We start from the raw sequence: 142,521 nt of genomic DNA on the forward strand, positions 1-142,521 counted from the left end.
GCACTTTAACTGGGGCTGCCTTTGTCCTTGGCCCAGAAGCTGCTGCTGGTGCAGAATGCAGCCCCCAGGATGCTGAGTGGGGTGCCTGACCGTGCACGTACTACACCGGCGTTGAAGGAACCGCACTGGCTACCTGTTAGCTACCGAGCCAAGTCCAAGGTCTTGTTGCTGGCATATAAAGCCCAGAGCCGCTTGGGACCAGGTTACCAGGCGGATCACCTTCCCCGATCCAGTCCCTTAGTAAGATAATCTAGAAAGCAGGCCTTGCTGGTTGCAACCGCAACCTGCAGTTGCCATCCCGTGGCAACCCAGAAGGAGGCCTTCTCCGTGGTGGCTCCCACCTTGCGAAGTGCCTTCCTCCTTGGTATGCCGGAGGCGCCGACTGTGGGCGTGTTTTAGAGGCCAGCTAAAGACGCAGCTCTTCACCCAGGCCTTCCACGCTTGATTCGGCTGCCCAGTTTGTTTCAATTTTAAATGTTTTAACTGGTTTGCATTTCAGTTTTTGCACTGCAAACCGCTATATATACCTTTTTAGACATGGTAAGCGGTCTAAATTATTTATTGATTAAATAATGAAATAAAATAATAATAGGTGGTTCTCTCTGCAAGGGGGCAGGTCAGGCAGGCAGGCAGGCAGGCAGTCTCTTCTGGTCACCCTCTAGCCGCTGCTGCATCTTTTCAGGCACGGGTACAGAAGCAAGCCCCCTGCCAACGCGACAAACACAGCAAAGGGTTTCATTCCTCCAAACGGGACCTGCATGAAAGGTGGGGCGGGGCAGAGAGACCGGGGTCAGTGATGGATGTCCTGAAATCCTCTCCATTCCATTCTTTCCATGCACTAGAGTTAACTGAACCACACTAACAGCCATTGAAGTGCATTGTGAAGTTATTTCTATAACCACAGCTGTGCCCCCGAAGAGATGGTGGCAAGTAGTTGGAAGGTGACCTTCCCATTTAAGTTAGAACAGCCTCCTCAACCTGGGACGCTCCAGATGTGTTGGACTGCAACTCCCAGAATGCCCCAGCCAGAGCTGGCTGGGGCATTCTGGGAGTTGTAGTCCAACACATCTGGAGCGCCCCAGGTTGAGGAAGGCTGAGTTAGAAGGTTGAGAAAGCTCTTCTCTAACGTCCTCATGCAAACTGAGCAACTGATTTTCATACACACATGGGCTTTGAGCAACTTTCTCTCTCTCTCTCTCTCTCTCTCTCTCTCTAAGCCTCAGTTTCTCTTCTGTAAGACAGGAAACCTGTAAGAGCTGGGTGTGAGGAACTGGTCTTTTGCTGTACCTCCAATACCACATAGGACATGTCTCCAATACCATGGGACCAGCGAAGTATTTTGCTTAAGGGGATGACTTTTGAAACCAGGAGTTTCCCAGGTGAAATCTCACCTCGGCCACCAACTCACCAGGTGCCCTTAACCAAGCCACCCTCTCTCTGACACAGTTCCCCACCTGTAAGTCGAGGACCCTCTTGCAGGACTGATCTCAAGATAACTGAGCCCATGTATGAGAAGCCACTGGAGCACTTTTAGCACTAGAGAAATGCAACGTGATGAGGTTATGTGTCCAAAATGTTGCTCATCTACAGGAAAAAAACCTTTGCATTGAACTCCTGGGTGTCACTGAGGGAGGAGGAGGCAACCCCATTGGTATTTATTCTTAGGCAACTCCACTGGTTCAACTCCAGGAATCCTTGTTGTTTGAATAATTCAATGGGTCTTTGCACCATGGAAAGGCACACAGACTTTTGCTCGTAACAGGAGGGGCGTGTGCTTGACCTGTGTCGCTGACTATGGTATTTTAAAGGTATAAAAATCACAATATATTGGTTTCAGTTCACTCTTAGATACATCTTGTGCTCTTTCCAGCACCAGGTAAAGACCTTCTTATTTTCCCATTTTTAGCATTCCATTTTTTAAAAAAAGTTTTGCTGTTTAAAATCTGCAATTGCATTTTAAATCTCTGCACCGCTGCTAAGTTTTACTCTGGTTGTGCTTTTATACTGTAGCTTTAAGCTACTGTATTTTATATTGCATTTTATGCTGCATTTTGAGGTTTTAATGTCTATGAACCGCCCAGAGAGCTTTGGCTATTGGGCAGCTGAGAAAACGAAATAAATAAATAAATAAATCTGGCCCTTTAAACATTGTCAAGGATCTCCATCTTCTCTCCTTCCGTGACTGATTTGGCACCCCCGTTTTGGGCCAAGAAGTGATTGGATGAAGACAGGTTGTGCACAAGACCAATGCACCGACATGCAGAAGCTTCTATTATGAAATTGCCAGGTCAAGATCAACCACGTCAACCAGTCCTAAGGCCACACCCCGACTGCCATTCTAACCGACATGGGTTCGTTCCCTACCTATTCAGAAGGAGCTGGTTTAAATTTTGCATTCATTTAAGTTATGTTCTTTACACAGTGCAGAATTAAACTACGGAATTCACTGCCATAAGGTGTGGCGATGGCCGCCATTTTGGATGGCTTTAAAAGCGGGTTGGATACATTTCTAGAGGAGAAGGGCTATCCATGGCTACTAGCCCTGATGGCTATGTGCTACCACCAGGATCAGAGGCAGTAAGCCTGTGTGCCCCAGTTGCTGTGGAACATGGGTGGGAGGGTGCTGTTGCACCATGTCCTGCTTTGTGGGTCCCTGGCCGACGGCTGGTTGGCCCCTGTGTGAACAGAGTGCTGGACTAGATGGACCCTTGGTCTGATCCAGCATCAGGGCTCTTCCTATGTCCTTGAGTTCTGCGTGTGTCTGAAGAGACTGAGTGCAAAACTAGTTGTGATCTGGGAGAGCTGTGATAAGGGATCTCCTGTAATGTTACAAAATGCTGCTGAGGGGGGGGGGCTCAAACTGGATCAGGGACAAGTGTATTTTGTTTATTTTCTTTATTTATTTCCCAATAGCCAATACTCTCTGGGCGGTTCATGAAAATTAAAAATACAACATGATAAATACAACCTACATGATACCCTTTGTAAACCGCCCAGAGATACCGCTATGGGGTGGTATATAAATGAAAATAATAATAATAATAATAATAATAATAATAATAATAATAATAATAATAATGTTTTTCCCTGCATTGCTAATAGCAGCTTTGGGAGGAGGGTGCAATTTTAATCAAGGAAAGTGGCACGGGGAGGAAAGGGTCAATGGGGGGGGCAAGCCCCCCCGTGCCGCAGTCCTGTTCTAAGTGGAGGAGAGCCTAGCTGCTCTTAACTTCTCAAAAATATGAGGGGTCTTTTGCATCACGGATCTTGCGGAACATCTAATTTGGTCGTTAGAGGGTTTACAAACGTAACTGCAAAGGAGTGTGAAAGGGGATGACGGATGACAGGAGCATTTGGGTATTGCTGGGTGGGAAAAGAGTCTCCAGTTAGCATTTTGTGTCTTCCTTCACTGTGTATTTTACGCAGAGCCTGTGAGCTGTGGGCAAGCTGACCTCGAGGCAAATGCTGCTTTCTTGAAAACAGCAGCAAAATATGGCAGCCAGGTGGGTCACCGGTACACCTAGGGGTGACCACGTTACACCAGCTTTAAAATCACTCCACTGGCTGCCAATTAGTTTCCGGGCAAAGTATAAAGTGTTGGTTATTACCTTTAAAGCCCTACGTGGTTTGGGTCCAGGCTACCTGCGGGATCGCCTTTTCCCCCATACAGTCCGCCCCGCACACTCAGGTCCTCTGGGGAGAACTTCCTTCAGCCAGCCAAGACTAGGCTGACAGCTGTTACCCAGAGGACCTTCTCTTCTGCCACCCCCAGGCTGTGGAATGGCCTGCCGGAGGAGATTCGTCAGCTTAACAGTCCTGCGGAATTTAAGAAAGCCATAAAGACTGATCTCTTCCGGCAGGCCTACCCAGTTGAATTTGAAGACGCCTTTTAATAATGTGCTGCCTTTAAACAATGTTTTAGTTTTATATATTTTTGATCAATTATATGTATTTTATGGTGTTTTGTATTTGTGTTGTACCCCTCCTCGATCTAGAGGGAGAGGCAGGTAAGAAATAATAATAATAATAATAATAATAATAATAATAATAATAATAATAATAATAATAATAATAATGGGCTTTCCCAAAGGACTGAAGAGAAACTTTCAGAAGAGATGTACAGGTGGGAAGGACCAAGAGCAGTCATTGATCATAGAATCCTAGAATAGCAGAGTTGGAAGGGGCCTACAAGGCCATCGAGTCCAACCCCCTGCTCAATGCAGGAATCCACCCTAAAGCATCCCTGACAGATGGTTGTCCAGCTGCCTCTTGAAGGCCTCTAGTGTGGGAGAGCCCACCACCTCCATAGGTAACTGGTTCCATTGTCGTACTGCTCTAACAGTCAGGAAGTTTTTCCTGATGTCCAGCTGGAATCTGGCTTCCTTTAACTTGAGCCTATTATTCCGCGTCTGTTTCAACCTCCTGTCCAAAAGGAGGGGCACCCACGAGACGGTCAACCTGTAGCACCTCTGTCCTGGGAGTGTCCTACAAAAAGCTGTTTGCAAAGCAAACAATTCCGGAGGTCTCAGACAAGCTACAGGGGAAAGATCAAAGCCCTCAGAATCATCAGTCTGAACCGAGGCCCACTGGGTTGTTTAGGGCTGTTTGTGGGTTAATTAACCCATGATTTGTGTTTCATATTCACCGGGTCAGAGAGAGCTAAGAGAGATTGATACCTAACACCATCTCCTGTAGTGACCCAATGGCCAAGGTGAGATTTGGATCTGGATCATCCTGATTTCCAACTGGGCCCCTCATCCTCTACGCTCCCCCTGCTGCTCTAGCATCCTGTTCCACCTCTGTTGCCTCTGGTCAGCACAGCACAGCTCAGCCCCTAAGGAAACTGTCTTGGGCCCAACTCTGGGCTATTCTACATCCATCTCTACTTTGGAAGCTAAGTAGAGGAATCTGACGCAGCGGGAAAGCAAACAACAAACCACACACTCAACTCCCGAGTCCTCACAGTCGGTCTGTCCAAGCATTTCTACTGAAGCTACAAAGCAGATAAGGCTTCAGTGAAGTTTGCAACAGCTAGGAATTAAGGTCATCTTCACCCAGCTTCCTCTTCACGGCCCCTGAACCTTTGCCTCTATTTTAGGGTGACCATATGAAAAAGAGGACAGGGCTCCTGTATCTTTAACAGTTGCATAGAAAAGGGGATTTCAGCAGGCGTCATTTGTATATATGGAGAACCTGGGGAAATTCCCCCTTCATCACAACAGTTAAAGCTGCAGGACCTATACTAGAGTGACCAGATTTAAAGGAGGGCAGGGCTCCTGCAGCTTTAAATGTTGTGATGAAGAGGGAATTTCGCCAGGTTCCCCATATATACAAAAGACGCCTGCTGAAATTTCCTTTTCAATACAACTGTTAAAGATACAGGAGCCCGGTCCTCCTTTCCATATTGTCATCCTACTCTATTTATTTATTCTGCCTCAGCATTCTATGCTTTCAAACCTCCCCTTCTATTCCAAAAATACTAGTTTGAAATTGTGAAAATTATCCCCACCTCGCTACAAATCCCACATTTTATAACCAGAATAAAACATGCAAATTAATTACATGTGCAAACCTGCTGCATTTAAGACCAATCTGGCTGTAAAAGTAGATTCATTTTACACAAGCAGAATTCTAGAAACCCCTTCAGAAGTGTCAAGAACCTCCAGGAGGTAATTATATGGGCAGATCCTCTGCATTACAGATGACGCGCGTAGCAAAAGAGCCGTTTCCTTCCTGTGAAGCCTCGGGGGAGCCCTGGGAAACACCATTTCTGCCTCCAGAGCAATTCGCCCATTACTGGCCAACCTCTGGTTTCATTCAAAGTGTATTAAGCATAACTAAACCACGCTAAAGGCTGTTTAGGTGTTTGGTGTAATTATTTCTATAGCACCCAGGAGATGGCACTTATAACTTCATTTTCAGTGCAGCATTCAAAAGCTGCACTTAAAGGAATAGCAAGCCCCAGAGGCAGGGATGCCCCATTAAGGATGAAGAAATGGGAGAGAGATGCTGGGATAGTTACCCAGGCGTGGACGGCTCTATAGCAACAAGTTGGCTATGAACACATTGACTCGCTTCAGCAGTCATAGAATCATAGAAAAGCAGAGTTGGAAGGGGCCTACAAGGCCATGGAGTCCAACCCCCTGCTCAATGCAGGAATCCACCCTAAAGCATCCCTGACAGATGGTTCTCCAGCTGCCTCTTGAAGGCCTCTAGTGTAGGAGAGCCCACAATCTCCCTAGGGAACTGATTCCATTGTCGTACTGCTCTAACAGTCAGGAAGTTTTTCCTGATGTCCAGCTGGAATCTGGCTTCCTGTAACTTGAGCCCGTTATTCCGTGTCCTGCACTCTGGGAGGATTGAGAAGAGACTCTGGCCCTCCTCTGTGTGACAACCTTTTAAGTATTTGAAGAGTGCTACACGTCAACACGTCCCTTCTGCTCATGAGATGAAAAAGTATGGGCATTTAAAAGAGGTGCATGGGTTACATTTCATAAATTTGTTTTTGTTTGTTTTTAATCAGGAAGTTGATTGTTTATTTTATATAATGGGTTGAATCCAGACTAGGTTAGTTGAAATCAACTGGACAAATTAGTCATGGAAAGGAAGGAAAGGAACCTCTCGTGCAAGCTGAGTCATTACTGAGTCTTGGAGGGACGCCAGCTTTTGCTGACATTTTCTTGGCAGGCCTTATAGCGGGGTGGTTTGCCGTTGCCTTCCCTGGCTGTTATTACCTTTCCCCCAGCTAAATGGGTACTCATTTTACCGACCTCGGGAGGATGGAAGGCTGAGTAGACCCGAGCCGGCTGCCTGAAACCAGCTTCCACTGGGATCGAACTCAGGCCGTGGGGAGAGTTTCAGCTGCAGAAACTGCTGCTTTACCGCTCTGCGACTTATGTTAAATCCCATTGATTTCTATGGGAACTAAAGTGCAGCGACCTTCATCTGGATCTAACCTGCAGTTTTTAACATCAGTTCTGTTAGCTTAGGCCTGAAAAGCAAAATATAAATATTTTAAATGAAATAAAATGGATAGTTCCTAGCTCCCAGGGCAGATAGGGAGGGCCAGTCTGGGGCACAGTTCAGAGTGCAGAGGGGTCACATGTGCACTGGAATGCATCCAGTGAGGTTTGGAGATGCTGTCACTTGATCCTGGAAGGAGGGCGATTCTGGCCATTATTGCACAGATAGGCAGGCAAGCCCAGTCCTCCAAGGAGGCACTGCCACCTGTGAAGAACAATACTGGAAACACCTGGCCCATAAGAACATAAAACTAGGGTGACCGTATGAAAAGGAGGACCTGGCTCCTGTATCTTTAACAGTTGCATAGAAAAGGGAATTTCAGCAGGTGTCATTTGTATGCATGGAGCACCTGGTGAAATTTTCTCTTCATCACAACAGTTAAAGCTGCAGGAGCTATACTGCAGCTATACTGTGACCAGATTTAAAAGAGGGCAGGGCTCCTGCAGCTTTAACTGTTGTGATAAAGAGGAAATTTCCCCAGGTTCTCCATATATACAAATGACACCTGCTGAAATTCCCTTTTCAATACAACTGTTAAAGATACAGGAGCCCTGTCCTCCTTTTCATATGGTCACCCTAATAAAACCATAGAATAGTCGAGTTGGAAGGGGCCTCTAAGGTCATCGAATCCAACCTCCTGATCAATGCAGGAATCCACCTTAAAGCATCCCTTTCCAGCTGCCTCTTGAAGGCCTCTAGTGTGGGAGAGCCCACAACCTCCCTAAGTCACTGGTTCCATTGTCGTACCGCTCTAAGAAGTCAGGAAGTTTTTCCTGATGTCCAGCCGGAATCCGGCTTCCTGTAACTTGAGCCCGTTATTCCGTGTCCGGCACTCATAAAAAGAGCCCTGCTGGATCAGACCAAGGGTCCATCTCATCCAGCACTCTGTTCACACAGTGGCCAACCAGCTGTCGGCCAGAGATGAACAAAGTAGGACATGGTGCAACAGAACCCTCCCGCCCATGTTCCCCAGCAACTGGTGCACACAGGCTTACTGCCTTGGATCCTGGGGGTAGCACATAACCATCAGGGCTAGTAGCCATTCATAGCCTTCTCCTCCAGGAATTGATCCAACCCCCTCTTAAAGTCATCCAAATGGGTGGCCATCCCTACATCTCGTGGCAGTGTACCGTCTTCATCGCTTTGAGAAATTCGCTTGCCTCTGCCCTGCCTTAGCCTCAGTGGGGGAGTTAATGCAACGGTCTAGGAGTGATCGTTGTGGAAAGGGAACAGGGGAGGCAGGAGGAGATGGGGCGGGTATTGAAGAATCACAGGAGGGGAGAGGGTGTCACTGGGAGAGGTGGACGGAAAGCAACAGAAGTCAGGGAGAGGACAGGAGCAGCCTGGCATGCAGGTGGCCAAGGCGAAGCGCAGCCCAGTGGAAGAAGCAGATACCAATACCTGATCGGGGTTAGGAGGAGGCCTCGGCCCACCAGCACCAGAGCAGAGCCACTATCACAACCAGACCTATGAGAGGGAGTGAGATCGTGGGGGGGTCGGGTGCATGTGTGACCTGGGGGGAGGGGGGCGGGCAGGGAGGGAAGAGCGTGGAATGGAGTGTGGAGGTGATGCCACGGACACCACAGAAGGGAGATGAGCCACGGCGGGGAAGGAGAGAAAAGAGAGAGAGAGAGGTTAAACCACAGGGTCTCTCGTCTGTCGTGAATCTAGGGGAGGGGCTCCCAGATTTAGGACACGCCCATGCGATCACCTGAGGCCATTTTCAAACCCGTTTATGTGCTACGGCTCCCAAACACAGTTCTGTGAAGGAGCTGACAGGGCATTCCCAGGATAGGAAAATGCCCAGGAGTCTTTCGTTCCATTTTTGGGAGCAAATCACGTAAAGGCTTCTACGTAAAACACATCTTGTAGAGACTACTGCGTTTCCAAGCAGGGTCCTAGATTCACGGGTACAGCTCCAGAAAGGCCGACCCTCATGTAATACCTCCACGTGAAGACACACACAGCGTTGGCTTTAAAAGCTAGTCTGGGAGTCTTTTATGCTCTATTTGGAGCAGACTTGGGTCATCCTCTCCTCTGGTCCCAAATCCCCTTCCTGCCACAAGTGGGAGACAGCAGCAGGCGCTCAGGAGATAGTGGGGGTTGCGGTGGGCCTGCGCTTTATAGGTCTCTTGCTTACGACCCCCACCCCAAAACCATATGCAGCTGGCAAAGCCGGACAATCTTCTATGTCACAGGTGCAGAACCCGGGTGGGGGCAAATCTCCTCTCCAGGGTTACCCAGATGCCCCATTTCCTTAGCCCCACCCCCCTTTCCCCAGTCAACCAATCATTTGGAGGATTCCTGGCTTCTGTGCAGTTCCCCTCCATCAATTATAAAAGGTTGAAATTATTCCTCTCCTGAGACTGGCAGGAAGAGCTTTAAGCTAAAACAGGCAGGCATTTTGGTCCTGCCTCTTTTGCTTTCAGCCCCCCAGCCCCCAGCCCACCCCAGGAATTCAGCCCTCAGGTTGGAAGAGGTTCAACACCTCTGTTCTGTGTAGCAATTACTGTGGGGCTATCTAAGCGTTCTCGGTGCCCTGAGGTGGCTCTGCGGTGGCGCCGCGTCGATTATACAACGCAGCAACCACCTCGAAGCCTCCTCCCCTACGCACCCGCCCAGACCCTAAGATCATCCCTCAGGGGTCCTTCTCCGTGAGCCCCTGCCAAAGGAAGTGAGGCAGGTGGCTACCAGGAGGAGGGCCTTCTCTGCTGTGGCACCCTGGGTGTGGAATGAGCTCCCTAAAGAGGTTCACCTGGCATCTACGTTATACTCTTTTAGATGCCAAGTGAAGACCTTTTTATTTTCTCAGCCTTTTAACAGTCTAGCAACTTAATTTTGAACGTTGCTGTTTTAAATCTGCATTTTAAAACTATTAATTTCTGCATTGCTGCTTAGTTTTATCCAGGTTGTGCTTTTATATGGTACTTTTACGCTGCGTTTTTGCACTGTTGTTTGTTTTATATTTTGAATGGTTTTCATGGTTTTGATTTCTGTGAGCCGCCCAGAGAGCTTCGGCTATTGGGTGGTATAGAAATGCAACAAATAAATAAATATTAAATGAGCCATCACGGGTCTTTCCAGAGAAGCCCCGCTTTTTAAAGGACTTACCCTGACTTTTCAGGATGGAGCGAGGTGAACGCGGCCCTTCGGTCATCTAACTGCGCTCCGTCCTCGATGAGGAGGCGTGGCTGGGCAGATGCTGACCCCTGATTGGTTGCTGTCTACCCGGGCAGAGGGCACAGGGCAGACCCGGCTGCTGGAAACTCCGCACTTTTGCTGCAGCATCAGGATTAGCTGCCGCCACCCCGACACAGCAAAAGCGCGGCGTTTTGCTTACTGCGGTGGCAACACGCCAGGGGAGTGACATCTGGAAGCCAAACCTGCTCCCCAAACCGATTTTAACTCTCCCTTCAAAATTTTAATCAACGTGTGTCAAAAAGGTACTGAATTTTCATCTGTTAGGAAAGCAAAGAGCTTTCTCAGCACTGTAGGATACAGCAACATCCCATATCTTAAAATCTTTTCAATTTTAAGAATTCAAGGTAGAGCCCGCCGTTTCAAACCTGCCAGCCAGGTGTTTTGGGGGAGGTCACAAGTGGGGCTTGAAGCCAACAGCCCTCCCTCGTCACTGCTGCCCAGAAACTGGTATTTAGAGGCACACGGCTCCTAAACATCCAGGTTCCATAAAGCCCTCATAGCCCACAGCCAGTGACAGACCCTTTGCCCTCCACGAATTGGCCTAATCCCCCTCTAAAGCCACCTCAGGTAGCCGCCACGCCCACGTCTTGTGGCAGCAAACTGCATAAATCGGATCATGCATTTTGCAAGCAAGGCGAAGGAGCTAGGCAACAATTTGCCTTCCGTAGGTCATTCCATGCCTGAGCGCTCCAAAACTGGGAAGCCACCCCTGCTACACGGCGCCAAGGTCATTATGGAACCTGATCATTCAGTAAGGTAGCTTTCGCCAACTGGCTGGGTATGCTGGGGGTTGTAGTCCTACACATCTGGAGGGCATCCGCTTGAGCGGCAAAATACATTACCAGCTCCCACGCAGGGGGAGAGTGTGCCACCCCCAAAAAAGAAGCCAGCATGCCCTGCCACTAGGAAATTGTGGAGTTTATCCCCACCTCTAGGTTCTCTTACTAACTGGTCACCGAACAAACACCCCCCCAGCTCCTTTATTGCATAGCGCCCTGTTTCTGGACCAGCGGACCCACACCTCTGCAAGCTATCATTCTAGGCTTCCTACCGTCGGCCTGTTCAACAGGCATAGGGTGACCGTATGAAAAGGTGGACAGAGCTCTTGTATCTTTAACAGTGGTATGGAAAAGGGAATTTCAGCGGGTGTCCTGTGCAGGCATGCAGCACCTGGTGAAATTCCCTCTTCATCACAACAGTTCAATCTGCAGGAGCTGTACTAGAGTGACCAGTTACAAAAGAGGGCAGGGCTCCGGCAGCTTTAACTGCTGTGATGAAGAGGGAATTTCACCAAGTGCTGCGTGCATAATAATAATAATAATAATAATAATAATAATAATAATAATAATAATTATTATTATTATTATTTATTTCTTACCCGCCTCTCCATTTTGATCAAGGCAAGGAACAACAATAAATGATAAAATACATAATACTCAATTAAACGTAATATACATTGTTAAAAACATCCTAAAAAAACATCCTAAAAACATTTTTAAAACATCTTAAAATTCCACTGGACACCTGCTGAAATCCCCCTTTCAATACAACTTTTAAAGGTACAGGAGCCCTGTCCTCCTTTTCCTATGGTCACCTTAGGGCAGCCTTCCTCAACCTGGGGCGCTCCAGATGTGTTGGACTACAACTCCCAGAATGCCCCAGCCGGGGCATTCTGGGAGTTGTAGTCCAACACATCTGGAGCGCCCCAGGTTGAGGAAGGCTGCCTTAGAGCATGACGGTGCCCAGATAACCTGTGGAGCAACCTTGCCCAACTCTTGCAGCTCGAACCTCTGCACGCTTGCGCAGAAGGAAGTCCGGCTCGGTTCAACGGGGCGTCTGTTCTACTAAGACTGCCCAGGATTGTAGCCTCGGTGAAATGGCTGCTCAAGCCGCCCTCTGTCCCGCCCCACTAGCTGCCTGTCGACCTGAGCAGCCTCCGCCCGCCTCCCGCCCCAGGCCGGACCGCTCCGCGGAATTACCCGTCCACCAGGTGGGATATTGCCGTTGAGTCTCTGGATCTCCTCTTTGCACAGACGTAGCTCCTCATGCAGCTCCTCCCACTCAGTGGGGCTGGTCTGGGCCTTGCTCTCGGTTTCGCGCAGACTGCGCCGGGATCCGTGGCTCTGCCAGGGGAAGAAGAAGTCACAGGGGACGAGTGTCAAGCAGGGCTCATTGCCACCGTCGCCTTAGCCCAGCTGCCCCCAACCGGATGTGTTGGACTACAACTTCCCTCAGCCACAGCCAGCCCAGTCATTGGCCACGCTGGCTGGGAATGACGGGCCTTGCATCCAGAACATCTGGAGGGCTCCAGGTTGGGGAAGGCCAACGAGCGTCATCTTCTTCTCCTTCTCCTCCTCCTCCTCCTCCCTGGCTTTTTGCTCAATCCGCTTTCCACAAAATGCTCGTACCTCGGTTCCATCTTTCTCCCCTGCTCTTGCAGCTTCTCCCACCTTTTGCTCACTTCCCCTGTTTCTCCACTTATTGCAGCTGGGCTGCTCCTTGCTCTCCATTTTGCACAGGTCGTAGGGGGCTTGGTTGCACTGCCAGGGCAAGAAGAAGCCACAGCGGGTAAGTATCACGCAGTGCCCGCCCTAAACAGTCCTTAGCTAGGGTGACCCTAAGGAGGACCGGGCTCCAGTATCTTTAACACTTGTACAGAAAAGAGAATTTCAGCAGGTGCTATTTGTATGCAGGCAGCACCTGGAGAAACCCCCTCTTCATCACAACAATTAACGCTGCAGGAGCTATACCAGAGTGGCCAGATACAAAAGAGGGCAGGGCTCCTGCAGCTTTAACTGTTGGGATGAAGAGGTGCTGCGTGCATACAAATGACACTTGCTGAAATTCCCTTTTCTCTACAACTGTGAAAGATACAGGAGCCTGTCCTCCTTTCCTTACGGTCACCCTACCTCAGCCCATCCTTCGGACGCAGGGGAACCTCTCCTCTCGCTTCCGCTGTTCTTATTCTACTACTCTTTTCTCTCTTCACCCTGTTCCTTTACCCTTTCCGAAATCAATAGCTGCTGCCTACACGAACCAGGTTCGAGGATCATAGAATCCTAGAATATTAAAAGTTGGAAGGGGCCTTTGAGGCCATCAAGTCCAACCCCCTGCTCAATGCAGGAATCCACCCTAAAGCATATGGATGGAAAACAGATGCAGGTCGAATAAAAGAATAAAAGCGAAGAAAGCTGACACATCCTTAACTCTCAGTTCAATCAACCAGGTTCCAGGGGAGGTTGTGGGTGTGAAGGACGTCATCCGGGGCTGGTTATCTAAGTAAGTGGTGTTCCTTCCCCTTCTCAGGCGAACCCGGGTGACTGAACTGAGAGTTAAAGCCGTGTGAGCTTTCCTTTGCTTTTGACCAGGTTTTTCCTCCTTTTTCCCCATTCCCTCTTTAGACATGATAGCACTCTTCAAATACTTAAAAGGTTGTCACACAGAGGAGGGCCAGGATCTCTTCTCGATCCTCCCAGAGTGCAGGACACGGAATAACGGGCTCAAGTTAAAGGAAGCCAGATTCCAATTGGACATCAGGAAAAACTTCCTCACTGTTAGAGCAGTACGACAATGGAATCAGTGACCTAGGGAGGTTGTGGGCTCTCCCACACTAGAGGCCTTCAAGAGGCAGCTGGACAACCCTCTGTCAGGGATGCTTTAGGGTGGATTCCTGCATTGAGCAGGGGGTTGGACTCAATGGCCTTGTAGGCCCCTTCCAACTGTGCTATTCTATGATTCTATGATCTCATATTCTATTTAAGTTCCCCTCTCTTGCCCCCAAATCCCTCCCCTCTCTATCCTCCTTGCCCTTCATGCTCTTTGGTCCTCGGGGGGTGGGGGGAAGCACTTGGGCCTCGTACCCCATGCTTTTTGCACCCCTGCTATGGACAATAACTGGGCTTTGAAATCGGGACGTCCTGATTCACAGCTCACGCCCTGAGCCGCTGTGCTAGATGCACTGTTAGAATCCCCCTGACCCCTCTGGGAGCAACCCTTTCCCGGGTTCCCTGGGAGGTAAAGAGTTTTAAAAACAGCTGAGGTTGGTAGATTATTGTGGCCCTGTGGCAATTCCCCAAGGAGACGGAGGGAGAGCTCCCGACCGCGTTCCATATCATGCCACCTTGAGAGGGGGCCGCCCTTAAAAACACCCTAAACCTAATTTTAAATGAATTGAAATAAAAAATAATACTTGGGCCTGGTCCAGCTCCGTTTCCTTCTCCTCCTCCTCCTCCTCCTTCTCCTCCTCCTCCTCTTCGTCCTCTTCCTCCACCCTCTTCAGCTGTTTCAGCTGTTCACATTCTCCCATCAGCTTTTCCATCTTGTCGTCCTCGTCTTCGTAGGACGTGCCCACGATCTCCACAGACTTGAAGGAGACGCTGCCGACCGTGTGGAGGGTGTTTCGCCTGACGGATTGGCGGCGTTCTGTGCTCCACTCCGCATCGAAGTCGAGGGACGGTGAATCATCCAACTTGCTTCTGGATCTGTCAGGGGGAAATTCACTGAGAGGGAGATGGATGCAAAACTGCTTAGGGAAGAGGGGTGTTGCAGGAGATGTGGGGGTGGGGGCGCTGGGATTTGGGGCGAGTCAGGGGCTGCATTGTCTTGGGAAGCCTGCTGCTGCCAGTCCAGGTGGACACTACTGGCCTTTCACAATGGGAAGGAAGGTAGGAGTTCAAAGCAGACCATTGGATCTCACTCAGCGGTGTCCCCTCCCTCTGGACCCAGATGTCAAGAGGGCGGGGGCCCACCCTGAAGCCCTGCCCATGACACCCTCCTCCGCCTTGTTGGGGAGTGCCTACTCCGAGGGAAGCTTGGAGGATGGCAACAAGGGAGGGGGCCTTCTCAGTGGTGGCCCCCCAATTATGGAAAGATCTCCCCGACGAGGCTCGCCTGACATTGTTATCTTTTTGGCACCTGGTTAAGACTTTTCTCTTCTCTCAGGCAGTTAACAACATATGCTGAATTTTTAATTGACGCCAGAATAGTTGTTTTAAATAGATTTTTTTTATGCTTTTGATGGTTTTAAATTTTTGTATATCTGTTTTTAACGTTCATTTTTTAAAACTTCTGTAAACCTCCCAGAGAGCTTCGGCTATGGGGCAGTATATAAATGTAATAAAATAAATAAATAAATTGCAGACCGTATTGGGCTAGATCAGCCTTCCTCAACCTGGGGTGCTCCAGATGTGTTGGACTACAACTCCCAGAATGCATCAGCCAGCGGAGTTGGGGGATGCAGTCCAACACATCTGGAGCGCCCCAGGTTGAGGAAGGCTGGGCTAGATAGACAGTAAACAGTAGCTCTGTGTGTTCATAGCTTCAGCTATTGGGCGGTATAGAAATGCAAGAAATAAATAAATAAAATAAATAAATGTAACTTTCTCCCTCCCTATTTTCAAAAGGTACAGCAGTCTTCCACAGCCTCCCCAATCGGCTGACCTCCTAATGTGTGGGACTACAGCCCCCATCTCTCCCAGCCTGTACTGCAGTCCAATACAGTTTATTTATTTATTATTTATTTATTTATTACATTTTTATACCGCCCAATAGCCGAAGCTCTCTGGGCGGTTCACAAAAATTAAAACCATAATAAAACAGCCAACAGGTTAAAAGCACAATTACAAAATACAGTATAAAAAGCACAACCAGGATAAAAACCCCGCAGCAAAATTGATATAAGATTAAAATACAGAGTTAGAACAGTAAAATTTAAATTTAAGTTAAAATTAAGTGTTAAAATACTGAGAGAATAAAAAGGTCTTCAGTTGGCGATGAAAAGAGTACAGTGTAGGCGCCAGGCGGACCTCTCTGGGGAGCTCATTCCACAGCCGGGGTGCCACAGCGGAGAAGGCCCTCCTCCTAGTAGCCACCTGCCTCCCTTCCTTTGGCAGGGGCTCACGGAGATACAGTTGGAGGGCAGCCAGTTGGGGCAGGCTGGTCCTTCTCAAAGCGCCCCACCCACCCACCCATCCAGAACGACTCTGTGTCTTCCAGGCCTGATGCAGACCCAATGACGCCCCCCACCCCACAAGCCCAAAACATCGGGACTCACCTATACTTTATGGCCTCGAGTCTCTCCAGCTGATGGACCATCGTCCTGTTGCTTTTCTGCAAGATCTGGTACTCTTCGGTGAGATCCTGGTACTGCTCTCGCAAGGTGCTGACCTCCTCTGCAAAGCACACAAACCCCGGTTGGTGAAACGCAGCGCCGTTCGCCGAGAGCCCGCTCCAAGCCCTTTCCCCAGCACAACAGCTGCACAGGCAGCTTCAGGTATTTCAAGATTTATCCAACCCGGATGATTCAAGCCTCGGAATAAAAGCTGCTCAGGCTTAGAGTGTTTGATGCGTGCTCTGCAAAGCCAAAAACGAGAGGTTGACATCAAACGGCTCCTGCAGCTTGAAGTTCCTTTGCTTTTGCTGTGAAGGAGGAAGCTGAGGAGGCACCTCCTTCAAGGGGAACGTTCTGCTGGTTGACCTGCAGTGTGTGTGTGTGTGTGTGTGTGTGTGTGTGTGTGTGTGTGTGTGTGGCTTTAACCTCCTTGCACACTGTTCTGCCTTTGCTGGAAAATGAGTTGGTCTTTCATGGATAGAAGACACGGAATGATGAGGAACATCTACAGAGTTAGAGACCAGTACGTGCAGGGGGGAGTGAAAAATACAGACCCTGTTCCTATACACCAGAATTCCCCAACCAGATATTTTGGACTACAGCCCCCACTATCCATTGGCCATGCTGGTTGCGGCTGATGGGAGCTGTAGCCCAAAACATCTAGACCAGGGGGAGGCAACGCATTGCCCTCCAGGTGTTTTGGACTACAACTCCCATTAGCCTCATCCAGTCAGGGATTATGGGTGTTGTGATCCAAAACATCTGGCGGGCACCACGTTACCCAGACTGCTGCACACTCTGCCTTGAGTCCCAGTGAACCCAGTTGGATGTTCTTCCGAGGAGCGTGCTGAGCATGAGGCATATAGACTGAGATGGGGAGTGAGAGACAGCAAGGCACAGGCAGCCATACCCTGCTGGCAGCAAGGTGCTTGTGGCCAGGATCCTAGGTACACTGACTCGGGCGTAAGCCCTATTATTGAGCATGCTGGGACTTATTTCTGAGCGCATCTGCAGAGGATCACTGAACAAGAAACCAGTTACATGATCACATGTGGCTTCCCTTTAAAAGCTTTTAAAACAGAGAGGGTTCTTAGCAGCTGCAGTAATGACAGCACTTTGCATTCCCGACAAGAGCAGAACGCAGGCTGGGCTGGGCTGGGCTGGATTGCAGTCCAACCCACATCAGGGTCTTTCTCTAGGGCAGGCATCCCTCACCTGCCGCCCTCCAGACATCTTGGCTGTCATGGACATGTTGGTTGGGGATGATGGAAATTGTTCAATCCATCTCGAGGGCACCAGGTGGGGGAAGGCTGCCCGAGGGAACTGAGAACGCCCCCCCCCCCCCCGCTGTCAGTTACAAGAGCACTCAGGAACGAAAGGGTCCACAAAGCGTGGGCCATAACGAAGGTGTTAGCCTTTAAGGTGCCACAAGGCCACCGTTGCTTCCACACAGAGAGCTCCTAGAATGGCCAACTAAAAGGCCTCACCCAGCTATTCCGCCTTTTCCTCCTTAATGTTTTTTTCTATGAAAAGAGAGAAGGCGGAAAAAGCCGTGGGGAATCGCAGGAGTTTCGCATTGGGGAAGTCATCGTCTGGAACCCCTGGGAAAATCCCAAGAATGAGGCAGGGCGATTGCATGATAAAAACCTCTCCTGGAAGCAGCCTCTGGGTTGCTTTTCTGCAGCAGACAAACACGGAAATTACAGAAGAGGCGTGACGCAAGAGCCCTAGGCCGAGCTTGTTGAGTTCTCCAGCAGCTCAGTCTCCCCACAACCTGGTCCCTTCAGATGTATTAGACTAAAACTCCAGAGGATGGGAGTTGTAGTCCAACACGTCCCGAGACCCCCCAGGCTGGGGATCATACCACGAATCAGAGATGCAAGGGAGCTCAAGGGTGTTACACTGGGATCACCCACAGTGTAAAAAGCCGCAAAGTACCTCGGAGCCTGACCACCTCGTCCGAAGGACCGGAAACCCGTTCATCAAAGCGCGTCACAACTTGCACCTCCGGCGAGGGCTGTCTGTCTCCAGTGCCGGGCCCTTGTTTCATGCTGATCTCGGCGCGCAGGGCAGTGATCTCCATGTCATACTCGTTGCGGTTCTGCTGCACCCGCTCCAGCTCAGCCTTCAGCCGGCAAATCTCCTCCTGCAGCACTGCAACCTCATTCTCGTGCAAGGCTGCCGCCTCCTCGGCGTCCAAACGCAGGCTGTGGATCTCCTCGTTGGCTTCCTGCAGCTCCACCTGAATATGATCTATCTCAACATCCTTCTCGTCTTCTAGTGCGTCAAATTCATCTTTCAGTGAACGCATCTGAGCTGGATCGGGGCAAGAGAGATGCAAAGGTGAGAAGGCAGGCCCTAGGAAATGGGGAACCTACCTAAATTCTATCCGTGTTCTGGACAAGTCAGGAAGGCAAAAACCTGGCCTATTCATTTAGATGAATTCTCTTCAATGAAGTCCCAGATGAGGCCAGCCACCTCTCTCTCGGGAGGAAATTCCAGAGGCGAGTGGCCACCGCTGAGAAGGCCCACACTCTACTGCCTACCAACCTTTCTGATTTTGGTGACGGAACAGCAAACAGAGCCCCTTTAGATGATCTTCAAACATGGGCAGGTACATACGGGTATAGGTGTCCCTTCAGATAACCTGGACCCAAATCATTTAGTGCTTTAAGGACAAAACTGTCTAGCCACAACGAGGACTCAAGCAGCCACATCCTATAAAAGCTGGAGCTTTTGAGTCATCTTCAAAGCTAGCCTCACATAGAGTGCATTACAGCCATCCGGTCTGGATGTAACAGCTGGGATTGCTGTGATAGAGGTCTCTGTTGGTGTTGAAGACTGTGGGTTCAAAGGAGTTGTTCAGTGTGTTGGAGCTCAGACCCCACCTCTGCCTTGCACTCAAGTCTTTTGGGCACGTTGCTTGTCCTTTGCCATGCCTCCCATGGCAGCCATTTTGTGCTGGTGCCCAGAAGAGCTTATCAAATTGCCACATGTGTGCATTGCCCATAAGTCTGTCTGTCCTTAAACTAGGGGATACATAACTGAGGCCACATCCACTTTCTTAGACAGGACCGCAGCTGACGTATCAACCAAAGGTGATAAAATAGGGTGACCATATGTAGGGTGACCCTATGAAAAGGAGGACAGGGCTCCTGTATCTTTAACAGTTGCATAGAAAAGGGAATTTCAGCAGGTGTCATTTGTAGGCATGAAGCACCTGCTGAAATTCCCTCTTCATCACAACGAGTTAAAGCTGATGGGGCCCTGCCCTTTTTTATCTGGGCACGCTGGTATAGCTAGTGCAGCTTTAACTGTTGTGCTGAAGAGGGAATTTCACCCGGTGCTGTATGCATACAAATGACACCTACAGACATTCCCTCTTCATCACAACAGTTAAAACTGCAGGAGCCCTGCCCTCTTTTGTATCTGGTATACTGGTATACCTTCTGCAGCTTGAACTGTTGCCATGAAAAGGGAATTTCACCCGGTGCTGCATGCATACAAATGACACCTGCTGAAATTCCCTTTTCTATGCAACCCTTTTCTATACAGGAGCCCTGTCCTCCTTTCCATAGGGTCACCCAATACGAAGCCCAAGGGAAACCACTGGGGAGCCTGGCTGGGCGATCAGAGGGTGATGGGGGACGAGTACTTTTGGGAGGACGTCAGATTGGTGGATTGGGTGGGTGGGGGCACCTTTGGCAGTCGTGCTGGGCTGCAACAGGTTGCCTTGGCCCAGTTGCCCTGGTGGTGGTCCTTGCTGTTGGCTTGGGCCTAGAACTCCCTAGCTATGGAGGAGGAGGAGGGTGACCCTATGAAAAGGAGGACGGGGCTCCTGTATCCTTAACAGTTGCATAGAAAAGGGAATTTCAGCAGATGTCATTTGTATATATGGAGAACCTGGTGAAATTCTCTCTTTATTACAGCAGTTAAAGCTGCAGGGGCTATGCTAGAGTGACCAGATTTAAAAGAGGGCAGGGCACCTGTACATTTAACTGTTGTGATGAAGAGGGAATTTCACCAGGTTCCCCATATATACAAATGACACCTGCTGAAATTCCCTTTTCTATGCAACTGTTAAAGATACAGGAGCCCTGTCCTCCTTTTCATATTGTTAGATCAATGTTCTTTTCACCCAAGGACGAGACCCAAACAGCTGCAGGAGCCATACTAGGGTGACCATATTTAAAAGAGGGCAGGGCACCTGCGGCTTTATTTATTTATTTATTTATTTATTACATTTCTATACCGCCCAATAGCCGAAGCTCTCTGGGCGGTTCACAAAAATTAAAACCATTAAGAACACAATAAAACATCCAACAATTTAAAAACCCAAATACAATATAAAAAGCACAACCAGGATAAAACCACACAGTAGAAATTGATATGGGATTAAAATACGGAATTAAAACAGCAAAGTTTAAATTTAGGTGTTAAAATACTGAGAAAATAAAAAGGTCTTCAGCTGGCGACGAAAACAATACAGTGTAGGCGCCAGGTGGACCTCTTTGGGGAGCTCGTGCCACAGCCGGGGTGCCACAACAGAGAAGGCCCTGCTCCTGGTAGCCACCTGGTGCTGTATGCATACAAATGACATCTACTGACATTCCCTCTTCATCACACCAGTTAAAGCTGCAGGAGCCCTGCCCTCTTTTGTATCTGGCCTCCTAGTATAGCTCCTGCAGCTTGAACTGTTGCGCTGAAGAAGGAATTTCACCAGTTTCTCTTTATATACAAATGACACCTGCTGAAATTCATACAGGAGCCCCGTCATCCTTTTCATATGGTCACCCTCCTCCTGCTCCATAGGTAGGGAGTTCTAGGCTAGGGTGACCATATGAAAAGGAGGACCAGGCTCCTGTATCTTTAACAGTTGCATAGAGAAGGGAATTTCAGCAGGTGTCATTTGTATATAGGGAGAACCTGGGGAAATTCCTTCTTCAGCGCAACAGTTAAAGCTGCAGGAGCCCTGCCCTCTTTTGTATCTGGCCTCCTAGTATAGCTCCTGCAGCTTGAACTGTTGCGCTGAAGAAGGAATTTCACCAGTTTCTCTTTATATACAAATGACACCTGCTGAAATTCATACAGGAGCCCCGTCATCCTTTTCATAGGGTCACCCTCCTCCTGCTCCATAGGTAGGGAGTTCTAGGCTAGGGTGACCATATGAAAAGGAGGACCAGGCTCCTGTATCTTTAACAGTTGCATAGAGAAGGGAATTTCAGCAGGTGTCATTTGTATATAGGGAGAACCTGGGGAAATTCCCTTTTCAATACAACTGTTAAAGATATAGGAGTCCTGTCCTCCTTTCCATAGGGTCACCCTAAGGAGGAGGGAAGAGGAAGAAGAGGGCCACTCAGCTCCACAGCTGGAAGCAGTCTGGGGCTGCCCAGCTGAACTGCCTGGCCAGGCCATGTGGGTGGGTGGAATGGGCCTTCAGCCCAGGCTAGGCCGAAGCCTGCCTCCTTTGCTAGGCCTTAGCATGGCTCTTGAGTGGAGGGCGAAGGCTCACGGTTGGGCCTGCTACATGTGCAGTGTGTCCGTGTGTCCCCGTCCCCTAATTAGAGGCGCTCAGGGCAGCCTGCGAACGCAGAGAGCAAATAGGCACTCTACCCATTGAGCAGCTTGTCCTCCTGCGTCTCACCAGGGGTGGCCACGAATAGCAGAGGTCTGGAGCCAGGAAGGGAGCCCAAAGCGAGGTCCTCTAAAAATGGCCACCTGACCTGACAGGCCCCGCCTGGGGCGGCCACGGCTGCGTCTGTCGCATGCCAGGCCTCTAGGGGGCGGCTTCCTCGGCCCTCTGGGCCTCTCAGGGCAGGCCGAAGCCAGCAGGCAGGCAAGCAACATGGCCGCCCAACGCCACCCCCAGCGCTAGGGTGACCCTATGAAAAGGAGGGCAGGGCTCCTGTGTCTTTAACAGTTGTGAGGAAGAGGGAATTTCAGCAGGTGACATTTGTAGGCAGGCAGCACCTGGTGAAATTCCCTCTTCATCACAGCAGTTAAAGCTGCAGGAGTCCTGCACTCTTGACTAGATACAAAAGAGGGCAGGGCTCCTGTATCTTTAACAGTTGTGATGAAGAGGGAATTTCAGCAGGTGTCATTTGTATATATGGGGAACCTGGTGGAATTTCCTCTTCATCACAACAGTTAAAGCTGCAGGTGCCCTGCGCTCTTTTGTATCTGGTCATTCTAGTATAGCCCCTGCAGCTTTAACTGTTGTGATGAAGAGGGAATTTCAGCAGGTGTCATTTGTATGCACTCAGCACCAGGCAAAATTCCCTCTTCATCACAGCAGTTAAAGCTGCAGGAGCCCTGCCCTCTTGACTAGATACAAAAGAGGGCAGGGTTCCTGTATCTTTAACAGTTGTGATGAAGAGGGAATTTCAGCAGGTGTCATTTGTATATATGGGGAACCTGGTGAAATTCCCTCTTCATCCCAACAGTTAAAGATACAGGAGCCCTGCCCTCTTGACTAGATACAAAAGAGGGCAGGGCTCCTGTATCTTTAACAGTTGTGATGAAGAGGGAATTTCAGCAGGTGTCATTTGTTTATATGGGAAACCTGGTGAAGTTTCCTCTTCATCACAACAGTTAAAGCTGCAGGTGCCCTGCCCTCTTTTGTATCTGGTCATTCTAGTATAGCTCCTGCAGCTTAAACTGTTGTGATGAAGAGGGAATTTCACCAGGTGCGACATGCGTACAAAAGACACCTGCTGAAATTCCCACTTCATCACAACTGTTAAAGATACAGGGGCCCTGTCCACCTTTTCATATGGTCACCCTATAGAGTGCCGTGTCCAGAGGTGATGGGGGCACACAGGCATAGTGGCTGCCCTTGCATGTGCTTCTCACACTTCTTTGGTCCAGATGAAATGTAATGGTTCACTGCTATAGTTCGGATTGGTGGGCACATCTGGAATTGGAGAGCCCTCACAAAATGGCTGCCATGCAGAGCGTGGGGGCGAGCCTGACCACATCAAAAGGAAGACGGGGCTTCTGTATCCTTAACAGTTGCATAGAAAGGGGATTTCAGCAGGTGTCCTTTATATAAATGCAGCACCTGGTGAAATCCCCTCTTCATCACAACGAGTTAAAGCTGCAGGAGCTATACTAGAGTGACCCGATACAATAGAGGGCAGGGCTCCTGCAGCTTCAACCATTGGGATGAAGAGGGAATTTCACCAGGTGTTGCGTGTATAACAATGACAACTGCTGAAATTCCCTTTTCAATATAACTGTTAAAGATAAAGGAGCGCTTTCCTCCTTTCCATATGGTCACCCTAGGCGAGGGGGGGCGCTTAGCCATTCACAAAATGGCTGCCATGGTGAACTGTGGCCGGTCACAAAACACCCATTTCCTAGGAGGCAAACTGGTGAGGCTCAGAAATAAGTAACATGGCTGAGAAGCTGTGTACAAGGCCAAGGTGGGGAGTCTGTGACTATATTATTATTATTATTATTATTATTATTATTATTATTATTATTATTATTATTAATTTAAATAGCACCATCAATGTACATGCTGTGCAGGGCTCCTGCATCTTTAAGAGTTGTAATGAAAAGGGGATTTCACCAGGTGCTGCATGCATACAAAGGACACCTGCTGAAATTCCCTTTTCTATGCAAGTGTTAAAGATACAGGAGCACTGTCCTCCTTTCCATATGGTCACCCTAAGCAACAGTTGCTGTGACAATTGCAGCGAGAAGGCAGAGTCACTGAGGGACGGGGCCGTTGAGGGATTCTTGGAATTAGCAATTTTTGAATTTATTTAAGCATGCTGATACATCACCAAAAGAGCCTTCTCAAGGCAGCCTATGAAATTCATAAACCAGCAATAAGACACAGTTAAAACTACAAACTAATAATTAATTTAAAACCCACACCAAGCAATAGGACTAATAAAACCAACCAAATAAATAAAATAAATAAATAAATACGAACATTAAAACCAACCACACACTAATTCTTCCCATCAAGCAGCCCCAGAAACCCTCAGGGCAAAGCCAACTGAGAATCCCACATGCCCTCTTTGCTTTTAAATCCCTGCATTGCAAGGCTATGACAAAGTAAGTGAACACAACAGGTGGAGCAGCATTCTCGGCAGCGTATAACGCTGGAGGAGGGAAGCTCACACACACAGATCCGTGCTAACGGAATAGGAATGTTTGCAAAAGTGTCTCCATTTTCATCCGTGAAATGTTGGAGGGCACAAATGCTACTGGACCCTGGTGGCAAGGGTGCAGTCCACACAAATGCTGCCCCCCTAATTAAGTGCATGAGAGTGAGAGGAGTTCAGCTCTCTCTAAAGATTTGGGATGTATCGTGTGACATCAATTGCTGACAAGGTTGCACCTGTGTTAGCCAAGATCACACTGTTTCCACTTTCATAGGAACATTGGAAGAAGCCTTTTACCGAGTGACTACCCGGATTGGCAGCAAAGGGCTCATCTACACCAAGCACGATATTGCACTATGAAAGTGGTATGAAAGCAGTATATAAAAGGCAGGAGCCACGCCAAGCAGGATATTGCATTATGAAAGCGGTACGAAAGCGGTATATAAAAGGCAGGAGCCATGCCAAGCACGATATTGCACTATGAAAGTGGTATGGAAGCGGAATGGAAGTGTATATAAAAGGCAGGAGCCACGCCAAGCACGATATTGCACTATGAAAGCAGTATGAAAGCAGTATATAAAAGGCAGGAGCCACGCCAAGCACGATATTGCACTATGAAAGTGGTATGGAAGCGGTATGGAAGTGGTATATAAAAGGCAGGAGCCATGCCAAGCACGATATTGCACTATGAAAGTGGTATGAAAGCGGCATATAAAAGGCAGGAGCCATGCCAAGCACGATATTGCACTATGAAAGTGGTATGGAAGCGGAATGGAAGTGTATATAAAAGGCAGGAGCCACGCCAAGCACGATATTGCACTATGAAAGCGGTATGAAAGCAGTATATAAAAGGCAGGAGCCACGCCAAGCACGATATTGCACTATGGAAGCGGTATGAAAGCGGTATATAAAAGGCAGGAGCCACGCCAAGCAGGATATTGCACTATGAAAGCGGTATGAAAGCGGTATATAAAAGGCAGGAGCCACGCCAAGCAGGATATTGCACTATGAAAGTGGTATGGAAGCGGTATGGAAGTGGTATATAAAAGGCAGGAGCCATGCCAAGCACGATATTGCACTATGAAAGTGGTATGAAAGCAGCATATAAAAGGCAGGAGCCACGCCAAGCAGGATATTGCACTATGAAAGCGGTATGAAAGCGGTATATAAAAGGCAGGAGCCACGCCAAGCACGATATTGCACTATGGAAGTGGTATGAAAGCGGTATATAAAAGGCAGGAGCCACGCCAAGCAGGATATTGCACTATGGAAGCGGTATGAAAGCGGTATATAAAAGGCAGGAGCCACGCCAAGCAGGATATTGCACTTTGAAAGCGGTATGAAAGCGGTATATAAAAGGCAGGAGCCACGCCAAGCAGGATATTGCACTATGGAAGTGGTATGAAAGCAGTATATAAAAGGCAGGAGCCACGCCAAGCACGATATTGCACTATGGAAGCGGTATGAAAGCGGTATATAAAAGGCAGGAGCCACGCCAAGCAGGATATTGCACTATGAAAGCGGTATGAAAGCGGTATATAAAAGGCAGGAGCCACGCCAAGCAGGATATTGCACTATGAAAGTGGTATGGAAGCGGTATGGAAGTGGTATATAAAAGGCAGGAGCCATGCCAAGCACGATATTGCACTATGAAAGTGGTATGAAAGCAGCATATAAAAGGCAGGAGCCACGCCAAGCACGATATTGCACTATGAAAGCGGTATGAAAGCGGTATATAAAAGGCAGGAGCCACGCCAAGCACGATATTGCACTATGGAAGTGGTATGAAAGCGGTATATAAAAGGCAGGAGCCACGCCAAGCAGGATATTGCACTATGGAAGCGGTATGAAAGCGGTATATAAAAGGCAGGAGCCACGCCAAGCAGGATATTGCACTTTGAAAGCGGTATGAAAGCGGTATATAAAAGGCAGGAGCCACGCCAAGCAGGATATTGCACTATGGAAGTGGTATGAAAGCAGTATATAAAAGGCAGGAGCCACGCCAAGCACGATATTGCACTATGGAAGCGGTATGAAAGCGGTATATAAAAGGCAGGAGCCACGCCAAGCAGGATATTGCACTATGAAAGCGGTATGAAAGCGGTATATAAAAGGCAGGAGCCACGCCAAGCAGGATATTGCACTATGGAAGTGGTATGAAAGCAGTATATAAAAGGCAGGAGCCACGCCAAGCACGATATTGCACTTTGAAAGCAGTATGAAAGCGGTATAACATTTATACATTTATACCCCGCCCTATACCAATAAGATCTCAGGTACAGATAAAAGCATATAGTATAAAACAGTAAATATACACAGCTAAAAACAAATTAAACCATTGACAAAGACCATATACCGCTTTCATAGTGTAATATCCTGCTTGGTGTAAATGTGTCTTATGGGCCCCAACAGTTGTCAGTGCACTTCAGTACCACTATAAAGCAGTTGTGCGGCTCCTGCCTTTTATATACCGCTTTCATAGTGCAATATCTTGCTTGGAGTAGATGAGCCCATAGACTTTCCAGGATTTCATCTAAAGGACATTTCCATCCCTAACTAGAAATGCTGCAGATTGAACCTGGGACCTGTGGCACACCAAGCAGGTGCTCTACCAGTGAGCCATTTTATTTATAGAATTGTGAAGTTGGAAGGAACCAAAAGGGTCATCTAGTCTGACCCTCTGCAATGTGGTTATTGCCTGTTTTTATCATTGAATCATAGAATAGCAGAGTTGGAAGGGGCCTACAAGGCCATCGAGTCCAACCCCCTGCTCAATGCAGGAATCCACACTAAAGCATCCCTGACAGGTGGTTGTCCAGCTGCCTCTTGAAGGCCTCTAGTGTGGGAGAACCCACAACCTCCCTAGGGAACTGATTCCACTGTCGTACTGCTCTAACAGTCAGGAAGTTTTTCCTGGTGTCCAGCTGGAATCTGGCTTCCTTTAACTTGAGCCCGTTATTCCGTGTCCTGCACTCTGGGAGGATCGAGAAGAGATCCTGGCCCTCCTCTGTGTGACAACCTTTTAAGTATTTAGGCTTTTTATGGGTTTAAATTTTGTATATTTGCTTTTAATGTTCATGGTTGTGATCTTTGTAAACCACCCAGAGAGCTTTGTCTATGGGGCAGTATATAAAGGTAATAAAATAAATAAATAAATAAATAAATATTTATCTCTGGGTGATCCTTTCTCTAGATCTGTTGCTATTCTCTGTGAGGAAACACCATGCCCTAAATACTAGACCAGAACAATTTTATTTATTTATTTGTTTATTTATTTATTTATTTCATTTTTATACCGCCCAATAGCCAAAGCTCTCTGGGCGGTTCACAAAAATTGGCATTGTGATGGCTTCCCTCACAGCCCAGCCCTCTCTATCCGCCTGAAAACGTACCCCGGTCATGTTCTGTGTTGTGCCCAACAGAGTCAATGCACTGACGTCATCCAAATGCATGACAAATGAAACCTATTACAAGAGCAGCGCCCTAAAGGGCTTGCAATGAATCCAAAGAGACCCTTGTGAGTAATAAACGCAGCTTTCTTTTTGTCTGCCAATAAACCTAGCTATGTCTAATGTAGAAAACCGTGGTGACTTACGCAATAGGTCCAGGTTATGATCCACGCCAGTAAATGGAAACGCCCGTTTATGAAATGGCCCAAGGGTTGACAAATAGTTGGAAACCAGCAAACTATTGGTGGTTGAGGGGAAGAAGTGGGGTGAGGGGAAGGGTTTGTGGCCAGCTTGGGACCCCCAGCCTGAGGACCCCTACCCCTAGAATCATAGAATAACAGAATTGGAAGGGGCCTACAAGGCCATCGAGTCCAACCCCCTGCTCAATGCAGGAATCCACCTTAAAGCATCCCTGACAGATGGTTGTTCAGCTGCCTCTTGAAGCCCTCTAGTGTGGGAGAGCCCACAACCTCCCTAGGTAACTGGTTCCATTGTTGTACTGCTCTAACAGTCAGGAAGTTTTTCCTGATGTCCAGCTGGAATCTGGCTTCCTGTAACTTGAGCCTGTTATTCCGTGTCCTGCACTCTGGGAGGACTGAGAAGAGATCCTGGCCCTCCTCTGTGTGACAACCTTTTAAGTAGTTGAAGACTGCTATCATGTCTCCCCTCAATCTTCTCTTCTCCAGGCTAAACATGCCCAGTTCTTTCAGTCTCTCTTCATAGGGCTTTGTTTCCAGACCCCTGATCATCCTGGCTGCCCTCCTCTGAACCCCCACCAGCTTGTAGACTTTGCCTGTTGGCCTTCACTGATAGGGTGACCATAGAATCATAGAATCATAGAATAGCAGAGTTGGAAGGGGCCTACAAGGCCATCGAGTCCAACCCCCTGCTCAATGCAGGAATCCACCTTAAAGCATACCTGACAGGTGGTTGTCCAGCTGCCTCTTGAAGCCTTCTAGTGTGGGAGAGCCCACAACCTCCCTAGGTAACTGGTTCCATTGTCGTACTGCTCTAACAGTCAGGAAGTTTCTCCTGATGTCCAGCTGGAAAAACGTCCTGACCGTTAGAGCAGTACGAAAGTTAGGAAGTTAGATAACATTATGCTTCCCTCAACTGTCTATTGAATGGGACTTGGCAACACAGTGATTACTCTCCTTGGAATTTAACTGTGAAATCACGATTCATTCAGATGCAACATTACACTAAGTTGGTTCAACCGCTTTGATTACTTCCCTGATTAAATACTGCTGCAGCCCATCACTCCCATGAACACAAGCTCAGGTTCTTTTCCAGTCTCCGGACAATCATAAGGACATAAGGAGAGCCCTGAGGCTGGATCAGACCAAGGGTCCATCTAGTCCAGCACTCTGTTCACACAGAAGCCAAACAGCCGTCGGCCAGGGATGAACAAGGCAGGACACGGTGCAACAGCACCCTCCCACCCATGTTCCCCAGCAACTGGGGCACACAGGCTTACTGCCTCCGATACTGGAGATAACATCCGGTTTCCTTCACCTATAATGACATTATAGAATAGTAAAGTTGGAAGGGGCCTCCCAGCTCCTTCCCTCTGATGACCCTCGCTACTTGTGGGGAAGAGGAAAGAAGCTGGGAGGGGCAGAAACACCACCCACCATCCTCAGGATCGTCTCGGGACCAGGGGGGAAACCACGAAGAAACGGTATTATTTATTTATTTTATTACATTTATATACCACCCCATAGCCAAAGCTCTCTGGGCGGTTTATGGCGATATCCCAGAGAAATGCAGGGATTTTCCCTCCCTGCACCCGGGATCCCCTGTGCGTCATGTGGATCATCCCTGGGATATCACCAGGTCTAGACACTTATTATTTTATTTATTTATTTATTTATTTATTTATTTATTTATTTATTTAATCTATTACATTTTTATACCGCCCAATAGCCGAAGGTCTCTGGGCGGTTCACAATGTTGACATGCCCTTAGTGTAGCCCTCTCTCTGATGTGCAACTTCACTACACGGAGAGATTTTTAAAAAAATAAAATAAGGGTCATCATGAATGAGGTGGTAGAAGAGACGGTACCATTTCAGTATAAAATGGTGGGGGGGCGCTCTTGTTTTAACCCACTCCCACATTTAAAAATCCACTGCAGGTTAAAAAGCAAAATAGCATATCAGGGAGAAAAGTTCTAACCCAGCCTGATTCCTGCTGTGCTAACTTTCTACTTGCTGGGACAGTGGGTGGGTGGGTGTTAAGAGAAGATTGAGGGGAGAAGAGAAGATTGAGGGGAGACATGATAGCACTCTTCAAATACTTAAACGGTTGTCACACAGAGGAGGGCCAGGATCTCTTCTCGATCCTCCCAGAGTGCAGGACATGGAAGCTGAAGACCTTTTTATTCACTCAGTATTTTAACACTTAATTTTAACTTAAATTTAAATTTTACTGTTTTAACTCTGTATTTTAATCTTATATCAACTTTGCTGTGTGGTTTTATCCTGGTTGCGCTTTTTATATTGTATTTCGTAATTGTGTTTTAACCTGTTGGGTGTTTTACTGTGGTTTTAATTTTTGTGAACCGCCCAGAGAGCTTCGGCTATTGGGCGGTATAAAAATGTAATAAATAAATAAATAAATAAATAAAGGGCTCAAGTTAAAGGAAGCCAGATTCCAGCTGGACATCGGGAAAAACTTCCTGGCTGTTAGAGCAGTACGACAATGGAACCAGTTCCCTAGGGAGGTGGTGGGCTCTCCCACACTAGAGGCCTTCAAGAGGCAGCTGGACAACCATCTGTCAGGGATGCCTTAGCGTGGATTCCTGCATTGAGCAGGGGGTTGGACTCGATGGCCTTGTAGGCCCCTTCCAACTCTGCTATTCTATGATTCTATGATTCTATAAATGTGGAGGAACGTGCAAAGCGGAATTCCTCATTTGCAGTCCAACGTGGAAAAGGATTCCACTCTCAGGATTCTAGCACCTCATCCCCATGCATGAAGAACGATTCTGGGAGAATTGCTGCTATTCGATCCCGTCTTCTGTCCAAAGTAAGGGCATTCCCAAAAGACGAGGATCACAGCCTAGAGCTGTGTGTATGAACTGAGAGAGAGGTTGTCCCACCCTATTGTAGGTGTACACAAACCAAAGTTAATTTGATTATCTGCACCTCTCGCATTCTGTGTCGCGCTAGCTCCATCTGGAGCAGATCCGCGCGGCTTGCAGCAGTGTAGGCCCGTGTGATGTTCTGCCCGGAGCTTCATTACGAAGGGTTTGTTCAGGCAGACGGATTTCAGAGGTTGCAATTTGTCTTGCCTTCCCAGCAAGCAACCGCTCATCTTCTTTGTCAACCAGCACAAAAAGGAGTTTAAAATGCTCTCCTGGAAGGAACTGATGAATCCACCCTTTCTAAGCCCTGAACTGTCCTACGTCTGTTTCCTGCCGGCCATCGCTACCAAGATGACTTCCCTGCCCCCCTCGCACCTCCTCGGCTTGCTCAGACCTCGGGCATCATGGCCACATATAGGCGCACCACCTGCTGCCTCCGAGACACGTGGGCGTGCGCCGTACAGTGGGCGCGCTATTTATAGCTGCATTATGCACAGATTAGCACTCCCACGATGAGAAGGAACTGAGCTCCGGTCCTATAAATACATCAAAAGGCAGTGGGAACACCAGCGAGCAAATTGGGGGAAGCTGACGGTGAGAGACAACGGTACAGGAGGGCATTCGCATCCCACCTTTCCCATCTTTTTGAATTTGAAAAGATATTTAAAAAATCCAATTCCTAGCAGAACAAATCGGTGAATATTGATAAATACTGATTTATCGGTGCCGTGCAGGGTTGTGCTCTGTTCCCCCCACCCAATTTTTCCACTCCCCGTTGGTCACGGAAAGGGGAAATTGCTTCCTCGGAAAAAAGACTGCAAATATATATGGCGTGGTGTTATTCTGAGTCAGAACATTGGCCCATCTAGTGCACTGAATGGTGGTGGGTTGCTCCTACACGAGAACTCCCTTAGCACTTCGGAGGGGTTGCTTTGCTTCTCCACAATTGGCTGGATGGGGGCTTAAAATGGAAGGGCCACTGGCCACTACTAGAGGTGCCACCGGCACCAGAAGCTGATTGGTGGGAGATTCAGAACAGATCCAAGGAAGGACTATTTCACACAGCGCATGGAATTTGCTTCCACCGTATGTAGCGATGACCACCAATTTGGATGGCGTTGAAAGGTCAAGTTCCTGGAAGGAAAGGCGATCCATGGCTACTAGTCCTGATGGCTATGTGCTACCTCCAGTATTAGAGGCAGTAAGCCCATATACACCAGTGGCTGGGGAACTTGGGTAAGAGGGTGCTGTTAACGGGCTCAAGTTAAAGGAAGCCAGATTCCAGCTGGACATCAGGAAAAACTTCCTGACTGTTAGAGCAGTACGACAATGGAACCAGTTGCCTAGGGAGGTTGTGGGCTCTCCCACCCTAGAGGCCTTCAAGAGGCAGCTGGACAACCACCTGTCAGGGATGCTGTAGGGTGGATTCCTGCATTGAGCAGGGGGTTGGACTCGATGGCCTTGTAGGCCCCTTCCAACTCTGCTATTCTATATGACAATGGAATCAGTTACCTAGGGAGGTGGTGGGCTCTCCCACACTAGAGGCCTTCAAGAGGCTCTAGTGTGGTTTTTGGTTTCCAAGTTCTACATTTAGGAAATAGAAACCAAATGCACAGTTACAAGATAGGGGATACTTGGCTCAGCAATACTACAAAGGAGAAGGATCTTGGAATTGTTGTAGATCACAAGCTGAATATGAGCCAACAGTGCGATATGGCTGCAATAAAGGCCAATGCTATTTTGGGCTGCATTAATAGAAGTATAGCTTCCAAATCACGTGAGGTACTGGTTCCTCTCTATTCGGCCCTGGTTAGGCCTCATCTAGAGTATTGCGTCCAGTTCTGGGCACCACGATTCAAAAAGGACGCAGACAAGCTGGAGCGTGTTCAGAAGAGGGCAACCAGGATGATCAGGGGTCTGGAAACAAAGCCCTATGAAGAGAGACTGGAAGAACTGGGCATGTTTAGCTTGGAGAAGAGAAGATGGAGGGGAGACACGATAGCACTCTTCAAATACTTGAAAGGTTGTCACACAGAGGAGGGCCAGGATCTCTTCTTGATCCTCCCAGAGTGCAGGACACGGAATCATGGGCTCAAGTGACAGGAAGCCAGATTCCAGCTGGACATCAGGAAAAACTTCCCGACTGTTAGAGCAGTACAACAATAGAATCAGTTGCCTGGTGAGGTTGTGGGCTCTCCCACACTAGAGGCCTTCAAGAGGCAGCTGGACAGCCATCTGTCAGGGATGCTTTAGGGTGGATTCCTGCATTGAGCAGGGGGTTGGACTCGATGGCCTTGTAGGCCCCTTCCAACTCTGCTATTCTATGACTCTTTGACCCTCGGTCTGATCCAGCCTCAGGGCTCTTCTTACATTCTTACGTCCCTGTGGATTTCTCAGCAGCTCAGAGCCCGGACCCAAACACAGTCATGCCCTCCCTCCACCCCAGTACTGACCTTGAAGCCGCTGAATCTCCTTCGTAAAGTTTTCTGCCTGCAGCGCGCTCGCCAGTCGCTCGTCCTCCAGGAAACCTGGAGATATCAGAACGCAGAGACCTCAGAATCGATGGCTGGTTCATCAGGGAGGAATGGCAGCACTGGAGTGGCCAGGTGTCCTACTTTAAAGAGGTCATCCCTCTATTTAAAGAGCGATCAGAGGGCAGTCCTCTATGTGAAGGCGTCCTCTGTTTGAAAGGCTGCCTTGTTCAATTCCAATTTAAAGTTAAATAAACATAGAAGCCGTTGCCCATCCACAGTGATCACCTGGAGAACAGACTGAGCTGACAGGGACACAGCTCACCTGCACACAGGCTGGTCCCACCCACCTTGCCACACCCACTGCCATAATGCAGACGTGTTTTGACAGATATAATAATAAAATAATAATAATAATAATAATAATAATAATAATAATAATAATAATAATTCATTTCTATATTGCCCAATAGCCAAAGCTCTTTGGGCAGTTTACAACAGTTCATTAGATAACAAAATATAGTATAAAATACAGCATAAAAATATAAATATACAAAATTTAAACCAGTTTAAACTACTAAAAACAGTTTCAGTAGAATACTAGAACTGTTTAGCACAGTGGTTCCCAATTGGTGGTCCGTGGACCCCAGGGGGTCCGTGTAACCCACCCAGGGATTCCGTGGCACCATTCACATATTCACCATTCATTTCTGGAGTCCACTGACGACAAATTCCTACCAGAAGTAAAATGTAACATCACTGAGCACCTGTGTGATTTAGCGACTAGCTTGAGAGGTTACTTCCCTGCACCTAATCCTGAAAACTCATGGAGAAGGAATCCTTTTGAACGTGGTGATGTAACACTAACAACTCTCTCTGCGGAAGAGCAAGACACACTTGCTGACGTGACTTGTGATGGTTCACTGAAATCATTTTTCAAAGAATATAGACTGGACCAGTTCTGGGTGAAGGTTTTTCCTGATTATAAGAAGTTAGGTGAAAAAGCTTTGAAACATCTAGTTCCCTTTTGTTCCACATATCTTTGTGAGCAAACACTTTCGACATTTTGTTATATGAAGAACAAGCATAGAAATCGGCTCGATGTTGATCCAGATTTGAGATTAAAAGTAGGAAATATTGAACTGGATGTGGAAGGGATTGTTCGGGACAAAAAGAGGCACGATTTCTCTCATCACGTTTAGGTTTAGTAGCTGCTAGACATGTCATAATTTGTTCAATTGTAAACTAGAAGTTAGTAAAATTAAATTTGTCTTTATGTTCCTAAATAAATCATTGTCATTTTCCCGTGGTAATATCACAAATTTTATAGTCTGTTTTTTAGTATACCTAAAATCCTTTGCTTATGAGGGGCTACCCCTTAGTTTCTCCAAAAAATTGCTTCCCACAGGTAACTACCACAGAGATAACAATTTTTTTCAAAAGTAGGGGGTCCATGGCTTGGCATTTGAAAAACAAGGGGTCCCTAGTACTTAGCTAATTGGGAACCACTGGTTTAGATGGATGCCGTAAGTGCTGCATCTTATGCCATTAAACGCCTGGGAGGAGAGGGCAGACTTAACCTAGCGCTGAAAAGATGACTGTCTTGGCACCAGGCGGGCCTCAGTGGAGACCTCATTCCATCGTTGTGGGGGCCACCATGGAGAAGGCCCTCTCCCTTTTCACCCCCCTCCGAAGAAGCACTTGGAGGGTGGCCCTAGATTTTGATTGTAGTGTCCAGGTATGTTCAGGTCAGGAGAGGTGTTCCATCAGGTATTGCAGTCCTGAGCCGTCTAAGGTTTTACAGGTTAAAACCAGCACCTTGAGTTGGGCTCGGAAACATATAGGCAGCCAACGCAAGTGGGTCAGAATTGGTCTTAAGTGCTCAGTTATTAATCCAGCTGCCACATTTTGCACAAGCTGCAGCTTCTGAACATTCTTGGGCTCCAATTCCCATCATTCCACTGGAGTCTGGTGCTTCTGATACCAGTGGGGCGGTGAAGCCACGCCGGGTTTCAGCGGATTCACCGCCCCACTGACATCGGAGCCACCCAGCTTCCACTGCATCATTGCCAGCAGCCAGCATCAAATCACCATCAGCAGGCAGCGGCTCAGCCTCTCCACCAGAAGCGGCCCGCACTCACCTCGCAACTCCAGCGATTCGTCCTCATACTTGAGGGCCACCTCCTGGGCCTCTTCCACCTTGTCCAGGAGCAGCAGCACCTGGGCCTGCAAGTCTTGGTCCAACTCTTGGTCTGAGAGGTCCAGGTCTTTCTCAGCATCCAAAGAGCCCAGGTTGCCAACCTCGTCTTCCTCCTCCTCCTCCTCCTCTTCGTCTTCTTCCTCCTCGTTCACGTCAACGTCGGGGGAGTCCACCTCACCTGGCAGAAAACGCATCTCGGTCAGCAAAACCCAGCGTGCGAGAGAGAGGCCACGGTCAGGCCAGTGGCTACAGGCTCAGCCGCTGGGCCAGGGGGGTTGCGAGGCACTTGAAAGATTTGAGGGCCAGGCCTGTAGCACAAAACTTTGCAGAAAATGTCAGTGCGTTGATTTGAATCTATGGGCCCGTTCAGATGGCAGGCTAAGCCATGGTGAGGCCGCTAACCCATTTGCAGCAAATGGTTAGCGAGCAGGTTTAGACCATGGCTATGAAGCCACCATGGTCAGGAATGGTTCCACACGACACGCCAAGCCATAACGTTTAGCTCACAACCCTTAACCACCGCGGCTTAGCGTGTCGCGGCTTGAACAGAGTCTATATATGCAAATATAGAAATAATGGCTCGGATGTGTTTAAATTCCACAGTAGCCAAAGGCAGTCAATGCACAGAATAGTTACGGTGACCCTATGGAAAGGAGGACGGGGCTCCTGTATCTTTAACAGTTGTATTGAAAAAGGAATTTCAGCAGGTGTCGTTTGTATAGATGAAGAACCTGCTGAAATTTCCTCTTCATCACACCAGTTAAAGCTGCAGGTGCCCTGCCCTCTTCTAAATCTGGTCACTCTAGCATAGCTCCTGCAGCTTTAACTGTGGTGATGAAGAGGGAATATCACCAGGTTCTCCATATATACAAATGACACCTGCTGAAATTCCCTTTTCTCTGCAACTGTTAAAGATACAGGAGCCCTTTTCATATGGTCACCCTAAGTAATGGACACTCAGGGCTCTGGGAATTAGATCTGTGCCCCTAGGAAAAAGATTTGGGGCTGAAGCCCTAGGGGCCCAGGTCTAACAACGCCCCTGCAGGCAATCCCTGTCAGCCTCAGTCACATGCCTCGTTGCCTCAGTTCATCAACATGTAAATTGGGAACAAGTGGCAGCTGCAGCTGTTCAGAAGGAAAGTAACTTGATCTAACTCAAGGCGGTTCCCTTGCCTTTGGTCTCTGGGGTGTTTGACTTTTGATCCAGTTTGTTCTCACCTCCCTCCTCTGTAGTTATTTTCTTACCCCCACCTAGCGTGATGAAGACTTCTGGAGACCTCGAAACCTTGCACACTTTTGTGGCTTTTTTGGCTGGTTGGTTCTAACAGAAGCTGCATTGCCCAACTAGGGAGTCTGGATTTTTCCTCCTGCTTGTTCGTCTGCATTGTGAGTTTTAATTTGTTTTATTGCTGTTTTTGTTGAGTTGGGTTTTTTTTCCTTGAAATGGAATGTAAGCTCCCTCCACAGAGGCAGAAAGGCAGGGTGCAAACATTTGTCATCATGAAATGAGTACAGCAAAAGAATCTCAGTAGGACTTTCGTGGCTGCCCACTCAATTTCTGTTTTGCGACGGGATAGCTTTGGCCCAGGGCTGCCTGCTCTACCCCATCCCTGGTCTGAAGCCTGCACATTTATAAACATCTTCTTGGGAGGATCTACACAGTGTACTGAAGGCGCTTGCGTGCGCCTCCAGTGCGCCCCAAAAGCGATTGTGTAGATCCTGCCCTGGAAGAGGCGGAGGAAGAGGCGGAGGAGGAGGAGGCTGGGGACTCCGGCCGCGTCCTTGCCGCCGCCGCCGCCCACCTCCCCGCCGGCCTCCTGCTGCTGGCGAAAGAGCCACCCGGGTCGGCTTCCGACCCGGGTGGCTCTTTCACCGGCAGCAGGAGGCCGGCGGGGAGGTGGGCGGCGGCAGCAAGGACATGGCCAGATTCCCCAGCCACCTCCTCCTCCGCCTCTTCCAGGGCAGGATCTACACAATCGCTTTTGGGGCGCACTGGAGGCGCACGCAAGCGCCTTCAGTACGCTGTGTAGATCCTCCCTATTCGCAAACATCTCGGGATTCTCCTCTTCAGGCTTCGTTCCTAGAATCATCTACCTGAAGGAAGATGCCAACAGGTCGTCTAAGCCAGGTGCCTAACAGGAGCAAGGATCATCTACCCATGAAGATTGATGGGTACGTAGTTCAGCCAAAGGTTCATTCCTTGAACACAGAAAAAGTGCTTCTGAACATGTACAGAGTGTGTTTCCATCAATGCTGAGTGAGCTATCATCTTCCCTTTCATACAAAGGGTTCCCAATCGCAGGGTGAACTGGAGCCCTGGAGCCTCTCTTTTAAACTGAAATAAAATGGCCTTTTGCGCAAATACGCAGCCCAGCTGGCATCTGAAATGTGCGGCATGCGGCAGCCACCTGGGGCATCAAATGCCATTTGGTTTGGTTAGCTGCTTCTGATTCAGAGCCAAGGCACACAACTCAAAGTGGAGGAATCACTCAGGAAAGGCAGTGTCTCTTGTACCCTCGGGACACCCCCTCCAGTGAGTGCATAGTTGCTAGTTGATTTTTATTCTTCCTTGCAAGGCTCCTGTGCCTTGAATAACTGCATGGCAGGCAGAACTGCTTCTCCCCCCAAAAGAGAGGGAAATGTACAGAAAATGTACTCTTCAGCTAGAGTATACCTCTTCTGCAATGTTTCAGTAGGTATTTTAAAAAGAAATCGCAAATAGAAAATATCCCCTTACAACAAGGCTACCTGCTACTTTGGGTAAGTATGAAGAGAGAGCTATGGGTAAAGTCTGACGGTTATGTGTTTCCCTGGCTTTCAATGCAAGCAGCTGGCGCCATCTCCTGGCAGATAAACCAAACACCACCACCACCACCGGAGGCTAGATTATAAACCGGGCGAGATTAATGCTGATTCCTTTCACTTTATACCCCAGAACCACAAATGGACCACAGGCCCTGCTGTGATCATCTCGGAGATCCTGAATGTGAAAAGTGTATCTTTCTGGATTCCAGACTTGAGCGCTTTTAAATAAATAAATAAATCTCACCGCTTCAAAGACAACAGATGGAGGTGAAGGCCATCGATGAAGGCTACTAGCCTTGATGGTTGCGTGCTATCTCCAGTATTTGAGGCAGTAAGCCTGTGCACACCAGTTGCTGGGGAACATGGGCGGGAGGGTGCTGTTGCACCATGTCCTGGTTTGTGGGTCCCTGGCCAACAGCTGGTTGGCCTCTCTGTGAACAGAGTGCTGGACTAGATGGATTCAACATGGCATTCAAAGAGGCAGCTGGACAACCATCTGTCAGGTAGGCTTTAGGGTGGATTCCTGCATTGAGCAGGGGGTTGGACTCGATGGCCTTGTAGGCCCCTTCCAACTCTACTATTCTATGATTCTATGTTCTTATATTCTTAAAGGAAACCCAGCCTGTTGGTAAGAAATGCAACCATTCAACAATTCTACAAACTACAAGTTTGTCTACATTTTTTTAAAAAAATCCCACTGCCTTACCAGGGCTTTCTACTTCCATTTTATTTCTGGGATTGTGATTGGCACCATTACACGGGCAGTCACGCGAAACCACGTGGTTTGGAACTGAATACTTCCTTTCTCTGTGTGCTCCGTTCACTTCCATTCACTTTAATGTGGCATCGCCATCTAGTGACCTAATTATAGCACACTGTTTCATAGAATCATAGAATCATAGAATAGCAGAGTTGGAAGGGGCCTACAAGGCCATCGAGTCCAACCCCCTGCTCAATGCAGGAATCCACCCTAAAGCATCCCTGACAGATGGTTGTCCAGCTGCCTCTTGAAGGCCTCTAGTGTGGGAGAGCCCACAACCACCCTAGGTAGCTGATTCCACCGTCGCACTGCTCTAACAGTCAGGAAGTTTTTCCTGATGTCCAGCCGGAATCTGGCTTCCTTTAACTTGAGCCCGTTATTCCGTGTCCTGCACTCTGGGAGGATCGAGAAGAGATCCTGGCCCTCCTCTGTGTGACAACCTTTTAAGTATTTGAAGACTGCTATCATGTCTCCCCTCAATCTTCTCTTCTCCAGGCTAAACATGCCCAGTTCTTTCAGTCTCTCTTCATAGGGCTTTGTTTCTAGACCTCTGATCATCCTGGTTGCCCTCCCCTGAACACGTAATGTAATATCCTCTTCCTGGATATTACATTATCTGTCGTTGTTTTTTAAAGCGCAATTTCTAGGGGATAATGCGGGTGACGTCCTGGATGTTGACAATGTTGTGCCCAACTTCAAGTATAACCTAATGGGATCTGAGCTGGCGGTGACCGAACAAGAAAGAGATCTTGGGATTGTGGTGGAAAAGCTCGATGAAAATGTCCACCCAGGGTGCAGCCGCTGTAAAGGAGACAAACTCCTTGTTAGGCATCATAAGAAAAGGAATTGAGAATAAAACTGCCGGTATCATACTGCCCTTATAGAAATCTATGGTGCCACCACAGTTAGAATACTGTGTACAGTTCTGGTCACCACACCTAAAAAGGGATATTATAGAGCTGGAAAAAGTGCAGAAAAGGGCAACTAAAATGATTCAGGGGCTGGAGCATCTCCCCTGCGAGGGAAGGTTGCATCAGCTGGGCTTGTTTAGCTTGGAAAAAAGGAGGCTGAGGGGAGACATGACAGAGGTGTACAAAATTATGCATAGTATGGAGAATGTGGAGAGGGAGACATTTTTTCTCCCTCTCCCATAACATTAGAACCCAATGGGGGTCATCTCCCATGAAGCTGATGGGTGGGAGATCCAGGACAAATAAAAGGAAGGCCTTCTTCACGCAGCACATAGTTAAATTATGGAACTCACTACCACAAGAGGTAGTGATGGCCACCCATTTGGATGGCTTTAAAAGGGGGCTAGATAAATTCCTGGAGGTGAAGGCTATCCATGGCTACTAGCCCTAAGTATGCTATCTCCAGTATCGAGGCAGTAAGCCTGTGTGCCCCAGTTGCTGGGGAACATGGGTGGGAGGGTGCTGTTGCACCATGTCCTGCTTGTTCATCCCTGGCCGACGGCTGGTTGGCCCCTGTGTGAACAGAGTGCTGGACTAGATGGACCCTGGGTCTGACCCAGCATCAGGGCTCTTCTGATGTTCGAATGGACCTGTGCAGTAAATTGCTCTTTTAACGAAGCCTGTGCAGCTCAGGCCCTGGCAGCAGCAAACGTATACAACCTCCATCCTGTCATTTCTGATGAGTTCAGGCTTCTCTGCACACGCAACTGCGCAACGCTTCCCCCTTCAAGAACACTCCATTTATTGCATGGGAAGTCTGTTCATGCAGGTGCTTTGGGGGCACGACAGCATGTGGCTAACAAGATTGTGAACCGCCCAGAGAGCTTCAGCTATTGGGCGGTATAAAAATGTAATAAATAAATATATAAATAAATAAGATTCTGCCAACCCTTGGGTTCCTTTCCTTCCAGTCTGATGAAGGCATCTGTATAACCCAAGGATCCAAGGAGCTGCTATAATCACATCAGACAATGGCCAGGTGTCCTCTTTTACAGAGGACAGTCCTCTATTTGAAGGTATGCCAGAGGACTGCCCTCCAGTTTGAAGGTGTCCTCCATTTGAAAGGCAGTCTGGCTGGACATCAGGAAAAACTTCCTGACTGTTAGAGCAGTACCACAATGGAACCAGTTACCTAGGGAGGTCGTGGCCTCTCCCACACTAGAGGTCTTCAAGAGGCAGCTGGACAACCATCTGTCAGGGATGCTTTAGGGTGGATTCCTGCATTGAGCAGGGGGTTGGACTCGATGGCCTCATGGGCCCCTTCCAGCTCGACTATTCTATGATTCTATGAATTCCATAATCAGGCGCAGTTATGCATGATTACCTTTTTAACTGGGACTACCAAGGATGGAGCTGGAAACCTTCTTCATACAAAGCTATTCTCTTTTAATACTGAGATCGATCATTGGTCCACGTAGCCTGATATTGTCTGCTTTGCTGGGCAAGGGCTCTCTAAGTTCCTGGCCAAGTCTGTCTTGTTTTCCTTCTAACTGGAGATACCAACAAGAACACTTGAGACCTTCCACCCATGGAGGCTTGTAGCTCCGATGCCAGAGGGGCGGTGAATCCGCTCTGAGTTTTAGTCAGAACTCTAAAGAGCAATCCATCTTCCTTTAGAGTCCTGACTGAAACTCAGAGCAGATTCACTGCCCCACTGGCATCAGAGCCACCAGCCTCTGCTGCCTTTCACACATGCACCGTCCGTCTTATACCACCACAGTTCCTTTCCTCAACACGCCCGCACCCACACAGTTCTGTGTTCGAGGCAGGGCGTCCAGACAACACAAGCCTCATTTAGTAGCACCCTCTGGATAAGATAGCTTCCGATTCTCTCTACATTTACTTGATTAATTCATTTGTTTCTGTTTCTAACCATGTATCTCCATTTAGATCACGCACTATACGGATGGCTGAACTCTGCAACCTGTATGGCATTAGGCAAATGAAGGAGATTTCCCTGTGTGTGCTGCACACATACTGGTTTCACATCATTTGTTGTGCTTCTGCTGCTAATGATGAATTTCCAAAGGCCATCTGGCCATCAAGGCCAGTGCTGTAGAGAATTCCGGCTCCAGGTTTTGGGGGCCCCGTGGACAAGACCCCCTCCGTGGGCACCCTCCCTCAGCGGATCTACCTTCTCCAGTGGAGGCTGGTGGGTCCAAAGTCAGTGGAGCTGAAAGAATCCGCTCTGGGTTTCAGTCAGGACTCTAAAGGAGCTCTCTGAGGTGCTGAACCTGTTTTGAGGACTGGGTTCAGCACCTTGGAGAGCAACTTTAGAATTCCAACGGTTTCTGAGTGGAATTCAGATTGAATTTACAGCCCCACTGACGGAGTCACCAGCTGCCACTGCTTCTCACCACCACGGTCACCTGCTGCTCTTGTTCCTTCTCCTCTGTCTTGTCATTGCTACTTCTTGATTGCTTGGCAGGCAGGCAGCGCAAGAGGCAGGTGAACGAGCACGGTGCCGTGGGGAAGGGGAAGAGCAGCTGCAGGAGGGCTCCGGTCAGTGGGCCCCAATTGGGGTGTGGCTCTTGACAGGTGGCCAACCATGCCTGACCCTGACACCAGTCCTGAACCTTGACTGTCTCTCAAAGGTTCAGGCCCTGGTTAGGCCTCATCTTGAGTATTGCGTCCAGTTCTGGGCTCCACGATTCAAGAAGGACGCAGACAAGCTGGAGGGGGTTCAGAGGAGGGCAACCAGGATGATCAGGGGTCTGGAAACAAAGCCCTATGAAGAGAGACTGAAAGAACTGGGCATGTTTAGCCTGGAGAAGAGAAGATGGAGGGGAGACATGAGAGCACTCTTCAAATACTCAAAAGGTTGTCCCACAGAGGAGGGCCAGGATCTCTTCTCGATCCTCCCAGAGTGCAGGACACGGAATAACGGGCTCAAGTTAAAGGAAGCCAGATTCCAGCTGGACATCAGGAAAAACTTCCTGACTGTTAGAGCAGTACAACAATGGAATCAGTGACCTAGGGAGGTTGTGGGCTCTCCCACCCTAGAGGCCTTCAAGAGGCCGCTGGACAACCATCTGTCAGGGATGCATTCGGGTGGATTCCTGCATTGAGCAGGGGGTTGGACTCGATGGCCTTATAGGCCCCTTCCTACTGTACTATTCTATGATTCTTCCTCAGGCCGCCTATCCAAGATCCATTTCAGCTGGCCACAGCAGAGGTTCAGCCTGGAACTGCCGTATGGAAACCCTACGCCTTGCCAGAGGTCTAGGAGTCCTCTCCAAGAGCTGTACAGAGCACTGAAGCCCCATCACCTGGTCCCTGTAAATCTTGCTTCCTGTCTCCCCTCTCACCCCCTACTACAAGCTTCACAGTCTTTGTCCACAAACCACATCTGGCTTAAAAACGCACAGCTCCTGTCAAAAATGGCAGCCACGGCTTCTTCTTGATCTGTAACATCCAGTGCGGCCTTCCCAAACTTGGAGCCTTCCATATGTGTTGGGACGACCGCTCGCAGCAATCCCCAGACAACACAAATGGAGAGCCTCAGGCAGGGGAAGGCTGACCTAGTGTGACTTACCTTGTATCACTATGTCACAATATTCCATTTTACCCCCTCCACGGGATGCTGTAACTCCACGAGGCAAGGGAAATTGTACCAGATCTCACAGAGGGGATGAAGCGGGAAATCAGACGCACCACTGCCATTTTCAGTGGCAGCCATGCGGTCAGCACAGCAACAGCCCACACTTTGAAAGCTGAAATCTAATACGAGCAAGTATCCCGCGATGTCAGTGGGACTTACCTCCTTGTAAAGATGCATGGATCTGTTTGCATGGCTGCAGACCGATACACACTTATAGAATCATAGAATAGCAGAGTAGGAAGGGGCCTACAAAGCCATCGAGTCCAACCCCCTACTCAATGCAGGAATCCACCCTAAAGCATCCCTGACAGATGGTTGTCCAGCTGCCTCTTGAAGGCCTCTAGGGTGGGAGAGCCCACAACCTCACCAGGCAACTGATTCCATTGTCGTACTGTTCTTAATAGTCAGGAAGTTTTTCCTGATGTCCAGCCGGAATCTTGTTTGGGAATATGGCCCCTTAAACTTATTTTCTTGGAACCCATGTTCCCCCCGCCCCAGTCATGGCTAATAGCAGCTTTGGGGGAGAGATTTTGGTCAGGGAAATGATAGGGGAAATTTTGAATCCTTGTACTTGCAGTTCCGTCAGCTCTGATTCCATTTGGGGCTTCCTGCACCAGCTTTTATGCAAAGCAAAAGACATCAAGAGATCCAATCACAGACCTCCTGCATCTAGATTGGCTTTCAGGATTCTGGTTTCTGTGTCGAAGTACGAAAATTCTACTTACACTTTTGCGGTCCCAGTTTCTGCACAGAGACACACAGAGATTTCTGCACTAGAATGGTGTGATCAAAGAATCCTCTCAATTCAGTTTTTAACCTGCTGTACCCACAACAGCATAAGGCAGCACAACACAGAATCTTTAAAGCACAGGAGTCTTGCTAAAGAGCTTCCTCTTGATAGGTATTGCATAGGTCACATTATACCTGCCAAGCAAATCCACTACCTGCACACACACACACACACACACACACACACCAAGGTTTTCTTCTTCTTCAGGTCTGTCTTTTCTCTATGCAGCTTGCAAGTCTAGAATAAGACAAAGAACCCCATGACTCCCTTGCTGGATCAGACCAAAACTTTGTCTAGCCCAGCATACTGTCTCCAAGTGGGGACAGCCAAACATCCACAAGCAGTGCGTAAAGCAAGGGCCTTTCCCCTCTTGTTTGGCTCCAAAACCTGGGATTTAGAAGAATGCTGGCTATGAACCTGGAGGTTCCGCTTGGCTACCATGAATCGAGTGAATTTAGAAACTGGTCTCGTCCAGACCTGAGCCTCGGCTCAGATTAAGCCCCAGAGGAGAAAGATGTCTAGCAAAGGCAGGGGCGGGGGAACGGGACTAGAATACTGGATCCTTGAATTTACTCTGGAGTGGAGAAGCCAAGGCCAGGACGCCTGGGTTCCAATAGAGAAAAGATGAACTCGGTTGGGGTGTGTGTGTGCTGTTGTTGTTGGGTTTGTCAGTGAAGCTGGGAACTCGGATTTCTCCATATTGTGGGGCAGATGCTGCAGAGCGTGAGGAGGGGGTAAAATCCTTGTGTGGAGGGGAGGCGGGGAGGCCCAGGGCTTCTCTCCTTGCCTGGCTCCACTGCATTAACCTTCCCTTTCCATTTCTTCCAAATGGGAGACCTTCTTTCTGCATAGCTCCCCCCACTCCTTCCCTCCCAAATCTCCAACGACTGCGTCCCAACTCTCTCCTGGAGCTTGCTAAATGTGCATTACATAACTGGGTCATTTGCCATTTGGAAAAGGAGAGTGCAAGTGTGTGTGTGCAAGTGTGTGTGTGCATGTGTGTGTTGGGGGGGGAATGACAATCCCACTGGCAACATGGAGAAACCATTCTTTGGCTGAAGCTTCCATGGGTACATTTAAGGGAAGACGGGGGTGGGGGGTGGGAATCCCATATCTAATGGAGCAGGGAATTCTTTCTGCTTCTGTGAGTGCTCAGAAAAGAAGAGAGCAGCATCCCTCGACCTTACAGTGTGTCGGATTACAGCACCTATCATCTTTGGAGTCATAGAATCATAGGATAGTAGAGTTGGGCAGGGAGCCTATAAGGCCATCGAGTCCAACCCCCTGCTCAGCGCAGGAATCATTGCTTTCCAGCCCAGAAATACTGAGAGGCAGGAGCCTCTGGCCCAACCTGGCACCCTCCAGATGGTTTGGACTACATCTCCCAGCATCCCCCATCCAACCCATCCGGAGGGCCCCAGGTGGGGGAGAAGGCTGGTATGAAAGCGCCTGCCAGATGACATCATCCCTATGATGTCATCAACACAAGGTGGGTGGGGAGGGGCCCAGAGAACGGCTTGCGGGGACGAGGGTGGGGTTTTTTTTTTTTTTTTCTTGAAATGCATCCTGACGGTGGGGCAAGAGAAGAGACAACGTTGCCCTCTGCGATGGGGAATGGGGAAGGGCAGCTACAGAGCAGGGGACCAAGACGGAGGGAGAGAAAGCGGGGGCTGGGGGGAGCAGGAAGGCTGGGCTGGGTCATGCAAGGTAGGATGGAGGGGAAGGAAATGGGGTGCAGGAGGGGGGTCTTTTGCAGGAGAGGGGGTGCGCTGGCTGCATCCCCCCCCCCCACTGACCTGTTCTTTCCTTCCTCCTCCCCGGTGGGGGCGGCGGCAGCTGCATCCCGACCGCTTCCATGGCCGCTCCTCCTGGAGCAAGCAGCAGACAGAAGGGAGGGGGGAGGCGGGGAGGGGAGAGGAGGGGGGAGGCGGAGGAGGAGCAGGCTGGGCCCACCCCCGGGCTGGCAGGAGACGCGCGCCCCCAGCCACGGTTTGGCAGCTGTGCAGGCGGAGGCCGGCGCAAGCACACACAGCCCCGCAGGGATGCGGGCGCCCAGGCGCACGCACGCACGCACCTGGGACAGGTGAGGCTGCCTGCCAGCGCCATGCGCCCAAAGCGGCAGCCCCAGGGGCCTGCGCGGTTCTGGCAGGGGGCAGCTCTGCTCACACCCAGCCCAGCGCAAACGGATGTCGCCGGCCGGGGAAGGTCCATGACCCCCGTTCTCTTCCAGCGCGGCATCCAGGCATCCCTCAAACCCAGGTGCGCAGGGCATAAAACGCACGTCCAGCGCTCCAGATGGCCGAGCGCGCCTATCCCGACACCCGTGCGCACGCCTGTTCACAGGCACAGACAGATGCTTGGAGCGCACGCACGCACACACACACACACACGCGCGCGCGCGCACACCCCCCACATCAGCGGACGTGCAGACTCAGCACCGCCTAGATCAGGGGTGTGGAAGCCCAGAGGGCCCCGCCCCCTTCCCCCAACCAGTCCGTTCAACCAGTTGCTTGCTGGTTGAACGGACTGGGCACATCTGCCACTTTTGGGAACATCATAGCATCATAGAATAGCAAAGTAGGAAGGGACCTACAAGGCCATCGAGTCCAACCCCCTGCTCAATGCAGGAATCCACCCTAAAGCGTCCCTGACAGGTGGTTGTCCAGCTGCCTCTTGAAGGCTTCTAGGGTGGGAGAGCCCACAACCTCCCTAGGTCACTGGTTCCATTGTCATACTGCTCTAACAGTCAGGAAGTTTTTCCTGATGTCCAGCCGGAATCTCTTCCTTTAACTTGAGCCCATGATTCCGTGTCCTGCACTCTGGGAGGATCGAGAAGAGATCCTGGCCTTCCTCTGTTTTACCTGTTTCATGAGGTGCGGGTGGCGAGGGGAGGCAGGGAAAAAGGCCCACCAAAGATCAAGAGCAACAAATATCCCATAGATCTTCTCCGTTATTTGATAGAAAAGAAAAATAATGCCCTGGCCATTAGGAAACCGGCTCAATCGTCCAGCCTCATTCACGGAACTCTATTGGGGTCCAGATGACGTCGCCGTCTTCCATTGGTAACTCTCCCTCCTTTTCTTCCTCTCTCTCTTATTTTTCTTTCCACAAATAATCCGTCAAGAGGGAAAGTCTGAAGAGCAGCAGGAGGCGCTGGCCATCTTCTTTTGAACAAATTGGTGTTGTAATAATAATAATAATAAAATTTATTTCTTACCCGCCTCTCCGTTTGCATTGAGGCAGGGAACAACAAGTATAACATACATAAAACTGAATTAAAAACATAGTATACATTATTAAAACATCCTAACGTTCGGTACTGGCTTTTATGTTTCTTCAGGTAATATGTGGCCATTCAGTGTTGCACGGACCCGGTAGAGGCTGGTGGCTCCAATGTCAGACGGGCGGTGAATCCGCTCCAGGTTTTAGTCCGAACCAATCAGAACGCTAAAGGGCTGAAACCCAAAGCGAATTACCGCCCCACTGACATTGGGTCCACCAGCCTCCACTGCATGTCCCCATGCATGTGCAGCTCCGCAAGTGGGCAGTTTTGCAGTGGGCATGTTGATAACTGTCGATGTCACTTGTCTGTGATCTCAAAAGGATTTGTGTCCTGAAAGGTGAGATCTAAATAACTGCAATAAACAAACATCACACTGACAACAACGGTCCGCATAGTTAAAGCAACGGTATTCCCCGTAGTAACCTATGGCTGCGAGAGCTGGACCATAAGGAAGGCTGAGCGAAGGAAGATAGATGCTTTTGAACTGTGGTGTTGGAGGAAAATTCTGAGAGTGCCTTGGACTGCAAGAAGATCCAACCAGGCCAGACTCCAGGAAATAAAGCCAGACTGCTCACTTGAGGGAATGGTATTAAAAGCAAAACTGAAGTACTTTGGCCGCATAATGAAAAGACAGGATACCCTGGAGAAGAGGCTGATGCTAGGGAAAGTGGAAGGCAAAAGGAAGAGGGGCCGACCAAGGGCAAGATGGAGGGATGATATTCTGGAGGTGACAGACTTGACCTTGGGGGAGCTAGGGGTGGCGACGGGCAACAGAAAGCTCTGGCGTGGGCTGGTCCATGAAGTCACGAAGAGTCGGAAGCGACTGAACGAATAAACAACAATAAACAAACACACAAACAAAGAAATAATACCAGCTTGATGGGTAACCAGGGCTCAAATAATCATTGCGTTTCCACAGCGGTGCAAAGCTGCTTGCTCAGTAGCCTTCGGTGGCTGCAATTTGCCCCCAAAGCAGCAGTTTGCAGTAAACGGCAGCACCTTCAAGGGCAAAGGTCGCAGCTCCAATGCGCCGTCGTCAAGATGACCCCCTGGACCAAAGAGCACATCAAATCGAGGTGGCCTTCCAGCAGTAAGCTGGCAGGAGAAGGCTTGGACAGATCTGAGGGGGCGTTGTTTGCTTGTGGGGACGCCGAATGACATTTATAGGATGCAACAGGCATCGTCAAAACATTGCCCGCGCCATGTTGCTCAGGAATGCCTGATCATAGAATCATAGAATCATAGAATAGCAGAGTTGGAAGGGGCCTACAAGGCCATCGAGTCCAACCCCTGCTCAATGCAGGAATCCACCCTAAAGCATCCCTGACAGGTGGTTCTCCATCTGCCTCTTGAATGCCTCTAGTGTGGGAGAGCCCACAACCTCCCTAGGTAACTGATTCCATTGTCGTACTGCTCTAACAGTCAGGAAGTTTTTCCTGATTTCCAGCTGGAATCTGGCTTCCTTTATCTTGAGCCCGTTATTCCGTGTCCTGCACTCTGGGAGGATCGAGGAGAGATCCTGGCCCTCCTTTGTGTGACAACCTTTTAAGTATTTGAAGAGTGCTCTCATGTCTCCCCTCAATCTTCTCTCCTCCAGGCTAAACATGCCCAGTTCTTTCAGTCTCTCTTCATAGGGCTTTGTTTCCAGACCCCTGATCATCCTGGTTGCCCTCCTCTGAACACGCTCCAGCTTGTCTGCATCCTTCTTGAATTGTGGAGCCCAGAACTGGACGCAATACTCTAGATGAGGCCTAACCAGGGCCGAATAGAGAGGAACCAGTACCTCCCGTGATTTGGAAGCTATACTTCTATTAATGCAGATCCTGACTTTGTCTTTTATATATTTATTTATTTGTAACATTTATATACCTTCGAATATAACAGAATCTCTCAGCAGTCCACCACATTAAAATACAATACTATAAACACAGCGTTAAAACACAGCGTAAGAACGTTTCCAGCTACAGTAAAGGAGCAGGGGCACAATGAGTTTGCTTACGGCCCGGAGAAAGCCCTGGCTGAAGACTTCTTTAGATGTCTTCCAGAGGCGTCTAAAAGATGCCACATTTTCATCCGCTTGAATTGCATCAGGCTCAGCCCTGGGAGTGCTCAGACCGCCTCAGCTTGGTGATTACCCAAATCCCAGAGGGGAAGTGGAGGAGAGTTTGGGGGTAATCAGTTTGCCCTTAATCCCCTCTCTATCTCTCAGCCCCACCCCTGGGTCAAGGGGCTGGAGCAATCGCCTCGCCTTAAGCCGCTTTCGCCTGCTCATCCTTCCCGGGGTGGGGCTGTTATCCCTCGCGCTTCCCCAGGGCAGAGAAGTCCCCGGGCCAGGCTCCGATTTGCCCTCAGGAACAACAGCTCGGGGGTCAGAAACCCCAGCAGTGCCGAAGGAGTGAGAAATGGGCACCAGCCTGGGGCAGGGAGGCAATGGGCCAAGGAGGGGAGGGGAGGTTGCATTTGGTCCCCCAACTGTAACAGAGGGAGGTCTCCAGGCGCTGCACGTCTCCCAAATGGACCACGAGGCACACCTGCAAGCACAGGAATGCAACAGGAGTCCCCACCCACCCAGGAGACAGTCCCTACTGGGCTGTTCTCTTAGTCGGGACAGGACTTGAGTGTAGGTCGTTGGCGAGGGAGACAGCCCCTGCGCTATGATCGGGAGGTAGGGGGAACTGGAGCTAAGGTTGCCAGCTTTTCAGCTGGCCTGTGCAACTATGCCTTTTTTTTTTAACAGTGGCTTCATGTTCAGAGCTTAGCAAAGCGATATGTTTTCCCCGTTCACCTGCTGATCTCTGGATATCAAGCTGCTGTTTATTTATTTAATTATTTACTAATTTATTTATTACACTTATATGCCGCCCCCATAGCCATGGCTCTCTGGGCGGTTTACAGAAATTCCAAAATTGAGATAAAAACAAGTATACAAAATTAAAAATTCTAAAACACAGAACATACACACATAAAGCATTAAAAACCGTTAAACTAAACATGTGGGTGATTAAGATGTGCCGCCATATGCCTGGGCAAAGAGGAAAGTCTTAACCTGGCACCGGAAAGATAGCAGCGTTGGCGCCAGGCGAGCCTCGTCAGGGAGATCGTTCCACAGTCTGGGGGCCACCACCGAAAAGGCCCTGTCCCTGTTGCCACACTCCGAGCCTCTCTCGGAGTAGGCACCCAGAGGAGGGCCTTAGATGTTGAATGTAGTGACCGGGTAGATTCACGTCGGGAGAGGCGTTCCATCAGGTGTTGTGGTCCCAAGCCTTGTAAGGCTTTATAGGTCAAAACCAGCACCTTTTATTGGGCTCAGAAACATTTTTTCATTTATTTATTTTATTTAAGGATTTTTATGCCGCCATTCAGCCAAAAAAGGCTCTCACGGCGGAAACATACAGGCAGCCAGTGCAAGCGGACCAGAGCAGGTGTTATACAGTCGAACCTTCTGGTTCCCGAAATCAATCTGGCCACTGCATTTTGCATGAGCTGCAGCTTCTGAACCACCTTCAAAGGCAGCCCTACGTAGAGGGCATTGCAGTAATCTAACTTGGAGGTTACCAGAGCATGGACAACTGAAGCCAGGTTATCCCTGTCCAGATAGGGGCGTAGCTGGGCCACCAACCGGAGTTTGTAGAAGGCACTCCGTGCCACCGAGGTCATCTGAGCCTCAGGTGACAATGATGGATCTAAAAGAACCCCCAAGCTACGAACCTGCTCCTTCAGGGTAAGTGCAATCCCATCCAGAACTGTTAATGGCACAAGAACAGACCAGGCTAGTTTTTGCTGGTCAGTTGGCAACCCTGCTGAGGAACAATAACATGAGGGTCAAGCAAGCAAGTACGGTGGTCATCCAGACAGAAATCAGTCAGAATTCCTAAGGTGAGCCTCAACAGGAACTTGTTATAAAGGGCTGCTCGTCCAATCACAAGCTGGTGGGCATCGAAGGCCAATCAGAGCTCAAGAAACACAATAACCTGCCTTGATAGTCAAAGAGGCCAATGGCGTACATCAGCTGTCTGTGAGGACCTGCTTTCGCCCTTGATGGACTCAGGCCCAAGGCACTTCCTGTTAATTATTTCAGAAATCCTGTTGATTTAGGGCAGCCTTTCCCAACCTAGTGTTCTCCAGACATGTTGAGCTACAAGGGCCTATGGGGGCCATGCTGGTTGGGGATGATGGGAGTTGTTGGACAACACATCTGAGGGCACCTAGTTGAGAACGTTGATTTTTTTTAGGGTTTAATCCAGAAGGGCGTGCCTCCTTGAGGCATTCTGGGAAATAAAATGGCAGCCTTGGTCCATTGTAAAATGGCTTCCTTGTCAGGTTTGGCCTCAAACAATGGCACCAGTGGAATAATCCCTCCCCTGGCACTCTTTTATGAAATAAATGTCCCCTGGGCGCCCACAGAAGAACAGGCCAGAAGATGGTGGAGGAGAATGCACAGCCGTGGTGGTTGTGAAAGACCAAGCTGACAACTCTCGCCATGTCCCTGACCTCGTTACCCACTTGTGAAAAGCCGCCCAACGAAAGGAAATGGGATTGACCCAATTGGATTACTGGGCCATGGTTTCCTCTCTGAACATCCCTCCACATGCTTCCCTGTGGCCTGGTGCCACCATGTGCCTGCCCTACCACACAGAAACACGGGCCCCTTCACTGACTTATCCATGGGCTGGCCGTCCGCTGCCTTTGTCCCCCAAGGTCACACGCAAAAGCAAGCTTCTCCGGGTGTTCTCTGGAGTTAAGGAACCTGTCGCTGGCCGGGTGTCTACAGCCACACCCGGAGGGTGAAGCGAGGGCACCAGAGGCAGCCGGCCATGGAGGGAAGGATTTGTTGGCTCTAAAAAAAACTCTGCAAAAATCTCAGTACTTGTAACTCAGCACTGGAAGTGAGGGGGACAGTAACAGTATCACCAATCTGGACCATTGTCATAGAATCATAGAATCAAAGAATAGCAGAGTTGGAAGGGGCCTACAAGGCCATCGAGTCCAACCCCCTGCTCAATGCAAGAATCCACCCTAAAGCAACCCTGACAGATGGTTGTCCAGCTGCCTCTTGAATGCCTCTAGGGTGGGAGAGGCCACCACCTCCCTAGGGAACTGATTCCATTGTCGTACTGCTCTAACAGTCAGGAAGTTTTTCCTGATGTCCAGCCGGAATCTGGCTTCCTTTAACTTGAGCCCGTTATTCCATGTCCTGCACTCTGGGAGGATGGAGAAGAGATCCTGGCCCTCCTCTGTGGGACAACCTTTTAAGTACTTGAAGAGTGCTCTCATGTCTCCCCTCAATCTTCTCTTCTCCAGGCTAAACATGCCCAGTTTTTATTTATTTTTATTTATTTATTTATTTGTTACATTTTTATACCGCCCAATAGCCGAAGCTCTCTGGGCGGTTCACAAAAATTAAAACCACAAAAAACATCCAACAGGTTAAAAACACAATTATGAAATACAGTATAAAAAGCGCAACCAGGAGAAAACCACACAGCAAAATTGATATAAGATTAAAATACAGAGTTAAAACAGTAAGATTTAAATTTAAGTTAAAATTAAGTGTTAAAATACTGAGTGAATAAAAAGGTCTTCAGCTGGCGACGAAAGCAGTACAGTGTAGGCGCCAGGCGGACCTCTCTGGGGAGCTCGTTCCACAACCGGGGTGCCACAGCGGAGAAGGCCCTCCTTCTAGTAGCCACCTGCCTCACTTCCTTTGGCAGGGGCTCACGGAGAAGGGCTCCTGTAGATGATCTTAAGGTCCGGGTAGGTACATATGGGAGGAGGCATTCCTTCAGATAACCTGGCCCCAAACCATTTAGGGCTTTAAATGTCAATACCAGCACTTTGAATCCGGCCCGGACCTGGACTGGCAGCCAATGAAGCTGGAAAATGACTGGCGTAATGTGATCTCGCTGGCCAGTCCCTGTTAGTAAACGGGCTGCCCTGTTTTGTACCAGCTGACGCTTCCAGACCACTTTCAAAGGCAGCCCCACGTATAACGCATTGCAGTAATCCAAGCGAGAGGTTATCAGAGCATGGATAACTGTAGCTAGGCCATCTCTGTCCAGATAAGGGCATAGTTCTTTCAGTCTCTCTTCACCCTAAGCGGAGGCCAGTAATCAAAGCACTGATTACAAGGCAGGAATGTAGGTGTCATGTCTAACCTTACTGCCCCTGTTTTGGGAAAATATGTTTCAGGTAATCAATCAGACTCAGATTCGGAAATAGAGGAGGCGGTGCCAGACACCAGCCAGCCTGGACCAGTGGGGGAGGAAGCTCCCACAGGCGATTCCCCAGCTGGGAGTCAGCCCTCTCCAGAGCTTATCTCCTCAAGGTCAAATCCTACACACTCAGTGGGAAGTGAGCTTTCTTCCGGAAGTGAGCTTCCCAATAAGCTAGCTGATGCTAGGGTCCGCCGGAAGCTCAAACGCACGGGGTGGAAGGAAGGCGTGAGAAAGTCTGTCCAACTAGGATTGCGTCAGAACCTGCCTCCGCACCAGGTTCTCTGAAGTTAAAGGCTTTTGGGAAGAGGCTTGCTATTCTTCTTGAGCAGACAATTGTCTTGCTTAGTTTGCATAGTTTTGCCAAGGGGGAAGTTTCCAAGAGATTAGACTCTCTTCAGGTAGAAGGGATGTTTGTTGCTTAATTAAAGCTTTGTAGATTACTTAGCAAGTCTCATCATTTGCCTCCCATCGAAAGGCCATCAAGTCCAATCCCCTGCTCAATGCAGGAATCCACCCTAAAGCATCCCTGACAGATGGTTGTCCAGCTGCCTCTAGTGTGGGAGAGCCCACACCCTCCCTAGGAAATTGGTTCTATTGTCGTACTGCTCTAACAGTCAGGAAGTTTTTCCTGATGTCCAGCCGGAATCTGGCTTCCTTTAACTTGAGCCCGTTATTCCGTGTCCTGCACTCTGGGAGGATCGAGAAGAGATCCTGGCCCTCCTCTGTGTGACAACCTTTTAAGTATTTGAAGACTGCTATCATGTCTCCCCTCAATCTTCTCTCCTCCAGGCTAAACATGCCCAGTTCTTTCAGTCTCTCTTCATAGGGCTTTGTTTCCAGACCCCTGATCATCCTGGTTGCCCTCCTCTGAACACGCTCCAGCTTGTCTGCGTCCTTCTTGAATTGTGGAGCCCAGAACTGGACGCAATACTCTAGATGAGGCCTAACCGTCATGTTTAGGGTGACCATATTTGGGAAACCAAAAAAGAGGACACCGTGTGTGTGTGTGGGGAAGCAGCTTTCTGAGTCCTGCAGAAAGTACGTTATTCCCCCGCCACCTTAAAGAACCCGATTGAAGTGGAGGAGGGGAAAGGATTTTATTCTGCATCACCACCATCCACTCCAATTGGGGCCTTTTCTATAATGTCCACAAATGACCCACTTTCCCCTTTAAGACCTCAACTGGAGCTCAGGGTGGGGGAATGATGTGCCTCAAGAAAGCATGTCATTCCCTCCTGCCATGCTAATGGCAGCCTTAAAGAGGAAGGTGTGTCATTCCAGGACATTATTGAAAATTATAGAAAATCCCCCCTGACACCATGGAAAGAACAAAAAACAGGACAAATCCGGGGAAATCCTGACAGTTGGTCACCCTAGTCATGTTCAGATGATACGCTAAGCCGTGACGGTTAAGTGTTTTGAGCTAAACATAATAGCTTAGCTTGTCATGTGAACCATTCCTAACCACGGTGGCCCAGAGTGCAGGACATGGAATAACGGGCTCAAGTTAAAGGAAGCCAGATTCCAGCTGGACATCAGGAAAAACTTCCTGACTGTTGGAGCAGTACGACAATGGAATCAGTTATCTAGGGAGTTTGTGGGTTCTCCCACACTAGAGGCCTTCAAGAGGCAGCTGGACAACCACCTGTCAGGGATGCTTTAAGGTGGATTCCTGCATTGAGCAGGGGGTTGGACTCGGTGGGCTTGTAGGTCCCTCCCAACTCTGCTATTCTATGATTCTATAACCCCGGTTTACACACGCTCACTGACCATTTGCTGCAAAGGGTTAGCGGCCTAACCATGGCTTAGCGGGTTGTCTGAACAGCCCCTCATCCTCCCCCCCCCTCTCTGTATCTCCTACTTTCTTTCTGTTTCAGTGGTAGAAACTAGCAAAACCATTAATATGTTGCACTTGCCTTCTCCAACCTGGCGCTCTCAGGTGTGTTGGAGTACAACTCCCAGCCTGGCTGAGGGATGCTGGGAGTTGTACTCCAACAAACCTAGAGGGTACCAAGTCGAGGGAGGCTGTGCTAATATTGATGCCGCTGCTCTTTTGGATGTTCCGAGTGCTTCAGAGAAGATTGCGTTCTTGAAATCTTTGCCACCACCCCTGAGAGGTCGCCACCCCAGGATGGGAGACGGCACGGCTGAAGTTGAGAGGAAATGGCTTTTGCCCAAGGCCACCAAGTGAGTCCCCACACCAGAGGAAAGAGTCAAAGTAGGGACTTCACAGTGGCTGCAGTTTTCGCCATCCGCGGCAGGAAAAGTTTGGCCTGCTCAATTTCTCCATGTCAAGTTGCTGTTTTGAAGCAGTGTACCTGTGTCAGTTTGGGGTGGGACGGGAAAGAAGCAAGAACCCTCCCACTAAATGGAGTAAGGGGACCTTCCACCCCTCTTTCTCCATTACATTGAGGCCCGCCTGGCGCCGACATTGTCATCTTTTCGGCACCAGGTCAAGACTTTTCTCTTCTCCCAGGCATTTAGCAATATGCGATTAGCCTGGGTTTGTTTTTGTATGTTTTTGTGGTTTAAAATTGTATGTTTTTGTGGTTTGAAATTTTTGTGTCTTGTTTTTAAGTGTTTTTATCCTATGTAAACCACCCAGAGAGCTTCGGCTATGGGGCGGTGCCACGACACAGGCTCTGAACACCAGACCTCCCGTCTGCCACCACTTCTTATGCGGCGACACAGGCTCTGAACACCAGACCCGGCCGAGGCTACTCCCTGCTCAAGCCAAGCACCACTGCTTGATACGCCTGAGGCAAGGGATAAAGCCCACCTTCCTCCAAACTATGTGGAGAAAGGGGTTTAAAATGGAGAAGGATTTTAATATATATAATAATGCGCTGTGAGCTATATCTGCTTAGGTGAATGATTGTCAGAGTGGGTGTTAAATGTGTAAACTTAAGATGATAAACGCCAAACAGACACGTGGGATTTTTGTGGTAGTTTAAAAACAAAACTATCAAAATTTATTTTTAAAAGTTCATAAGCTTTGTTTCAAATAACAACATTTAAAACCCTTTTTGAAACCTTTCATACAATCCGGTCACTCATTCACATTCGCGCTTTCCTTTTTCTCACACAATCACTCTTGAACTTTCTTTATTATCAGTATTGATTAATATACTTCCACTACGTGCACAGCACACTCTAAAGACACCACTCTCTACAATGACTCTCAAATTTCCCAGAACTTAAGTACCATCAATACAGAGAGCACTACAGACTCTAAGAGGACCTCAAAAGTCTCCCTGAAAAGCTCTCCTGAAAAGTTCTCACAATCCCCTCCGTCCTTCCCTTATATATGACTCCTCCCCCTCCCCAGACATTCTAACTCCGCCCACTCAGGCCAACATTCTAAAAACCACAGACTTACAAACTGCAGACATACATTTGGAATTGACTTGTGGGGTGTAACGCCACAGGCGGTATATAAATGTAATAAATAATAATAAATAATAATAAATCAGGAAACTGCATGGGCTGAAGGATTTGCATCAGGAAATCCTAAATCCTCTGGACTCCGCCAGCCTCAGCTGTTCAATCTGAACAAACAAACAAACAAACCTCATTCCATTCCCCTTCTAAACATCTTAGTCCAGAGAAGAAACTCCGACTCAAACTGGCAGGTCGTCTTAGCTAAAAAGAGGCATAGGGCTCGTCCGGGATTTGAACCCGGGACCTCTCGCACCCTAAGCGAGAATCATACCCCTAGACCAACGAGCCAGCTGTAGTTGTGGCCTGCCAGATGTTTGTTTGGAGGGGGAAAGAGAAGCCCTGGCAAGTCTGGGAACCATAAGGTATCACATTACTTCCCTTGCGTGTGTGTAAAGCTGCAAGGAGCTGCAATGAGAGCAGAGGTTCAACCAGGTTTCCTATATGTCAGTCCACGTGGCACACAAGCAAACTCTGCACACCCACTTCGGTGGCTTGCTGGATTCTGGAGTGTAGACCAAGGACAGAAACTTGTAAAATGCGGATTAAATTTGTGTGCCCTCAGCTTCATCGTAGGCTGACGGGGGCGTGTGATATGGGTGAAGAGTGCTTTGAGTATTCCCATGGAATGGAAGAGAGGGGATGGGGGCTTTCTAATTAATTTTAAAAAGAGGAGAACTTGTCCGTTCCGAAGGTTTATGAATGATGCTTCCATATAAAGTGTCCTTATTCCAAGTAAGCCCCTTGGTCCATCGTACCCACTGCTGTTTATTCCTGGGGTCTACAACGTGGAATGTGACTGTGGACATTTCACTTATTCTATTTTTAAACTTTTTATTATTATTTATGTAGGGTGACCCTATGAAAAGGAGGGCAGGGGTCCTGTATCTTTAAACTTGTATAGAAAAGGTAATTTCAGCTGGTGTCATTTGAATGTATGTAGCAGCTGGTGAAATTCTGTCTTCATCGTAAGAGTTAAAGCTGCAGGAGCCCTGCCCTCTTGACCAGATACAAAAGAGAGGAGGGCACCTGCACCTTTAACTATTGCGATGAAAAGGGAATTTCACCAGATGCTGCCTGCATACAAATGACACCTGCTGAAAATCCTTTTTCTATGCAACTGTTAAAGCTACAAGAGCCCTGTCCTCCGTTTCATATGGTCACCCTAATTTATGCTGTATGCCTCCAGTGCCTGGCCGGGGGTGGGTAGGGGATGCTAGCACTGCAGAAAAAGTTGTATCGTGGTTCTAGAACAGCTGCAGGGGATGGGATCAACATTAAAGGAGGAAGAAAACAAATAGAACTGGTCAAAAAGCAGCCACATCAAGCGAAGGAGAGCCCAGCCTGTTGGGAATCCCCTGCGCTTTGCTGTCTGCCCGCTTGGCAAAATGTTCTTTAAAAGACCATCTCTCATGTTGGGAGAGGCGAAGGAAACACCCCACGCTCCAAAGTGCTTCCAAACAGAATGGGCACCCACATGGCAGCAGAGAGGGAGGGGCGCCATGTGTCCTTTCTAGGAAGATCAGTAGCTACCTTACACGGGAGTCAGACCCTTGGCCCATAGAATCATAGAAGAGTAGAGTTGGAAGGGGCCTACAAGGCCATTGAGTCCAACCCCCTGCTCAATGCAGGAATCCACCCTAAAGCATCCCTGACAGATGGTTGTCCAGCTGCCTCTTGAAGGCCTCTAGGGTGGGAGAGCCCACCACCTCCCTAGGGAACTGGTTCCATTGTCGTACTGCTCTAACAGTCAGGAAGTTTTTCCTGATGTCCAGCTGGAATCTGGCTTCCTTTAACTTGAGCCCGTTATTCCGTGTCCTGCACTCTGGAAGGATCGAGAAGAGATCCTGGCCCTCCTCTGTGTGACAACCTTTTAAGTATTTGAAGAGTGCTCTCATGTCTCCCCTCAATCTTCTCTTCTCCAGACTGAACATGCCCAGTTCTTTCAGTCTCTCCTCATAGGGCTTTGTTTCCAGACCCCTGCTCATCCTGGTTGCCCTCCTCTGAACACGCTCCAGCTTGTCTGCGTCCTTCTTGAATTGTGGAGCCCAGAACTGGATGCAATACTCTAGATGAGGCCGAACCAGGGCCGAATAGCGAGGAACCAGGACCTCACGTGATTTGGAAGCTAGACTTCTATTAACGCAGCCCAAAATAGCATTTGCCTTTCTTGCAGCCCTATCGCGCACTGTTGGCTCCTATTCAGCTTGCGATCTACAACAATTCCAAGATCCTTCTCGTTTGTAGTATTAGCTCAGTGTTGTTGACACTGACTGGCAGCCAGGGCCCTGCAGGGTTTCAATCAGGAATTTTTCCAGCCCTACCTGGAGATCGTTACCTTGTCGTGGTGCTGGAGCTGGAGCACCTCAAGGAGGCCATGAGCTAAACCGTGAAGGGACACCCAAGATGGGAAGGTCATGGTAGGGAGGTCAGACTAAATACGATCCCTGGGGAAGGTAACGGCAACTGGCCGTGAAAACTGCGTGGGCTGGTCCATGAAGTCACGAAGAGTCAGAAGCGACTGAACGAATAAACAACACCAACACCTGGAGACTCTGGGAATCGAACCGGGGACCTTCCTCACACCAAGCAGGGGCTCCACCACTGAGCCACGGCCCCTCTGAGTCTCTTCCTCACTCACTGCCCCTAGGGTGGTATATTGCTGAAGAATATTGCTACAGAAAGAAGGTTACAGCTGCAAAATGTACTATACAACAGGGGTGGGCAACTTGTGGCCCTCCAGATGTTTTGGCCTATGAATACCATTGGCTACGCTGGCTAGGCCTGGGTAACTTATAGGCCCACACATGTGGAGGGTCTCAAGTTACCCATACCTCCTCCACAATATTTAGGATGCAATCCTATGCATGTTTAGACAGGGGGGTAAAGTCCTACAATTCCAAATAAACTTAGGATTGCACCCCATATATTTCTGGGCAAACTCGTTCATTGTATCAAGAAGCATCTCGAATTATCCATGAGTGCAGAGATGATTTGTTTCTGCTACGTCTTTTGAAATAAGTAATTTTTGTCATCGGCAAAATTTGCCAAGGACTTCAAAGCGAATTACAGATTAAGTGGGTGGGTTGGGTTCAGATCTTTTCTGCTGTTCCCCCAATCTAGTCTCTCTCTCTCTCTCTCTCTCTCTCTTTCACACACACACACACACACACACACACACACACACACACTCATTCATTATGGTTAACTTCGTAAAAAATGGAATCTCCTACTCCACGTCTCATTTGATCTTAAGTGTGCAGCCATGGAGCCGGATTCTGTGTGTCTGTTACTCAAGGAAAGTCCTATTGATTTGAACAGGAACTATTTCCAGTGCCAGGCTGCAGCCTGTAAGAATCCTTGTGTAGGTGACATTTTCTGTGAATTGACTTGCAGATTTGGGGAGCAACCAGAGGATTGTAGCCCAGAACCTCAAGCAGAAAGAGATGGAGACAAATGAAGACAAATTAAAATTAAACTTGCATTTCCAGTTCCTGGAAACCCAGATTTACCACCACAGATCACAAAAGCAATAAGGTGTTTTATTTTATTTTAATCTATGGTCTGCGGTAGTAAATCTGGATTTTCAGAAATGGCAAACGCACGTTGAATTTCAATTTGTCCTCGTTTGTCTCTGTCTCTTTCTGCTTCCTGGCAAGCTGTTACAGGGGGGGAAAAGTAGGGCTCGTCCGGGATTTGAACCCGGGACCTCTCGCACCCTAAGCGAGAATCATACCCCTAGACCAACGAGCCAGCTGTTATGTTTGCCTTCCAGATGTTTTCTTCAGACAGACTAGTAACCGCAGGCTCAAATTACATTCCTTGCTTGTGGCAGGCAAAAGGCTGGGTTCTGTGCCAGTCCCACATGGCCGTCACACAAAACACACACATACACACATTATCTGAGAGCAAGACACCTTAACCCTTTCCTCACTGGGACTGGAACCAGTTAGAACTGTCCGGGGTACATTATGCACACGGAAGCCCCATATAGAAGAAGGAGAAATTATATATACATTTCAATGGCTGTGGCCTGCCCGTACTCCTCTGCCTAATTTCTCAGTTGGGAGAAAGACCTGCTGAAACCAGTGGGACATTCCCCCCCTCCCACCCCCAAGAAAACATTGAGAAGATGAGATTGCAGTCCTAAGCATAGTCAGTATTTATTTATTTATTTATTTATTGCACTTATATACCACCCCCATAGCCAGGGCTCTCTGGGCGGTTTACAAAAATTCTAAAATTAAGATTAAAATGAGTATACAAAATTTAAAATTCTAAAACACAGAACATACACACATAAAGCATTAAAAACCAATAAAAAACTAAACATGTGGGTAATTAAGATGTGCTGCCATATGCCTGGGCAAAGAGGAAAGTCTTAACCTGGCGCCGGAAAGATAGCAACGTTGGCACCAGGCGAGCTTCATCAGGGAGATCGTTCCACAGTCTGGGGGCCACCACCGAAAAGGCCCTGTCCCTCGTTGCCACACTCTGAGCCTCTCTCGGAGTAGGCACCTGGAGGAGGACCTTAGATGTTGAACGTAGTGACTGGGTAGATTCACGTTGGGAGAGGCGTTCCGTCAGGTATTGTGGTCCCAAGCCGTGTAAGGCTTTATAGGTCAAAACCAGCACCTTGAATTGGGCTTGGAAACATACAGGCAGCCAGTGCAAGCGGACCAGAGCAGGTGTTATACGGTCGAACCTTTTGGTTCCCGAAATCAATCTGGCCGCTGCATTTTGCACGAGTTGCAGCTTCCAAACCGTCTTCAAAGGCAGCCCTACGTAGAGGGCATTGCAGTAATCTAACTTGGAGGTTACCAGAGCATGGACAACTGAAGCCAGGTTATCCCTGTCCAGATAGAGGCGTAGCTGGGCCACCAACCGGAGTTTGTAAAAGGAACTCTGTGCCACTGAGGTCACCTGAGCCTCAAGTGACAATGATGGATCTAAAAGAACCCCCAAGCTACGAACCTGCTCCTTCAGGGTGAGTGCAATCCCAGTAGCAATAAAGGCGGTAACTTTTCAACTGGCTTTTGTTACTGGGCTTTTTAATAGTGCAACTTGATGTGCCAACGTTAGCAGGGGCTCACATTTATTTATTCCCATGCAGGGAAAAGCTCCAGCGGAGTCAAACTGCCGTTAAAGGGGAGACACACACACATACACAGGCTGGCTTTGCCCTGATCTGCTGACAAGCCTAAAGAGCAGGTAGGCATCACACTGAACTCAGTGGAGAAGATTTACTGCCACGTCAATGGGTTTGGGACTGGCGTGCAAATCACGCTGCATTTGGCTTTAGTGCATCTAATTAATCCTGGACTGCGTCACCCTTTGCTTCCGTCAAATAAGTGGTGAAGCTCGAAAATTTTAGACTCTGGACTTAATGGTTTTATGGGAAGGGGTGGGTAGGGTGAACACATGGAAAGGAGGACCGGGGCTCCTGTATCTTTAACCATCGCATAGAAAAGGGAATTTCAGCAGGTGTCATTTGTTAGGGATGCAGCACCTGGTGAAATAAATCCCCTCTTCATCACCACAGTTAAAGCTGCAGGACCCCTGCCCTCTTTTGTATCTGGTCACTAGTATAGCTCCTGCAGCTTTAACGGTTGTGATGAAGAGGGCATTTCACCAGGTGCTGCATGCCTACAAATGGCACCTGCTGAAATTCCCTTTTCTATGCAACTGTTAAAGATACAGAAGTCAGGCAGTCCTCCTTTCCATAGGGTCACCCTAGGGGTGGGGCTTTAGACAGATGTGTGTAGAACATCAGTTGTGCAGCACACAACTAATATTTCTCTTACCACCACCACCACCACACCATACTTTATAACTGTTTCTACATTCCTGACATCAAGGCCGCCATCACAGTCCGGTATGGTTGGGCACCTGCTCATTGCCCAGGCTCCAGCAGAGGCTCACTGGCATGAACCCCCTGGAATTCCTACCCCTCTTCGTCATTGCAACCTGCTTGTTCACCTGCCTCTCTCTCCAGCCCAGATGAAGGTAAAGGTAAGAAGGAGGAGCAGAAATTTGCCTTTCTTGTCTACGGCTGCAAGAAAGGCAAATGCTATTTTGGGCTGCATTAATAGAAGTATAGCTTCCAAATCACGTGAGGTACTGGTTCCTCTCTATTCAGCCCTTGTTAGGCCTCATCTAGAGTATTGCGTCCAGTTCTGGGCACCACAATTCAAGAAGGACGCAGACAAGCTGGAGCGTGTTCAGAGGAGGGCAACCAGGGTGATCAGAGGTCTAGAAACAAAGCCCTATGAAGAGAGACTGAAAGAACTGGGCATGTTTAGCCTGGAGAAGAGAAGATGGAGGGGAGACATGATTGCACTCTTCAAATACTTAAAAGGTTGTCACGCAGAGGAGGGCCAGGATCTCTTCTCGATCCTCCCAGAGTGCAGGACATGGAATAACGGGCTCAAGGAAGCCTGATTCCGGCTGGACATCAGGAAAAACTTCCTGACTGTTAGAGCAGTACGACAATGGAACCAGTTACCTAGGGAGGTGGTGGGCTCTCCCACCCTAGAGGCCTTCAAGAGGCAGCTGGAGAAGCATCTGTCAGGGATGCTTTAGGGTGGATTCCTGCATTGAGCAGGGGGTTGGACTCGATGGCCTTAGAGGCCCCTTCCAACTCTGCAATTCTATGATTCTATGATTCTATGAGACGCCCCGGCCTCCTTGCTCCCTGGCTCTCTGCCTAGTGGGAGCCAGGAGGAGGAAAAGGAGGAGGAAAAAGAGCAGCTGTTGACCATGGCAGGCAGAAGGCAGACTCACTTAGGGAGGCACCCCACTGGGGGTGTCTTCCGAAGGGCCCTCCAAAACTAGGGTGACCCTATGAAAAGGAGGACAAGGCTCCTGTATCTTTAACAGTTGTAGAGAAAAGGGAATTTCTGCAGGTGTCATTTGTATGTATGGAGAACCTGGTGAGATTTCCTCTTCATCACCAAGGTGAAAGCTGCAGGTGCCCTGCCCTCTTTTAAATCTGGTCACTCTAGCATAGCTCCTGCAGCTTTAACGGTTGTGATGAAGAGGGAATTTCACCAGGTGCCGCATGCTTAGAAATGACACCTGCTGAAATTCCCTTTTCTATGCAACTGTTAAAGATACAGGCGCCCAGTCCTCCTTTCCATACAGTCACCCTATCCAAAAACTCTATCTAACATGATAGAGCAAAACAGCAAAAACAAAAACAAACAAAACCCACTGTTTACTAACTCAGGTGTGTGTGTGTTTTTTAAGCATGTGCTGTTTTGCATGTTAAATCCACTTAAAGCACGGCTCTGACTTTACTACAGGAATACAATGGCGTTTGGTTCTGCTCTCCTGGCGCTAAACAGATTTACTTGGGAATAAGCACCATTTTGTGGGATACACATGTTTTTTGTAAGAATAATAACATGAGCATCTGCAGCTATGTAAATCCCTGGTTAGCTGGGATTTACGTTTTTATAATCATAGATCATAGAATCATAGAATAGCAGAGTTGGAAGGGGCCTACAAGGCCATCGAGTCCAACCCCCTGCTCAATGCAGGAATCCACCCTAAAGCATCCCTGGGGGGATCTACACTATTGCTTTTGAAGCACTTTAAAGCACTTTGAAAACATTTTGAAAACTGTATATGCAGTGTGTCCTGGGCCCCAACAGTTGTCAAAATTGTTATAAAGCGCTTTAAAGCTCTTTCAAGCAGTAGTGTAGATCCCCCGCCCCTGACAGATGGTTGTCCAGGTGCCTCTTGAAGGCCTCTAGTGTGGGAGAGCCCACAATCTCCCTAGGTAACTGATTCCATTGTCGTACTGCTCTAACAATCAGGAATTTTTTCCTGATGTCCAGCTGGAATCTGGCTTCCTTTAACTTGAGCCCGTTATTCCATGTCCTGCACTCTGGGAGGATCGAGAAGAGATCCTGGCCCTCCTCTGTGTGACAATCTTTTAAGTATTTGAAGAGTGCTCTCATGTCTCCCCTCCATCTTCTCTTCTCCAGGCTACACATGCCCAGTTCTTTCAGCCTCTCTTCATAGGGCTTTGTTTCCAGACCCCTGATCATCCTGGTTGCCCTCCTCTGAACATGCTCCAGCTTGTCTGCATCCTTCTTGAATTGTGGAGCCCAGAACTGGACGCAATACTCTAGATGAGGCCTAACCAGGGCCGAATAGAGAGGAACCAGGACCTCACGTGATTTGGAAGCTCTACTTCTATTAATGCAGCCCAAAATAGCATTTGCCTTTCTTGCAGCCACATCGCACTGTTGGCTCCTATTCAGCTTGCGATCTGCAACAATTCCAAGACCCTTCTCGCTTGTAGTATTGCTGAGCCAAGTATCCCCCATCTTGTAACTGTGCCTTTGGTTTCTATTTCCTAAATGTAGAACTTGGCATTTATCCCTATTAAATTTCATTCTGTTGTTTTCAGAATGATAAACTTTGATAAAAACGTTTATAAAAATAAGAAGAAAGCAAGGATGTTGCCAAGAGAAGCATCACCCTCGGTGAGCTCAGACTGGTCCAGGGGCCGAGGCTGCTGCTGCTGCCTCCATCAGCTGCCGTTCTCTGGATGGTCGTTTGTGTGTGTGGTGGTGGTGGGAGGGTCAGTTTTGGCACCAGGGTCCAGCCGTAGCGGCACCACTGTGTCAAATAATTTTACGGCGCACGGAACAATTCTTGCAGAAATCAGCTTTCTGATTCTCGGGGGGGGGGAGAGTGGCCGAGGCTTCCGTGACCTCCCACCCCCCACCCCCACCCCTGAGAGAAGCTTCCTGAGAAGATCAGTGCAGCTCTTTGGCTCAGCACTATGTTTCGGCTTTTTCCCTCTGCAATCCGAAGAAGCTGCTCTCAGTCGGCCTTAACCTGCCCAGCCAACGAGATTAACCTCTCAGAGGGGTTTATGGGACAGAAGGTAAGGATCTTAGAGGTTCACAAATCCCCAAGTTTGCCTCTGGGATGATCAGGATTATGTCCTGATCCCGGCTTGAGCCCTTAAGTGGCTTTCCCCCCCTCGGGCATTCTATAATAGGAGGGAAGGGGTCCCACGGGAAGGATTTGTGCGGTGGTCCCGGCACCAGGGAGGATGTCCGGGGAAGAAGATTTCTACCTCTTTGAAAACATCTCCAAGGTGGGGCCCTGGGATGGGCCCCAGTACCACATCGCGCCCGTGTGGGCCTTCTACTTTCAGACGGCCTTCATGGGCTTCGTCTTCTTCGTCGGCACGCCGCTCAACGCCATCATCCTCATCGTCACGGTCAAGTACAAGAAGCTCCGTCAACCGCTCAACTACATCCTCGTCAACATCTCCTTCGCCGGCTTCCTCTTCTGCGTCTTCTCGGTCTTCACCGTCTTCCTGGCCAGTTCCCAAGGCTACTTCTTCTTTGGGCGTCACGTCTGCGCCTTGGAGGCCTTCCTAGGCTCGGTGGCAGGTAAACGCGGGGAGGGCCTAGGAAACGGGAGGCCAGCCTGGCACGGCGGCTTCTGGAGGCTGAGGGGGGAGGAGAGGGAGGGCCGGCACCACGCTGCCGTGGTGGGACCGGATGTAGGCAACGCTGAGGGTCTCGGGGGTGGAAGATGAATCACGAAACCAGCAACCCGTAAGAGAATATCATCATGTTTCCAGAGGGCCATTCTAGAACAGCCTTCTCCAACCTGGGACCCTCCAGGGATGTCAGACTACAACTGGCTTGGGGTTATGGGAGTTGTAGTCAGGGCCGGTGCTACCATAGAGGCCACTCAGGCAGCTGTCTAGAGCGCCAAGGTAAGGGGGGCGCCGAACGCCACACCTAGAAGCCGCTCTCCCACAGCAGCTCTGAGAGGGCGGCTTCTGGGCGCGCCGTTCCGAAGCCGCCCGCCCGCCCCAGCGTCCTGGCTTCGCTTCAGCTGGGAGGGTGCCGAAGCGAAGCCAGAATGCTGGGGTAGGGGGGCGGGCAGGCGGGCAGCTTCGGAACGCTGCGCCCAGAAGTCGCTATCCCAGAGCGGCTTCCGGCCGGGCGCGCCATTCCGAAGCCCCCCGCCCGCCGGCCCCCCCACCCCAGCGTCCTGGCTTCTCTTCGGCTGGGTGGGCAATATGACACCCCACGCCCAGGTACGCTGGTGTGGGTTGGTGAAAGCAGCTCACCTACCTAGGGCGCAAAATAGTCTGGCACCAGCCCTGGTTGTAGTCAAACATATCTGGAGAGTAAGAGGTTGCAGAAGGCTTTTCTAGAATGTTCTCGCTCATGGCAATGCCTTGTCCTTCACAGAGTTTCCTTGGCACATCTGACCATCTCCTCCCTCAGCTTTCTGTCCCCAGCATTGGGCAACCCAAGGCCCAGGGGCGGCTCCTCTGGCAGGACGCCCTCAGAGGGGCCCCTCCCTGAGTGAGTCTACCTTCTCACCACCGTTGTGTGGACCAAAGCGAGAGGCAGGTGAACAAGCAGGTCGCAATGGTGAAGAGGACGAGGAGCAACTCCAGGGGGCTCTTGGCTGTGGGCCTCTGCTGAGGTGTGTGGGCCCTTGGCCCTTGCCCGACTGTGCCTATGCTTGACACCAGTCCTGCTGATGCCAGTGGGAGGTTGTCAAGTAGCAAATGAAGGAAGCAGCCTTCCTTCTGGCTGTCCAGGGCTATATCAGTTACCTAGGGAGGTTGTGGGCTCTCCCACACTAGAGGCCTTCAAGAGGCATCTGGACAACCATCTGTCAGGGATGCTTTAGGGTGGATTCCTGCACTGAGCAGGGGGTTGGACTCGATGGCCTTAGAGGCCCCTTCCAACTCTGCTATAATCCCTCTCCAGTAGCCATGCTGGTTGGGGCTGACGGGCGTTGGAAGACCAATAATATCGCAGTGGGGGTGGGCGACAGGTTTCCACCCACCCCTGCTGTACCCCAATACTTTTTTTTTTGGTAAGCCATCTCACAGAGTGACCATCACCACCACCTCCTTGGGCAGTAAATTCCACAAATCATGTTTGCATTCTGTGAAGAAAGAAACATCTGGACAGTAATACCGGCCTGCCTTATTGAGCTGTTGCCAGGATTACAGAGAGAGGAGGCACGCGATGTGTGTCGAACCTTTAAACGGAGCAAAATATTGTCAAAATCTGGAGATTTGCAAAGCCTCGGCCGGGAGCCAGGGGGAACTGGAAGTCTGAGAGGCCTCGGGTTCTAGGCTCCTGCTCAGCCTTTTTTCTTTTCACGTTTATCTGTCCGTCTCCAGGTCTGGTGACTGGGTGGTCCCTGGCCTTCCTGGCCTTCGAACGCTACATCGTCATCTGCAAGCCCTTCGGGAATTTCCGCTTCAACTCCAAGCACGCGCTGCTGGTAGTGGCGGCCACTTGGTTCATTGGGATCGGGGTCTCCATCCCGCCCTACTTTGGGTGGAGCAGGTGAGGCAGGAACCGTGAGCTGTTTCTTTCTCCCAACAAAAGTGGAGAGAACATTCAAGGAGCAGCAGGGATGGAATGCCTTGATTAGAGTAACCATACGGAAAGGAGGACCGGGCAAAACAGGAAGGTGTTCTCCATGGTGAGGAAATAGGCACCGTAGCATGAAATAGGTGCAGTCAAGGCCTTTTCTGCAGAAGCACCCGTGGTCTTTCACCTAACCCAGTCCCTGTCCGCTGTCTTCCAGGTTCATCCCAGAAGGCCTGCAATGCTCCTGCGGCCCTGACTGGTACACAGTCGGGACCAAGTACAAGAGCGAATATTACACCTGGTTCCTCTTCATCTTCTGCTTCATCGTGCCGCTCACCCTCATCGTCTTCTCCTACTCACAGCTCCTGGGCGCCCTTCGGGCTGTAAGTACCAGCTATATCGAGGCCGGTGTGGGTGAGTGTATGCGCATCCATTAGGGTGACCCTATGGAAAGGAGGACCGGGCTCCTGTATCTTTAACAGCTGTAGAGAAAAAGGAATTTCAGCTGGTGTCATTTGTAGGCATGCAACACCTGGTGAAATCCCCTCTTCATCCCAACAGATAAAGCTGCAGGAGCTATACTAGAGTGACCAGATACAAAAGAGGGCAGGGCTCCTGTATCCTTAACAGTTGTAGAGAAAAGGGAATTTCAGCTGGTGTCATTTGTAGGCATGCAACATCTGGTGAAATGCCCTCTTCATCACAACAGTTAAAGGTGCAGGAGCCCTGCCCTCTCTTGTTTCTGGTCAAGAAGGCAGGGCTCCTTCAGCTTTAGCTGTTGTGATGAAAAAGGAATTTCACCAAGTGCTGCATGCATGCAAATGTCACCTGCTGAAATTCCCTTTTCTCTACAACTGTTAAAGATACAGGAGCCCGGTCCTCCTTTCCATAGGGTCACCCCAGCATCCATGCACCTCTGTGTGGGGCTCAGGTGGAGCCAGGTCTTATGAGGTTTTAGCATCAAAGCCCCTTTTCAGTGCCAAGTCTTCCAGGTCAAAAGGACTAAGGGCATAACCCTGGCTGTACCGGACCAAAATCTAGCATCCTGTCTTTATCAGCTGCAAAGTCACAAACTGAATATCAAAGCAATGACGCTTCTACATCATTTGTTCCCTGGCAACTGTTTTTCAGAGAGATACTGCCACTTAGTCTAGAGCAAGCTGGGGGTAATGAGACTTGTAGTTGTAAGTCTCTTTCGGGCAGGGACCTATCATTTTGTTCTGTGCGTGATGACGACGACGACGTAGATGGCAGGCATGACAGGCCTGTAGCTAAAAATACTAATACTAATCAAAATAACTTCAGTCCCAGGCCTGATAATATTTCTCAGCAGGCCCTTGGTCGCAACAGATGTTGGCTGTATTTTTATTGCCAAGACAGCCGGTCCCGGAGAGCAGCTGGTCTCAACATGAAACACTGGAAGCATGGGTGGTATTTTAAAAAAATATTTATCGTACATGGTGTTTATTATACGGTCCCACGTGGGCCCTTCGCCACTTTCCCCAGTGGTGGGGAGTTCCGAAAGCAGTTACTGCAGATCCTGCTTCCATCTGAGGAGGGCTGGATGCAGGGCTGGAGCAACTCCCCTGTGAGGAAAGGTTACCATCTCTGCCGCTTTTTAGTTTAGAGAAAAGGCAAGTGATGGGAGACGTGGTACAGGTGGACAAAATGGCGCATGGCGTGAGACAAATCCCTGGAGAAGGCTATCAGTGGCTACTAGCCCTGATGGCTCTGTGCTATCTCCAGTGTCTGCTAGTGCCTTTGTACTCCAGTTGCTTGGGATCGTGAGTGGAAGGGTATTGTTACTTGTGGGTTTCCCGTGGGCAGCTGGTTGGCCACCGTGCCAACAGATTTCTGTGTGAACAAGTGGACCCTTGGTTTGATCCAGCAGGGCTCTTCCTCTGTATAGTCTAGAGTGAAGCATCTCCATCCCGTCTCTTTAAAGAGGCATTCGCACTGGTTCCCAACAGGTAGCTGCTCAGCAACAGGAGTCAGCCACGACCCAGAAGGCCGAGCGGGAGGTGTCTCGGATGGTGGTAGTGATGGTGGGTTCCTTCTGCCTCTGCTACGTCCCCTATGCGGCCCTGGCCATGTACATGGTGAACAATCGTGACCACGGCCTCGACCTGCGCATGGTCACCATCCCCGCCTTTTTCTCCAAGAGCGCCTGTGTCTACAACCCCATCATTTACTGCTTCATGAACAAACAGGTGAGTCCCAGCCAGGGGACGGCAGTTGGGGTGGGCAGAGGGAGAATGCCCTGCCTTTGGTAGAGACATTGAACGGAAGGGATAGCGAATACCCTGGAAGACAGAAACAAACTTCAAAGGGATCTTGATAGGCTGGAGTGCTGGGCTGAAAACAACAGAATGACATTTAATAGGGATCAATGCCAAGTTCTACATTTAGGAAACAGAAACCAAAGGCACAGTTACAAGATGGGGGATACTTGGCTCAGCAATACTACAAACGAGAAGAATCTTGGAATTGTTGTAGATCACAAGCTGAATATAAGCCAATAGTGCGATATGGCTGCAAGAAAGGCCAATGCTATTTTGGGCTGCATTAACAGAAGTAGAGCTTCCAAATCACGTGAGGTCCTGGTTCCTCTCTATTCGGCCCTGGTTAGGCCTCATCTAGAGTATTGCGTCCAGTTCTGGGCTCCACGATTCAAGAAGGACGCAGATAAGCTGGACCGTGTTCAGAGGAGGGCAACAAGGATGATCAGGGGTCTGGAAACAAAGCCCTATGAAGAGAGACTGAAAGAACTGGGCATGTTTAGCCTGGAGAAGAGAAGATTGAGGGGAGACATGAGAGCACTCTTCAAATACTTGAAAGGTTGTCACACAGAGGAGGGCCAGGATCTCTTCTCGATCCTCCCAGAGTGCAGGACACGGAATAACGGGCTCAAGTTGAAGGAAGCCAGATTCCAGCTGGACATCAGGAAAAACTTCCTGACTGTTAGAGCAGTGCAACGGTGGAATCAGTTACCTAGGGAGGTTGGGGGCTCTCCCACACTAGAGGCCTTCAAGAGGCAGTTGGACAACCCTCTGTCAGGGATGCTTTAGGGTGGAGTCCTGCATTGAGCAGGGGGTTGGACTCGATGGCCTTGTAGGCCCCTTCCAACTCTGCTATTCTATGATTCTATGATTCTATGATTCTATGAATAATTATACCAACTAATCGATTCAAAATCACTGTTTGCATCCACTGTTGGTGGACCTACACTGAATTTTTGAAAGAAAATTCCGTACTTGGTCAATAAAATGCCAAAATATTAATTTGTTGTTAGGTTGCACAATATGTTTATCACGCGATCTGCAAGGAATGGTGTTAAAAAATAAAGGAAGAAACTCTTTGGTTTCATATGATGTGGGCACAATTCACTTGCTACAAGTAAGGTGCAGGGAAGGCGCAGCTCCGTCACATGCGAAAAAATGGCATATTAATATAGTTAACAATATTATAGTTAACAACGTTTGTCACAGAGAGAAGGGTGAGGATCTCTCCTCGATCCTCCCAGAGTGCAGGACACGGAATAACGAACTCAAGTTAAAGGAAGCCAGATTCCAGCTGGACATCAGGAAAAACATCCTGACTGTTAGAGCAGTACGACAGTGGAACCAGTGACCTAGGGAGGTTGTGGGCTCTCCCACACTAGAGGCCTTCAAAAGGCAACTGGACAACCATCTGTCAGGGATGCTTTAGGGTGGATTCCTGCATTGAGCAGGGGGTTGGCCTCGATGGCCTTATGGGCCGCCTCCAACAATACGATTCTATGATTCTATGAACATTGTGTGGTATATTTAGATAAGGCAAGGGCAGTTTAAATTAAGACATTTGGGAAAGAACGGAAATGATTTAGGAATTTTGGAATTCCAAATAAAATCTTATCAAGAGTAACGCTTTCTGTTATAAACCGCTGCTTACTTCTTGTTTATTTTATTTATGTTTTTTTCTTGATGTATTTGAAATTGTAAAACATAATTTTTTAAAACTCCCATTTCCCCACGTAAAAGCATCTTTCCAAATAATATTAAAAGTGTCCACAATCTATTAGGTGCCTTTTAAGACATACCTTCTCCCTTTCTGAACTGGCCCTTGGCTTTCTCAGAACGATTGGTTCAAAAATCCCCTGCCAAAATCTGGCTGGTGGGGGCAAGAAAAATGAGAATCCAGGGGAGGGGGGCACTCCTTGATGGGATTACTTAATAAAGATGCCTCCTGTTAGAAAGGCAATTAGCAGAGAGAAAAAACAAAATACAAAACAGAATAAGCATTTGCCAGCCCCACATGACACACAGGCTGTCTTAGGAGAAAAAAGAAAACCACACCCTTCTTCAGTGAAGGAAAGAAAAGAGTTTTACTCACAGACATTCTTGCATATACAATGCAGGCACAGCATAGAGTTTCAACAAGAGTTTGTTCAGTCCATCTTGTGTTCCACTACACTGACAGGTGGGAGAGAGCAAAGACATGTGCTTCCAGCAATGGAGGATGTCAGAGATTGGTGGGGTGGGGAGGAAGGAGAGGAGAAAAAGGAAGAGATCACAGAAAACCACATTGAGTTCCATCACACCAGCGATTTATCAGACTCTCGTCATGCCTGGTATGTGATTTTGCAGCACGGTTCTCACATGATGTCCCTGTCCTACGCTCGTCTCGCCTCTTCCCCTCCCTTTTCCGTCATATTTTGGAGTGGGAAAGTCCAGAGTTTTCCCCTCTGTGCGCAATAAAGCCACTCCTCTGTCCCATGTATTGCTGTCCTTGCGCTATATCGGACCATCCCATTTTTTGTTGGGGGCGTGTGTGTCGAAGGGCGGTCTCGCGGACAAAAGAGAAGCGGGGCGGTTCTCTGCTCAACTGCTCAACCATGAAGGGGGAGGGAAAGAGGGCCCCCGAACACCCTGCAGAGAAGGCGACCAGGCCGCTACCACCTGTGCCTGGGACTCAGTCCCATTCAATTCTATGGTTCTTACTCCTGAGTAGGCAGGTCTAGGTTTCCTGTCCAGAACAATGTTGGCTGCCCGTTGCCGTGCCAACATTGACCACAAACTTCTCCAAAAACGAATTGTAATACTTTCTCTTCACTTATATTGTTTAATATGACCTTCGGGGAAAGCCTAGTGTGTTGTTTTACCGTAATTTCGCAGTTTCAGGGTGTCGTACTATTGTATTTGCGCAGAAATATATATCTGTCTGCAGGGGGAAGGAGAATGAAGGGGGCAGAAAAGGGTCCTTTATCCCTTTGTCCTAGGTCAGCCTTCCTCAACCTGGGCGCTCCAGATGTGTTGGACTACAACTCCCAGAATGCCCCAGCCTGGGGCATTCTGGGAGATGCAGTCCAACACATCTGGAGCGCCCCAGGTTGAGGAAGGCTGTCCTAGGTGGACAAAGGGGTCCAAATGTTGCCAGGGGAAAGATCCAATTCTGGATACGTTTATGCCAACATTGGTTTATTTCTGGAACTCCTGTCCGGCATATTCTTCAAGTCTGGGTGAGGGTTAGGGTTAAGGTTAGGGGAGTATTTAAATGTTCGCTCTATCCCACCCTCTTGCGACCTCCAAGGAAAGCTGTACTATGCGAAAATGCCAGTGGTGTATTTGCAGTAGCAGGAAGACTTGGCTCCCTTCAACCGGAGGCCTGCCTGTTATGAAAGGAGAAATGATTCCCCGTGTCCCTCTGACCACCCTGAGGCCTCTCAATGCCAGCCAGGTTGCTGGATGTGATGGCTCCAGACAGATCTATAAAGCCCCCTGCCCTCTCTGTCTCTCTCCTCACCCAGTTCCGGGCTTGTATCATGGAAACCGTGTGCGGCAAACCCATGACCGATGAGTCCGACGTGTCCAGCTCTGCTCAGAAAACGGAGGTTTCGTCAGTGTCCTCCAGCCAGGTCAGCCCCAGCTAAGGAGACGGTGCCGTGGGGTCCAAAGGAGCACAGAAACACCCCCTCTCCCGCACCCCCAGCCATGCCCATGATGCCCACGGGGAGAGGGATCCACACGGGTGCCACGGCTTGGAGGGCAAAGGCCCAGGACTTGAATCTCCAGTTAATTTGGTGTCTTAGTTTTACACGGCCACAACAGGCTGGCTTGATCATGGTGACGGAGAAGACCGTGCCGAGATGAAGGCGATCCGGGAGCTGCCTCCTGAGGAAACTCACAGGGACTCCAGTGGGGAATTTGGCAATCCTTCAGCTGCCATCAGTTCGAGCCTCTTGGCACCATTGGCCCGACGTACGTCTGTTGTGTAAACGGTCAGGCTTGCTCCTAATTTAGAAGCAACGCAGGAAGCCATCAGAGACGTATGTGCTTGAATCCCCTAAAATTGACACTGCAGTAAGGTTGAGCGCTGGCAAACTGCAGCGTAGACCGCCCCGTTCAAGAGCTAGCCGACAACAGAGAAGGATGGCGGACAGTAGGATTAGAGGGCAGGGGAGAAGACGAGTCAGCCTGCTGAAACTGGCGTAGACTTGCCCAAGGCTTCCCTTTCGGTTTTCAGCTATTTTGCAGATGTCGGCAGCACATTTTAGAGCTGGAAGCATGAGGACTAGTAACTTTATTTTTTAAAAAAAATCCACAGAAACAGAACTGCACAAACAGCCTCTGTATAATACCCACTAGCTGTCCTGTGTGAAACTGCTGTACTCCCAGCCCCAGATGCACATGGCAACATCAGTACATAGTTTGCACGTAACGACAACCCAGGGTTCGACCTGGTTTGCACATTAACCACAAGCAACTCAGAATTCACAATCCAGTAACAAACCATGGGTTCTCTTTCCTGGGTTGTTCGTGGTTAATAGCCCATAGTTAAACCATAGTGCAGGGTTCACACGTAACAGGGACCCAAATCAACAACCCATACTCAACCCATATTCTGAGTTGTCGTTTCCAGAAATTTACATCTTATGATTTGATTCTCACATGACACAAGGTTTGGAAAATTATCTGTACTGGTTTTGCTAAGAGCAGCTTCTGAAAACCCACTAATTTATATGCAGTAAAACTGGAATGCCCTGTAGTTTATCATTCTGGTGCCCAGGATACGACAGCAAACAATTTGCTAAAGAATGATGACTCTCCAGCCTTCATAAACTTCTGATAATCGATAGAATCTCTATTCTCAACACTCAAGGTTTTGGGTTGTTGTTTTTAAAGCATACAAATCACGATGATAATTCTGCCACAGCTTGTATATCTGCCTTTCCATGTATTTTTCATAAGAATTAGGACCAAGGAGCTGCTATAATAAATCAAATGCAAATGTTCCAATGCAATGTAATCTTGAAGAGCCATGGTGTGTTCTTAGCCAAGTGGCTGGACGCTGCCCACCCCCCTGCCTGCTAGAAGGGAAATGACAGGTTTACACTCTCCAATAAAGCGGGGGCCGAGATTAACACCTTTGTGAACACCAAGAATTACGGAGCGCCCCGTTCAATCCTTGCAGATCAGCCTGCCCCAACCTGGATTATGGGAGCTGGTTTGGACTACAGCTCCCATAATCCCTCAGCCAGGAATCGGGGGCTTGAGTTAGGAAGCTCCAACACATCTGGAGAGCACCAGGTCGAAGAAGCCTCTAGATGCAACTACCGCGCAACCCAACATCTGTGTGACACACAGCTGCCTCCCCATTCAGAGACTCACCCCTTGGCTGCCTTCACCCCATAGCTCCTCTGGTGGCTGGGGTCCACAGACCTGCACCTCTTCACCCTTTTGAGGACTATCACGTCACTTCCAGATGGTTCCGGTATCTCTTGGAACACCTTCACAGCCCATGCAACACTAATTGGGTTAGGAAAAGATCCCCTCCTCCCCACCCCCATATACAGCTATTCTGTGTCCCAGTGAGATCTGACCCATAGTGATGCCTGCACGACTATGGTACGCAACCATTTCAAAGTAAGGAATTGCACCATTGTTCTTTTCCTTAGAACTTTTACACACATATATTGATTCAAATATGGCGGGGTTGACCATAAAGCAATTATAATGGCTTTAGGTGTCATTTAGACTTCGAGCCAGCGGGCATCCAGGAAGTACGGTATCACAGGATTTAAAGCTTGTGTTCACTGAATGCAGACCTGATGTAATGCTACAGCCTGACCTCCGGTAGCGAGGACAAATTTCCTTAACAAGAGAGAAAAGTGAAAGGTGTAGGGGAAAGTGGGGAAAGCCATTTTTCTCCCTCTCTCATGCTAGAACTTTAGGTCACTTAGCTAGCAGAATTTGGAACAAATAAAAGTACCTCACCCAACGGGCAAGTAATGGATGGAATCCGCAGGGCAGACGAAGCACTAGCTTCCATAGCTTTAAAAAAGGACCAGAGAAATTTAGAGAAGTCGTCGATCAATAGCCATTAGCTGTGACAGGTGAAACAGAAGCCCCAATTGCGAAGATGAACTACGTGGACGGGCTCCTTCAAGTCGAGTTAGTGGCCTTCCATGGACGCACGTGGTTTCCAACTGTGGGGAAGATGATGCCGTATGACAGCCTTCCTTAATCCAGTGCCCTCCAGATGTGTTGGGACTGCAACTACCATCTTTTGCAGCAGAATAATGGGAGTTGCAGTCTAATACAGCTGGAGAGCACCAAGCTGCTGCTGTACAAGATGGAACCCCTTGGTCTGACGCAGCAGGGCTCTTTCTAGGTTCTTAAACAGAAGCACAGGGCAGACTTTTAGAGCAAAGTAGTGAAGACATCTCTCTCTCTCTCTCTCTCTCTCTCTCTCTCTCTCTCTCTCTCTCTCTCTCTCACTCACTCACTCACTCACACACACACACACACACACTCCTGAATGCACACAGAGCCATGAGGGATGTAAACAGTTTTATTAAGACACCGTTTTCTCTGTATGTTGTACGTTATATAAAACTCCATTTCCGCTCCACACACACACACACACACACACACAAAAAAAACCCTCCTAAAAACGGTGGGCCATGTGATTCAGTTTCTTTCACCACCAGCTTTATATCCGTTTTAATAATTAGAAGATTGTGCAAAGAAGGAACACACCAGGCTATGGGGGGGGAAGTCAGATGGACACTGCAGGATGTCCCGATCCAGACAGAACTCTCCACCGGCAATCAACTCTGATTTTTTTCCCCGCAGCGGGATGGTTTTCACGCATACCTGCACAGCACGACAGCGGGCTGAAACTTTGGCTCACCAGTGTTAAAAAGCAGAACCGTGGATGGAGGCTCCCAAACGCACCTCCACCGGTAGCAGCCATACGCATGCAGAGGGGCTGCCCCAGATCACAAACGCCTCCTCACCCCACCCTCCGCAGTTCAGATAAGCTGGAGACCAGTGCAGGCTGAATGTGGATATGGTGCTCTTGCTTAGGAGTGCAAAATGGGCATGTGGGAAGACGCTTGCATTGCAGACATGCCTTTAGTGTTCATAAAGTAATGGAAGCCAGGGGCACCAGCCCCCTATGAGTTCACTTCTCCTCCCCCTGACCTTCCAAAATTCTCTGGGGGCTGGCATCTACTGTTTGGAGGCCTCCCCGTTGGTGGGCTCCTCGTTCCACCAGCGTGCGTTTCCCTTCCTGGAAGAAACTTTACTGAAACCGGTACATTCGGCTGTTTTGCAGCCCAACATAAAGCCATGCTCAGGACTGCTAACATCTGCACTACACACAAATCTTCAGAAATCCTGGACAGAGTGCTCGGTTTGTATTTATAAAAGTGTCTTTCCTATTCATTGTTATCAAGTTACTTTAAAAAAAAAAGTTTTTATGAAATTAACAGGGATAGATAGTGTTACAAGCATTCAATCCTTGAAGTCATCACGGTTCAAAGGAAACAGAAATTCTTACCAAACAACTCATGATTATTAAAGGTTAGTGGGCCAGAGGGAGGGGCTGGCTTTTAGTGTTCAAGGGGCCAACACAGAGAGGCACCTCAAAGGAATAATCCCCAGGAAACAGCTCACACCAAAGCCTTTGCTGAGATAGAAACAGAAATACTGATCACGTTCCTGGTGGGTTGAAGCCGAAGAGCTGCACACAGAACCCCTGGTTTAGCTCAGTTCCACATTTGACACCCACCTTGTCAGCCCAGCAACAAGGCAAAAGCAACCCAATGGTTATGCAAACTGGCACTAAAAATGGAAAATTGATGGGAGCTGCAATCCAGGGTATTTGGCCCTCAAATAAGGGAGTTACAGGATGAAGTCAGAACCTGCGCCATGACATCCTGGTACCCAGGAGCAGGAGGGGGCGTGATTGGACTTTTGAGGTAAGGATAAGGCCGTCCCTGACAGACTAGGCAGCTGGGGGCTTAAACCCACCAAGAGAGCAGGAACTTAATACTGAACTGCTGCTGAATCAACCAGATATGCCTCCAGGAAAAGCAGCTCTCCACGTTAGTTTAGATGCAAGTTTTTGCACTGGGAAAATTCCCCGTCAACTGGGAAACCTATTTGGTTTTTTAAAGATCAAGGCACTTCAAAAATGCAGGATGTCTGGGTGTGTTTAACTGCCCCTGCTATTCTGCTGGTCCTCAGCACCCACACAGCACCTGGCCACTGTCTAGTGTCTTGAGGAACCAGGTGTAGGTCAGGCGCTTGCTGTTTCAAGGACATCGTCCCAAATCCACCTCATTCTCCCGGTTTCAAACTACAGGTTATGAGCAGCATTGTTAATCTGGAGAAGGAACGGCGAAGGCCTTTGGCTTTCCTGACACGCGAAGATCCAGGGGAAATGCCCTGAACAGAGGGCTGCAGCAGCACTGGCCAAACCACGCCCGTTCCTGCACACTTCTAGAACAGATGCCATTTGCAGGGGGGGCTTAATGCAGTTGACTACAAGGGCAGCAGAAGCCCCAAGAATGAATGTTCGGGGGAGAAGCAGATGCCGTCTCTCCTGTTGTTAAAGGCTCCCAAACACGCAGCCTTGGCCAAACGTTCCTGACTATTCAGAGCTGGGAGGTGGATGCTGGAGGAATCGCCTGCACTGAAAAGGTGGACAAGAACAGGCTAGGATTGGAACTAGAAGCTGGGCTCTGCTGGGCTCCACAGGCTAGGCTGAAGGCGAAGAACAAAACCTCAAGGCACAGCGGCCTTTACGTTTCCTCGGCCCTCCTTGTTCTCTGGCATTTTGCGGCTAAACGCAAAGGCGCCCAAAAGGGGGAGGGGGGGTCGCATGAGGGGAGAGCTAGTGCTGCTCTGGGGCTTAACGTTCCAGGATATGCCTTCTTCATCTCACGCGGAACAGAAATAATACAAAAATAAACAGAACTTGTTAGACGTAAAACAACATGCAAATCTATAAAACAGTAAAACCCACCCGTTGCAAACTGAAAGTTGCTTTTCAGAACACTGAGCTCCCATCCCTCTGGGAACAAGAAATAAAGCGAGGACGGGAGGTTGTCGGGTTTTTCCACGTTGTTGCTTGAAAATGCCAGTCTTGGTAGTGAGAGTTTTTGTTACTCCAGAAACCGTAAAAAATAATTACTATTTTCTTTTTTTCTTTTCTTAAGAAAGAGGGTTCTGAGGCTTAGAACTCATCGTGTCGTACTAACGCTTCGCCAAAGTCTGTCGCCTGGCTGCCCACAAACAGGTCGTACTTGTCCACGATTTCTTCTTTGGTGAGTTTGCCATCCTGGAGGAGGGAACGAGACGAGACCGGAGGTGAGACCTTGGACTTCCAATGCCAGGCCAATGGTTCACCTTCACTGCGGGGGTCACCTTTGCGTTTCTGACTTTGCTACTGCCGCTAAACGCTAAAAGGCACAATCCAGCAGGAAGTTTCCTGCTCAAATGGACAGACGCTGTGCTCTTGCAGGCCTCCCATCTGTTTCAGCAGGATTTGATCAGAAGAACTTCCTGACGGATGGCTTTTTAAATAAGAATCATAGAATCATAGAGTTGGAAGGGGCCTCTGAGGCCATCGAGTCCAACCCCCTGCTCAATGCAGGAATCTACCTTAAAGCATCCCTGACAGATGGTTGTCCAGCTGCCTCTTGAAGGCCTCAAGGGTGGGAGAGCCCACAACCTCCCTAGGTCACTGGTTCCATTGTCGTACTGCTCTAACAGTCAGGCAGTTTTTCCTGATGTCCAGCCGGAATCTGGCTTCCTGTCACTCGAGCCTGTGCTAGCTAGGTGATACACACAGTACTTAGTGCCAATAGCGTGCTAGCTAGATGATACGCACAGTACTGGAGTAACAGGTCCCTGCCCCAGCAGGGTTCCAGTACAAGATAGCCAATGAGAGGATTGGGATTCTCCATTAGGAATAGGTATGAATGTGGCAATTGCAAAGGACATTGTGAAAAAACCCATGAAGGGGGACATGGAGAGAGAGACACACACCCCATCTATCCCCATGGAGATTATACAAACCACCAATGAAAGTAATAAAACAACCTAACCGTCATGTTTTAGAGCTGCCCGAGGGAACACAATGAAGTCAGTGGTCCCAAGACCAACCGGGGAGTAGCAAATCAACCCTGCACACCAGTGGAAGGCAGAGCCAGGACTGAGACTTCTTCCCCACTTCCACATCTGTTTTCCTTGGGAGTAGGAGTTTATGTACTAGTGTAAAACCTGTGCTGCAATATTGGCCGTTTCCCTTACAACTGGAACAACTTTATATAGGATCCACTGATGTAATTTTTTTTTAAAATGACTTATTTAATGTAAAATAAAAATTTAAAATAAATGTACTGTAATACTTTTGGGAAGTCAACATTAGGGGCAAATGAACATTAGGATAAATTAAGTCTAGTACACAAAACCGGCACTGAACTTTTTTCTTTCTTTTCTTTTTTTTTTTAAGTGAAAATAAAACAAAAATGAGCCAAATCAGTCTGGTACACAAATGAACTGGGTGAAGCAATGGGAGAAAACAGAACTCCATTCTTATTCTCCTTGATCTAACTGCAGCCTTTGACACGGTTGATCATGATCATCTCTTAGATTCCCTTCATGACCTTGGACTTCGTGGCTCTGTCTATAACTGGTTCGCCTCCTATCTAGCGGGTCGCTCTTTCAGCGTGTTGACTAATGGCAGCTTGTCTTCCTCTTTTCCCCTTTCAGTAGGGGTTCCGCAAGGCTCGGTGCTTGGCCCGTTGTTGTTTTCCTTATACATGTTGCCCTTGGGCAAGCTTATTCAATCTCATGGCCTCCAATATCATCTGTATGCTGATGATACACAATTATATCTTTCATCTCCGGATCTTTCTCCTGATGTTCACGATCGTATCTCAGCATGTCTCTCAGATATCTCAGCCTGGCTGCTTCATCGTCGTCTGAAACTAAATATGGCAAAGACTGAATTGCTTGTTTTCCCTCCTAAACCTTCTCCTCATCTTTCATTCTCTCTCACTGTCAATGATGTTACGCTCACTCCGGTCAAGGAAGCTCGTAGCCTTGGCTTTATATTTGACTCCTCTCTCTCCTTTATTCCTCATATTGAGGCAGTAGCTAAATCCTGTCGTTTTTTCCTGTATAATATTGCCAGGATTCGACCATCTCTGTCTGTCTCTTCTGCCAAGACGCTCGTTCATGCACTGGTTATTTCCCGGTTGGACTACTGCAACCTTCTTCTCTCTGGCCTTCCTTCTTCTCACATCAGTCCATTGGTTTCTGTCCACCACTCTGCCGCTAAGATCATCTTCCTGGCTCGCCGCTCTGACCATGTTACTCCACTTCTGAAATCTCTTCATTGGCTTCCAATTCACTTCAGAATCCAATATAAACTTCTCCTGTTAACCTTCAAAGCTTTTCACTGTCCAGCTCCTTCCTATCTCTCCTCTCTCATCTCACACTATTGCCCCGCTCGTGCTCTTCGCTCCTCTGATGCCATGTTTCTCGCCTGCCCAAGGGTCTCTACTTCCCTTGCTCGGCTTCGTCCATTTTCCTCTGCTGCCCCTTACGCCTGGAACGCTCTTCCGGAACATCTGAGATCCACAAGTTCAATCGCAGCTTTTAAAGCTCAGCTAAAAACTTTTCTTTTTCCTAAAGCTTTTAAAACTTGATGTTGCTTGGACTTTATACTGTTAGTTTTACCCTACCCTGTGCCTGTTTACTGTTACTGTTTCCCAGTGCTTGTTTGCATTCTCTTCCCCTCCTTATTGCTTTACTATGATTTTATTAGATTGTAAGCCTATGCGGCAGAGTCTTGCGATTTTCTGTTTTACTCTGTACAGCACCATGTACATTGATGGTGCTATATAAATAAATAATAATAACAATAATAATAATAATAACATAAATTAGCTTACTCGGTCTGATACATAAAACTGGCACTAGATTCTGTTTTTTCAAAGGTGAAAACAAAACAAAGAATGAGCAAAATCAGTGTAGTACCCAAATAAAAGTTATTTTTAAAAAGAAGTCGTTTAGCAATTCTTTAAGTTTGAGTCTGAAAACAAGTCTTGACTTCTGCAATGCGCTCTACATAGGGCTACCATTGTACCTAGTTCGGAAACTTCAACTAGTTCAAAATATGGCAGCCAGGTTGGTCCCCAGTACATCTAGGGGTGAGCATATTACCCCAACATTAAAATCACTCCACTGGGTGCCGATTAGTTTCCAGGCAAAGTACAAAGTGTTGGTTATCACCTTTAAAGCCCTACATGGTTTGGGTCCAAGTTACCTGCGAGATCGCCTTCTCCCATACAGTCCGCCCCGCACACTCAGGTCCTCTGGGGAGAACTTACTTCAGTCAGCTAAAACTAGGCTGACATCAGTTTCCCAGAGGACCTTTTCTTCTGTCGCCCCTGGATTATGGAACGGCCTGCCGGAGGAGATTCGTAACATTAACCCCCTCTGTGATTTTAAGGCAGCTTTAAAGACTAGCCTTTTCCTTTTCCGGCAGGCCTACCCAGATCAATGTAAAATCATGAATTTTTAAGATGTATTGATTCCTGTTCTAATGTTGTTCCCCGCCTCGATCCAAAGGGAGAGGCGGGTAAGAAATAAATATTATATGATGATGATGATGATGATGATGATGTCTCTCAGATCAGGAGCTGGAGCAAAGAGGCAGCGGAGGCTGGTGGCTCCGATGTCCGTGGGGCGGTGAATCCATTCTGGGTTTCAGTCAGAACCAGCCAGAATTCTAAAGGAGCTATTCAAGGTGCTGAACTCTCTCCCTAAAATAGGTCAAGAACCTTAGAGAGCTCCTTTAGAGAGCTGGCTGGTTCTGACTGAAACCCAGAATGGATTCACCACCCCACGGACATCGGAGCCACCAGCCTACTGTTTTGCAAGTAAAGCTCGAGCCTCGAACTTTTTCGAAGTTTCAAAATTTCTGCACATCTACCCAGCTCAAGCTTCAGTTTAGAACAAAAATAAGCAAAATCGGTCTGTCAGATCTTGAGTAATAAGCCTTGCTCTACTGCGTTCTTATATAAGATTTGTTACGTTTATACCCCACCTTTGCTCCAAGGCAGCGTACACGTAATCCTTCTCCTCTCTTTTTATTCCCACAACAACCACCCTGTGAGGTAGCTTAGGCTGAGAGTTAGTGACTGGCTCAAAGTCACCCAGTGAGCTTCATGGCCAAGTGGGGAATAGAAGCAGGTTTGCTCAAGTAGGTTGATCAGGAAGCCAGGATGATCAGGGGTTTGGAAACAAAGCCCTATGAAGAGAGACTGAAAGAACTGGGCATGTTGATCCTGGAGAAGAGAAGATGGAGGGGAGACACGAGAGCACTCTTCAAATACTTGAAAGGTTGTCACACAGAGGAGGGCCAGGATCTCTTCTCGATCCTCCCAGAGAGCAGGACACGGAATAACGGGCTCAAGTTACAGGAAACCAGATTCCAGCTGGACATCAGGAAAAACTTCCTGACTGTTAGAGCAGTACCACAATGGAATCAGTTGCCTGGTGAGGTTGTGGGCTCTCCTACCCTAGAGGCCTTCAAGACGCATCTGGACAACCATCTGTCAGGGATACTTTAGGGTGGATTCCTGCATTGAGCAGGGGGTTGGACTTGATGGCCTTGTAGGCCCCTTCCAACTCTGCTATTCTATGAGTCTATGATTCTAAGTCCCTGTTCAACTCTAACCATTACACTACACTGTTAATCATTCCATTGTCGTACTGCTCTAACAGTCAGGAATTTTTTCTGATGATCTGGCTTCCTGTAACTTCAGCCCATGATTCCGTGTCTTGCAGTCTGGGAGGATCGAGAAGAGATCCTGGCCCTCCTCTGTGTGACAACCTTTCATGTACTTGAATAGTGCTCTCATGTCTCCTTCTCAGCCTTCTCTTCTCCAGGCCAAACATGCTCAGCTCTTTCAGTCTTTCACAGGGCTTTGTTGAGTTAATGACTGGCCCAAAGTCACCCACTGAGCTTCATGGCTGAGTGGAGAATAGAAGCAGGTTTCCCAAGTGCCAGTTCAACACTAACCACTACACTACACTGTTAATCGTTTCCTGCCTGCTCCACTCCCTCACTGAGAACAACAGCAGGTCCTTTGGCCACCACCGAGAGAGATCTGTCAGGCACCCTGGCCTCAGCGTGGCCTGGTGATGTGCAAAGCGTGCCTCACCTTGTTCTGATCCGACTCATAAACCAGGTGCCGTGCTTCTGCCTCCGCGTGATCGTAGTCTGAGGGGAGGATCCAGTCTTTGGTCTCCTCCTTATCCATCTTCCCATCGCGGTTCTTGTCCCTGAACTCTACAAACTGGTCTCGCTCTGTCTTCACCCACTCCGGTTCTTCAGCATCTCCGTCTTGGCTGTACATGTCACCTGAAGGCAGGGGACAAGAAAACACCAGGTCAAGCATGGAAACCAAGATCTCCACTCCACTTACTTCATGCCATCTCAACCTGCCGAACTTCCCTGGAGCATATAGCAATTACAAAATAAACAAAGCTAAAAATGGACAAGTGACTGCAACACACTATGGGATTTTGCGATCATGGTGATGAAGCCTCTGAGCCCTGAAGGGAAGTAATCTCCAGAAGGGAAGCCGTGTTAGTCTGTTCTAGAAAAAACAATGAAGTTTTGGGGCGCCTTAAAGACCAACAGAGCTATTCTAGCAGAAACTTTCATGGACACTGTTCACTTCATCAGCTGCAAATTGTCCCGGGGTACTGAAATGCAAAAAGTACAGACAAGGATGATTACCTTAGCAGTTGTCTTTCAAGAAATGTTGTTCGGTAATAAAACAGACATCACTGGAACAGTGAGATGATTAATGTACGTAGTGTGATAAAAAGAAACCTTTGTCCTTATTCAAACCACAAAAAAATAGAAGAGAAACGCTAAATGAATTGTACTTCAGCAATTCTGTGTTGATATGTGTCTTTGAAATTCCTCGGTTCGAGAATGGCAGATCACGTTCTGGGAGGCTGAAATTAGGGATGTACCTGCAAGCAAAACTTCAGCCTGAAGTTCTCCAAATTCCACCTCAAAGCTCGTCCCATTTCATGCCCATTTCAGATTGTGATCTTTGTTCTTGCTTTCTGCATGTAAATTCACACGTATTTCCCCAAATGTATGCATCAATTGTGTGCATCTTTGAAATGCATGTGTTCTTCTCCCACTAAAATGTCTGTTGTGCATTTTCCAAAAATATGCATTTTTTTCACGCACACTTTTCAAATGTACTCATGCTGTCAAAGACAATATTTTTTGGTCCGTGAATCACACTGCAAGTGCCTGGACTTCAACTGCAGATTGCGTTTTGAGTTCGTATTCAGTCTCAGGGGTGAATTGGATAAATCCTGACCCAAAAAACCCAAACGGAAACCAATTTCTCATATATCCTTAGTTGAAATGTTCTCCATCTGGTTTCTCAACGTTGCCATTCCTCATGTCAGAGTTGTGTGCGCTTATTCTTTGGCATAGAGACGTGCCTGTTTGACCAATGCAGAATCCAGTAGGGCACTACTGGAAAATGGCAGCATATGTCACACTGGAAGGGGTGCTGTGGGTGGCATTATGAGCACATGCATGGCTGTCAGGTCGGGTGGAATCAGAGGGACGAAATAATTCCGGTCCAGTTCTCAAACCACAAAGAGGGAGGGAGGCACATTTCCAGGGAGGCTTGACAAGCACCAGCCACAAGAGCCCCCACCCCCCCATGACCATTATGAACAATCGGCTTGCAGAGCGACGATGGGAACACGAACCCTGGGGGGAAGAGGCCAGGGAACAGGCACATTGCTCACCTATGTATTCCTCCAAGTCAATGAAGCCATCCCCGTTCTTGTCAATGTCCTCCATGGTTTCCTAGTTAGAAAAATCAGAGTGAGCAGCACAGCTGACTCTCAAGCATAACCAACTGGGCCCTTCCTTAACCAGAGTGAAGACAAGGGGAGAGAATAGTCACTTACAGGAGGAAAAAAGGGTGACTTAAGCTAAAACAACTTTAAAAAACCAAACGACCTGCAAGGGCCACCCAGACCTTCCAACCTTGGCTGGAAATTATTATTATTATTATTATTATTATTATTATTATTATTATTATTATTATTTGTATCCCGCCTTTTGCCCAATGCTGGGCCTCAAGGCAGCCTTACAAAGTTTAAAACATACATTGGGAGGGGGGGGGGAACCATAAACGTTTAAAATACACAACAAAATTGTAAGACATTAACATAGATGGAGGGCCAGATTATTCTCCAAAGGCCTGCTGGAATAAAAAAGTTTTAGCCTGCTTCCAAAAGCCCATCAAGGAGGGAGCAATTACAATAATAATTCCTTACCCGCCTCTCCGTCTGGATCGAGGCAGGGAACAACAAGTATAAAATACATAAAACTGAATTAAAAACATAGTATACATTATTAAAACATCCTAAAATTCCACTGGATAGGCCTGCCGGTGATAATAATCACAGCCCCAAGGACGGATCCGAGGGCGCTGCCTGTTTAAGAGTCACCGCTGTGTACCAAGGGATGAAATCCAAGGACACAGGGAGGCAGTGCATCGCCTGCAAAATCCCTTTCTCTTGGCCAGAACACATTTCAGAAGTAGCGTCAATGCCTTTTGGTTTCAAAGGCTTTCTGTGGCCAGGGTACTGGGGGACAGGCTGTCATTTACAAATACCCCTCCCCCCCCTTCATATGTTTTAATTTTAGATTGTAAGACTCTAGGCAGGGTATTGCTGTTTTATTCATATATTTTGTACGGCACCAAGTACATTGTTGGTGCTAAATAAATAAATAAATAAATAAATAATAATAATAATACATTAGTCCTGTTCCCATCTTTTAAGTACCATCATTCTTACACGGCTCAGGGGCCACAGCACACACCTGCACGACAATGTCCTTCATGTAGTCATATTCTTCAGGATGTAAGAAGGCAGTGAACTCCTCCTTGGTAGCAATCAGGTCGCCATCCTTATCGGCCATTTTGAACCTCCGCTCATCTCTCACCATCATCTGTTTGTAATTAAAGCCGTCGTCGGGATCGGGGTCATCTAGATGGCAAGAGAAAGATCACGTCCATGTAAGACCCAGGGGGTCACTTACTGGGTAACTATACTGCCATTCCCCCATTACTACCGCAGTGAGTGTTGTATGTCCCGTACTACTGGAACTCTCACTGACCTTCTATACAGGAAAGTCACCATGGTGGGTAGGGAAGGTAACATGCCACATAAGGCCAAACCATTCCAACATCGCATTCACTGTGAGCCACGAAGGCAGGGTGACCCTGATATTTTAGCTTCCCCGTTGACTATGCTGGCTAGGGAGGGGCTTTGGAAGGGGAAAACCTCTGGAGGCCACCAGCTGCCCACATACAGTCCAGGCCGCAATGTTTTGGCCGGCCACAGGAAGTGTCCCACAAGCAATCAGCCTTCCTCCCCATCACGGAGCTGCAAAGGGAGGCAGGGATCATCGCAGCAGTAGGTTGGTGATTTCCACCCCTCCCCTAACTCCAACGTTGCGGGGGTGGCTGGGTGAAGGAAAGCTGGGGGCTGTTTGGGCACTGCGCTGCCAAGGCACCTGGAGCACCTCAGCCGCACAGCAGCCACACAAGATCCGGGCGGCCGTAATTCCCAGCTTGGCTAGCTCCCATTGCAGATTATTTTAACCAAAGCTTCTTGTCTTTGGAATCATCACACGGCCACTGTTTTGTGCCTCTGAGCACTGCATGCTGGGAGCGTTGTGCTTCTCAGCACTGCACGTCACTGCCATTCCCTGCCCCTATGACCATCAAGGAGCCAAAGCGTGCAGAATGGGCCAAGCACCACCCCTGTGGCCAAGGAGCCTCAGTTATGACACGTGAAACGTGAACCAGCAGTTGGAAGCAGCTAAACATTATAAACCAGGGATGGCCAATCAAGAGGCAGCCTTACATTGGGAAAAGCAATGAGGAGCCTCCCTGCATATATCAAGGCCATGTGGAAAAGCAAGGGCCCCCTTGCAGCCTGTTCCCCCCCCCCCACTCCCCTGACATGGAGAAGGGGATCGTTCAGGACGCAGGTTGGCTTTCAGCTCTCCCCACCTTCTCCAATCTCCTATCCTATGAGCATGTGCAATGGCGCCCTTTCATAGCCATGAAGGTTTTGCTGTTAGGAGATGCCCCATCTGACACAGACCCATCCGTCCATGGCCCCTGGAGACTCCGGCAGCACTAAGAACTTGGCCATCCCTGCACCTCAGGACTTCCCTTCCCTTGCAGTATCCTTCCCCAACCAGGTGCCCCCAAGATGTGTTGGACTACAAGTCCCACAGGCTGGGGGATTGTGGGAGTTGTAGTCCAACACAACTGAGGGCATCCAGTTGGGTAAGACAGCTGCAGAGCACCAGTGCTGCAGAGGGCAGCAAAGAGCTCCTCAACAAAGAACTTGAGGAGTTCAGAAACAATAGGAAATATGAGGTTAACAGACAATCAACAGCAGCATTACACAGAATTACTGTTCAGTTCATGACATTTCGTTAAAGCGTCAATAAAGCAGAGGTACGAAGCTGCATCTCCATTAGGATTTCAGGCGTTCTTATGCATCCTCCATACAAATTTGCCACAGGCAGCCTGACTATGAGGGCAGCCGTGTCCTTTTCTGAAAGGGGGAGCAGCATGGGGGTTCTCTTTACAGGGGTGCAGCCGGACCCACCCCCTGCCACTATGCACGCTAGGCTTCTCCTGGCCTGCAAGGACCACCACCTTCTGCTTTATTGATCGGAGATCAGGGCTTCTGCAGCTCCGACAACTTGCCCCTTACCCAGGTAAGTGCCATAGGTCACGTTCCTGTACTCATCCCAGGAGATTAAGCCATCTTGGTTCATGTCATACTCCTGCCATTGGTGCGCTACATTGTCATACACGTACTTCTTCTGCGCCTTCTTAATCCAGTCCTTGAGTTCCCCCTCGGTCACAACCCCATCCTTATCCGCGTCTATTTTATTTACAATCATTCTACAAGACAAAACAGCAAGTGTCAAGACACGGCTCTCACCCCCAGAGCAAAGACCTACCTAGGATGTAGCCGTAGGTGGCATTTTTATACTCCTCCCAGGAAATGAGCCCATCCTCATTGAGGTCGTGCCCTTTCCATTGGCGCTGTACATCCTCGTAAATCCAGCGCTTCTGGGCAAACTTAATCCAGTCTTTTAGCTCTTCAGCAGTTACAAACCCGTCCTTGTCTTCATCTATTTTACTTACAATCTTTCTGTGGGAAATGCAGAAAAAGCCAGCAAGAGTTAAAAGCAACACAATCCTGCCCGGTGGGACCATGCATTTTTGGCAGGGGCACATGGAATGTCGGCCGCTGACGAAGCCCAGAGCGCTCGGCGGCCGCCCACGAAGTAGTCCTTTCACCCTCTTCTGTCTTGGAAAGGGACGTTCGGAACCTCTGGCGTTCAACGGTTCCATTCAGCAACGGGGTGGGAGTGGGGCAGCTTTCCTCCCAATGAGGTGCTGAGGATGCACAGCATTTACATGGACTTCCAGGCACAACTCAAGGGGCTGCTTTTAACCGCTAAACCCTCAACCGTTTACATGGAACATCCCCTACAAGACAGCCCTTCTCTCCACACCCCGTGGTATTCTCAGGCATTAGCTGAGCGCACCACTTTAATGCCACGGAGACATCGACCCAGATCATCCCTAATTACTGCAAGATGTAATTCACTACTTGGCGTAATTAAACAACTAAAACGTTCGCTTGCAATTAACAGTCCCGGTCTCAGGAATCCTGAGGCAAGAAAGGCCACAGGGAGGCACAGCCCTCCGCCTTGCTAAGCCCCCGGAGGTGACACTCTGGGCAGCTGCCTCAGAGATCTGAAGCCACTGCTGTTGCTGCAATCAATAAAGCAGGCCAGGGGAGGAAGAGGAAAATGCTCCCGGGAAGGGCAGCCAGGGAGAGAAAAGGAGATGAGCCGCTGAGCAGCTGTGAAGCAGCCAAGGTACCTGGGAGTAGGGAGTTATTTATTTGAACTTAAGTGTTTAGTTTTTCTGGCAAGCTAGCTGCATGCCACCTTTTAGCAATGACGCTTTGTACTGCGTGACACACTGTTTGCTTGGAGTGTCAAATTCCTTTCCTTGCCAAAGGATCCACGGGCAGGCAAACCCTTCAGTGCCAGGTGTCATGACTGTGCCGTTCCTCCTGCCCTTCTCCATCCTCTGCTTACATCAAAGCATGTTGGAGAGGCCTGCACTGAAACCTAAGCCAGAGAGAGAGGCCAAACGAGGTGGCGAGTCTGACCCAGAAAGTATCCCAGAGCTGCTTGACCTACCCCATGATCACTCCCTCATCACTGTCTCAGCAGCACACCTACCTACTTTGCCAGATTCGGGCAGAGCGTGCAGCCTAGCAGACAGGCTCAAGAGGCAGCCTGCAATGTTAATTTGCCCCAAATTTCTGCTGGCGTTGCCCTGACCTCACTGGGGGACAGAGATGTCTCCTGCACCAGTGGATGTGAAGCTACGGTTTTAAAGGTTCTACTGAATCCCCTTCTTAACAAAATCCTCAAGAGCTAGCAGCGACCAACAGAGCAACAGCTACTCACACCTGCCAAAAAGTAACAATGTTCTTTATCAATCCAAGGAGAAATATCAGGAAGGGGGTAAGTTCAGCCTAACTATGTTGCTTAGCAAGCAGCAAAAAGAACGGTTTCTGCATCGACCACCATTAAGATGATCAGGGGTCTGGAAACAAAGCCCTATGAAGAGAGACTGAAAGAACTGGGCATGTTTAGCCTGGAGAAGAGAAGATGGAGGGGAGACATGAGAGCACTCTTCTAATGCTTAAAAGGTTGTCACACAGAGGAGGGCCAGGTTCTCTTCTCGATCCTCCCAGAGTGCAGGACACGGAATAACGGGCTCAAGTTACAAGATGCCAGATTCCACGTGGACATCAGGAAAAACTTCCTGACTGTTAGAGCAGTATGACAATGGAACCAGTGACCTAGGGAGGTTGTGGGCTCTCCCTCACTAGAGTCATTCAAGAGGCAGCTGGACAACCATCTGTCAGGGATGCTTTAGGGTGGATTCCTGCATTGAGCAGGGGGTTGGACTCGATGGCCTTGTAGGCCCCTTCCAACTCTGCTATTCTATGATTCAAGTCTTTAATGGCCAAGGTGACAGTCCCTGTGACAAGTTTAAAACACACACACACACGAACGCTGAAGTACTCAACGGGCAAACTAGCACGATTCTTTTTCCAAAGAAAAGCTTCCAAGTCTGTACCAGCAGCCTGCACAGCCAAATATAACCACAGCTGTCACTACTGTTACTTGACACTTGGCCACAGGGCCGGGGTGGCATTTCCCACTGCAGAGGGAGAGCCACTGGGCCCCATCAAGGTCACAGGCTTCTGGTGGAGCTAATTTGAACAGATGCAACAACAACAAAAAGAAGAGGCTAATTTATTATCTCTGCTTGTTAGCCTTCAGCGTGAACACCAGGGCTGTAGTTAAGTCTATTCAACTATCCATTACAATGAGCAAATTGCATGAATCTCAGCATGTGCTTGGGGTTTATTACCGTTAGTCAGCAATTTAAAGCTCACTTAATAAGATGCACCTTCACCAAGGCCGTAACCCTATACAAACAGACTTAGGAGTAAGCCCCCTTTAATTCAGTGGGGCCTACTTCTGAGTGAGCGTGGCTAACGTTGGGCTGCGTGTCTGTCTAAAGGCAGGAATGCAAGCAAAAAGCTTTGGGGCTCTCGTGAGACTGACCCTCCTCTTCAGGGACGGGAAACGCTCCACACGCTTTCCCACTGCAGATGCAGAGTGTTCTCCAACAGTGAAGAAAATGCCACAGGCCCTGCTCACATGGGTCCAATGGAGCCACTTGGAAGCTGTATTGCGGGCAGAACATATGGCAGGCAGCAGAGGCCTCGGGTTGCTACCTGACCTCCCAGCACCAGGAACCGCCAAGATTCTCTAGTAGCAGACTCTGGCCACAGGCCAGCTGCTCACGCTCAGGTTCTCTTACCCCAGCCTCTCCTTGCTCTCTTCTGGCGTCAGCTGGTCGAAGGTCTTGGCTTCCTCAGCACCCAGAAAGGCATCATGGTCATAGTCAAAGTTCTGTGCATCATCATGGACCTTGTCGCTTAGCTGAGAGTCATGGTGGATGCGATCCTTCTTCTCAGTGGGTTTGCTCAGGACACAAAGAGCCCACAGGGAGAGGTACCAGACCACTTGTCGAACAGCCACAACCATGGCGATGATGTCCTTGGGAAATCGAAAGCGTAGCAGCAGTTAGCTTGATTTAACTCGAAGCACTAACACCTCAGCCCTTTCAGGCTGCCCCCGGAGATTGTCAAACACATCTCACAGCCATCCCTTCCCCGAGATGCTTCCAAGTGGAAAGTAAGTACATTAGCTCTATAATTACCCGGTTGACTGTAATTTTACAAGGCACCACTAGTCTTAATTAACAAGAAGTGACAGGGATTGAAAACAGCATGTGGAATGTGCCCAGATGACCTCTGGGCCTATCATTTTCTGATGCATCCAGAAACTGCCATACAAGCATTAAGAAGTAGTGGGGCACACATCTGCCCCACACCAATATGCGGGATTAAGCAGAGTTGGAAGGGGCCTACAAGGCCATCGAGTCCAACGGACTAAGCCACCCTTCTGCAAATGCGCTGTTCTGTAGCTGCAATGACAGACAGGCCTTCACACTCCCCACCCCCACAAGAACTGGAGACGTAACTTATTGCCTATACTTAGAATTAGTAAAGTGCGGCCCAAGATGTGGCCATTTCCTTCCAATCAACGTGAAATTCACTCACCACACATCCTGCCTCTTTGAAGGTCCTCACGACCAGAGCCCCAGAGACTCCAAAGGCTCCCTAAGTTCATCCATCCCTTCACTGCCAACTGTACACAAGGTCCCAGATGAAGTTTCTTTAAGGCAGGGACGGGGAACGTGCAGCCTTCTATGTCGTTGAATCGCAACTCCCACCATCCCTCAACATTGGCTATGTTGGCTAGGGCTGACAGCATAGGGACCGCCTCACTCTTTCTATCCCTGCCCATTCTCTGTGATCGTCAGAGGCGGCACATCTGAGGGTGCCACATGCCCTGGAAGTTTGCATTTGATGTTGCAGCCCCCAATCCTTGGAACACTTTACCAATTGGTATTAGACAGACCCCCACAGTTCTGAATCTCAGACATGAAGCTCAGTTCTGAATCTGACAGAATACCGGGCTCAAGTTAAAGGAAGCCAGATTCCGGCTGGACATCAGGAAAAACTTCCTGACTGTTAGAGCAGTACGACAATGGAACCAGTTGCCTGGTGAGGTTGTGGGCTCTCCCACACTAGGGCCTTCAAGAGGCAGCTGGACAACCATCTGTCAGGGATGCTTTAGGGTGGATTCCTGCATGGAGCAGGGGGTTGGACTCGAGGGCCTTGTAGGCCCCTTCCAACTCTGCTATTCTATGATTCTATGATCTTCTTAAAACTCACCTCTTTACAGAGGTTTGCCCTGAAGTTATACTTCCCTTGCTGGGCTTCGTCCATTTTCTTCTGCTGCCCCTTACACCTGGAACGCTCTTCCAGAACATTTGAGAACTACAAGTTCAATCGCAGCTTTTAAAGCTCAGCTAAAAACTTTTCTTTTTCCTAAAGCTTTTAAAACTTGATTTTGTTCTGACTTTATACTGCTAGTTTTACCCTACCCTGTGCCTGTTTGGTGCATTCTCTTCCCCTCCTTATTGTTTTATTATGATTTTATTAGAATGTAAGCCTATGCGGCAGGGTCTTGCTATTTACTGTTTTACTCTGTACAGCACCATGTACATTGATGGAGCTATATAAATAATAATAATAATAATAATAATAATAATAATAATAATAATAATAATCTGCATCTTGTCTTCCTATTCCTTGTTCTAAGCCCAAAACTTTTCCCCAATTCAGACTGGCCTTTGATCTCCAGAGGGCATGTTGCTTTTCAACATTTTATTGATGACACCTTCATTCACCCTGAAGATGGGATAGGAATTCCTTGAACATGCCATGACATCATAGACGCTCCACCAATGGATGGTTGATCGTACTTTCTTAAGACTTGGGAAAGCATTTAGCACAAGTTAGTCAGCCCTTTTGGAATTCAATGCAGATACAGTTCTGTATCCTTTTTAGGCTTACGCCTTGCACACCATTTTTTTTTTATTTACAATATTAATCAGCCAGAGCTTTTTAAAGTCCTAGCTGGAAATAAAGATATGATTTGTCGTTAAAGACATTAAAACAGTTTTTATTGGTATCACATTAAAGAAAATGTAGTGTAACACAAAAACTATTGAGTTACATTGGACCCAACAATGTCAACAGAGAAAGCAAAACAGAAACAACAAAATGTCCGAGAGAAATACTGGACTTGGAGTAAATAAAGGAAAGGACCCAACGTAGCCCAACAGAGAGTGTTTGGTTTTTTTTAGAAATCCAAGAGAGAGTTACTAATAAAATAAGACTGAAAATCCCTGTTGCAAGTTTTCTAACTTGGAGCAGAATTAATCCCTTGTGTAAAATTTACCCCTGGGCTCAAAAGGACCTCTAGAGAGTGTTTTATAATTATTTTTCTTTAAAACAGGAATGTTGAGTTGTGGTTGCTGTTACAAAAACAAACATCTACTCCAGTGTTCGTGAAGTTGCATAACCCACTATAACAGCCTTCCTCAACCTGGGGCGCTCCAGATGTGTTGGACTGCATCTCCCAGAATGCCCCAGCCAGCTGGCTGGGGCATTCTGGGAGTTGTAGTCCAACACATCTGGAGCGCCCCAGGTTGAGGGAAGGCTGCACTATAACATAAAATACTATGTTATTTTGCCCTAATGTTTTAAAGTTGTTGCTTGGGCACTTAGAAGTTTCATTTCCCATTCATTTCAACCTGGGTACCCTGGGCCAGATAGCTTAGCAAGTTAAATGTTTGTTTTTAATTGAAAAGAGAGGCAGCGAAGATACACCACACTTGACCCCATCATTCTAGGGGAGCACATGAAGTGGTTCATGCTTCCTAATAAAGTTTGACAACTATTTCAAACATGTTGGGCTCCACATAAACCCACGGGACTGGGAGGGTTGCCTTCGGGGACATTATGAAATTCCAATTCCACGCTGAAGATGAGCACCAATAAAATAAGAATATTGCTGTTACAACACCTACAGCAGTTGTTGTTGATTTTAAAAAAGAAGGTAAGTTTCCTTTTGAGAAGAATGAGGAGGGGGAATATTCCAAGTGTCTTCCTACCAACTACAAATTACCCCAAATACTCCAGCAATATATACTTTGCTCACCAGGATGGAATTTTAACGACTTTGAGTGTAAAATGAGATGAGACAAAGACAAACAATTTCTCTTGGGAGAGTTCACACCCCAACCCACACAGAGGGAAAGCACATCACAAGGAAGAGGTGGAAAGAAACAGAGTCACCAAGCTGCCTGAGGCCTTAAGACCCCCACAAACAACGTCCCCTTGCCCCAGCATCATATATACTCTGTGTACGCACCGCACCATGCCTGAAAGGGCTCTTTGCAATGTGCATTCCAGCAGCGAGGACTGACTATTAATAGCCCCTCCACTCCCTCCAATGGCTGCTTAGTGAGCTCTGCACAGGCCCCATGGCTTCCTAGCCCCCACTTTCCGAATGGAGCCACCGCAACACCTAATGAAAGGCTCCTGCCAGCTGAATCAGGAATTCATGCTGGGGGTAGGTGGGCTTGTGGAAGCTTGAACTGTGCCCTCTGCATTACACAACACAATACAGACCTTCTTTTTAGGGAGGGTCATAGGACACCCCCTCCCACAATAAACAAATGCATGAGGGGGGTTGCAGGGTTATGGGGGCTAGTCCTGCCCCCACCAGAACCTCAGCCCCCATTGCCTAGATAGGAAATGCTTCCCAACTGTCTGCATGTTCCAACAGGGTAGGGTAGTTTCTCCACGTAAATTTTGGATGGCCTTTATGGGCTGGCATGAAGAGCACTTTATGGCTCGAAACTCTTCCCAATCAATACAATATTCCACTTGTTTTCTGTTTCTTTTTCGGTGAACTAATTGGGACAAGAGAAGGTTGGCTACCGCAGCAGCAAACACACACACAAAAAGAGCGGAGTGTTGCCATTCACACTTCCCAGTAAAGCCCTCAAGCACTCATTTGCTTCCTGATATAATTCCTGTGTTAGAAAAACAGATATTTTATAACCCTGGTGAACACCCTGAAGACCAGAGGAATGGGGGAAGGGAGCATGGAGGGTCAAACGACCCACCACTACAATGGCATGGCAACAAAACAGGCTGTGTTCCCCTAAATCTACTTGAAATGGTGGGTCAGAAAGATCCCTCAGTAGCGCCACCCAATCGCCTTTTCTGACAAAGCAGACAGAGGAGGATGGGAAAGCCTAGGGCAGTGATAGACAACCTGGGCCCCTCCACATGTTTTGGACTACAACTCCTATAAGCCCCAGCCAGCATGAACAATGGTCAGGGATTATGGGATTTGTATTCCAAAACATCTGAAAGGAACTAGGCTGTGTACAAAGCTCCATCTCACCCTTTTATCAAGCTGCTTCAAGAAATACAGAAAGGGTTATGGCAGAGACAACCAGGGAACTAAATAGCAACCCTTAGAGCAGCCTTCCTCAACCTGGGGTGCTCCAGATGTGTTGGACTACAACTCCCAGAATGCCCCAGGCTGGGGAAGGCTGCCTTAGAGGGATGTAGTATGTACTCTTCCCCCACACCAGCAGTTACCAATTCCGACTTCATATAGCAATTGCAATAATGTGCCCTTCTGTTTAAATATCCCAGTTTAACTCCCACCCCCCAAAATCCATGGCTGCTAAACTCTACTTCTTTGGGAACCTAATATGCTACAACCCTTTGCAGGCTTCCAGATATGACTAGATGCCACACTTTGACAGTTTTGCTTTAAAACAAGCAGGACTCACAATGGGCTGGTTTGTACAATCATCACGGGTTATTTGAGGGTTGTTTCCCCCTCTAAAAAGCTGTGCTGCCCAGGTTCAAATGACCCAACAAGCCATGCCCAGGGTGGATGTTTAGGCAAATGGCGCCTGGCACGCATCGCGGCTTAAACAAACCACCACGTCTTCAGCGTGGTGATCATGCAAACCAGGTCTATGATTCCAAAAGCCAATGCAAATACTCACATTACAGATTAGCAAATTAAAATCTCTCTTTAAAAAGTACAGTTCTGTTGACTTATACTAGGACTGCATGCAACCTGTGGTTCTGTTACACAAACACGATTCATTTCTAATTAAAGTTTATATACTCTGGTTTGTTTGAGAAGAGATTAGACTGCCTAGTCTCAAATTGTCAGCACACATTGATAAAGTCAATATCAATATTAGTCAGAAAAAGATACCGTTAAAAATAGAAGTCCAGAAGCAGGTTTTAAAAACAAAAAGTGTATGGAGAACAGCTGGTTAAGACCCTCAAAACCAAGGAATTTGGGTAATCAGGAAGCAGGTCTCCCACACCTGCAGAGCAGCAAAATAAATTCTACAAAATATGCAGATGTTAGATTTCGATTACTTTGGCACAGAATATTAACTTTGTTTTAAGAGCACAGCATATGTACATATTGTCCTTGATTCCAGAATGCGCGGGAGGAGGTTGCAACTCAAACCAACAAGACTTTTGTAACACTCATTGGAAAGGACAAGAGGAAACATTCCAAATACTCCTGTTTACTCAACCCTGCCTTGATAAGCTATCAAGCCTATACAACTTCACTTGCTCCCTGAATAAGCTGGGCTCTATGATCACCCCCTTACATTACACAACACCGTTTGTGTGTCCCCAAACGCTGTTCTGTAGATCTTCTTTGGCCTTCTTCATGCCACATACTTTCCCTGGGCAGTAATCAGAGCTGATCTTGATAATTGAGCCAACTTTCCACCTGAACTGGTAAACACTTCCTAAAAGTTAGGAGTCGGCCAAAAGGACCTTTGTGACTTTCTCAGCTACCAGAAGCATGAATGAGTTACTTTCATGCCCCTGTGAGGAAAGGTTACATCAACTGGGATTGTTTAACTTGGAAAAAAGGAGGCGAAGGGGAGACGTGATAGAGGTGTACAAAATTATGCATGGTGTGGAGAACGTGGAGCGGGAGACATTTTGCTCCCTCTCTCAAAATACTAGAACCCAACGGGGTCACCCCATGAAGCTGATGGGCGGGAGATCCAGGATAAATAAAAGGAAGGACTTCTTCACACAGCGCAGAGTTAAATTATGGAACTCGCTACCACAAGATGTAGGGATGGCCACCAATTTGGATGGCTTTAAAAGGGGGTTGGATAAATAAATTCCTGGCGGCGAAGGCTATCAAGGGTTACTAGCCCTGAGGGATGTGTGCTATCTCCAGTATTCGAGGCAGTAAGCCTGTGTGCACCAGTTGCTGGGGAACATGGGTGGGAGGGTGCTGTTGCACCATGTCTTGCTTGTTCAACCCTGGCCGATGGCTGGTTGGCCACTGTGCGAACAGAGTGCTGGACTAGATGGACCCTTGGTCTGATCCAGCATCAGGGCACTTCTTATGTTCTCTTCTCACTTAATTTATTGGTGCACTTCTTGAAAAGCGAAGTGAACCGTTGGCATCACCTGGGGCAACTTTCCCCAACCTGGCACCCTCCAGATGTGTTGGGACTATACCAGGGGCAGCTTTCCCCAGCGTCCCCAGGCACGCTCCCAGTTGAACAGCAATATCGGCAAGGCAGGTGCGAGTTGTAACCCATATGGAGGGCATCCAGTTGGGAGTTTGGGCTGGCAGGGAATGATGGGAGTTGTAGTCCAACACATATAGAAACCAACCCACTGGGCGGCCAGGCTAGTGAAGGGTGCTGAGAACTGTTGCTCCCTCAACTCCCTCAAAAAAACTGCCAGTGTTTTTCTGGTTCCTTTGTTTTTAAATCAAACAATTTTAATTCGCTTTATAAATCTTTCTTTCTTTCACTGTTTATACCTATGCTCACCGCTCTGGAATCTGTGTTAGATAACTGAGCGGTATATAAATATTGTAAATAATAATAAGTGTTGGACTACAAGTTGGGAGGAGGACAAGCTAGCAGGTTGATTAGGGTGACCATGTGAAAAGGAGGGCAGGGCTCCTGTATCTTTAACAGTTGCATAGAAAAGGGAATTTCAGCAGGTGTCGTTTGTATATATGGAGAACCTGGTGAAATTCCCTCTTCATCACAACAGTTAAAGCTGCAGGAGCTATACTAGAGTGACCAGATTTAAAAGAGGGCAGGGCTCCTGCAGCTTTTACCGTTGTGATGAAGAGGAAATTTCCCCAGGTTCCCCATATATACAAAGGACACGTGCTGAAATCCCCTTTTCAATGCTTAAAAGGTTGTCACACAGAGGAGGGCCAGGATCTCTTCTCGATCCTCCCAGAGTGCAGGACACGGAATAACGGGCTCAAGTTAAAGGAAGCCAGATTCCGGCTGGACATCAGGAAAAACTTCCTGAGTGTTAGAGCAGTGCGACGGTGGAATCAGTTACCTAGGGAGGTTGTGGGCTCTCCCACACTAGAGGCCTACAAGAGGCAGCTGGACAACCATCGGTCAGGGATGCTTTAGGGTGGATTCCTGCATTGAGCAGGGGGTTGGACTCGATGGCCTTGTAGGCCCCTTCCAGCTCTGCTATTCTATGATTCTATGCAACTGTAAAAGACACGGGAGCCCGGTCCTCCTTTCCATAGGGTCACCCTAAGGTTGATAGGAGTTGTAGTCCCAACACACAGGGAAGCCGGGCTGGTGGTGGGAGGAGGAGGAGGAGGAGCTCGGGAGGCCAGGCCGGCGCGGGGCTGATGGGCGGTGTAGTCCAGCACACCAGCTGGGAGTGATGGGCGTTGTAGTCCAACATCTTCAGAGTGCCAAACGTGGCTGGCATTTCGCCCAGACAATGAAAAGCTCCGTTTTTCGAAGAAGAATAGCGCCTTTTGGGAGGAGGAGGAGGAGGAGGAGGAGGAGGAGGAGGAGGCGGCCCTTCGTCGGGGGCTTTTCCTCTGAGGGGAGGCGGCCGAGGCGGCCCAGGGCCCGAGGCGCGGCCGGAGGCGTGGGCCAGAGGCTTCCTGGCTGGGCCCCCAGCCAGCCCGGATACGGCGGCCCTGCTCGTGAGGTGGAGGAGGAGGAGGAGGAGGAGGAGGACGACGACGGCGAGCTTCCCGCCTCCCCCCTTTGCCTGCCCCCCTCCCCCGCCCCCCCCCGGGGTGAACCCACGTACCGTCCACGACAACGGCGGTAGAAGCAGCAGCAGCCGGGAGAACCAAGGAGGACGGGAAAGGGGAGGAGCCGCGCAGGCGCAGCAGGGCCAGGCGCGAGGCGGGCTGCTGTCACTCCGGAAGCCTCGGCCAGCGGCTGGCCGGCGAAAGGGCGGGAACTCCCGCCCCCCGAGTGGTCGGGGGGAGGGGGGAGGGGAGAAGCGGTTATAAAAGCCACGTCCTTCGCCTCACGGCGCTCGCGGACGAGAGAGCCCTTGAGGGCGAGGCTGGGCTAGGCTAGGCGGGGCGAAGGCCGTGGCCTGGAGCCAGGTTTCGTGAGGCGAACGCCAAGAGCCGTTGCTGTGGCGTTCCAGTGACTCGCTGGAATTAATTAAAATTAATTTTTATTTTTTAAAATTTTTAGTTCTATTTTTGTGAACCGCCCAGAGAGCTCCGGCTATTGGGCGGTATAGAAATGTAATAAATAAATAAATAAATTCCATTCACCTCAACGGGTCTACTCTCCGTGTGGCTAAATCAGAAGACAAGCAAGGAGGCGCGGAGCAGTAAATACACACACACACACACACAGAAAATCAGGAGAAGGCCTTGTCTACACACACACACACACACAGAAAATCACGAAAAGGCCTTGTCTACACACACACACACACACACACACAGAGAGAAAATCACGAAAAGGCCTTGTCTACACACACACACACACACACACACACACAGAGAAAATCACGAAAAGGCCTTGTCTACACACACACACACACACAGAGAAAATCACGAAAAGGCCTTGTCTACACACACACACACACACACAGAAAATCACGAAAAGGCCTTGTCTACACACACACACACACACACACACACAGAGAAAATCACGAAAAGGCCTTGTCTACACACACACACACACACACACACACACAGAGAAAATCACGAAAAGGCCTTGTCTACACACACACACACACACAGAGAAAATCACGAAAAGGCCTTGTCTACACACACACACACACACACACACACAGAGAAAATCACGAAAAGGCCTTGTCTACACACACACACACACACACACACACAGAGAAAATCACGAAAAGGCCTTGTCTACACACACACACACACACAGAGAAAATCACGAAAAGGCCTTGTCTACACACACACACACACACACACACAGAGAGAAAATCACGAAAAGGCCTTGTCTACACACACACACACACACACAGAGAAAATCACGAAAAGGCCTTGTCTACACACACACACACACACACACACACAGAGAAAATCACGAAAAGGCCTTGTCTACACACACACACACACACAGAGAAAATCACGAAAAGGCCTTGTCTACACACACACACACACACAGAGAAAATCACGAAAAGGCCTTGTCTACACACACACACACACACACACACAGAGAAAATCACGAAAAGGCCTTGTCTACACACACACACACACACAGAGAAAATCACGAAAAGGCCTTGTCTACACACACACACACACACACACACACAGAGAAAATCACGAAAAGGCCTTGTCTACACACACACACACACACAGAGAAAATCACGAAAAGGCCTTGTCTACACACACACACACACACACACAGAGAAAATCACGAAAAGGCCTTGTCTACACACACACACACACACACACACACACAGAGAAAATCACGAAAAGGCCTTGTCTACACACACACACACACACAGAGAAAATCACGAAAAGGCCTTGTCTACACACACACACACACACACACACACACAGAGAAAATCACGAAAAGGCCTTGTCTACACACACACACACACACAGAGAAAATCACGAAAAGGCCTTGTCTACACACACACACACACACACACACACAGAGAAAATCACGAAAAGGCCTTGTCTACACACACACACACACACACACACACAGAGAAAATCACGAAAAGGCCTTGTCTACACACACACACACACACAGAGAAAATCACGAAAAGGCCTTGTCTACACACACACACACACACACACACACAGAGAAAATCACGAAAAGGCCTTGTCTACACACACACACACACACACAGAGAAAATCACGAAAAGGCCTTGTCTACACACACACACACACACACACACACACACAGAGAAAATCACGAAAAGGCCTTGTCTACACACACACACACACACACACACACAGAGAAAATCACGAAAAGGCCTTGTCTACACACACACACACACACAGAGAAAATCACGAAAAGGCCTTGTCTACACACACACACACACACACACACACACACAGAGAAAATCACGAAAAGGCCTTGTCTACACACACACACACACACAGAGAAAATCACGAAAAGGCCTTGTCTACACACACACACACACACACACACACAGAGAAAATCATGAAAAGGCCTTGTCTACACACACACACACACACAGAGAAAATCACGAAAAGGCCTTGTCTACACACACACACACACACACACAGAGAAAATCACGAAAAGGCCTTGTCTACACACACACACACACACACACACACACAGAGAAAATCACGAAAAGGCCTTGTCTACACACACACACACACACAGAGAAAATCACGAAAAGGCCTTGTCTACACACACACACACACACACACACACACAGAGAAAATCACGAAAAGGCCTTGTCTACACACACACACACACACAGAGAAAATCACGAAAAGGCCTTGTCTACACACACACACACACACACAGAGAAAATCACGAAAAGGCCTTGTCTACACACACACACACACACACACACACACAGAGAAAATCACGAAAAGGCCTTGTCTACACACACACACACACACACACACAGAGAAAATCACAAAAAGGCCTTGTCTACACACACACACACACACACACAGAGAGAAAATCACAAAAAGGCCTTGTCTACACACACACACACACAGAGAGAGAAAATCACGAAAAGGCCTTGTCTACACACACACACACACACACAGAGAGAAAATCACGAAAAGGCCTTGTCTATACACACACACACACACAGAGAGAGAAAATCACGAAAAGGCCTTGTCTACACACACACACACACACACACAGAAAATCACGAAAAGGCCTTGTCTACACACACACACACACACAGAGAAAATCACGAAAAGGCCTTGTCTACACACACACACACACAGAAAATCACGAAAAGGCCTTGTCTACACACACACACACACAGAGAGAGAGAGAAAATCACGAAAAGGCCTTGTCCACACACACACACACAGAGAGAGAGAGAAAATCACGAAAAGGCCTTGTCCACACACACACACACACACACACACAGAGAAAATCACGAAAAGGCCTTGTCTACACACACACACACACACACACAGAAAATCACGAAAAGGCCTTGTCTACACACACACACACACAGAGAAAATCACGAAAAGGCCTTGTCTACACACACACACACACACAGAGAAAATCACGAAAAGGCCTTGTCTACACACACACACACACACACACACAGAGAAAATCACGAAAAGGCCTTGTCTACACACACACACACACACACAGAAAATCACGAAAAGGCCTTGTCTACACACACACACAGAGAAAATCACGAAAAGGCCTTGTCTACACACACACACACACACACACACAGAGAGAAAATCACGAAAAGGCCTTGTCTACACACACACACACACACACACAGAGAAAATCACGAAAAGGCCTTGTCTACACACACACACACACACACACAGAGAAAATCACAAAAAGGCCTTGTCTACACACACACACACACACACACACACAGAGAAAATCACGAAAAGGCCTTGTCTACACACACACACACACACACACACACAGAGAAAATCACAAAAAGGCCTTGTCTACACACACACACACACACACACACAGAGAAAATCACGAAAAGGCCTTGTCTACACACACACACACACACACACACACACAGAGAGAAAATCACGAAAAGGCCTTGTCTACACACACACACACACACACACAGAGAAAATCACGAAAAGGCCTTGTCTACACACACACACACACACAGAGAAAATCACAAAAAGGCCTTGTCTACACACACACACACACACACACACACAGAGAAAATCACGAAAAGGCCTTGTCTACACACACACACACACACACACACAGAGAAAATCACGAAAAGGCCTTGTCTACACACACACACACACACACACAGAGAAAATCACAAAAAGGCCTTGTCTACACACACACACACACACACACACACACAGAGAAAATCACGAAAAGGCCTTGTCTACACACACACACACACAGAGAGAGAAAATCACGAAAAGGCCTTGTCTACACACACACACACACACACACAGAGAAAATCACGAAAAGGCCTTGTCTATACACACACACACACACACAGAGAGAAAATCACGAAAAGGCCTTGTCTACACACACACACACACACACACACACACAGAAAATCACGAAAAGGCCTTGTCTACACACACACACACACAGAAAATCACGAAAAGGCCTTGTCTACACACACACACACACAGAGAGAGAGAGAAAATCACGAAAAGGCCTTGTCCACACACACACACACAGAGAGAGAGAGAAAATCACGAAAAGGCCTTGTCTACACACACACACACACACACACAGAAAATCACGAAAAGGCCTTGTCTACACACACACACACACAGAGAAAATCACGAAAAGGCCTTGTCTACACACACACACACACACACAGAGAAAATCACGAAAAGGCCTTGTCTACACACACACACACACACACACACAGAGAAAATCACGAAAAGGCCTTGTCTACACACACACACACACACAGAAAATCACGAAAAGGCCTTGTCTACACACACACACAGAGAAAATCACGAAAAGGCCTTGTCTACACACACACACACACACACACACACACACAGAGAAAATCACGAAAAGGCCTTGTCTACACACACACACACACACACACACAGAGAAAATCACGAAAAGGCCTTGTCTACACACACATACACACACACACACAGAAAATCACGAAAAGGCCTTGTCTACACACACACACACACACAGAGAAAATCACGAAAAGGCCTTGTCTACACACACACAGAAAATCACGAAAAGGCCTTGTCTACACACACACACACACACACACACAGAGAAAATCACGAAAAGGCCTTGTCTACACACACACACACACACACACACACACACAGAGAAAATCACGAAAAGGCCTTGTCTACACACACACACACACAGAGAAAATCACGAAAAGGCCTTGTCTACACACACACACACACACACACACACAGAGAAAATCACGAAAAGGCCTTGTCTACACACACACACACACACACAGAGAAAATCACGAAAAGGCCTTGTCTACACACACACACACACACACACACACACAGAGAAAATCACGAAAAGGCCTTGTCTACACACACACACACACACACACAGAGAGAAAATCACGAAAAGGCCTTGTCTACACACACACACACACAGAAAATCACGAAAAGGCCTTGTCTACACACACACACACACAGAGAGAGAGAGAAAATCACGAAAAGGCCTTGTCCACACACACACACACAGAGAGAGAGAGAAAATCACGAAAAGGCCTTGTCCACACACACACACACACACACACACAGAGAGAAAATCACGAAAAGGCCTTGTCTACACACACACACACACACACACAGAAAATCACGAAAAGGCCTTGTCTACACACACACACACACAGAGAAAATCACGAAAAGGCCTTGTCTACACACACACACACACACACAGAGAAAATCACGAAAAGGCCTTGTCTACACACACACACACACACACACACAGAGAAAATCACGAAAAGGCCTTGTCTACACACACACACACACACAGAGAAAATCACGAAAAGGCCTTGTCTACACACACACACACACACACACACACAGAGAAAATCACGAAAAGGCCTTGTCTACACACACACACACACACAGAGAAAATCACGAAAAGGCCTTGTCTACACACACACACACACACACACACACACAGAGAAAATCACGAAAAGGCCTTGTCTACACACACACACACACACACAGAGAGAGAAAATCACGAAAAGGCCTTGTCTACACACACACACACACAGAAAATCACGAAAAGGCCTTGTCTACACACACACACACACAGAGAGAGAGAGAAAATCACGAAAAGGCCTTGTCCACACACACACACACACAGAGAGAGAGAAAATCACGAAAAGGCCTTGTCCACACACACACACACACACACACAGAGAGAGAAAATCACGAAAAGGCCTTGTCTACACACACACACACACACACACAGAAAATCACGAAAAGGCCTTGTCTACACACACACACACACAGAGAAAATCACGAAAAGGCCTTGTCTACACACACACACACACACACAGAGAAAATCACGAAAAGGCCTTGTCTACACACACACACACACAGAGAGAGAGAGAGAAAATCACAAAAAGGCCTTGTCTACACACACACACACAGAAAATCACGAAAAGGCCTTGTCTACACACACACACACACACACACACACACAGAGAGAAAATCACGAAAAGGCCTTGTCTACACACACACACACACACACACAGAGAGAAAATCACGAAAAGGCCTTGTCTGTTTTGTGCCACCCCGGGCCAACGTTTTGGTGATGGGCACCTTCCTCAGGGATTACCTGATTTTTTTAAACCTGGATCCAACCCTCAGTCTCAAATCTTAACACTAATAATAATAATATATTTATTACCCGCCTCAATCTGGAGGGAACAACATGGAATACAAAATATTTATTTATTTATTACATTTCTATACCACCCAATAGCCGGAGCGCTCTGGGCGGTTCACAAAAATTAAAACCAACAGTATAAAACCATAATATAATACATAAAACTGATTAAAACACATAAGAACTAATACGTGGTTAAAATAACAGCCAGAGATCTTAAAATTCAACTGGGTAGGCCTGCCGGAAGAGATCAGTCTTTATTGCTTTTTTTTATATATTCAGAAAGATTTGAGTTGGCGGATCTCTCCTGGCAGTCTGGGAGCGGCAGCAGAGAAGGTCCTCTGGGTGACAACACTTAACACTTATTTATTTATTTCATTTCTAGCCGGAGCTCTCTGGGCGGTTCACAAAAATTAAGACCATTCAAAGTATAAAACAACAGTATGAAATCATAATAAAAAATACAATATAAAAGCTCAACCAGATAAAAACAGCAGCAATGCAAAATTACAAATTTGAAACACCAAGTTAAAATTTATTTATAGACTGTTAAAATGCTTGGAGAATAAAAATGTCTTCACCTGGCATCTAAAAGCATATAATGTAGGTGCCAAGCGAACCTCCTTAGGGAGCTCATTCCACAGCCGGGGTGCCACAGCAGAGAAGGCCCTGCTCCTGGTAGCCACCTGCCTCACTTCCTTTGGCAGCAGCTCGCGGAGAAGGACCCCTGAGGATGACCTTAGGGTCCGGGCAGGTACATATGGGAGGAGGCGTGCCTTCAGATAGCCTGGCCCCAAACCATTTAGGGCTTTAAATGTTAATATCAGCACTTTGAATCAGGCCAGGACCTGGACTGGCAGCCAATGAAGCTGGAAAAGGACTGGCGTGATGTGGTCTCGTCGGCCAGTCCCTGTTAGTAACCGTGCTGCCCTGTTTTGTACCAGTTGAAGTATCCTATACATAGACCGGGGTGGGTGGGTAGTCCTACTTCATTTATTTATTTCATTTTTATACCGCCCAATAGCCAAAGCTCTCCGGGCAGTTCACAAAAATTAAAACCATGAAAAGCATAATAAAACAACAGTCTAAAAACACAATTGCAAAATACAATATAAAAAGCACAACCAGGATAAAACCACACAGCAGAAATTGATATAGGTTAAAATACGGAATTAAAACAGCAAAGTTTAAGTTAAATTAGGTGTTAAAATGCTGAGAAAATAAAAAGCATACCCTAGGACTTTTTTCTGTCTAAACATCTATAGGATTGTACTTCAAATTTTCTTGAAGGCATAAAAAGCCTTACTGGATCAGGCTATATATGCTATATATATAGTCTATATAGACTAGCATTCTGTTCGAAGAATGGCCAACCAGATACCCCAACCAATGTTTATGTGAAGTTTACATGAAACGTTTTCTATATGCACAGCAATCATTCCAAAGTGTCCCTGTTATGTCAGAAGAAGCTTTGAAAGAAGACGTCATCCAGACCCCCTGTAAAATTCCAGGAATGAAGCCCGGCTTTTGCAAGATAAGAACCTCCTATGGAATCACATAGGAGACCTTGGCATCTCAGTTGACGATAATAATTTGGCAAGGAGAAAGAAAACATCGTATCTAATGAGAAGTTAACGACGGACTCATAGATAACGTGAATACAAGATTATAGGATTGTTTGGAAGAATGCTGAAATAAGTCAAAATGACCTGAACAAAAATCTGCCCTACTAGTAGCCTACCCTGAAGGGATCTCTTGCCTGTCACAATAAACTTAAGAACGTAAGAGCCCTGTTCAAACAGTGGTCAACTGGAAACCCACAAGCAGGACACAGATGCAGCAGCACCCTCCCGCCCATGTTCCCCAGCAACTGGGGCACACAGGCTTATTGCCTCGAATACTGGAGATAGCACACAACCATCAGGGCTAGTCGCCATGGACAGCCTTCGCCTCCAGGAACTTATCCAACCCCCTTTTAAAGCCATCCAAATGGGTGTCCGTCACTACATCTTGTAGTAATGAGTTCCATAATTTAACTGTTGCCTCTAACACTGGAAGTAGCATATAGCCATCAGAACTAGTGGCCATTATTATTATTATTATTATTATTATTATTATTATTATTATTATTATTATTATTATTTATTTATATAGCACCATCAATGTACATGGTGCTGTACAGAGTAAAACAGTAAATAGCAAGACCCTGCCGCATAGGCTTACAATCTAATAAAATCATAGTAAAACAATAAGGAGGGGAAGAGAATGCAAACAGGTACAGGGAAGGGTAAGCAGGCACAGGGTAGGGAAAAACTAACAGTAGAAAGTAACAGTAGAAGTCTGCACAACATCAAGTTTTAAAAGCTTTAGGAAAAAGAAAAGTTTTTAGCTGAGCTTTAAAAGCTGCGGTTGAACTTGTAGTTCTCAAATGTTCAGGAAGAGCGTTCCAGGCGTAAGGGGCAGCAGACGAAAATGGACGAAGCCGAGCAAGGGAAGTAGAGGCCCTTGGGCAGGCGAGAAACATGGCATCAGAGGAGCGAAGAGCACGAGCGGGGCAATAGTGTGAGATGAGAGAGGAGAGATAGGAAGGAGCTAGACCGTGAAAAGCTTTGAAGGTTAACAGGAGAAGTTTATATTGGATTCCGAAGTGAATTGGAAGCCACTGAAGAGATTTCAGAAGCGGAGTAACATGGTCGGAGCGGCGAGCTAAGAAGATGATCTTTGCGGCAGAGTGGTGAACAGAAACCAACGGACTGATGTGAGAAGAAGGAAGGCCAGAGAGAAGAAGGTTGCAGTAGTCCAACCGTGAAATAACCAGTGCATGAACAAGCGTCTTGGCAGAAGAGACAGACAAAAATGATCGAATCCTGGCAATATTATACAGGAAAAATCGACAAGATTTAGCTACTGCCTCAATATGAGGAATAAAGGAGAGCGAGGAGTCGAAGATAAAGCCAAGGCTACGAGCTTCCTTGACCGGAGTAAGCGTAATAAATTGTTTAAAAAATGCAGGACTTCATGAACCAATGCCCCATAATGGTATACCAAAGCTTCTCACTCATTCCTCTCTCTCTTACTGGAACTCAGGAAATCAATCAATCAAAAAGTACTTCACACATGTAAAACACGTCATTATAGGCTTGACCACTGCATTTTAAAACATATTTTAAAAGGGGTAGACGAGGGATGGGGACCTCTGACCTGCAGGCCTAATCCAGCCTATGGAGGTTCTTTTTCAACAGAAATATGAAAAAGTGCTATCTTAAACCAAAACCAAACCTGAAAACTAAGTTTAAGAAAACTGATCATAGAAGCATAGAATAGTTGGAAGGGGCCTACAAGGCCATGGAGTCCAACCCCCTGCTCACTGCAGGAATCCACCCTAAAGCATCCCTGACATCCATACAAACAATATATCAAATTTAGGTATAACTATGCTTATTACAGTAAAATCATAATAGTAGAAAATATTTTTAAACTTAAAGCAAATACATTTAAAATTTAAACAGAATAGTCCACATACTTCAAACATTAAACAAAAATCCCCAAACACATTTCAGCCATACAGGTCTTCATCAGTGGGAAAAGGATATGTGGATTTTTTAAAAAAAATTACAAATATTAAAAAACAACTTTTTATGCCCCAGATATAGGGAGTTCCTATCGGACCTGAAAAGCAGAAAAAAGAAAAAATAATTGCCAAATGCCTATTGGTGCCCTACCCCCTTTCTTTTGAGCCCAAGGTTTTACTCTAATAATTATTATTTACCCAAAGTTGGCTCTTGTAAATATTCAAGCTTGTAGCAAGAAAGATGGGGGACTAGATACTCGTTTGGGGATTTTTGCTTAATGTTTGATGTATTTATTTATTTATTTAAGGATTTTTATGCCGCCATTCAGCCAAAAAAGGCTCTCACGGCGGCTTACAAAAGTATTTCTTGACAGTCCCTGCCCACAGGCTTACAATCTATAAGACATGACACAAAAGGAAAGGGGATTGGGAGGGAGGAGGAGGAGGGGGAAAAGGAAAGCAAATTCAGGCACTACAATCTTAGTTGGAAAGTTCAGCAGTTACAGGTGACAGCAGGAGGGAGGGGGCTCTCAGCTGGAGCTGGACCCAGGCACGGTGGAGAGGTGCCTGGCTGCTGCTTCCTCCCTCATTGGTGGCCTCTCCAGAGACAATGTATGTGGACTATTCTGTTTAAATTTCAAATGTATTTGCTTTAAGATTAAAAATATTTTCTACTAATATGGTTTTATTGTAATAAGCATAGTTATACCTAAATTTGATATATTGTTTGTATCAGTTTTCTTAAACTTACTTTGTTTTCAGGTTTGGTTTTGGTTTAAGATAGCACTTTTTCAGGTTCTTCACCTGGCCCACAGAGCCTCCTTGGGTGCATCCAGGATGAGGCCTGGCTTCCAAACCCTCTCCCCTGGAGGAATCCTGGCTATCTCATAACCGTGGAGATACCCCATAGTGAGTGGGGGGTATTCCAGCAGTTATCTCCAGTCTCAATAACAGATGGGATGCGGGCGGTGTGGGACTTAGCTGACTCTTCCCAGTGCCGGCTGACTCCCTTTCTCCATGCTGAGAGAGGTATTGTAAGCTCCATCAAACCAGCGTTATACCCTATTTCTTCGATTCTAAGACGCACTTTTTTCCCATATAAACATCTCTAAAAATGGGGTGCGTCTTAGAATTGCAGGTGTGTCTTAGGTTGTTTTTTTCTGTTGGTGGTACTGAAATTAATGTGCGTCTTACAATTGATGGCGTCTTACAATCGAAGAAATACGGTAGTCTGCTGTCGCAGTGAATTGCATGCAAAGGACTCAGATGACGCCACCCATGTCCTGCTGTGATTGCAGTTGTGCCCCCCCTTTAGCGACGTATTTTGGCGCGCGGAAAGTCCGGTTCTTCCAGTAATGCAAAAGCACACCGCTCAAACTTCAACGTGTATTCAGAATTTTGTTGAGCAACTCCAAGGTCCCTGCTCTCCCTTCTTATGGCTCTTTAAATTGGACTTGGACTGACAGCCATTCAAATACGCTGTATTTGCGGTCAAACAGAGGACTATCCTCTGTAGTGGCCACCCTGGCCAAAAGGGAGGGAGATGCTGAGATGACACAGTGGCTTGGTTTTAATCAAGACTCTGCAGAATGTTGTGGCTATAACCTTAAGAACACTTAAGATGGAGTCATTTCCCCTGAATACCACTTAGGCTCCCAGTCAATTTATATAAATTGTTTGGTAAATGGAGGAACAGTCCCTCAGGGCAGTGTACTAAAAAAAAAGAGCAGCCCCAAAACATCAGTAAAAGTAATTAAAAGAACATTTTCAGTAAAATAAATTTCCATTTTAGTCAATAATTAAGAAACCACCTTAAAGCCATTTAAAACAAAAATCAGCAGTAGGTAGAATATGTGCAACTTGGTTTAAAACGTACGCACCCTAAACCATTTGCTTCGGCCGTTGAATACCTGATGAAACAAAAACGTTTTCATTGACAGATTCTACCTTTGACTAAGAGCTAATTACCAAGAGTGGTAAAAGGGCAGATTTTTCATTCTGTACTTAGGTCATTAAAAAGTGTAGCTGGTGGATCTATGACCAAAATCTTGAAATGGTGCAATGAAGAACAACTGGCCTCAGAAATGCCCGTTCTGAAAACTAATGTAAAGACCTAGTACCCAGGTAAACAATTCCGATTAGCCTTGCTGGCTGGGATTGATGGGAGTTGTAGTCCAAAGCATCTGGAGGGCACCAGGTTGCCTAGCCTAGTATTAGCAGAAGCGAGTGGGAAAATATACGCTTTGGCTGAAGCCCTTTAAAACATTTATTTTGCAAGCATCACTTTACCGAAGGATAAAGTTCCAGGTGTACTTCATGTCCAGCATCACAGATACATCCAAGTCTTCTTTCTTTCAGGGGTTGCTCACTTCCCTTATGACCTCCTTGAAAGACATTTGATGGAATAGTCTCCAAAGCATAAATAAGATAATGCCCCCCCATACACACACACAAAAAGCCTTCACTATTCTTCTGAAGTGACAGTGGAAATTGGTTCTCCTATTACCACAGAGCCTGCCACAGCAGAACTTTTAACTGTTCCTTGCAAACTTCTGGAATAAGTGAGAGCAGAATCCATCAGTGGGCGCACAGTATCCCCAGGGAGGTAAACAGTCTTCCATAGAATGACTGCAAATCTCAGCCGGCCCCCGTCTTTACGGAGGCGCCTTGCACCCGCACTTGCCTTCCTTCCCAGCATCTGCACGGGAAGGAAGGTAAGTACGATTTTTCCAGCCCTGTGCCTCTGGAAAAGTAAAAGAAAAAAAAACAGGTGGGGAGGAAAGGAATGGGGCCGTTCCTACCCCCTCTTTTTTAAATTTTATAATCTCTATCTGCAAAGCTCCGTAGATACATATAATAAAAATAAAAATGGGAGGGGGGAAGTAACGAGGCAGCAGAGGAGGACACAAGAGGGACTGGGAGAACCACTTCTCCTCCCTCTGGCTGCCTGTTCCTCCCCCCCTTTTTTAATTTTATAATCTCTATCTGCGGAGCTCCGCAGATACATATAATTAAAAATAAAAACAAGGGGAAGGAATGAGGAAGCCAGAGGAGGACGCGGGAGGGTCTGGGCGAACCACCCACACCTCCTCCCTCTGGCTGCCTGTTCCTCCCCACCTATCCCCATTTCTTTTTTCTTTTTATTATCTGCATCTGCGGAGCTCCACAGATAAAGATACTAAAAAAAAATAAAAAGGGGAGGAACAACCTGTTCCTCTCCTCCCCCCCCCGTTGTTGTTGTTTTTACTTTTCTAGAGGCGTGGGGCTGCCCATGACGACCAATCAGGGGGCGCCATGGGCTCCACTGCCAAAAATGTCGGGGTAAGAGCCTGACTTTTTTGGAGCGCAGTTTCCAAGGTTTGCCCCCGGATGGCTTCGCAATGGCGGCTGCGTGATGTAGATGACGTGCCACTACTGCAAAGCAACCCTGGGGCAAACTCTTTGTGTACACAGCTCTTTGTGAACCGCCCAGAGAGCTTCAGCTATTGGGCGGTATAGAAATGTAATAAATAAATAAATAAATAAATAAATAAATAAATAAATAGACGTGCCCCAGATGGATACAGATCTCTAGATGCTTTATAGGAGGATATCCTTGTCATGGTACAAAGCACCAGCACTTTCAGTTGAGCCCAGAAACGCACCGAATGCCAGCATAAATGTTTTTGTGCAGAAAAGGTATGTTTGCAACGCGCACTCCCAGTTAGCAGAATCGCAGCAGCATTTTACGTGAAATGCAGTTTCCTAACTCTGATCAAAGGCTGCCCCACATAGAAAATATTGCAGCAGTAAAACCTGAAGCTTACAAGAGAACTGAAGCTAGCCTATCTTTGTCTGGGTAGAATCATAAAATCATAGAATAGCAGAATTAGAAGGGGCCTACAAGGCCATTGAGTCCAACCCCCTGCTCAATGCAGGAATCCACCCTAAAGCATACCTGACAGATATGCCTCTTGAAGGCCTCTAGTGTGGGAGAGCCCACAACCTCCCTAGGGAACTGATTCCATTGTTGTACTGCTCTAACAGTCAGGAAGTTTTTCCTGATGTCCAGCCGGAACCTGGCTTCCTTTAACTTGAGCCCGTTATTCCGTGTCCTGCACTCTGGGAGGATCGAGAAGAGATCCTGGCCCTCCTCTGTGTGACCAACTTTTAAGTATTTGAAGAGTACCATCATGTCTCCCCTCCATCTTCTCTTCTCCAGGCTAAACATGCCCAGTTCTTTCAGTCTCTCTTCATAGAGCTTTGTTTCCAGACCTCTGATCATCCTGATGATCCTGGTTTCCAGACCCCTGATCATCCTGGTCACAGTTGGCACACCAGCCCAAACCTGTGCCTCCTATGACAATGCTGAATCTAGGAGCACCTCTGTACTCCCAACCTGCTCCTTTAGGGTGGCGGAACCCCAATCAAGAGCAGGTTGAACCTCACCACGCTGGATAGATGAACCACCTCCACGGCAGCCTCAGTTCTTAGCCAAGCTGCCCATGGGGTCTTGTGGATCACAAAACTGTCACCACCGTAGGGCATTTATAGTCAATTGTCAGTTTGGGATGGTTGTCCTTCTCCACTAGAACTTTTCTGCAAGTGGTTCAGAAATGGTTGTTGAGTTCTACCAGCCAGAAATCAACAGACAGCGAGTTGCAAGCAGATGCCCTTGAGGATGTCCACAAGAGGATAACTCAGGCTTCAGATACTGTAGAAAACATTCAGCAGGAAGATCAGCAGGACGGTGGTGAACAAAGCAGCTAGGAGGGGTTCCGGCATCTGATCTCCCACCGCAGTCAAGAGACCCACCACCACCAGCGCTTGCATGAAGGCAAGAGCGCTGTGGCTAGCAGCTGATTATTGCCAAAGAGACTTACTGTGCATCTGCTTTGGCCAGGGGTCTTGGACCTCAGCCAGGTTGTGGGCAGATTTCCTGGAAGCTGTCAGGAACCCTATTCCAGTGTGGGTGCGGAAGAAGGCAAAAAGGATGGAACCAAAAACGCCAACATATTTTAACTTAAAGATCTTCCTGTCAGTAGCTAACCATAGGCAGCCTTCCTCAACCTGGGGCGCTCCAGATGTGTTGGACTGCATCTCCCAGAATGCCCCAGCCAGCTGGCTGGGGCATTCTGGGAGTTGTAGTCCAACACATCTGGAGCGCCCCAGGTTGAGGAAGGCTGCTATAAGGAGAGGCATTTTAACCTTTTAGAATGTGCAAAAACCAGGAAATCACCAAACGATTGACAGACGGTGAGAAGGGGAAGGGGGCGTGGCCATCTAGAACACCCCAGAGAACCACACCTGAACCCCAGCTGAGCTGGATTTGAACCCCAGGCCTGAGGCTCAACATCCCTGACCTAGGGCTATATTTGAAGACTGGAGTCCATCTACAGCATTGATTTAATGTGGAGGGAGAGCACATCAGGGTCATTTGCGACGGATGCTGATGGTGCAAATCTGCACGAAAAATAAGTAGAATGCTTTAATCCTCCAAATCTGTGGCTTTGCCTGCTGTTATAATTATTCCACAAATGTGGTAGCGGACAGAGTTCAAGTCCCGCTGCTGGCTTGGGTGAATGGTTCTCAGAAGAACGTAAGAAGTGTCACGCTGGATCAGACAAAGGGTCCATCTAGTCCAGCAATCTGTACACACAGTGGCCAACCACAGTGACCCACAAGCGGAACACAGTGCAACAGCACCCTCCCACCCAGCAACCGTTGTACTGCCTTTGATCGTGGAGGTGGCACATAGCCAACAGGACTAGTAACCCTTGATTGCCTTCTCCAGGAATTTATCCGACCCCCTTTTAAAGCCACCCAAACTGGTGGCCATCGCTACATCTTGTGGTAGTGAATTCCATCATTTAACTAAGCGCTGTGTGAAGAAGGACTTCCTTTTATTTGTCCTGGATCTCCCACCCATCAGCTTCATGGGATGACTACGTTGGGTTCTAGTATTATGAGAGAGGGGGGGAAATGTCTCCTGATCCACATCCTCCACACAATGCGTAATTTTGTATACACTCGCATATCCCATCGGCTGTTTGTTCCCAGAGAATCTGGGAAGGGCAACTCCATGCTGCAACACTACAACTTCCAAGGTAGGTCTCTCTATTATAGAAAACCATCCACTCTCAGGATTCTTCCTTTGCCAGTGACACTGAAGATGACACTAAACCTTTCAGCCTCCTTCAGCGTGTAGACCGAATTGTGATCCCCTCCGGGTGGGGAATTAAGCCAATCTTCATAGCCGCTATGTGAGGCTGGAATACCAAAAAAAATAAGAAAATGTGTTTCTGTAGTACGGACTGTTTCCATCTAGAAGGAGGACACTGAGACAGGTCCCAGATCCAAGCACACAACATGAATGGGGCGGCAGAAGACGTCCAACACCGAATGAGTCCAGGCGCCTATAAGCCGAGCCGGGAGTGCCCTCTTGTGGCTGAAGAGAGACACTTTACAAGGACCCACGCGTCACACAAGTGCCTGAAACACTGCTGTGGAGAAGACTGTTACAGTTCTCCCATTTATTATCTTGAGTCACCGACTGCATTTATTGGCATAAGGACACTAGTTGACACATTTATACTGACATATTGCATGCAATAGCTCAGCTAAAGCGACAAAGAGTCTTATGCCTTTTGCTTTCAGCTCCGCCACCGCTGGAATCCAGCCACAGAGGACTTCTCCAAAATTGAATTTAGCATAACGGCTGAAATCATATAATCATAGAATAGTAGAGTTGGAAGGGGCCTATAAGGCCATCGAGTCCAACCCTCTGCTCAATGCAGGAATACACCCTAAAGCATCCCTGACAGATGGTTGTCCAGCTGCCTCTTGAAGGCCTCTAGTGTGGGAGAGCCCACAACCTCCCCTAGGTCACTGGTTCCATTGTCGTACTGCTCTAACAGTCGGGAAGTTTTTCCTGATGTCCATCTGGAACCTGACTTCCTGTAGCTTGAGCCCATTATTCCATGTCCTGCACTCTGAGAGGATCGAGAAGAGATCCTGGCCCTCCTCTGTGGGACAACCTTTTAAGTCTTTGAAGAGTGCTATCCTGTCTCCCCTCAATCTTCTCTTCTCCAGGCTAAACATGCCCAGTTCTTTCAGTCTCTCTTCACAGGGCTTTTTTGTTTCTAGACCCCTGATCATCCTGGTTGCCCTCCTCTGAACACGCTCCAGCTTGTCTGCATCCTTCTTGAATTGTGGAGCCCAGAACTGGACACAATACTCTAGATGAGGCCTAACCAGGGCCAAATAGAGAGGAACCAGTACCTCACGTGATTTGGAAGCTATACTTCTATTAATGCAGCCCAAAATAGCATTTGCCTTGCAGCCATATCGCACTGTTGGCTCCTATTCAGCTTGTGATCTACAACAATTCCTTCTCATTTGTAGTATTGCTGAGCCAAGTATCCCCCATCTTGTAACTGTGCTTTTGGTTTATTTCCTAGATGAAGAACTTGGCATTTATCCCTGCGGCCCAGTGCTCTTCAACATTTTTATTAATGATCTGGACGAGGAGGTGCAGGGAACGCTGATCAAATTTTAGATGACACAAAATTGGGTGGGATAGCTAATACCCTGGAAGACAGAAACAAACTTCAAAGTGATCTTGATAGGCTGGAGTGCTGGGCTGAAAACAGCAGAATGAAATTTAATTATGGAAATAGGTCCATCACCCCCAGTTTGAGAGGAATAACATTGATCAAGGGCTACTAGTCCTGAGGGCTAAGTGCAGCCTCCAGTATTAGAAGCAGTAAGCCTATGGACACCAGTTGCTGTGTCGTGCTTGTGGGTTCCCCGTGGGCAGCTGGTTGGCACTATGAGAACAGAATGCTGGACTAGATGGACCCTTGTTCTGATCCAGCATCAGGGCTCTTCTTAATTTTAAGCTTTTCTGGATCAGAGTCCACATCATCAGATCAAGCAGATTTATGCCATCCTAAAATGTGTTCGCCTTTAAAGGTGTTGCTGCAAGACTCTGGAAACAGCTACGCTAAGGTTACACAGCAGAATGGCAATTGCGGCAATGTATTCACTGCCCCTCTCCGTGACTCCATGATTGTGGGGAGAGGGAAGTTTTTATTGGCATAAAAAAGCTGTTTCAGAGAAAGCCTTTGTACCTTGCCTGGTTCCTGATTGATTCTGATTTTTAATGTTTGCGCTGCTTATTTTTAATTGTTCAGACCTATTGACTTTTTTATCTGCTACTTGTTTTCTTGGGGGAGGGGTGCCTCCCTAATTTTTGATGATTTTAATGGTATTTTATATTATTATTCTCATGCAATGAGTAGCTGATCTCACTGCGTTCTCATGATGCTGTGTTGTTCGTTGATTTCATGCTGGGGGTGGGGGGAATCAATAAAATATATTATTATTATTAAAAAGTGCACTTGGGCTACTCAGTAAGACGGTTTGGAGCTCGGTAGTGAAAAGACAGAGAGGGAACATTCACATAATATTTTACAATGGAACATTTCCTGCTTTCTTATCTGGTACCTATTTATTCATTACATACAGTATGTATATTGCCCAACAGCCAGGGCTCTCTCGGCAGTGCACAATTAAAACCATAATACACAGAGGTCAAAATTTAAAACTATAAAAAATGTAAAATGTCATATGAAACCAGGAAAAGTTATGTAACATCCTTCAAACGCCTCCTGAAAATACACCTTTTTAGATAAGCCTTCCCTGGATTATCATAGGCCATCGAGTCCAACCCCCTGCTCAATGCAGGAATCCACCCTAAAGCATCCCTGACAGATGGTTGTCCAGCTGCCTCTTGAATGCCTCTAGTGTGGGAGAGCCCACAACCTCCCTAGGTCACGAGTTCCATAGTCGTACTGCTCTAACAGTCAGGAAGTTTCTCCTGATGTCCAGCTGGAAAAAACTTCCTGTTAGAGCAGTACGACAATGGAATCAGTGACCTAGGGAGGTGGTGGGCTCTCCCACACTGGAGGCCTTCAAGAAGCAGCTGGACAACCACCTGTCAGGGATGCTTTAGGGTAGATTCCTGCATTGAGCAGGGGGTTGGACTCGATGGCCTTGTAGGCCCCTTCCAACTCTGCTATTCTATGATTCTATGATAATCCAGGGAAGGCTTGTCTAAAAAGTTGTATTTTCAGGACGCGTTTGAAGGATGTTACATTTTCCCCCTCCCAAATCGCACAAGGGAGGGTTTTCCAGAGGGTGGGTGCTGCTACAGAGAAGGCCCCGCCGTCAAGGTTCTTCGTGACGGCATTCTGTTTGTCTTGGAGGCTTGAGTCCCTGGCTTTTGGAATTTTCAGTATCCATATAACACTTCCTGCACATGTTTTGGCTTCCCAGGAATAATTCCAAAGCATTACGTCAGAAGAAGTCTTGAGGGAATCTACTCCTGCCACTGTTGCAATTCGGAAGAGAATCACATGGTCAGGCAACGCCTTCCTTCCCTCTTCTTAAAACACACCGTTGTGCTCAGGGAACAGCGTCCCCTGTGCAAGGCCAGGGCAGAACCTAGCACCGAAGCGGGCTTCCTGTGAACTGCATGCTTCCGACTCAGTGACTGAAAACACGCAGGATGCGAAGACTGGGCAAAGCTATCAGGAATGAGGAGCTGAGAATAACCTTCTCCAACCTGGCGCCCGAAAGACAAGGTGGAGTAGGGTGACCGTATGAAAAGGAGGACAGGGCTCTTGTATCTTTAACAGCTGCATAGAAAAGGGAATTTCAGCAGGTGTCATTTATATTTATTTATTTATTTACTTATTTATTTATTGCATTTCTATACCGCCCAATAGCCGAAGTACTCTGGGCGGTTTACAAAATTACAACATATATGGGGAACCTGGTGAAATTCCCTCTTCATCACAACAGTTAAAGTACAGGAGCTATACTAGAATGACCAGATTTAAAAGAAGGCAGGGCACCTGCAGCTTTAACTGTTGTGATGAAGAGGGAATTTCACGAGGTTCTCCATATATACAAACGACACCTGCTGAAATTTCCTTTTCAATACAATTGTTAAAGACGCAGGAGCCCTGTCCTCCTTTTCATAGGGTCACAGTCCACCCTGCCTGGAGGGGCCGGGTTGGGGACAGTGGAACATTGCGAAGATTATAACGGCCAACAACACAGAAGACTTCCTCTGTTCCTCTTCCTCCCAGCCAATAAAAAAGTCAAGCTTCGCAACCATAAAATATGCAAATGCAGTGAGCACTTGCAGAAGCAACTCCAGACCGGGGCTTTCCGGGCCAGGCGATATCGCAGATGAAGAGGGCCAAAAACACACATAAATGCACACGCACACACACGTGCTGGTCTTGCTGGAACAAGCTTCCACTGGTTTCAGGCTGCGAAATGGGATGTAGAGCAGCGCAAATCTCAGAGACCCAAAGCATCTTGTTCACGCACATGTATGTGCACATAAACACACGCATACGTGTATCTTAAAGCAGAAAAGTAAAGTTCCCCGGTTCTTTCGGTTCCTCTTCGTGTTCCACTTCAGAGGCCTGGAGCCTCTTCCTTCCTGTCTCACCCACTGTCAAGGAGAGTTCCTCTTCTTACGGCTCTTTGTCTTTCAGAGTCACACTCTGATTCACTACAGCAATGCTGGGAAAACTTCAGGCCACTTTATTTTTCATTAGAACCCTGAGGTCCATCAACTGGAGCCAGGGGCAAAATAGTGGGGTGGGGGAGCAGAGCCAGATGCAGAATGGTGGCTCAAGGGGAGGAGCTGTTTACCTGGAGGGTCCCGTGGGGTGACCTGCAGGCACCAGTCCAAATCTGCATTTGAGTGACTGCTACCGATCTGGGACTCTTAACATGTAAAACCAGCCAGCAGAGTTGCACAAAGGCCTGGTCCAAAGCAAGCAATTCACGCTCATACTTAACAGGCAAAGAGCAGAGGTGGAGAGACCAGCGGTTAGCACAAAGCCCGCCAGAATTTATGCAAAAAGTTATTGCAGGGGTGTTGAACCTCAAGCCTTCAGGCTCACCTGGGGGGTCCCAATTCAGCTCCCTGGATGCCCACACCCCCTCCCCTTGGGCCCACAGCCTTTGCCCTAGTCACAATTTGTTTGGTGGTTTCCCAACTTTTGCACCGTTTCTTCCTAATTCTAAAACATTGAAACGCCTCTCCTAAGACTTATTAGTTCCTGGCGGTAACAGACCATCAGAAGAGCCTTGATGATGGATCAGAACAATGGTCCACCCAGTCCAGTGGTTCCCAAACTTTTTTCAGGTCACCGCCCCCTTGGTTCCACAAACTCATGCCCAGTGCCCTCTACCCTACACTATAAAAATAATTATTCAGAATAGCCGTTTTCAACGACCCACTAAGGAAGATAATAACAATAAAATTAAAAACAGCAACAATTAATTGAATATTTATTCAAAATCCAAAGCACCCTCCACAGGCTTGCCGAGGGAGGGAGGGAAAAGAGAGCGAACGCCTCTGTTTTGCAGCCGGCGTGACGGGGCACACCAAGCAGGTGATGTCTCTTCATTAGCGATTTGGTGCTTTTGAAACATTTCAATTCAACGTTAAAAGGACTCTTCTTAAACGGTATTAATACATGTGCGGAGTCTTCCCCTACATGGCTTGGGACCAAACTACCTTCTCCCATAAAAATGTCCCTGGGTTTTAAGACCTTCTGGAGAGGCGCTTCTCGGAAAAGGCCACCTAGAGCGCTCCCCTGCCACCCCTTTGCCTCTTAATGCCCCCCTGTGCAATCCCACCCACTTTAGGAACCACTGATCCAGTCCATCTTTCTGTTTACAACTAGCTGTTTACAACCATCCTTGGCCATCATGGGAAACCCACAAGCAGGACATGAGCACCACAGGCAGAGACGGAAGACAACACTCCATGCACTTGTCAAAGCGGAGTCTAGTCCATAAAAGCCGATATCACAGGAACACTGCAAGCCTGAACACATTTATTAGCAAACACAGTGACACAGTGGGCCTTACCTGCATGAGTAAACAAGCCCAGGACTCTGCTTTAAATCAGCTCATTCTCATGATGCATCAAGACACTCTGCTGTTTTTTACTGCAACAAACTACGCCGTGACCCCTTTGGTCTTTTGTCACTAAAGGGGTGAATCGGAATCTACACGTCGTACTGAAGGCGCTTCCATGCGCCCCCAGTACGCCCCCCAAACGATGGTGTGTTCCTGCCTACCTGCAGCCCAGAAGAGACGGAGGAGGAGGCGGCTGGGGAATCCGGCCGCATCCTTGCCACCACCTCCGCCGCCTCCGCCTCCCCCTCCCCGCCGGCCTCCTGCTGCCGGGGTAAGAGCGACCCGGGTTGGAGAGCTCGGCGGAAGCCGAGCTCTCCAACCCGGGTCGATCTTACCCCAGCAGCAGGAGGCCGGCGGGGAGGAGGCGGTGGCGGCAAGGACGCGGCCGGATTCCCCAGCCGCCACCTCCTCCGTCTCTTCTGGGCTGCAGGTAGGCAGGAACACACCATCGTTTGGGGGGCGTACTGGGGGCACATAGAAGCGCCTTCAGTACGACGTGTAGATTCCCTCTTAGAAAGGGGTGGGGGACAGCCATAAGGGTCTCATTGTTGGGGATGGCGGGGTGGGAAGGAAAGGGGAGAACTTTCTCGCTGTGCTTTTCCCTCAAAATTGCCCTGCCTCCAGTTCTGCTTTCTCACCCTTTGGACTCCCTCGGAGAGGGAGAGGGAATTTTGACAGGATAAACAGCTTGCAAGGGAAGGGGAAATCACACACACCCCTGCCCCCCAGCTGCACAGCCCCCAAGCCTGAATCTCCTGATGTGTCCTTTCAGCGTCAAGATTGAGGAAGCGGAGTGAAACCAGCTCTCATCACGCCTAACTCAGTATTGAGGGAGTAAGGCAAGCTGGCACCCTCCAGATGTTTGGACTACAACTCCCATAAGCCCTCCCATAAGCATGGCCCATGGCCAGGGGTTATGGTAGTCATAGTTCAGTATTGTTGCGGCCTCCAGATGTCTTGTTGTTGGCTCTAGATGTCTTGGGCCATGGCTAGACCAGGCCTATATCCCAGGATTGTCCCGGGATCATCCCTGTGCAACCAAATGCCACCCAGGGGATCCCGGGAGCAGGCAGGGATGACCCCTCCATTTGCCTTGGTATAATCCTTAGCTCAAGCCTTGGTCTTCGAGGCTCAACTTCTGCAATGCACTCTACATAGGGCTACCTTTGTGCCTAGTCCGGAAACTTCAACTAGTTCAAAATAGGGCAGCCAGGCTGGTCACCGGTACACCTAGGGGGGACCACATTACACCAGTTTTAAAAATTTCTTCACTGGCTGACGATTAGTTTCTGGGCGAAGTATATAGTGTTGGTTATCACCTTTAAAGCCCTACATGATCCAGGCTCCCTGCAGGATCGCCTTCTCCCGTACAATCCACCCCGCACACTCAGGTCCTCTGGGAAGAACTTCCATCAGTCAGCCAAAACTAGGCTGACAGGTATTACCTAGGGTGACCATATGAAAAGGAGGACCGGGCTCCTGTATCTTTAACAGTTGCATAGAAAAGGGAATTTCAGCAGGTGTCATTTGTATATAGGGAGAACCTGGGAAAACTCCCTCTTCATCACAACAGTTAAAGCTGCAGGGGCTATACTAGAGTGACCAGATTTCAAAGAGGCAGGGCACCTGAAGCTTTAACCGTTGTGACAAAGAGGAAATTTCCCCAGGTTCCCCATATATACAAATGACCCCTGCTGAAATTCCCTTTTCAATACAACTGTTAAAGATACAGGAGCCCGGTCCTCCTTTTCATATGGTCACCCTATATTACCCAGAGGACCTTTTCCTCTGCTGCTCCCAGACTGTGGAATGGCCTGCTGGAGGAGATTCATCAACTTAACAGTCTTTTAGCATTTAAGAAAACTATAAAGACTGATCTCTTCCGGCAGGCCTATCCAGTGGAATTTTAGGATGCTTTTAGGATGGTTTTAGTATATTTTTTAGGAAGTTTTAACAATGTATTCTGGTTTTAATCAATATTTTACGTATTTATACTTATTGTTGTTCCTCGCCTCAATCAGGATGGAGAGGCTGATAAGAAATAAATTTATTATTATTATGATTATTATTGGACTACAGTTCCCATGCTGGCTGGGGATTATGGGAGTTGTAGTCCAAAAGCCTGGTGGCAGCAAAACATCAATCGGTTCCTTGCCCCCACTCTTTGCCAAGCCCAATCCAGAGCTCCATGCCACAGAAACTCACCCCAGCTACTGGGCGTTGTGGTAGGGTGACCCTATGAAAAGGAGGACAGGTGTTCTGTATCTTTAACAGTTGTATTGAAAAGGGGATTTCTGCAGGTGTCATTTGTATATATGGAGAACCTGGTGAAATCTCTTCATCACAACAGTTAAAGCTGCAGGAGCCCTGCCCTCTTTTAAATCTGGTCACAGTATAGCTGCAGTAGAGCTCCTGCAGCTTTAACTGTTGTAATGAAGAGGAAATTTCACCAGGTTCGACATGCATACAAATGACACCTGCTGAAATTCCCCTTTTCTACGCAACTGTTAAAGATACAGGAGCCCAGTCCTCCTTTTCATAGGGTCACCCTACGCTGTGGGGCATGCACTCCTTCTCAGCCTGACCTACCTCGCAGGGGTGTTGTGATGAAAAAGGAAGGGGGCAGGTTTGGGGGAAGAGAACCGTCACCTGAGCTCCTTGGAGGAAGGACAGGGGAGACAACAACAAAGATATTCACTGACATACAAGCGCAATAGGTTTTTCTGCCCCTCTAGCCGCGTCCAACGAAGGTTGCTGATCGGAAGTCGAGTACACCTCTATTATTTCTATCTCTATGAGCCGGGCGGTGTCGCTCACAGAACGCCAGGAAAGGAGGGCGGGGCGGTTGGAGGTTGTTGTTGATTGGCGGGTCACTGCCCGCCTCCCCGGCTTTTGAAATCCACCTGTCAACGGCTCTACAGCCCGCACGCGCTGCTCCGTTCCGGCCAATCGCGAGGAAGGCAGGGGGTGGGGGAACAGAAAGGGAGGCGGAGGCGGTGCCTGGAGGCGAAAGGTGTGGCTAGCCCTTAAAGGGGCCGGCGCCCATTGTGACTCTGGGTATAGTAGGAGGCAGGTTGGTAGAAAAACAGACTTCTCCAAAAGGCCGCCACCAACCACCTCGTCCTTTCCTTGGGGCGCCTGGAATACGACAGAGAGAGGACTGCTGCCTTTATTCTCACAAAGATTCTGGAACGGGTGGCCCTCAAGATGGGTGTTGGGACTCCCAACACCCATCATCCCTGGCCATCGTGGCCAGTGGACAAGCATGATGGGACTTGTCGTCCAACAACATCTGGAGGACCACAGGGTCCCCATCCCTGAGAGCACATTCTGTTTTCTGCATGTTAGGCAGAAATCCAACAGGTGATACCTCTCCCAGCATGGAGGTGCAGTGATTATGACGACAACAACAACAACCAATACAAGTCTTAGCCTTATTATTTTATTTATGTACATTTGGGCACTACTTTTATGAGGACCAGCCAACATGTCATAGAACAGTGTGCAAGCTTTCAGATTCTCCAGAACTCTTCCTCAGGCTGGATGGCAAACACAAACCTCCCATTCCCTGCTTCCAAGTGCCATAGTGTGCAATCCTGTGCATGTGCAGACATGTAAAAGTCCTGCAATTTCCAGCATTTCCCAGCCAGAATGCATAGGAATGTGCCCTAAAAGGTTAAAATGCCTCTTCTAAATCTAGGACTCAGTCTCAGAAGAGCTTTAAGCGGAAATATTTGGCCTAGCTCTCCACTGGAATTTGGCCCCCGAGAGTTTCTCTGAAATGGAATTTGTCCCTAGGGCTAAAATAGGCTCAAAACCCCTCGTTTAGGGTCTTTTTTCAAGTGGCGCAGCCAGAGGTAACTGCCACACGTGTTTGGTGCATTTGTATGGAGAGTATAAGAACATAAATGCCATGCTGGATCAGACCAAGGGTCCAAGCAGCACTCTGTTCACACAGTGGCCAGCCAGCCATTGTCCAGGGATGAACAAGCAGGACATGGTGCAACAGCACCCTCTCACCCATGTTCCCCAGCAACTGGGGCACACAGGCTTACTGCTTCGGATACTGGAGACAGCACACAACCCTCAGGACTAGTAGCCATGAATAGCCTTTGCCTCCAGGAATTTATCCAACCCCCTTTTAAAGCCATCCAAATGGGTGGCCATCACTACATCTTGTGGTAGTGAGTTCCATAATTTAACTATGTGCTGTGTGAAGAATATTTTATTTGTCCTGGATCTCCCACTAATCAGCTTCATGGGATGACCCCACTGGGTTCTAGTATTTTGAGAGAGGTAGAAAAATGTCTCCCTCTCTCAAGTGATTTGTTGCACGCTCAACATTAGCCTCTCACAGAAGTTTGTGGTTCCTTTATATGATGTCGCCAACCTCCAGGATGTCTCTCGCATCTTCCCCCAGTAATCTCGCTTTTAGAAAGATCAGAGATATTTGAAATTATTGTGGGATACCACAGACTTCTAGATGGTGCTATTTCATCTAACTTTATGGAGCATTGCCAAGGGGGGAAGTTTTCAATTACAAACCACGTGGTCGCTGTCTAAAGGAGCCATAGTTAACGTGAAAAGACCCCAGAAGAAGAAAAGTGCTAAGCGTGGAGGGGGTTTCCTTAATGTAGAGACGCTCTAGGAAAATGGTGAGAAAATTTCAATGCTAGTAATATTTTTTTCCTGTAAAATGTGAAATATGAAATTATATAGGTATCAAAAATACTTTGCTGGATAGTATTTGGATGGAAAGACTGCTATTGTGACGTGGCTGTCAGAAAGCCTCATTGGCTCCTGGAAGCTGAACCCAAAGAGGAAGGCAGAGCAACCCTCAGAAGAAACATAGGAAGCTGCCTTCTACTGAGTCAGACCCTTGGCCCATCTACCCCAGTCTGGTCAACACTGTCTGGCAGCAGTGGCTCTCCAGGAGTTCAGGCAGAATTCTTTCCCAGGCCTATTTGGGTTGGATTTGAGACCTTCTGCAGGCCAAGAAAGGTCTCTAGCACTGAGCTACAGCTCCTCTTTAAGGAGTGCAACCATCTCCAGAAGAGGTTGAACCCCATCTACCCATCCAAGTCAGAGCGGAACCACTGAAGCACAGTGCCTGGATTCCCATCTCAGGTACAGAAGAATACAGACGAATACCATGACTGATGGGATTGAAAGCTTTTGAGAGGTGCAAGCAAATTAGCTGGGTCACACTCCCCTTATACTTCTCCTGACAAAGTGTTGGTCAAGACCTTTAAAGCCCTACATGGTTTGGGTCCAGGCTACCTGCGGGATCGCCTTCTTCCGCACAATCCGCCCCGCACACTCAGGTCCTCTGGGGAGAACTTCCTTCAGCCAGCCAAAACTAGGCTGACAGCCATTACCCAGAGGACCTTTTCTTCTGCTGCCCCCAGACTGTGGAATGGCCTGCCAGAGGAGATTCGTCAACTTAACTTTCTCCCCCAGTTTAAGACAGCTATAAAGACTAGCCTCTTCTGGCAGGCCTACTTGAAACCAAGAATTTATTTATTTATTTATTTATTACACGTATATACCGCCCCCATAGCCAGAGCTCTCTGGGTGGTTTACAGAAATTCTAAAATTGAGATAAAAACAAGTATACAAAATTTAAAACTCTAAAACACAGAACATACACACATGAAGCATTAAAAACCATTAAAAACTAAACATGTGGGTGATTAAGATGTGCTGCCATATGCCTGGGCAAAGAGGAAAGTCTTAACCTGGTGCTGGAAAGATAGCAGATTTGGCACCAGGTGAGCCTCGTCAGGGAGATCGTTCCATAGTCTGGGGGCCACCTCCGAAAAGGCCCTGCCCTTTTCAGATGTCTTGATTGTTTTCTTGATGTATTGGTTTTATATGCTCTTTTAATTAATTTTATGTATTTGATTTATATTGCATTGTACTAATGTTGTTCCCCACCTCAATCCAAAGGGAGAGGCGGGTAAGAAATAATTATATTATCATCATCATCATCATCATCATCATCATCCATCCATCCATCCGGACAACCAAAACAGTTTCAGTGCCAAATCCAAGTTTCAATACCAAATGCACTGATAAATTGCAGGTAAATTAAGCCAGTTGGATTTCAGGTGTGTGTGTGTGTGTGTGTGTGTGTTTCTATTCACCATTTTGATAAGTCAGCCTTCCCCAACCTGGGGCCCTCGGGATTTGTTGGACTGCAATTCCATCATTCCCAGCCAGCAAACTCACAATAAACCTTTGTACAGTAGTTTTCGTACAATTTTCTCTTGGGCATAACTTGAGCATGTTTATTTGCATAAATGGCCCTAAAACATTACTGGGCATACTTTTCTTTAATCAATAGTTCAACGTATCAGCCCAACCTACCTCACAGGGTTGTTCTTGTGAGGCTAACATGGAGAGGAGGAGGATTATGTAGGCCGCCTTGGGTTCCTCGGAGGGAAAAAGGTGGGATATAAATTAAATAAATAAATAAATAAACAAACTTATTGGACCAAAAAAGAATATCATTATTATTATTATTATTATTATTATTATTATTATTATTATTGTGGTTTTAAATGTATATGTATATTGTATGTTTTTGTGGTTTTTAATTTTGGTATATTGTTTTTAAGTGTTTTTATCCTGTATAAACCGCCCAGAGAACTTCAGCTATGGGGCAGTATACAAATGGAAATAATAATAATAATAATAATAATAATAATAATAATAATAATAATAATATGAATATGAATATGAATATACCCAGTCACTACGTTCAACATCTGAGGTCCTCCTCCGGGTGCCTACTCCGAGAGAGGCTCGGAGTGTGGCAACAAGGGACAGGGCCTTTTCAGTGGTGGCCCCCAGATTATGGGATGATCTCCCTAACAAGGCTCACCTGGTGCCAACGCTGCTATCTTTCCGGCGCCAGGTTAAGACTTTCCCCTTTGCCCAGGCATATAGCGGCACAACTTAATTACCCACATGTTTTGTTTTTAACGGCTTTTATTGCTTTATGTGTGTATGTTCTGTGTTTTAGAATTTAAAATTTTGTATAATCATTTTTATCTTAATTTTTTAGAATTTCTGTAAACCTCCTGGCTATGGGGGCGGTATACAAGTGTAATAAATAAATAACTAAAAATTCTCAGCCCTTTCCATTTTTATGGGGCTTGCACCTGAGAATTGCTCAGTGGTTTGGTTGTGTGAAGAGTGCCTCCATTGAACACAGGTAAAAAGAAATCAGTGATTCAACATAAGTGACACCAAAAGATGTGTTAATCTGCTACTTATTGCATATTGCTTGGCTGCATTACAGAAACTCTTAGTCAGAGCAGTTACCCATTTCTGGAGTGAATCCTTGTTGCTGTAACTGCTGTATCTGGGTAAAGGTTCTGGGGATATATCTAAGTGAGTAACTCCCCCAGAAACCACATCATCCATTTAATGAGTGCCATGGAAGAGCCCTCAGGAGGTTGAGGAATTGGCTGAGCCTGGCTTTTCACGAACTTGCCCTGTCCTGCGTGGGGTGTCTGGTGAAAGAGGAGCAAGGATTTCCCCTGCCGTTGCAAAATATCAGAGTTCTGGTTTTGTCCACACGACAAGCCCAAGTTAACATTGGCAGGATATGGCAAAGTGGTTGTGAGAATACTAGGCCTTTGGTGGTGAGATTATAAGATAGCTGGATGCTTAGGGTGCAATCCTATGCATTTTTAGACATGGCTGGTTAAGGAGTGCATTGAATCCTTAACCAGGCTGCTGTGCATTGAAGATGCACGGTTAGCAATTTGCTGTGCAAAAACCTTAAGGAAAGGGAATAACCTCCATCCCTAAAAAGACGCATTCACAAGGAGGAAGTACCGGGGGGGGGGGGCGTTTTTCCCAACTGCCACGTAGCAAACTGAGACACTGGATATCAGGGGCCATTTCATGGAAGCAATGGGGGAGGCATACGGATCTGACCCCATGGGGCACTATCCACTGAGAAGTTCTATGTGAAAATAACTGAAACAAATATAAACTGTGCAAGAGTGCTACTTGCGCATCTCCTGTTCCTTTCAGTGCCGAAGAATTTCCCGGTGGATTGTGACCCACGGGGACCAGGGGAAGGGGCTGCCATTTGGATTTTCCACCTGAGGCAGCCTTCTCCAACCTGGTGCCCTCCAGATGGGTTGTACAACAACTCCCAGCATCCCCCAGCCAGCCCTGTTGTAGTCCAGTGTATCTGGAAGGCACCAGCTGGAGAAGGCTGACCTAAGGCATTTGCATATTTTTGGGCCGTCCTCCATCCCTGTTTTGGGTCTTGGATGAAATTATCCAAGGGGGGCATCTGTCCCCGTCCCCAGTCCCCCGGTGATGCACTGAGATGTTTTGTGCTAGATCCTGCAGTCTTGAGTTGGAGTTTAAATTGGAGGCTCCTTGGGGCAAGGACCTGATTTCCTGTACTAAAGTGCTATATTGTTATGATTACTGTTCCTGGTACTATAACTACTAGGAAGTATTTGAAAGATAAAGGAAAGGTAGGGTGACCATATGAAAAGGAGGACAGGGCTCCTGTATCTTTGAGTAGAAAAGGGTAATTTCAGCAGGTGTCATTTGTATGCATGTCGAACCCGGTGAAATTCCCTCTTCATTACAACAGTTAAAGCTGCAGGAGCTCTACTGCAGCTATACTGTGACCAGATTTAAAAGAGGGCAGGGCTCCTGCAGCTTTAACTGTTGTGATGAAGAGGAGATTTCACCAGGTTCTCCATATATACAAATGACACCTGCAGAATTTTCCTTTTCAATACAATTGTTAAAAATACAGGAGCCCGGTTCTCCTTTTCATAGGGTCACCCTAGGAAAGGGGAGCGGGCAGGAGCTTTTGCTAGAGGATAGTGATGCACACGAGGTTGGCAATTCAGGCAGGTGAGGTCCAGAAGTAGTGGACCTCACTACTAGTAAGGGGCGGGTGATGAGTGCAGATTTGGGTAGGGGCAGCCAGCGGCAGCCTGTTCAGGTTTAGGCACAGAGCAGATGGGCCCCTAAGGCGGAGTGCTCTCTGCAGGGGTGGGCAACCCTAGGATGACCCTATGAAAAGGAGGACCGGGCTCCTGTATCTTTAACAGTTGCGTAGAAAAGGGCAATTTCAGCAGGTGTCATTTGTAGGCATGCAGCACCTGGTGAAATTCCTTCTTCATCACACCAGTTCAAGCTGCAGGAGCCCTGCCCTCTTTTAAATCTGGTCACTCTAGTATAGCTCCTGCAGCTTGAACTGTTGTGACGAAGAGGAAACTTCACCAGGTTCTCCCTATATACAAACGGCACCTGCAGAAATTCCCTTTTCAATACAACCGTTTAAGAGACAGGAGCCCGGTCCTCCTTTCCATAGGGTCACCCTAAGCCGGAGAGGGGTGCGTGGTCTGCTACAGGTGAGGGCCCAGAGCAGGCTGCCCCTGGGCAGCTGTTTGGCTGGCGCCCCGGGAGGGCGGCAGGGGCCGGGAGGCGTGGCCCACGCCGCCCAGGTGAGCGCCGCCCGGGCCCGGCGGCCAGGTGAGCGGGGCAGGTGCGTGGCGCTGGCCCCGGCGGCCCCGAGGGGCGCGCCGACGGAGGGGCCCCGACGGGCGTCTCCGGGGCGGCCCTGGCTGGCTGGCTGGCTGGCGGCGGCGGCCCGGAAGGGAGGCACCTGCCGCCGCCCCTCCCTCTGCCCCGTCGGGGGCGGGCGGGCCGGCTCCTCCCCGCGGAAGCTTGCCTGGGACTCGGAGCGGGCGTCGAGGGCAGTCGGGGCTCGCCGCCGCTCCGGACAGCGCCGCCGCCGCCACCTCGCGCCCTCCGCCTCCTGCCGCCCCGCGCCGCCCAGCAGCCGCGCCGCGCGCCCCGACGCCGACGCCGAGGCGGCTCCGCCGGCGGACGCGCCGTCCTCTCTGCCAGGAGAGCCCAGGTGGGCCATCGCCTCCCGGGCAGCCGGGCCGGTCGCGGCGCCCCCGCCCCCCGCCTCCCCGGCCGTTTCCGAACGCCTCGAGGGCAGAAGCTTTGTAAAATTTCGGGTTTCCGTCGCTTCGGCGCCCGGCTCCCCTGGGGAGGGCTGGCCGGAGCGCATCGCCTGGGCGCGGGTGACAGGTCGAGGGATCGCCTCTGTCCTGGGCTGCCCTTGGAGGCGGCAAGAGGCCCTTGGCGCGCCCTGTTCGTCTAAGGCCGGAGCGAGACCGAAGGTTCATCCCAGGATGGTCCTGGGGTCAAACCTGTTCGTCTAAGGGCCACACGGGGCATCCAGCGCTCAGGCAGGGGTGAACCCAGGATGATCCCGGGATAAACCTTCGGTCTAGCTACAGCCTCTGTCTCTCTCCTACATACATTCCCTTTCCTGCCTTCACACACGTTTTCTCTCTCAGCCTTGTATTCTGTCTTTCTTCTCAACATCCTTTGGTCTCTCTCTCCTACATTTTCCTTTTACACATTTTCTCAAGAAGCCACAGGCCTTAGTTAGACCTAAGGTTTATTCCCCGGGGTCATCCCTGCCTGCTCCCAGGATCCTCTGTGTGTCATTTAGATGCACAGGGACGATCCCGGATAAACCTTAGGTCTAGCTACGGCCTTAGTCTGTCTGTCTTTCCCACGTCCATCCATCTCTCTCTCTCTCTCTCTCTCTGTCCCCTACATACACTTCCTTTCCTTCCATCATACACAGGCCATAGCTTGACCTAAGGTTTATCCCAGGATGATCCTGGGGTCAGACCTGTTCATCTAGGTGACACACAGGGATCCAGTGCTCAGGCAGGGGCGAACCCTGGATGATCCCAGGAGAAACCTTCGGTCTAGCTTTGGCCATAATGTGTGTGCGCGTCGATTCGAAGCTAAAACTAGTAAATCATAGATAGATAGACAGATAGATAGATAGATTCCACAAACAAGTGCGTTTTGAGGATGGCTGCTCCAGGATCTACACTACTGCTTTAAAGCGCTTTATCACAGTTTTGACAACTGTTGGGCCCAGGACACACTCCAGATACAGGTTTCAAAACGTTTTCAAAGCGCTTTAAAAGCAGTTGTGTAGAGCGTCCCTGGGGAGGGAAAGCAGGACATGAGCGCCTTCCCCACCCTGGTGCCTTTCAGATGTGTCAGACTACGGAACCCATTACCCTTAGCCCACAGATGGGAGTTGGAGTCATCAGCTAACCCTGGGGTGGGCAGAAAGTCGCTCTGCTGATGTTTGGGACTTATTTATTTGCCATATTTGACTGCCGTTCTACATCCAAAGGTTTTGGAGTGGTGAACAGCGGAATAAAAACACCCTGTTAAAGTAATATTTTTAAAAAAGAGTTCTGATAAAACTGAGTTTTGATAAACTGCTGCCGGTCACTCAAGGCTTCCTGAAATAACTGTTTTCTGGAGGCTCCGGAAGTAGCACAACACTGGCAGCTGCCTGACGTCCAGAGGCAAGGGATTCCGTTGGAGGGGGCCCACCACATTAAAGGCTCTTCTCCTGGTGGACTTCAGTCGGGCCATAGGGCCATGTGGAACCACCAGGAGCATGCCCTCTGACGACCTCAGTGACCGGGCAGGATGGTAAGGGACTTCAACTCCCTTCAGTCCTGACCATTGGCCAAGCTGGCAAGGGCTTCTGGGAGCTGATGTCCAAAATACCTGGAAATCTGCCTTCTGGCCACCCCTGGTCTAACAAATCTGGTGGGCACCAGGTTGGGTGAGGTTGGCCCCGTGGCCTTCTTGGGGAGGGGAGATCCCCTCTGTGCGAGTGACTGACAGGACGGCTGACAACGTTTCATGCCTTCTCTGTGCTCAGCCTCCCTATAGTTTGAAGGATAATGTTATTTCTAAAGAGATGGGTTCTGTAAGCACTGAAATTTCTCCTGGGTGCCTCTGTGGTTAATTGTTCACCTCCTGAGGTTTTCTGCTGGATCAGTTGTGCAGTGCTCCAACCCCTGCTAATACATTTTCACAGAGGACAGGGCAGAAAGACATTCTACTTCTAATGACAGGGGTCTTGAGGGGAGAGAGGACACCAGGCAGAGAGAAGGAAAGAGGTCTTGCTACTTCCCAGGACAGGTTTCTTCCTAACGCTCCGTGAACGTCATCTGCCTGCCCAGATCCTGCTGTGAATTTAAGGCCCCTGGTACCTTGCGGACGCCCTGCCCAGCAGAGCGTCACTTTCTTTCGGCTCTGTCAAAAAAAGTCTTGGCGACAAGCGACAGGGCCTTTTCAGTGGTGGCCCCCCAATTATGGAATAATCTCCCCAATGAGGCTCGCCTGGCGCCAACGTTGTTCTCTTTTCAGTGTCAGGTCAAGACTTTTCTCTTCTCCCAGGCAGTAACAACATAGGCTCAGTTTTTTAACGGACCCCAGAATAGTTGTTTGAAATGGATATTGTTGTTTTTATGCTTTTGATAGTTTTAACTTTTTGTATATTTGTTTTTAATGTTCACTGTTTTTAACATTTGTAAACTGCCCAGAGAGCTTCAGCTATGGGGCGGGATATAAATGTAATAAATAATAATAATAATTAAATAAAGCCCTTATGAAATATAAGCAAAAATATTACTACCAATATTACTACCTTTGAGATGCCTGCAAAAACCTTTTTATATACGCACGCATTTTAAGTATGATATTTTCGCTTTTGTTTTTTTTCAATCTGCATTTGTGATATTGGTTGATTATGTTATTCAGTTTGCATTTTAAGTGCTGTAAACCTCCATGGAATGTGTTTCGTTGTAGGGTTGGTGTATAAATATTTCAAACAAATTACATCATGCAAGGCAAAGTACAAAGTGTTGGCCATTACCTTTAAAGCCCTAAATGGTTTGGGTCCAAGTTACCTGCGAGATCGCCTTCTCCCATACAGTCCGCCCCGCACACTCAGGTCCTCTGGGGTGAACTTACTTCAGTCAGCTAAAACTAGGCTGACATCAGTTTCCCAGAGGACCTTTTCTTCTGTTGTCCCCAGATTGTGGAACGGCCTGCCGGAGGAGATTCGTAATATTAACTCTCTCTGTGATTTTAAGGCAGCTTTGAAGACTAGCCTTTTCCTTTTCCGGCAGGCCTACCCAGATCAATGTAAAATCAAGAGTTTTTTTAAGGTGTGTTGATTCCTGTACTAATGTTGTTCCCCGCCTCGATCCAAAGGGAGAGGCAGGTAAGAAATTATTATTATTATTTTCAAAGACCTTTGTGATATTGGTCAGTGGCATGGATTGCCTTCTCTGTTTCCATTTTGGGACCATGTAGGTAGTAGTTGGTGTTTTAATGAATATTATTTTGTGTGCTCTGATGCTTTGGAGGCCACCCCCAGGAGGTAGATCATTGCGATTCCTTAGTTGGGATACTGAGGCTAAGAAGGAGGCAGGCAGAAGACAAGCCATGGCAAAACTGTTCTGGATTGGAATCTGTGGCTTCGGTGGTAAATCCAACTAGTTGGGACACATCATTAGCTTATATCTGATCTAATTACCTGACACCTCAAACCAACTTCCTTCCTTCCTTCCCCAAAATTGTCTTTGATTTTGTGTATGTAAATAATTATGGCGTTCTTGATTCAATCTATCTTGTGCTTAATCGGGAGGCTAAGACCCAAGCAAGGGGTCTTATCACTTAAGTGCTGGAAAGACAAACTTTGGAAAAAGATGAGATCAGTCTATGAGTTTCAGTCTATTCTTTTGCCGGTTGTGATAAGAGAGGTGATATAAACTGGCAAATGGTGGTTGGTTGTGAGGAAGACGCTGTTTTACTGCCTTTTGTCCGTTCTAATAATGTGCTCTTGCAACCGTGTGTTCGGCACGTTTTAATCTTCACGTAGTGCTTCGTTGTACTGTGGCGATGATCACTGGCAAGTCTTCAAAAGAGAATTAGGGAAATCAATGGAGGATAAAGTTATTGGCAATTGTTTGTGATAGAACCTCCATGTTCAAGGGTAGTGTTACCTCCGAATATCAGTTGTGGAGGGACAAATTGCAGTGGGGGTGTCTTCTCAGAGGCATCTGGCTGCACACTGTCAGAGACAGTGTGCTGGGCTCAACGGGCCGCTGTTCTGATCCAGAAGGGGTCCTTTTTAGGTTCTTATGCCACAAAGGGCTTCATGCTGCATGGATGTTTTGGCTCAAACTGCTTCTCAGAAATTGCTTTGATTTTGCAGATATGGAGAGGAAGGAGAAGTAAGCGTTGGTGTTGTTTTTTTGATGCAGGGGCCAGCAGTGAGATGTAAAAGGGAGGGCCAGGCTGGAATAGCAGAAGAGAAACTCTCTCAGAGCCCACAGCAAAATGACAGGAAGAGGCATCAGGGCAGAAGGAAAGCCTTGCAGCTTGAGCAGATGGTATCCAAGGGATGATCATAGAATCATAGAATAGCAGAGTTGGAAGGGGCCTACAAGGCCATCGAGTCCAACCCCCTGCTCAATGCAGGAATCCACCCTAAAGCATCCCTGACAGATGGCTGTCCAGCTGCCTCTTGAAGGCCTCTAGTGTGGGAGAGCCCACAACCTCACCAGGCAACTGATTCCATTGTCGTACTGCTCTAACAGTCAGGAAGTTTTTCCTGATGTCCAGCTGGAATCTGGCTCCCTTTAACTTGAGCCCGTTATTCCGTGTCCTGCACTCTGGGAGGATCGAGAAGAGATCCTGGCCCTCCTCTGTGTGACAACCTTTTAAGTATTTGAAGAGTGCTATCATGTCTCCCCTCACTCTTCTCTTCTCCAGGCTAAACATGCCCAGTTCTTTCAGTCTCTCTTCATAGGGCTTTGTTTCCAGACCCCTGATCATCCTGGTTGCCCTCCTCTGAACACGCTCCAGCTTGTCTGCGTCCTTCTTGAATTGTGGAGCCCAGAACTGGACGCAATACTCTAGATGAGGCCTAACCAGGGCCGAATAGAGAGGAACCAGGGCCTCACGCGATTTGGAAGCTATACTTCTTGCCTGTGAACCAATTACTGAACTGTGTTCGTGTTTTTCATACGCAAGAGTTCTCCAAAAGTTGACCATATGTTCCTCAATTATTAGACAAATTACCATGAAACCCCACCCCACACAAATGGCAACTGTCCTTTATGTGTTATGTTGTGTTTTATACTATGTTTTTAATTTTTGTGCACCACCCAGAGAATTTTGGCTATTGGGCGATATTGACATGTAATAAGCAAGCAAGCAAACCTTCCCCTTCAGGATGCAGGCATAGTGTTGTGTTGAAGGCTTGCAGTGAAACTGTCTGCAGTTCACACAGGGCCTGGACGGTTCCATGTCGTTCCTCCTACAGTACGGGTCAGAATTCTCTAAAACGCACAGGGATCCAACCGCAGGCATTCAAGAGTAGCGCAACAGACGTTAACGCAGATAATGTTCTCTCAAAGTGCAACATGCAAAAGTTGTCCGGTAAGGTAAAATTGAAATTTTATGCTAAGGAATGCTGGATTCTTTAGCCAATACTAATTATGCAAACAACAGAAATTTTCATGTATCTACATATTTTGTCTGATTTTATTTAGCCTCTGCTAGTCATGGAGAAGGGTAAATCACATGCACCTTAACCAGAACTTCTTAGCTTTGAGATTTGTCCGTGAATTCCTTAACTTCACATTTATGAGGTCTAGAAATTTGCTTTCTAATTCAAATTAAGATGCTGATTTCTATGCCCAGGATCATATTCTGTGTTTTTATTACATTGTAATGGAACTACAGAATAACCCATGAGCCTAATAATACGATTTTGGCTTGGTGTAGCGATTTTAGTTTTGTTTGATTTTAGTTCATTTGGTAGCTACCCTTCAGCATAAACTCCCAGGATAGTATGCAATTTTTAAAAAAAAACAGAGTCCAACAATACAGCAAATGTTGGCTAAACGAAAAGGTGTTTGAACAACCTTATGAGTCAGATTTTACAGACCGCTGTGCAAGGCAAGATCATAGAACCGTAGAGTTGGAAAATATCTTGGAGGTCATCTACTCCAACCCTCTGCTAAATCCAGGAATCTGGAACTACAGCATTCCTGACAGATGGCCATCCAACCTTTGCTTACGTAGCTCCCGCGAAGAAGAGCCCACCATGTCTTGGAGCCGTCTGTTCCTCTGCTGAACAGCTCTTGCCATTAGGAAACTTTTCCTAATTTTTTGCTGAAACCTGCTTCCCTGCTGTTTCTAATCCTGTCCTCCGACAGCAGAGAACAAGGCTGATTCATCTTTTGCCCAACAGCTTTCCAGATATTTGAAAACCGCTATCATGTCTCCCCCTCAATCTTCTGTGCGCTACGGCCAAGCACACAAGTCCTGGATAGAATTGGGGTCGCCAGCATCAGTGCAACATCACAAATGCGGTGTTGCACCAGAGAGGGAACCCCGCTCAGTGCAGCTGTACCCTGAAATGCCTTGCACAAACCAGGTCTGAGCAGAAAGGGCGGCTGGTCAGGCCAATAGAAATGGTGAGCCAGGTTGGCACATGGCCACCGAGTGGTGAGGAAAAACAACCTCCAGGAGACCAGGCGTGGGAACCTTTCAAAAATCGGTTCTTCATTTCTTTGAAGCCCCAAATAACTCAAGCTGTGTGCAGACCATTGTCTCTCATGCGCACACACATAGATAAATGTGTGCGACGGAACTCGAATGCACCACGGCTTCCATTTCATGCACAGCAGCTGCTGAGGGCATGTTTAGAACTGGCGTGAACATATTGTAGGACCGTTCGGGTGCTTTTTCCCCCCTAGAATCCTGCAGTAGCCAGTCCTGAACTGCTTTAAAAGTCAAGACCATGCCTATTTGTGTGGTTGGGTGAATCTGTATCAGAGATGTATATAATTGTTGGACAGTGTGCTACTATGGCTGAAAACGGCTGCAGCCTGTATGTGGAACAGCAGGCTGTGCGCTGCGCAGGGCTGCTTTAGTGCGCCGGCTCCTGCTCGCACACGCGTGGGCTAGAGACACCAAGGTCTCTTGTTCAGGGGTTTGAGTTTTTTCCTGCTCTGGACATCAGGAAAAACAAGGCTCTCTGGGCAGCTCACAATTAACACCATAAAAAGCAGCTTGACAAGACGCAGTATAAAACTTTAAAAAAAATTAAAAGTACATTATTTATTTATTTATTTATTTATTATTTATTTAAGGATTTTTATGACGCCATTCAGCCAAAAAAGGCTCTCATGGCGGCTTACAAAAGTATTTCTTGACAGTCCCTGCCCACAGGCTTACAATCTAAAAGACATGACACAAAAGGAAAAGGGATTGGGAGGGAGGAGGAGGGGGGAAAGGAAAGCAAATTCAGGCACTACAATCTTAGTTGGAAAGTTCAGCAGTTACAGGTGACAGCAGGAGGGAGGGGGCTCTCAGCTGGAGCTGGACCCAGGCACGGTGGAGAGGTGCCTGGCTGCTGCTTCCTCCCTCACTGGTGGCCTCTGCAGAGACAAACCAAGTTAAAAAACCAAGTTCCATGTAGGAGTGGGTCAAAACAGACATTGCTCCAAATGTGTCCCAGGCAATTTCATCTCCCTTCCACATGCACTCTAGAGTAGGTGCAGCCCCCCCCCCCTGATCCAAGCCTTAAAAGCCCCCATTCCTCCCAATCTGTACCAGGAATCCTGCACCCACTCCAGAGCAGACATAGAAGACATAGCTGCTAAACACACACCTAGCTATAATTGATCTCGGAGTCCTTTAAGAATATAAGAAGTGCCCTGATGCTGGATCAGAACAAGGGTCCATCTAGTCCAGCACTCTGTTCACACAGTGGCCAAGCAGCTGTCGGCCAGGGACCCACAAACCAGGAGGTGCAACAGCATCCTCCCACAATCTTTACTGCCTCGAATACTGGAGGCAGCACACAACCCTCAGGGCTAGTAGCCCTGGATAGCCTTCACCTCCAGGAATTTATCCAACTCCCTTTTAAAGCCTTCCAAATTGGTGGCCATCACTACATCTTGTGGTCGTGAGTTCCGTAAGTTAACTCTGCGCTGTGGGGAGAAGTCCTTCCTTTGAGTTCGGAAAGCCATCTCCTCGGGCAAGCCCAGTCAAAACGTAGCCGGCCCTGGCACTGTCCCTGCTGTCCCTCGTGTCCTTCCCCACCTCCTATCTTCCCGTGGGCAGGAGGAAGCGGCACCTTTGCCCACAAAGAGCGCAGCGGGGTCCCCCCTGTGAAAGGAAAGGCTGCCAGTGCGCAGGACGAGGGGAGTGAGTGGTTTGTGTCCACGTCGGCTCCCGATGGGACTTCCCGTGCACGGCAGAGAAGTGCACAGGGGTGGGGTGGGGGCGAGGGGGGCTGTCCAGAGACGATCCTGTGGAGCTGCGATGGTCCCACAAGAATCGCGGAAGCGGGCACGAGAGCGGGTGGCAGCGGTGAAGAAGTCCTTCCTTTTATTTGTCCTGAATCTCCCACCAATCAACTCCATGGGATATGACCCCACTGGGTTCTAGAATTTTGAGAGAGGGAGAAAAATGTCTCCCTGTCCACATTCTTCACACCATGCATAATTTTGCACACCTCTATCATGTCTCCCCTCAGCCTCCTTTTTTCCAAGCTGAACAATCCCAGTTGATGTCTAGGGTGACCCTATGAAAAGGAGGACCGGGCTCCTGTATCTTTAACAGTTGTATTGAAAAGGGAATTTCAGCAGGGGTCCTTTGTATATATGGGGAACCTGGTGAAATTCCCTCTTCATCACAACAGTTAAAGCTGCAGGTGCCCTGTCCTCTTTTAAATCTGGTCACTCTAGTATAGCTCCTGGAGCTTTAACTGTTGTGATGAAG

General features: G+C 48.1%; 3 protein-coding genes and 2 non-coding genes across 6 annotated transcripts; 1 reads left to right on the forward strand and 4 right to left on the reverse strand.

Annotated features, from left to right (window-relative positions):
• Window positions 1-630: 630 nt before the first annotated feature.
• CCDC136 (coiled-coil domain containing 136) lies at window positions 631-46,482 on the reverse strand. Its single transcript, XM_063134497.1, has 10 exons — window positions 46,381-46,482; window positions 35,599-35,835; window positions 33,440-33,514; window positions 18,272-18,649; window positions 16,277-16,394; window positions 14,477-14,723; window positions 12,633-12,764; window positions 12,204-12,347; window positions 8,425-8,536; window positions 631-754 (listed from the first exon to the last, which is right to left on the reverse strand). The coding sequence occupies exons 1-9, from the start codon at window positions 46,439-46,441 to the stop codon at window positions 8,435-8,437; spliced, it is 1,494 nt and encodes a 497-aa protein (XP_062990567.1). The 5' UTR covers window positions 46,442-46,482; the 3' UTR covers window positions 631-754; window positions 8,425-8,434.
• An 11,257-nt stretch (window positions 46,483-57,739) lies between these two features.
• On the reverse strand, window positions 57,740-57,811 carry TRNAP-AGG (transfer RNA proline (anticodon AGG)). Its single transcript has one exon. It is a non-coding gene; the product is annotated as a tRNA-Pro (tRNA).
• A 3,390-nt stretch (window positions 57,812-61,201) lies between these two features.
• On the reverse strand, window positions 61,202-61,273 carry TRNAP-AGG (transfer RNA proline (anticodon AGG)). Its single transcript has one exon. It is a non-coding gene; the product is annotated as a tRNA-Pro (tRNA).
• Window positions 61,274-66,593: 5,320 nt separating this feature from the next.
• Window positions 66,594-74,986, forward strand: OPN1SW (opsin 1, short wave sensitive). Its single transcript, XM_063134630.1, has 5 exons — window positions 66,594-66,939; window positions 68,709-68,877; window positions 69,122-69,287; window positions 70,875-71,114; window positions 74,690-74,986. The coding sequence occupies exons 1-5, from the start codon at window positions 66,594-66,596 to the stop codon at window positions 74,810-74,812; spliced, it is 1,044 nt and encodes a 347-aa protein (XP_062990700.1). The 3' UTR covers window positions 74,813-74,986.
• Window positions 74,987-77,718: 2,732 nt separating this feature from the next.
• CALU (calumenin) lies at window positions 77,719-101,606 on the reverse strand. 2 transcript variants are annotated; one of them, XM_063134632.1, is made up of 7 exons: window positions 101,535-101,606; window positions 93,260-93,498; window positions 90,042-90,235; window positions 88,126-88,292; window positions 87,039-87,099; window positions 85,412-85,611; window positions 77,719-80,511 (listed from the first exon to the last, which is right to left on the reverse strand). In XM_063134632.1, the coding sequence occupies exons 2-7, from the start codon at window positions 93,484-93,486 to the stop codon at window positions 80,407-80,409; spliced, it is 954 nt and encodes a 317-aa protein (XP_062990702.1). In that variant the 5' UTR covers window positions 93,487-93,498; window positions 101,535-101,606; the 3' UTR covers window positions 77,719-80,406. The 2 variants fall into 2 exon arrangements, with proteins under 2 accessions (XP_062990702.1, XP_062990701.1); XM_063134631.1 differs by lacking the exon at window positions 90,042-90,235 and adding an exon at window positions 90,295-90,488.
• Between the last annotated feature and the right edge of the window lie 40,915 nt (window positions 101,607-142,521).

The sequence above is a fragment of the Elgaria multicarinata genome, chromosome 9, assembly GCF_023053635.1.
Source record: "Elgaria multicarinata webbii isolate HBS135686 ecotype San Diego chromosome 9, rElgMul1.1.pri, whole genome shotgun sequence".
NCBI lineage: Eukaryota > Metazoa > Chordata > Lepidosauria > Squamata > Anguidae > Elgaria > Elgaria multicarinata.

Coding starts and splice junctions, on each gene's coding strand:
- CCDC136 (XM_063134497.1), bottom strand. CDS start 46,441: ATGGAAGCGGTCGGGATGCAGCTGCCGCCGCCCCCACCGGGGAGGAGG. Junction 16,395..18,271: donor CGAGGTGGTCAGGCTCCGAG/GTACTTTGCGGC, acceptor TGTGCTTTGCAG/AGGAGGTCAGCACCTTGCGA. Junction 14,724..16,276: donor CTCGAGGCCATAAAGTATAG/GTGAGTCCCGAT, acceptor TCTCCCTCTCAG/TGAATTTCCCCCTGACAGAT.
- OPN1SW (XM_063134630.1), top strand. CDS start 66,594: ATGTCCGGGGAAGAAGATTTCTACCTCTTTGAAAACATCTCCAAGGTG. Junction 68,878..69,121: donor CCCTACTTTGGGTGGAGCAG/GTGAGGCAGGAA, acceptor GCTGTCTTCCAG/GTTCATCCCAGAAGGCCTGC. Junction 71,115..74,689: donor ACTGCTTCATGAACAAACAG/GTGAGTCCCAGC, acceptor CTCCTCACCCAG/TTCCGGGCTTGTATCATGGA.
- CALU (XM_063134632.1), bottom strand. CDS start 93,486: ATGGTTGTGGCTGTTCGACAAGTGGTCTGGTACCTCTCCCTGTGGGCT. Junction 90,236..93,259: donor GAGAGCAAGGAGAGGCTGGG/GTAAGAGAACCT, acceptor TTTGTCTTGTAG/AATGATTGTAAATAAAATAG. Junction 87,100..88,125: donor TGAAGGACATTGTCGTGCAG/GTGTGTGCTGTG, acceptor TTTTCTAACTAG/GAAACCATGGAGGACATTGA.